The 144,179-nt window shown below is 43.6% G+C and overlaps 1 protein-coding gene across 1 annotated transcript; it reads left to right on the plus strand.

Moving 5' to 3' along the window:
- Window positions 1-14,169: 14,169 nt before the first annotated feature.
- LOC136610641 (protein phosphatase 1H) lies at window positions 14,170-117,644 on the plus strand. The gene is made up of 10 exons (XM_066589855.1): window positions 14,170-14,560; window positions 55,994-56,159; window positions 59,132-59,476; window positions 67,310-67,422; window positions 73,567-73,651; window positions 77,417-77,535; window positions 101,607-101,670; window positions 106,510-106,617; window positions 115,101-115,252; window positions 117,051-117,644. The coding sequence occupies exons 1-10, from the start codon at window positions 14,328-14,330 to the stop codon at window positions 117,196-117,198; spliced, it is 1,533 nt and encodes a 510-aa protein (XP_066445952.1). The 5' UTR covers window positions 14,170-14,327; the 3' UTR covers window positions 117,199-117,644.
- Window positions 117,645-144,179: the final 26,535 nt, after the last annotated feature.

Below are 144,179 nucleotides of genomic sequence, written 5' to 3' on the forward strand. Positions count from 1 at the left end.
TTTTGGAAGGGGATAAACAGTACATAGCACGGCGTAATTAAAATCTAGCAAATAGATTGTCACTCTCGATGCTGGTTGTCACAAAGGGGCTTCTTCAAATATGTGGGGGCAGGTGCGGAGCATGCAAGTTTACTAACAAAACTCAAGGCTTTTTTGGAACAGACAAAAATCCGAATATAACATAAATTCTTTTATTAATTGTGATACCAAGAATGTTGCCTATAATATTGTAAGCACACAGTGCGCCAAAGTTTAAATAGGTTGCACCACGAGGAAGCTAAAAACCAGGACTATGGAACATATTAGGGATATTAATAATAAAAATAATAACAGTTCAGGTGCGGTTAAACATTTTTTGGATTGTCATAATGGTAATCTTGATTTATTTATGTTCCAAGATATAATAGTGGTGAAAGGTAGAAATAGAATTAGTCTAGTCTTAAAAAGAGAGGCATTCAGGATCCTCAAGTTAGATACTAGGTACCCTAAAGAAATGAATTTTAAAACTGATTGAGTGAGGTGCGTGCGTGACGTGCATGTTACAGAGCTGTGTGTCTGTGATGGGCATGTAGCAGAGCTGAGTCTGTGACGTGCATGTAGCAGAGCTGTGTGTCTGTGACGTGCATGTAACAGAGCTCTGTGTCTGTGACGTGTATGTAACAGAGCTCTGTGTCTGTGACGTGTATGTAGCAGAGCTGTGTGTGTGATGTTCATGTAGCAGAGCTGTGTGTGTGACATGCATGTAGCAGAGCTGTGTGTGTGTGACATGCATGTAGCAGAGCTGTGAGTCTGTGACATTCATGTAGTAGAGATGTGTGTGTGTGATGAGCATGTAGCAGAGCTGTGTGTGGTGCCTTGCGCCATCAGAAACACTGGTGATATAATTTCCTAGTAAGTACTAGTCATTGTTATAATGTTATAATTGTTATGCTGCCATCCAATAGGTGGTGCTGCAGAGGTATTGTTCCATCTTCCTTATTAGCATATATTTCCCAGAGGAGCATGCATAGCCTAATAAGCTTCCTCACTCACTTCCTAGGTACTCTCCTTGGGGAGAGATGATACCCTTCCTGACCCATGTCATAGGCCTCTCACTACACAAACCAGGATCCTATTGCAAAAACCTTGAAACAGCTGTCTGTGTATGGATTCTGGCTTGGTTTTTCAATTCCCAATCATTGTTATAAAGACTGTAGAAGCATTGTTCCATCTTCCTTATTTGCTTTGGCTTTCATACGTATCTTCCAAGCCCTACTCCTACAGCTATGATCCGTGCAGAGAAGTGAGAATGGAGATAACGTTAATGAAGAAGCATTCTGAATAAGGACAGAGACAAGCTAATATAAAATATATTCAGTCACAGAGTAATATGATGGAATTTCAAACATAAAATATAATTATAGCAGAATCAATATATATATAGTTTTTATATACGAACAAAGGGCTGGAAATAGTTATTTTTCAATGTATCAGGTTTTACCCATCGCAAGTTCTTGATCTACCCTCTTCACTACACTTGAGAAGCTTTAAGTATGGCGCTGTTATATAATTCAATTAGGTCACCTCTTCTAACTACAGTGTAAGAAACTGGTATTTCCACTTGCCACATAAAGCAAACAGTACAAACCTTCAGCAACTAATACATTATTGAAAGCAGGTAAACTTGGGCGTCTTTGCCTTTTAAAACTGAACGTGAGCTGAAAGTATGAGAGCCACTCGACAACGAAGACTTCTCTTCCTGCACCGTGTCCTGCAGATGAAGGAGTGGGAAGGTGTTTAGAATGCAGCTCTTGCTCCCCTCACTCCTGTCCCACTATGGCTGTCCAAAACATCAAAGCAGGTGTTGAACAATTAACTACTGCTCAGGTAACAGGGCGATGTAGGTGAAACGGGCAGGCAACAGGCCAGACAAGGCTGCGGAACAGAAGTCAACCTGGTTTAGCAGTTTATAGGAGCAGACCTAGGAACAACTGCATTGATACTCAGGCAAGGCACGACTGGAGTCCAAGATACAAATAAAGTAATTAATGAGTTCATTAGGAACTACTGTAACAACAGAGACCAAAGACCAGGGAGAATTAACCACTGCATTGCCTCAGTGGACGATATTGTCAAAACATAATTGTCCTGCCCAAGAATCCAGTGTTGTGTACAGAGGGCTTAGTGACCTGGTGCAAACTCCGCAGAGATGCGGACGGATGGTACCAAAAACAGGAGCATATGATTGGCGCAGCACATGACAGCTACAACAAATGCCCAAAAGGCAGCAAATTTCTTCATACCGGCAGATTGTGATGCAATTATATATGTGTGTATTATATATATATATATATCTTTTAATAATGTGCCTTCTAAAATTGAATAGAAAGTATGAGATACACTGATTTGCTGGATCATATTTTAACCTATATAATACACTTTCCAATCAATTTTATCGGTAAATTACTGAAAGTCCCCCTCTGTAGCCCAACAAAGTAATAACGTGCCCCTTCTAAGGCCCCATTCAGTATTAGTGCTCCCTTTGTGGCCCCACTTTCTAATACTCCTCTCTGTGTTCCCACTTATAGTGCCCCCTGTGGTCCTACTTAGCAATAGCGCTCCTCTGTAGCCACCCTTTCTTAAAGTTCTGCAGAATATGTTGGTGCTATATAAATAAAGATGATGATGATTTTTATTAATCACTTTGTGCCTCCAATTAGTAAAAGGTGTCCTGTCTATGGCCTCATTTAGGTATAGTGCCCTTTACAGTCATAGACCTGGCTGCAGCACAAGCTTCTTTCCTCACTCAGTGCAACCAAATGCCGCACACTCTGGGTTTGTACAGATTATACCCCTTCTCTGGCTCTCTCAGTACAGTACAGGGTGTTAGATTATGCTTTGTTCAGACTCCGACTACGAGGCTTCCGCCAGTAGTGTGTCAGGAAAGAACTGGTGCTGCTGCTGGATGGAATTTCATGTCATTGCTGGCCAGTTTAAAGGGAACCTGTCATCACCTTTGAGCCCCATAGACTATGCTATGGGGCAGCTCAAGAGTAAGAGGACCAAAATAATTGCAGCATGCCCTATTTTTGGACGATTCTTGTTCAAGAATCACCCATTATTTCCTTTGGGAGTGTTAACAAAATGTTTCATCCCCACAGGCCATGAGAGTGTGATGCCTTTTTCTGGCATTTTACTACTGGAACCAATTGCTATTTTATTTTTTTTTTCACACCCATGAAAAGTAAATCTGATGCAAATTGTGTATTTTTAACGCAAAAATGGTCAGATTTTCACTGAGGCAGCATGTAGTGGTGCATAATGCATATACATATAGGGCTCATGTCCATGGGCCTTTTTTCACCACGTATTACGTGTGCGTTGTACATCTGCGTGATATATAGTGAATGAAGTCAATGAAAATCAATGGACTTTCATTAATCAATGCACACTGGCATGTAGACACTGTATCGATATGCAAGAGAAATAGATTGCAGCATGCTGTATTTCTCAGCGTACCACGCAACATGAGCCCTGAACATCTGTATATACAATGTATGAAACGCTGTCCATATGAAATACAAGTTTAAAAAAAAGTCACACTGTGCATGTCCGTGTGATATGTGAATAAGGAAGATGGAACAATATCTCTGCAGCGCCAACAAATGAATGTACAACTTTTTAGCAAGTCTGTAAAACAATGCTTGGGAATAGAAAATGGAGCCAGAATCCATACACAGACAGCTGTTTCGGGGTGTTTGCCACTCATCAGTGTGCAGTAGGATTCTGGCTTGGCTAGTAAGAAGCCTGTAGAGATGACACTCCTCTTAACCCACGTGTGATACACGGGCATGCACAGTGCACTCGCAGCCATACCCGGTCCCTGCCAGCAGAGCAGATGTTTACAAATTGGGCCTCCCCGCAGCATTTTACGCATACGCCTGTGGACAGGAGCCCATAGGCAGAGTTGTTTTGATAACAAACCACACCACATCCGGTTAAGGGCTCTTTCACATTGGCATTAGGGTCAGTTAACCATTTCTGGTTTTTTTTGTTCCATTTGAGGAGCAGAAAAACGGAAATAAAAATGCAATTAAATGTTTCCACCGTTCTCCCCATTTATTTCAATGTTTTTTTGTTTTTCTTTTAAAGGAAATATTTCAGTTTATTTCCATTTAATTCTGTTCTGTTTCATTTCCTTTTTTCAAATGGAACAAATAGAACAGTCAGCTGCGCCATTTGTTCCATTTGAAAAAAAGAAAATGAATTAAATGGAAATAAACTGAAATATTTCCATTGTTATTAAGAAATCCATTGAAATAAATGGGGAAAACAATGGAAACGTTACATTTTGTTTTTCTGCTTCTCAAAAAGACCAGAGAAATGTAAATGGTTAAAGCCGGCTGCACACGACCGGGTCAGATTGCGCATGCAGGAGCCCGCAGCGGTATCTGGCCCTGTGCCTAGCCAGCATCCGTGTGTGCCTTCCTTTCCTGTATCTTCTCTGTACTGTGGCTGGTCTGCACGGCTTGCCGTCGGACATGTGCAGTACAGATTTTTTTTTTTTTAAACTTCTACCACTTCTCGGAATTCGAGACCCTTTTGAAATGTCATTGTGGAAGGGACGCAAATCAGATCATTGACTTCAATGGAAACTGTCCCAGCGGAATCCGTGCAAAAATAGAACATGTGCGATTTTACCTCCGCCAGCAATTGTTTTCCATTTGTGTGAAGGAAAAAGCGTTTTTCAATAGCATGTTATGTGCGGCATTTGCTCCAGATTCCGCAATGCAAATATGCCCGTGTGCAGCCAGCCTAGCTGAGGCCGCCTGCAGACGGACGGGTCGGATCCGGCTGCGAGGATTCTCGCCACGGGACCCGACCCGAGCACCTGCAGAGAGCTGCGCGTACTCACCCGCGCACGCGGCTCCGGCTGTTTGATGTGCCAGCTTGCTGGGCAGCTGGCGCATGCACAGACCGGAGCCAGCGGCCGGGCAATGACGTTTCTGTGCGGGGCTCTGTGAGCCTCGAACAGAAATAGAGCATGCCGCGGTTTGTTTCCTGCGCGAGATTTCGCGCGGCCGCCTAAATAGGATTGCATTTGTTAACGCAATCCAATGCAGACTTCCAGCAGCGGAAATCCTGTGGGAAATCCCGCCATGGAATTTCCGTCCGTCTAGAGGCAGCCTGAGGCTGATACCAGTGTGAACGCGCCCTAAATATATATACATATATATACAGGGTTATTACAAATGATCTTCCCAATTTGAAACATTCATAACTCACATTTAAGCCGGCTTCATGTATTCTGTGAGCGGAGGAAAAATTGCAGCATGCTCTATTTTGCTGCAGACTCCGTGCAATGGAGGCCATCCAACCCGCAGCCCATCCGCAATTGACATTACGGAGGTGCCGCGGGTACCCACGTCATCATTTAGCAACGGCGCAGGAATACATTTTATTTTTTTTTTTAAATCAGTACTGCGCATGACCTCGCAGTCATACACAATACAGATTTTGAAGGTACATGGAGTCATTGATCGTGGTCAGAGCCAGAATCTGCTGTGGGAACTTGCATGTGGAATCCGGATTCTTCGTGTGCAGCTAGCCTTAATGACATTGAGATGCCGAAATGTAAGATTTCACTGGAAACAGAAACTCAAAAAGTTTTGTTGCACGTCATCATAAAATGTTGTCACCATCAGAGGTGATTAGAGATGAGCGAGCACCAAAATGCTCGGGTGCTCGTTACTCGGGACGAAATTATCGCGATGCTCGAGGGTTCGTTTCGAGTAACGAACCCCATTGAAGTCAATGGGCGACCCGAGCATTTTTGTATTTCGCCGATGCTCGCTAAGGTTTCCTTGTGTGAAAATCTGGGCAATTCAAGAAAGTGATGGGAACGACACAGCAACGGATAGGGCAGGCGAGGGGCTACATGTTGGGCTGCATCTCAAGTTCACAGGTCCCACTATTAAGCCACAATAGCGGCAAGAGTGGGCCCCCCCCCCTCCCAAAAACTTTTACTTCTGAAAAGCCCTCATTAGCAATGCATACCTTAGCTAAGCACCACACTACCTCCAACAAAGCACAATCACTGCCTGCATGACACTCCACTGCCACTTCTCCTGGGTTACATGCTGACCAACCCCCCCCCCCCCCCCCCCCCACAGCGCACACCAAAGTGTCCCTGCACAGCCTTCAGCTGCCCTCATGCCACACCACCCTCATGTCTATTTATAAGTGCGTCTGCCATGACGAGGAACCGCAGGCCCACACTGCAGAGGGTTGGCACGGCTAGGCAGCGACCCTCTTTAAAAGGGGCGGTGCGATAGCCCACAATGCTGTACAGAAGCAATGAGAAATATAATCCTGTGCCACCGCCATCAGGAGCTGCACACGTGGGCATAGCAATGGGGAACCTATGTGCCACACACTATTCATTCTGTCAAGGTGTCTGCATGCCCCAGTCAGACCGGGCTTTTTAATTCATAGACACAGGCAGGTACAACCCCCTATTGTGAAGTCCCTGTGGACCGACAGCATGGGTGGCTCCCTGGAACCCACCGGCGGTACATAAAAATATCCCATTGCATTGCCCAACACAGCTGAGGTAGTAATGTCGTGCTTAATGCAGGTGGGCTTCGGCCCACACTGCATGCCCCAGTCTGACTGGGGTTCTTTAGATGTGCTTTCAGATGCATTTATAATTCTCTGTGGACCCACAGCATGGGTGGGTGCCAGGAAGCCACCGGCGGTACATAAAAATATCCCATTGCATTGCCCAACACAGCTGAGGTAGTAATGTCGTGCTTAATGCAGGTGGGCTTCGGCCCACACTGCATGCCCCAGTCAGACTGGGGTTCTTTACAAGTGGACACATGTAGGTTAAACTCCGTGTGCACCTACAGCATGGGTGGCTCCCTGGAACCCACCGGCGGTACATAAAAATATCCCATTGCATTGCCCAACACAGCTGAGGTAGTAATGTCGTGCTTAATGCAGGTGGGCTTCGGCCCACACTGCATGCCCCAGTCAGACTGGTAATATGTACCTTAACAGTAACCGCGTTGGTGGTAATGTGTTGGTGACTGCGGACCTAGTAGCGCGGTTTTATTTTGTTGGTTTTCGGAATGTGGCCAGGATTAAGTGGGCTGTGGCGGGGGATGTTTTTGAGGCACTACGTGTCCTCTCCACGTGTCCGTGGTTATATGCACCTTAACAGTAACAGCGTTGGTGGGAAATGGCCTCGCCGCCATCATGTCCTTGGGAAGCCTCTGTTTCCACACCCCAGAGACATACCATTAGCAGCGGTATAGGCAGAGCCCATAATTAGTAACATTTCAGCCGTAGCATTAGGACAGGCCCCACTAACATATCACTAGCAGCATTATAGGGGGAGCACAGTATGCGTTCCATTTCAGTAATAGTAGCACTCAAGACAGGCCCCAGTAACAATTCCGAAGCAGCAGTATAGTGGGAGCGCAGTCTTCGTTCCATTTCAGTAGCTGCAGTATAGACAAGGCACAAGTTACATTTATGTAGCTAAAGTGTAGGCCAACCCCACACACCTTTCTGTACCATGAGTGCAGGCGAAGAACATAGAAATTGCTATGATTACACTGTAGGCGAGGGGCCACAAAAATTGCTGTATCAACAGTACTAATGTACATCCCATAAATTGGCCATGGCCAACCAAGAGGGCAGGTGAAACCTATTAATCGCTTTGGTTAATGTGGCTTAAGTGGTAACTAGGCCTGGAGGCAGCCCAGTTTAACGAAAAATTGGTTCAAGTTAAAGTTTCAACGCTTTTAAGAGCATTGAAACATATAAAAATTGTTTAGAAAAATTATATGAGTGAGCCTTGTGGCCCTAAGAAAAATTGCCCGTTCGGCGTGATTACGTCAGGTTTCAGGAGGAGGAGCAGGAGGAGGAGGAGGAATATTATACACAGATTGATGAAGCAGAAATGTCCCCGTTTTGGATGGTGAGAGAGAACGATGCTTCCATCCGCGGGTGCAGAATACGTATTGCTTAGGTATCGCTGCTGACCGCTGGTGCAGAAGAGAAGTCTGGGGAAATCCAGGCTTTGTTCATCTTGATGAGTGTAAGCCTGTCGGCACTGTCGGTTGACAGGCGGGTACGCTTATCCGTGATGATTCCCCCAGCCGCACTAAACACACTCTCTGACAAGACACTAGCCGCAGGACAAGCAAGCACCTCCAGGGCATACAGCGCGAGTTCAGGCCACGTGTCCAGCTTCGACACCCAGTAGTTGTAGGGGGCAGAGGCGTCACGGAGGACGGTTGTGCGATCGGCTACGTACTCCCTCACCATCCTTTTACAGTGCTCCCGCAGACTCAGCCTTGACTGGGGAGCGGTGACACAGTCTTGCTGGGGAGCCATAAAGCTGGCAAAGGCCTTGGAGAATGTTCCCCTGCCTGCGCTGTACATGCTGCATGATCTCTGCGCCTCCCCTGCTACCTGGCCCTCGGAACTGCGCCTTCTGCCACTAGCGCTGTCGGATGGGAAGTTTACCATCAGTTTGTCCACCAGCGCCCTGTGGTATAGCATCATTCTCGAACCCCTTTCCTCTTCGGGAATGAGAGTGCAAAGGCTCTCCTTATACCGTGGGTCGAGCAGTGTGTACACCCAGTAATCCGTAGTGGCCAGAATGCGTGTAACGCGAGGGTCACGAGAAAGGCATCCTAACATGAAGTCAGCCATGTGTGCCAGGGTACCTGTACGCAACACATGGCTGTCTTCACTAGGAAGATCACTTTCAGGATCCTCCTCCTCCTCTTCTTCCTCCTCCTCAGGCCATACACGCTGAAAGGATGACAGGCAAGTAGCATGGGTACCGTCAGCAGTGGGCCAAGCTGTCTCTTCCCCCTCCTCCTCATCCTCCTCATGCTCCTCCTCCTCCTCCTGAACGCGCTGAGATATAGACAGGAGGGTGCTCTGACTATCCAGCGACATACTGTCTTCCCCCGGCTCTGTTTCCGAGCGCAAAGCGTCTGCCTTTATGCTTTGCAGGGAACTTCTCAAGAAGCATAGCAGAGGAATGGTGACGCTAATGATTGCAGCATCGCCGCTCACCACCTGGGTAGACTCCTCAAATTTTCCAAGGACCTGGCAGATGGCTGCCAACCAGGGCCACTCTTCTGTAAATAATTGAGGAGGCTGACTCCCACTGCGCTGCCCATGTTGGAGTTGGTATTCCACTATAGCTCTACGCTGCTCATAGAGTCTGGCCAACATGTGGAGCGTAGAGTTCCACTGTGTGGGCACGTCGCACAGCAGTCGGTGCACTGGCAGATTAAACCGATGTTGCAGTGTCCGCAGGGTGGCAGCGTGCGTGTGGGATTTGCGGAAATGTGCGCAGAGCTGGCGCACCTTTCCGAGCAGGTATGACAAGTGGGGGTAGCTTTTCAGAAAGCGCTGAACCACCAAATTAAAGACATGGGCCAGGCATGGCACGTGCGTGAGGCTGCCGAGCTGCAGAGCCGCCACCAGCTTACGGCCGTTGTCACACACGACCATGCCCGGTTGGAGGCTCAGCGGCGCAAGCCAGCGGTCGGTCTGCTCTGTCAGACCCTGCAGCAGTTCGTGGGCCGTGTGCCTTTTCTCTCCTAAGCTGAGTAGTTTCAGCACGGCCTGCTGACGCTTGCCCACCGCTGTGCTGCCACGCCGCGTGACACCGACTGCTGGCGACGTGCTGCTGACACATCTTGATTGCGAGACAGAGGTTGCGTAGGAGGAGGAGGAGGAAGGTGCTTTAGTGGAGGAAGCATACACCGCCGCAGATACCACCACCGAGCTGGGGCACGCAATTCTGGGGGTGGGTAGGACGTGAGCGGTCCCAGGCTCTCACTCTGTCCCAGCCTCCACTAAATTCACCCAATGTGCCGTCAGGGAGATATAGTGGCCCTGCCCGCCTGTGCTTGTCCACGTGTCTGTTGTTAAGTGGACCTTGGCAGTAACCGCGTTGGTGAGGGCGTGTACAATGTTGCGGGAGACGTGGTCGTGCAGGGCTGGGACGGCACATCGGGAAAAGTAGTGGCGACTGGGAACCGAGTAGCGCGGGGCCGCCGCCGCCATCATTCTTTTGAAAGCCTCCGTTTCCACAAGCCTATACGGCAGCATCTCTAGGCTGATCAATTTTGCAATGTGCACGTTTAACGCTTGAGCGTGCGGGTGCGTGGCGTCGTACTTGCGCTTGCACTCAAACTGTGGCGCTAGCGACGTCTGGACGCTACGCTGAGAGACATTGCTGGATGGGGCCGAGGACAGCGGAGGTGAGGGTGTGGGTGCAGGCCAGGAGACGGTAGTGCCTGTGTCCTCAGAGGGGGGTTGGATCTCAGTGGCAGGTTGGGGCACAGGGGGAGAGGCAGTGGTGCAAACCGGAGGCGGTGAACGGGCATCGTCCCACCTTGTGGGGTGCTTGGCCATCATATGCCTGCGCATGCTGTTGGTGGTGCCTCCCCAGCTGATCTTGGCGCGACAAAGGTTGCACACCACTGTTCGTCGGTCGTCAGGCGTCTCTGTGAAAAACTGCCACACCGTAGAGCACCTTGACCTGTGCAGGGTGGCATGGCGCGAGGGGGCGCTTTGGGAAACAGTTGGTGGATTATTCGGTCTGGCCCTGCCTCTACCCCTGGACACCGCACTGGCTCGGCCTGTGCCCACACCCTGACTTGGGCCTCCGCGTCCTCGCCCGCGTCCACGTCCTATAGGCCTACCCCTACCCCTCAGCATGGTGTATTACCAGTGATTTGATTTCCCAGGCAGGAAAGAAAGTGGCGCAAACCTGCTGTAAAACGTAGCTGGTTGCGTCTGATTTTTTAACGTTCTCCACGCAGCACACACGTACCCAGAGCCCCGAGGACTGTCAGAGGCAGGCCAAATATACTTTTTTCCCTTTTTTGTAAAAGGAAAGGCCCACTGCGTCTATTCACTGATTAATAAGTTTAATAACTGTGTTGTGCCCCTGCAAATGTGTCACAGAACTTTAGTGTTGCAGAGTTATTAACTACAGCTGAGCAAGGAATTTCACAGGCAGGAAAGAAAGTGGCGCAAGCCTGCTGTAAAACGTAGCTGGCTGCGTATGAATTTTTTACTATCTCCAGCCACCACACACGTACACAGAACGCTGAGGACTGACAGAGGCAGGGCACATAGAATTTTTCCCTTTTTTAAAAAAGAAAAGGCCCACTGACTATATTCAATCAGATAAGATATGTGTTGCACAGAAATGCAGTTATATGAAGTGCAGCAGAGCGGTTACTTTTCCCAGGCAGCAAATAAATTGGCGCAAGCCTGCAGGACAAATAGAATGTTTCCCTTTTTGGGAAATGGAGGGCCCACTGACTATATTCAATCAGATAAGATATGTGTTGCACAGAAATGCAGTTATATGAAGTGCAGCAGAGCGGTTACTTTTCCCAGGCAGGAAATAAATTGGCGCAAGACTGCAGGACAAATAGAATGTTTCCCTTTTTGGGAAACGGAGGGCCCACTGACTATATTCAATCAATAATATATGTCTTCTGGCCCTGCGTACACAATTCTCTCCCTGTAGTATTACTGCAAGGCGCAATGCTCTGCAGACAGCCGATTTTGAAAAGAAAAAAATATGCAACACTGCTAACAGCAGCCTGCACAGTACTGCACACGGATAGATGTGGCCCTAAGAAGGACCGTTGGGGTTCTTGAAGCCTACACTCACTCCTAACACTCTCCCTGCCTAACCACCACTTCTGTCCCTGGACTATTAATGCGGGGCGCAATGCTCTGCAGACTGCCGATTTTGAAAAAAAAAAATTTCTGCAACACTGCTAACAGCACCCTCCACAGTACTGCACACGGATAGATGTGGCCCTGAGAAGGACCGTTGGGGTTCTTGAAGCCTACACTCACTCCTAACACTCTCCCTATAGCAGCTCCGGCACCAGCACTTTCCCTCAGCTAACTGAGTCACAAGGCATCTGAAGCGAGCCGCGGGAGGGGCCGACTTTTATACTCGGGTGACATCTGATCGCCCCAGCCACTCACAGCAGGGGGGTGGTATAGGGCTTGAACGTCACAGGGGGAAGTTGTAATGCCTTCCCTGTCTTTCAATTGGCCAGAAAAGCGCGCTAACGTCTCAGAGAGGAAACTGAAAGTAACCCGAACATCGCGTGGTACTCGTTACGAGTAACGAGCATCCCGAACACGCTAATATTCGCCCGAGCATCAAGCTCGGACGAGTACGTTCGCTCATCTCTAGAGGTGATCACTGTAAGCCCATTTGTCACTCAACAAACATGAAGGCTGCAGTCAAGTTCCTGCCATACAGGTTGTACGTATCATGACTGACTGATGCAACAGCTACTGTGATGCGTCCTCACAGATCATACATGAGCAGAAAGTCACAATGCGTAGGGTCTGGGGAAACATGGAGGCCAAGGAAGAAGTTCAGCATTGTCGGAACCTGCATCGCCAATCCATCTGTTTGGTAGTCGCCTATTGAGCTCACTTCGGACTTCATTGTGAAGATAGGGGAGTGGGGTTTCCTCCACCTGTTGGCAGATGAAACCTGTTCCAGCTGCAGCAGAAAACAATTGGCGATTCGAGAGAATGCCCAAAGATAGGACATGCTGCGTTTTTTTCCCCCCCTAATGCGATATGGGAAAAAATAATCGCTCCCGTGTACGACCCCATTCTGAATGGGGATTCATATTGGTGCGCAATTTGTGTGTCTCGCAACGCACAAATCTTGCGCCTTTTTCTCAGCCGTGTGCAAACGGTTTAAAAGTCTAATCTATCAAATAAACACATTATTTGTCTTGCACCCTGAGGCCTCATGTTCACGGGCAAAAGATTATTTCAAATCCGCAGCGGATGACCCGCATGCGGATCCGCATCCCATAAGGATGCATTGACCACCCACGGGTAGATAAATACCTGCGGATGGTCAATAAAAGTGATTTTTTTAAAAATGGAGCATGAAAAAATCTGGACCATGCTCCATTTTCGTGCGGGTCTCCCGCAGGCTTCTATTGAAGCCTATGGAAGCCGTCCGGATCCGCGGGAGACCAAAATCAGAATATAACCACCTGCTCCGGATCTTCCCTTCTTCGTGGCTTCATCTTCTCTCCGTCGCGGCCGGATCTTTTTTCGACGTGCCGTGCACATCCGCCGGGCAAAAGAAAGAAGATCCGGCCACGACGGAGAGAAGATGAAGCCGCGAAGAAGGGAAGATCCGGAACGTGCGAGAGGTGAGTTAATTCTTATTTTAAGCGCTCATGTCCGCAGGGCAGGAGGGACCCGCTACGGATTCTCCATGGAGAATCGGTAGCAGGCCTGATTTTCCCCGTGGACATGAGGGATGAATGTCAGCAACCAAAAAAAATACACAACGTCGAAATTACACTTTTTTGGTCACCTCGTCTCCAAGAAAAAGTTTAATGAAAAACAATCAAAAAATTGTATGTACTCCTAAATGGTACCAATAGAAACTACAGGACGTCCCACAGAAAATAAGCCCTCGCACATCTAGGTCAATGGAAAGATTTAAAAAAGTTATGGCTAGCAGACGATGGCGTCTTCTAAAACTATTTTATATTTTAAAAGTAGTACAGCAAAAAAACCTAAACTATATCAATCTTTGACTGTCCTAATCATACTGACCCATAGAATAAAGTTATCATGGCATTTCTGCTGCAGTGTGTGCGCCGTAGAAACCATCGAAAGATTGCGGAATTGCGCTTTTTTCCCATTTTTACCCCACTTCGAATGTCTTAAAAACTTTTTCACTATATTTAATAATACCAGTGAGAAATACAACTCGCCCCGCAAAAATCAAAACCTAAAACAGCAACGCTGATGGATAAATAAAAGTTATGAGTTTTTTGAAAGTGAGGAGAAAAAAACAAAAATGGAAAATAAATGGGGCCGCATTCTTTAATGGGTTAAGCAGTAAGCCCAAACACAGTGGTTAATGGGTTAATGTCACTATTGTGTCCGCTGACGGCGTCCGCGGGGACTATTCGTAGAACTTTTCTCCATCCTCGGTGACGTGATGAAGCTGTCCGACAAGTCTATGTGCCAGAGCTGTCAGACCGGTGTCTGCCACCACCTTGGCCCCGCCCCGTCCACCTGGGATGACAGCTCACACGCCACACACACGTCGCCAGCGTCCTCCCAGCAGCAGCGGCGGAGCGGCTGGCACGTCACGTGACGGGGAGCGGGTCACATGACCAGAGGTTTAGCCGTAAGCTCGGGGGTGCAGTAACCTGCAGGGCTGTCTCCCCGTCCCCTAGCAGGTGGCAGCAGCCGCCCGTCTCCATCACTGTGCCGCCTGGAATATGCTCACTCGGATGAAATCTGCTGTGGCCAATTTCATGGGAGGAATCATGGCTGGCAGCTCCGGCTCGGATCACGCCAACGGCTCGGAGTTACCGATGAGGTTTCCTTATGTCAGACCGGAGTTCCTGGGGCTGTCGCAGGACGAGGTGGAGTGCTCGGCCGACCACATCGCCAGACCGATCCTCATCCTCAAGGAGACCAAGAGGTTACCATGGAGCACCGGCTACGCAGAGTGAGTCTTACCAACCCTCCTACGTCATCATCTGTGTGTATGACGTCAGCTGCTGTGTCCCCACCACTGACTGCAGGGGGACGGGGGGGTGACAGCAGGGACGTGTGACATGGCACTAGGTGATAGCAGGGACATGTGACATCACAATAGGTGATAGCAGGGACTTGTGACATCGCAATAGGTGACAGCAGGGACGTGTGACATCACATTAGGTGACAGCAGGGACGTGTGACATCACATTAGGTGACAGCAGGGATGTGTGACATCACATTAGGTGACAGCAGGGACGTGTGACATCACACTAGGTGACAGCGGGGATGTGTGACATCGCACTAGGTGACAGCTGGGACGTGTGACATCGCACTAGGTAACAGCGGGGAGTGTGACAGCGGACTAGGTGACAGCGGACTACGTGACAGCGAGGACGTGTGACATCGCACTAGGTGACAGCGGGAATGTGACACCGCACTTGGTGACAGCGGACTAGGTGACAGCGGGGACGTGTGACATCGGACTAGGTGACAGCGGGGAATGTGACACCGCACTTGGTGACAGCGGGGAATGTGACACCGCACTAGGTGACAGCGGGGAATGTGACACCGCACTTGGTGACAGCGGACTAGGTGACAGCGGGGACGTGTGACATCGGACAAGGTGACAGCGGGGACATGTGACATCGCACTAGGTGACAGCGGGGACGTGTGACATCGCACTAGGTGACAGCGGGGAATGTGACACCGCACTTGGTGACAGCGGACTACGTGACAGCGGGGACGTGTGACATCAGACTAGGTGACAGCGGGGACATGTGACATCGCACTAGGTGACAGCGGGGACGTGTGACATCGCACTAGGTGACAGCGGGGAATGTGACACCGCACTTGGTGACAGCGGACTACGTGACAGCGGGGACGTGTGACATCAGACTAGGTGACAGCGGGGACGTGTGACATCGCACTAGGTGACAGCGGGGACGTGTGACATCGCACTAGATGACAGCGGGGATGTGTGACATCGAACTAGGTGACAGCGGGGACGTGTGACATCGCACTAGGTGACAGCGGGGAGTGTGACACCGCACTAGGTAACAGCGGGGAGTGTGACACCGCACTAGGTGACAGCGGACTAGGTGACAGCGGGGACGTGTGACACCGCACTAGGCGACAGCGGGGACGTGTGACATCGCACTAGGTGACAGCGGGGACGTGTGACATCGCACTAGGTGACAGCGGGGAGTGTGATACCGCACTAGGTAACAGCGGGGAGTGTGACACCGCACTAGGTGACAGCGGGGAGTGTGACACCGCACTAGGTGACAGCGGGGACATGTGACATCGCACTAGGTGACAGCGGGGATGTGTGACATCGCACTAGGTGACAGCGGGGATGTGTGACATCGCACTAGGTGACAGCGGGGATGTGTGACATCGCACTAGGTGACAGCGGGGATGTGTGACATCGAACTAGGTGACAGCGGGGACGTGTGACATCGCACTAGGTGACAGCGGGGAGTGTGACACCGCACTAGGTAACAGCGGGGAGTGTGACACCGCACTAGGTGACAGCGGACTAGGTGACAGCGGGGACGTGTGACATCGCACTAGGTGACAGCGGGGACGTGTGACATCGCACTAGGTGACAGCGGGGACGTGTGACATCGCGCTAGGTGACAGCGGGGACGCGTGACATCGCGCTAGGTGACAGCGGGGACGCGTGACATCGCGCTAGGTGACAGCGGGGACGCGTGACATCGCGCTAGGTGACAGCGGGGACGCGTGACATCGCACTAGGTGACAGCGGGGACATGTGACATCGCACTAGGTGACAGCGGGTACGTGTCATACAGAGTAGTATTCCATATGTACATGCAAACAATGGGCAAAGCGCTCCAAGGAACGCAAAAAGATACAAGATGCTGCGACATTTCTTATTTTTCCTGGAAGTATCGCTGTGAGTGAAAACAATCGCTCCTGTGAATAAGTCCATTCCAAAAGAATGGAGTTCATGTTCATGCGTCTCGCAACACAAAAAAGTCGCCCGAGCTTCTCGCCCATGTGAATGAGCCCTTACAAGAACTTGTCGTCAGGCTTTTCCTTCACAATCTTAAGGCCCTTTTAGACGGAACGATTATCCTTCAAAAAGGTCATTCAGACCGGCAAGGGAATGATGATTTTTGAGTCTAACCAACGATGATAATTGTTCACTTTTCATTCATCGTTCATTCTCTGTAGGCATAAAAATCATCGTCGGCTCATTCCCTTATCGTTCAGTTAAAGTGGCGCTCGTTCAGTCCTTATACAGCGAATGTGAACGACTGAACGACTTCTTGTTCGCATGAGCCAACTCGAAAGTCATTCGCTCTTTCTAACGCTAATTGGTGTAAACGGCCCTGAGCAGTGCGGGTAATGAGATTACGTAGCGCTGCCAGACGTGCCGCTAGCTTTATAATCCTCTTTTAGAGATTTCCCGCAAAATATTGAAGTGGCAGCATATAAGGATGCAATAAAATGGTGAGTTATTCTCCCATCACAAAATAGTACCAACGTTTCGGCCTTAAGGCCTTCTTCAAGTCGTACTGATCAGTGTCTGCTGGATGGACCTGTTTAGGAGTTTGGGAGAAACTTGCATTTATTCAGTAATGGCACATAGACAGAGGACTACAGGAGGTTGTCCTTGATAGTCATGAGCTGCAGCTAAAGGGGCTTTTAGATGGAATGATTGCCGTTTAAAAAAATCATTCAAATGAATGAAAGTGAACGATAATTGTTCAGTCTTAACACAAGCCAACAACCGAGCCATAATCATTCACTTTTTGTTCATCGATCATTCTCTGTAGGCAAAAAAATCATCATTGGCTCATTCACTTATCGTTCAGTTTAACCAGCAATCGTTCAGTCCCCCTCAGTCACCAATACAGCGATTGTGAAAGGTTGAATGATTCTTGTTGAACGAGCCAACGTTGTATCTGCCGGGATAAACAGTCACTTGGTCAAACGAGAATTTTTCTGATCTAAAAGAACCCTAAGAGCTACTGGGTACTGATGCATCTTGTCTCCACCAGAAATATGGGCGGAGAGCTGCACAGTGACAGGTAACGCCTTGTTTATGCCCCGAAAGCTCTGGCTGACGTCCTGGTAGAGGTCACACAGGATCCGGAGCTTCCCTGCGTTTTTGTTTTGTTTTTACCATGGCTGTGCCGTGGCTGGAGTAGATGCAACGGGTCCTGCAGCAGGGGATGTTGGCTCTCTGAAGAGTAGTTGGAGCCACTTGCAGCCCAGAAACAGCACCTTCAGCATCACCACTGGCAGAGCAGTTTCCAGGAGCTGATGCTGCGGTACATCAGGTAACATTGCGGCCGCCTTCAACATTCGTCGGAGCTAAGAATCCAGCGGGGGTGGCTGGCGGGGAGAGTGTCAGCGGCTGAGGCGCTAGCCGAGAAGGCCGAACAGCACCATGCGTGACAGGAGGTAGGAAGGGCAGATTATGGGACAGCGGTGTAAAATCCGTCTGAGGGGCCAGAAGCTGAGATGACAGCCCAGTGGGGCCAGAAGAGATGGCATTCCTCCAGGGTTAAGAGAATTACTGCGGACCAAGGACTGCAGATGTCAGGGCGTTTGGTAGCGTACAGCAATCCGAAGTTGTGGCTGTCACATGCACCTCCCCTACAACGCAAGTCGCCCAACCCATTTCATAATCCATTCTTCCAGTGGAGACAAGATGCACCAGTACCAAGCTCATGTCCACGAGCGGATCTGATTTGCGGAATCGGCAAATCAAGCCACCCCTAGGGATGCATGGGCATCCTTAAATTAATTAAAGCATGTGGATTTGATTCGCGGACCTTTCGGTCCGTAAAACAAGTTGCAGCATGCTCCATTTTTCTGCAGATCCCACACTAACAGCTTCCATTGTAGTCAATGGAAGCTGTCCAGTTTGCGGCATACCTGCAGCTGACACTGCAGACAGGCCGCGAATCTGCAGGAAAGCGGGAGATTTAAAAAAAAAAAAGTGCTGCGCATGCGCATGGTGCACTGGCATGCATCTGCCGTGCAAAAGAAAGAAGACCCACACAGGATCCGGATAGGTAAAAAAATGTCCATGGCCACAGGCAGGGTAGGATCCTGCTGCGGGCTCCTGTGGGCAGAATCTGATCCGCCTGTGGATATGAGGCCTAACCTTGCCCACTCCGCTCTCCAGCCATTGACTGCTGCGCATAGAGAGACAGCTGCCAGTCGTTGGCTGGGTGGTGGTAGGGCATAGCTCCTAATTATCCACGACTAGACCACTCTGGTTGTTACTAATAAATTGGCGGTGTGTCCCAAACTGTTGCACAGATACATAGCAGATATGTCGCCGCTCTTAGTGGGGGCCGCAAATATTTGGTGACAGATTCCCCATAGTCATTCGAACTCTGGTTCTCGGTGATGTGTGTCCCTACCCAAAAGCTGGTGTTTGGGATTCACATCAGGTTTTCCTTTTGGCGCATTGTGTTCAGCGTTAGAGGAATTCGAAGTCCATGATACCTCACCCAACACGGAACCTTTGTAGGTTGCGGTAGGGACAAAATTCACACAGTCATTCAAGAGGCCTTGTTTTTACCTTTTTTTTTAGTTTTTTATATTGTGGGAGAAAACATTGTGCATACAAAACGATTATGCTATATTGGCATAAGTGAGACAACAATCCCGATTTCACGCAAGGCTCAACATTTCCCATTTCTCCACACAGAATTTTTTACATTTTTGACAGTTGCTTATCTTTATTCTTAGAAATCTATAGCTTTAGGTAAATAAACATTTAATAACTATAACAACAGACAATAATTGCTCTCTTTTGGCCTTAATTTGGATAATGTTTAAGCCAAACATTCCATACTTCTTGATACTTGTGAAACGTATTTAATCTGAAAGCCATCAGTTGTGGCATGAGCGGACAGTAGGGTGTGAAGGTCGTCCCCTTTTGGTGGTAGTTTGGCCCTCCAATTCCTGGCAATTAAATTAGAAGTTGCCATAAAGTTATGATCCAACAATTTCCTGAGGCCGGCCTGGTGACCCTCTAGATTTAATAGGAGTAATGCTATTTGGGGTCTTTTGGGCACATGGGTGTTCGTTATGGTGTTTATTGTATTAAATACTAGTTCCCAGAAAGGTCTCACACTTGCCCGCGCCACTCCCAGCACCCGCGCTGCAGGACTTTTTTGCATGGGAAGTTCCGGCATCCATGTGCTCTCTCCCTGCTGGAGATGTCTGGTGATAAAAGCGGTACAAGGGGTGCCGGAAACACCTGCTGCATACAAATTGCGTTAAAGTTGCGTCAACTAGGCCTTTTAAAAAGGATCGGTCTCGGCTTCTGACTTGTCTGTTTTAGTGAAAAAAAATAGCATTTCGCATGAACTAACCATTCTGGAATGTCTTTTGTTCTAACAGTGTGTTGTGCTGTTCTTATGTTATTCCACCTGTAAAACTTATAAATAAGTTGACAATCAGGAATTACTATTCCTCTTGTCAAGGGGCTGTGTTCCTTCCCCTGGTTGGAAAGTATGAGGGTATTCATCCGTTTCCAGCAGGAATAACAAGAATAGTACAACAGAGTTTTTAAATGGTCGCTGACTTTTGAAACAACCCCTGCTTATGTGATTTGTTAACGATCAGAAGTGCAATTCATTTTATTTACCTAAGTGATGATTTTGTGCTGAAAAATCACCCTAAAATGCTGGACACTAGGGGTCTCCTTTCCTTTTCCAATGCCTGTGGTCATGTGATACCCATTTCCAGTACCATTGATGATAGGATGGAGAACAGGAAGCGAAGGAGGGTGATGATTCATCCTGCTCATTGAAGTCTATAGAGCAGCGTTTCCCAAACTGGGCTCCGCAGCACTGATTCCTGTGCAAACTCTGATTTCAGTGTGTGCACCCTGGAATCCTCCTCCTCTGACCTCTCCTCCTTAGTTCTGTTGGAGAGGACAAGAGAGAAAAGCGTTCCGGGTGCACACACTGACATCGGTATGCATCGGGGATCAGCGCTAAAAGAGGAGTAGCAGCGCTGACTACAAAGTAAGTATATGGGTTAAGTGGCTATTATTACTGGGGCTACTGTGGGGTTAATATTACTACTGGAGCTAATGTGGGGTTCAAATTACTGAGAGAGCTAATATTGCTACTGGGGCTACTGTAGGGTTAATATTTTTCTGTAGAGGACCCTGGCTGTGGCTTTCTGCAGGTTTTCCATGGAAAACAAACACATGTGTCTTTGAACTGAACATTCTTGTGTCTGGAGAAGTTGGTAGAAATAGCTGTTGGCTGAACGAGTGCTTGCCCTACAGCTATTGATGGTCTACGGGCGCCTTAACACTCGAGAACAGAAGGCTGATACATTTTTGCCTGAAAATATCTTCTGGAATAAGATTCTTTAAACAGACAAAAGCCAAGATTAACTTGTACCAGAATGATGTGAAGAGAACAGTAAGAAAACCGAAAAGAAGGGCTCGATCTGAAGCCTACACATCATCTGTCACACATGGTGGAGGCCGTGTTATGGCATGGGCATGTGTGGCTACTAGAGTTGAGCGAACATTCTCTGCCGAGCTTGATTAGCATACTCGATGGTGCTCCTTACTCGAACGAGCATCAAGCCGTGTTCGACCCCGCCCCAGTTTTTGGCTCGTCGCCGCTGTGACGTGCCTGTTTCGGCCCCTCCCCGCCGCGATGCAGTGCGAGTCATTGGCAAATTTTTTGTCTGGCAGGCAGGGGAGAGAGAGAAAGAGAGAACGAACCAAGCAACCAACCAAGAAAAAAAAAAAGCTCGGCACCCGGCGTCCCACATGCAAAAATGTTCGGGCCTCCCATTGTAGTCAATGGGCTTCGTTACTTGAGTAGAGCTCTCAAATTTTTATGAAAAGCTCGACTCGAATAACGCAGACCTGAGCATTTGGATGCTCGCTCATCTCTAGTGGCTACCATTTCCACTAGTGTTTGATGGTGCGCTGGCGGATAGACGTAGCTGGATGAATTCTGCAGCTATACGCTCTGCTCACACTTAGTCAAGTACTATAAATATGATAGGACAGCAGATGGCAGTCTAGATGGATGACCCAGAACATGCCAAAAAAAGCAACCTGAGAGCTTCTTAATGTAAAGAAATGGAATATTCTTTGGTGGCCGAGTCAGTCATCTGACCTCAACTTTTGATTGAGGTTTTCACTTACTGTAGACAAAACGGAAGGTAGAAAGACTCAAAAATTAGCAACTTAAAGACCTGGCAAAGCATCCAAGGGAAGAAACGTGGGCACATTTACATTTTATGCCAGTTTTTCGTGCGACTTTTCTCCACTCTGCACCAGGCCTGCCTATTTTTATTTTATTTTTTATTTTCATTTTTTTTTTTTGGCTAAGGGTAGGCTAACGCAAGCGAATAACAGCGTTTTACCGGCGTGTGGAGCATTGATTGTGATGGCGTATGCCTGTGCATGACAGTCTATCTCACGCAGGTTATTGTGCATCGGCTTCCTGGTTACTTCCTTTTTTGCATATAAAACACCGCACATGCACAATGTAATTGCGTGTGTACATTGTTTTCATAGGCTATAGAGAATAATAAGGCTCTATCGCACGTAATAAGCGGTAGAATAGAACATGTTGCCTTCTTTTTTACTTGCATATTTAATGCAATGAATTTACGCGTGAAGTAAGTGTGAATGGACCAATGAAAATCAATGTACTTTCCTGGTCTCCATTCACCGTGTACTGTGCGTGCGTATATGGCACGCGCAATATGCAATGAAATTAACGCTTGCGTAAGCCTGGCTTTAGAAGTAACTGAACAAAAAATTATTTTTTTTTTAACAAACTATTATTCCAAAATGGTTAATGTTATATTTCTGGTAAACATCTTGAATTAAAGCTGAAAGTGTGCACTTCATTGTTGATGGTTTTTGTTTCAATTTCATTTTGGTGACTAAATTACAAAAATGATCTCCTGTCACAGGGAGGAACCTAAAACGTCACCTTTATTTTATGAAATGTTTAAAAACAGAGCCCATAACTGAAAAAGGGAAAGGAAAAATTATGATGGTTAAACTAAGTCCAACAGACTTCACAAAAGGTTTGAAGTGTCTGGGACGTAGTAAGTCGTACATCCACGGCCACCTGTCTTATATCATGGGTTAGATGGATTTTTGGAAGTCGCCCAGATAGGGACAACACGGGTCAAGTTCACCGAACAAAAGACTATAAATATGTCCACCAGGCTCATATAGTAAATCAGATCGTGAACTGAACAAATGAATGCTCTCAAGCTAAAACTATCTCTGTCCAAATTCTTCTCCATGAACTGCATATAAAACTTACTAATCCTTTTTTGATGTTCTGAGTTTCCATATTTATGAAGCCATGCCTCCTTATTTGGGTCCCATCGTCACGCCACTCTTGTCTATAACATGGCTCTAGATAGCGTGATGAGACTGGAGTGGGGAAATAGACCCATCAGTATCTAAAGGTCTATCGTCCACACTAAGACCCAGCTTTACACTAACTTCAGCTCTATTAGTATATCTGTTATATGGGCCAGATAAGTGATGTTTGACACATCCTGTCATCTGGGATATAAGCTATGCCGTTGTGGCATTCAGGCACTGGATTGGAGCCATAGGTGTGGTAGCGGCAGGTCTGGAGAATGACCAAGGAAAGCCAGGATCAGGAGGTCCTATGTTGTGATACAAATGGAGGAGGCGGGTAGTGCTGTCAGGAAGGAAGCCAGAGGTCGATATCAGGAGGTCTCATGTCGCAATACAAATGGAGGAGTTGGTTAGGAAGGAAGCCAGAGGTCAGTATCAGGAGGTCTTATGTCGCAGTACAAATGGAGGAGGTGAGTAGGAAGGAAGCCAGAGGTTGGTATCAGGAGATCTTTAGTTGAAATAGCAGAGGAGGAGGCAGGAGTGAAGCTTGATCAAGGCTGTGGAGCATAATAATCACGTGCTGCTGCAATGGCAGAGTCAATCTTCTATAATGAGCCTAATTAGCAGCAAGGCGGGCCAGGACTGGGAAACAGACCAGGATTACTTGTGCAGCAAGGGACCTATCCGGAGGCCCGATAGCTCAGCAAGGAGTGCTGATGTCTAGAGTGCGGAAGGTCTCGGGTTCGTTGAGAAAACCCTTTTATGGTACTAATTGAATAGCCTCATGCCGCGATTTTCCGCAATGATAGGTTCATCACGCGAAAACCGTGCTTAAAAATCTCGTTGACAAAAAGTTCTCCCATGGCGGTTTATCGCAATGCCCATGGACAGCTGTCCTTAATCTCATCTGCCGAGAAAATCGGCTCGGAGTTTGCATGAAAATTAACACTTTCACTGAGCAGGGTAAAATCCACAGCAAAATCTGACAGTTTGGTGGATTTCAATTGCAATTGCTGTGATTATGTCCTAAATAGTTGTACTTTTTTAAAGTAGACAATTTCCCCCCAAAAAATATTCATAATAAAAGGAAACAAATTACATCGGCAGGAAATTATTTATGCATGGTTCTTAGCTGCAGATAATAAGAATGGAAAATGTAATTAGATTGCAGAAGACCTGGAAAATGTTACATGTTGGTATTGTACCATTATATTCGGGTATTTCTTACAACAATTCAATGTCTGTTAACATTCAGTTCTTCTTCTTTCCTTTCTTTAATCATAATAGCTGTGCTTATAAAAAATGACCGTAACAGTGGGGAGTTATTCTAGATGTGAAAATAATCTTCACATAGTTACAGGGTGTCCTGCGGAAAGTTTTTCTTTTCTTCCCCCTCTTCCTTATATTACTTCATCTTGGCTTGAATATAAAGTAACAGAAAACGTGTATTATATCACATTTTGTGACCAGGCATCTGCTTCCCTGTAGCCTGTTGCTTTTTGTTGTTCCAAGTTGAAATTGATATAGACTCTGTGCTCTGAAGCTCGAATGTTTCAGTCTTTGGAATAAGTCTCTATGAGAGTAGCATTCTGCTCCAGAATTCTGGCATAGATGACTTAATAAATGTCCCCCATAGTTTTAGCAGTTCCGTGTAAAAAGCTGTTGGCCTGTGGGTCCTGCTCTCCTCACCCCATACACTACTGACTGCTGTCTTTCCCTTTACAGTTGTGACCCACGTAGCAGGACTTTCACTAGCCAAGCCAGAAACCTACTGCACACTGATGAGAGACAAACACCCCGAAACAGCTGTCTGTGTATGGATTTCTGGCTTGGTTTCCTATTACCAATCATTATTAAGACTTGTTAAAAAGTCACAGTGATTTGAAGGAATATTGCCATCCAATAGATGGCACTGCAGAGGTGTTTTTTAATCTTTCTTTTTGTCCATATTATTGCCATCCTTTGTTTTTTTTCAGTTTTAAGACCCATTTAGACACAACGATTATTGTTCAAAGTTTGCTTAAAAGTCATCTTTTGAGCGATAACCGTTACGTCTAAACGAGCGGCCATCATGCACTTTACGTGCATTATTCGTTCAGCGGTGATTTCTAGCGAGCTTTCAGCTGGTATCCCAGCTAAAAGCTCAGAGAACAATGCAGCAGTTTGCATATACAGAACAGCTGCTTTGTTCTCGGAGGTATCGTGGCGGTGTCCCGTTCCACCTGCATTAACCATAAGTATCTAATTGGCTACTTCGAGTTATGCAAAGATGATCGCTCAAAACTATCACTCAAACTGTCATTTGAGCGATTATCTTTCAGTGTAAATGGGCCTTAAGAAACCCAATGAAAGAAGTGGAGAGATACTAACTTTGTATCATATAGCATGTCCAAATATATTCAACAAAAAGATGACCTGTCAACATCCATGCAGTCATTTCTAAAAAAGGAAGAAATACATTGTATATGACATGGACCAAAATTGAAGGCACCTTCAGTTATACTTGATTGCACAACCTTTGGCAGCATATAACTGCCTCCAGACGTTGGTAGTGATCTGTGAGCTTCTATGCCCTGTCTGCTGGAAGTTTCTTCCACTGCAGGTCAAGCTTGCAAAATTCTTTCTTCCAATAACAGATTTCTGCTTTCCGCAAAGATTTTCAATTGGATTGAGGTCAGGACGATTTGCTGGCCAGTGTAATGCAGTCGACTATTATTTTATTTTCTTCCTTAACCATTCATGTACTTTTTGGATACTTCGATTCATTATCCTGCTGTGGGATCCATATTATTTGACTTGGACCCAGTTTTCTTACACTTGGGAGGACACATTGCACTACGATTAGAGATGAGCGAGCATACTCGCTAAGGGCAATTACTCGAGCGAGCATTGTCCTTAGCAAGTACCTTCCAGCTCGGAAGAAAAGATTCGGGTGCCGGCGGGGGTGAGAGGTGAGTTGCGGGAGTGAGCAGGGGGGAGAGAGAGATCTCTCCGCCCCCCGCCGGCACCCAAATCTTTTCTTCTGAGCGGGCAGGTACCCGCTAAGGACAATGCTCACTCAAGTAATTGCCCTTAGCGAGTAATCTCGCTCATCTCTAACTAAGATGTTCTGAAAATCCTCAGATTTTATTGTTCCTATAACCCTTTCAAAGCTTTCTGTCCCAGAGGCACCAAAGTAGCCCCACAACAATATATATACACCGCCATGTTTACTGTAGGTAGCACTTTTCTATATAGGCTTCATTTCATCAACACAGCCAAAGAGGGCTAGTTTGGTTTCATCTGCCCATACAGATTTTTCCTAGTAGGATTGTGGTCTATGCAAGGCCAGTTGCACATTTGCGTCAGAACCTTCGGCTGGAAGTTCTGTAGCAGATCTGGCTAAAAATACTGAAAGTAATTTTTCTCAAAAAGCAGGCGAACCCCATTATAGTTAGTGACGTCCACCCGGCGCTGTTTGTCCACGGGGACTCCCTTTTTCTGCTCCTCGAATGGAGCAGAAAAGCAGAATCCCCAGCTCAGACGTGAAAGCATTCTCACTCTTGGCAAAGTTCAGTTTTTTGGGGTTTTTTTGTGTTTTTTTTATTATGCCTCCAATTGTCTCCAACTGGGCTCTTTATTATAGCTGTAAGGCCGGCTGCACATGGCCGTGACGGGCTCCGCTGCGGAATTGCGCGGCGGAGCCCATCCAGAGACCCCAATACTTACCTGTGGATCCGGCGTCCTACGTCCCGCAGGACGCTTCGGCGTGACGCGCCGCAGCGTCATGTGACACGCCGGCCACGTCACATGACACGCCCACAGTGTCACATGACGCGGACGGCCATGTCATATGACGCGGCGGCGGTAGGCGGGGAAGCGGTTTCACACTATCTTCCGCTGTGCTACAGCGGAAGATAGCGTGACGGACGGCTTCCATCTGCTGCTATGGAAATCGTCCACGCGTACACCCGCGGCAAATAGAGCATGCCGCGGGTGAGGTCGGGTGATTTCACGGTGCGGAATTCCGCGATGGAATTCTGCATCGTGAGCATTGAGCTATTAGGTTCAATAGAACCTAATAGCTGCGAGCAACGCCGCGGATTTTCGCCGCGTAATACGCAGCGGAAATCCATCCGTGGGAAGGAGGCCTTAGGCTGTACCTTATCAGAATAGACCATTAGCTAAAAGAAAAGAAAAGGGGTTAACCCTTAAAGGGGTTGTCCCGCATCAGCAAGTGGGTCTATACACTTCTGTATGGCCATATTAATGCACTTTGTAATGTACATTGTGCATTAATTATGAGCCATACAGAAGTTATAAAAAGTTTTTTACTTACCTGCTCCGTTGCTAGCGTCCTCGTTTCCATGGAGCCGACTAATTTTCGCCGTCTAATGGCCAAATTAGACGCGCTTGCGCAGTCCCGGTGGTCTTCTTTTTTCAATGGGGCTTCTCGTGCTGGATGCCGGCTCCGTGTAGCTCCGCCCCGTCACGTGCTGATTCCAGCCAATCAGGAGGCTGGAATCGGCAATGGACCGCACAGAAGCCCTGCGGTCCACCGAGTGAGAAGATCCCCGCGGCCATCTTCATCAGGTAAGTAAGAAGTCACCGGAGCGCGGGGATTCAGGTAAGCGCTCTCCGGTGTTCTTTTTTAACCCCTGCATCGGGGTTGTCTCGCGGCGAACGGGGGGGGGGGGGGGGTGAGGAAAAAAAAAAACCTGTTTCGGCGCGGGACAACCCCTTTAATGTACTGAGACCTCCAATTGTCTCCAGCTCGGTCTGAAGTTCTTTGGCTGCTGTATGTGATTTCTTTGCCACATTTTGAACCAATGCCCTGGAAGGTCCTTGACTGTTCCATGAATACAAAGCCCGTTGATTGGAGCATGCTGATGTAACTTGTTGTCATTTGGGAGGATATGTTTTGTTTGTTATTGGAAGAAAAATACGAAAACTTTTCAGTAAAAATGTCTTTTAGAAAAAAAACAAAAACTGGATGACATTTTGAATTCTTGAAGCCTGGATGCCAGGGTCTTTAAAGATGGATTCATGTCCTTTAGGCCTCTGGCACATTGGCATTTTTTCAGTTCATCTGAGTTGACACCGGACTAGACTCGGACCGCACCACGACACCAATTTTTTTACACAGACGCACAGATCATGAGACAGACTCATGGCATGCACTAGTCCAATGTGATTTGCGGACGAGACTCGGCCCTTCTCATCAACGGGGATACAAATAAACTGGCAGCACTGGGATGCAGATGCTATCTGTGTGTTGTCTGTTTTTTTGTCTTTTCTCTAAGCAGCGGGTCTGTTTTCAGGTTTTCTTTTCCATTTGCGGAAGTAAAAAACAGATGGCATATGGAAGTAAGAAGCCGGATACATGGATGGCACATGGCAAGAGATCCAAATTACTAGATGAATTTATGATTGGGGTCTCCACATGTCAGTGAGGTTTTTAATCTTTTTGGATATTTGTTCTAGTACAGTTATCAGTTCTCCTTTTTATTAGTTAGTATCTTTTGTTAGGTTATGTTTTAGTATACTTCTCATCTTGATGCAATTTAAGTTGAAGTGTAGGGGTCATTTTTTTCTGATTAACCTTAATTAAAAATCAAAATCACAGACTTTGTAATTGATTCCAGTCTTAACAGCAGGGGGCATACTTTGTGGCAATGTTTTTAATAGTTTTAAAGGGAACCTGTCATCAAGTTTGTAACAGCGCTGCTAATGAGATTTCCTTAACGCTATTTGCCCCGATGCCTTTACAATCTACTTTAGACGTTTTCCTGCGTGGTATTCTAATGGGCTAAAAGAGTCAGATTGTTCTTTCAGCCCCGTGCCAGGCATGCCCTGTTTCTGATTGGCATGAATACTGAATCCTGCTCAGGCGCCGTAGCAAATGCACCACAGCTCTCCTTGGCTAGCTGTAACTTAAGCAGCTTACTGCGTATGCGCCTTGAGGATCGTTGCCAGCTATTAATGTGCGTTGGAATAATCTGGCGTCCTGGATGCTCAGTGCCCATGCGCGTGAAGTACGCCCTTACTCTCATGAGAGCTGCGCCTGCGCACCAAGCATCCAGGACACCAGATTATTCCAACGCGCATTGACAGCTGGCAGTTTATGTCTATAATTAATTATGCCTAGTTTGATCAGGCGGGGCATCATGTCCCTCCTGGATGACCTATCACTTGTAAGGTATGAGAGGGCGTTTTTTCCTGTCCGGCACTGATTGGGCTTGTGTTTCTATTTACTGTATGTTTGTTACGTGACGAAGCTTGACAAAGACCTCACATAGGTCAAAACGTTGCGTTTATGTGGACTCCATAAAGGCACATCTGATGATGGGATTTTATATGTTGAAGATTCCTGAGTGCTCCTTGTCGGGATCCAGACAACAGGCGTCCATTCCTTGTGCTTCCCCACTGGATGTGGTTATATGGTTGTGCTGCTGGACTTTGCATTATTTGACAAGCACATCACAATGTGATTGTGGAACATCAGTGGGTTGCCATGCCAGCTGGTGATACAATAAAGGCTGCCAGGCCTGCCATTACTATCGTTGTACTAGGCTGTGCAGTGCCTTTTAAGATTTTATGTCAGTCTGTGACTAACTGGCAATAATGCCTTGGTATACTGAGTCTCCCAAAGCGATCAACAGGTTGCATTATAAAGTCCTAGGTGGTACTAAAAAAAGAACAAATGCAAGAGTTAGTAAAGCTAAAATCTGCAGCGGAATTGTATTTCTGCCCCTTCCAACCCTTTCCCCACCCCCCGAGAGATCTCTCTCCCCCGCCGCCCCCCCGCATTTGCTCAGACAAGTAATCAGTTACTCGAGAAGACCGATGCTCGCTCGAGCATCAGCCTTAAACGAGCGTGCTCGCTCATCTCTAGTATCTATCTTTCTGACACCTATGAGCTTTTGCAATCTTGGCTTGGTGGAGGAAAACAAAGTGTTCCTCAAAATGTTGATAATCAATGTAAAATTTGTACGTCTACTAAATGGTTAAAAAAAATCAAACGTAAACAGATGGAAATATATATCTTATCAAAAATATGTACAGTATGTTTGCACATATTTGAGATATTGCAATTAAAGATGTGAAAAAATTATAAGCTTTTCGAAATTTTCCCAATTTTGGTGCTTTTAAAAAATATACATAAATTCTATCGGTCTTTTTTTACCACCTAAATGAAGTACAACATGTGGCGAAAAAAAACAATGTCAGAATCACTGGGATATGCAAAACCTTTACGGAGTTATTCTATGTTAAAGTGAGACATGTCAGATTTCCAAAATTTTGCTTTGTCACTAAGGCGCAAACAGGCTTGGTCACTATGGGGTTAAAAGAAATGCTGTGTACAATTCATTCCACAGTGTTCTCTGAATGCAAAAGGAAAACAAAAAATGATCCTCCCAATCGGTCTTGGTAATGAAGAGGTGTAAATCCCTTGGTACCGAACTGGTTAAACACCTTGAGATGTAGGCTACATTAGAACTTCCATGAAAGATACTTGCATATCAAAAGCCCTAATTTCCTTTCTACCTTTTAATGAGTGATTACAAATAAAGTGCGTGCTTATGACTAGGGGCTTGTAGTGAAGGCTGAGTCTCCAGAACAAGTTACAATTTCTTTGATATTCCTTGCAACAGATCTTTGCTGCTTCTAAATACACTTTTCAAAGCGTATCTGTTTTAAATGGTACAAGATTTAAAATACCGGAGGGCTTCACATTCAACATGGAACCAAAAAATAGGGCAATGCAATTTAAGAGAACGTTTGCTATATTAAGACTCAATGCGGACGACTGGCTTCTGTATCGAATGTCTTGTGTCCAGTCCATGTGACCCGGCTCTAAACAATGGCTCAAGCTTTGTAATCTGTTGAGAATGACTGCAAATGGCTGTTCTGAGATTTATCTTCTACATTAAAGTGTCCACGTTTCACATACGATCTGTCGCCACGCTTGACATGTTTTTGTAAATACAGGGTTATTAGAAATGATTTTCCCGACTTGAAACATTCATAACTCGCATTTCATGACACTTGGAGTCATAAATAGAGATGAGCGAGCGTACTCGGAAAAGCACTACTCGCTCGAGTAATTTGCTTTATCCGAGTATCGCTGTGCTCGTCCCTGAAGATTCGGGTGCCGCTGCGGCTGACAGGTGAGTCGCAGGGGAGAGCGGGCGGGAGAGAGGGAGAGAAAGATCTTACCTCCGTTCCTCCCCGCTCTCCCCTGCAGCTCCCCGCTCCATGCCGGCACCCGAATCTTCAGGGACGAGCACAGCGATACTCGGATAAAGCAAATTACTCGAGCGAGTAGTGCTTATCCGAGTACGCTCGCTCATCTCTAGTCATAAACTTAATATCAGTGGAAACCGAAACTCAAAAGGTTTTGTTGCACAAAATCAAGAAATCTTTTTCACGTCAGAGGTGATCACTGTGAGCCGCTTTGTCACTCAACAGACATCGAGCCTGTAGTCAAGTTCCTGCCATACATATTGTATTGTATTACGATTAACTGATGTGATGGCTTCTATGGTGTGTGCATGGTGGGTGGTAAGGGGTGCATGTAGACTGCCTTTAACACTCCCCTAGAGCAAAAAATGAGAAGGCGTAAGGTTCGGGTGAACATAGAGGCCAAGGAAAAAGTTCACAATTGTCACAACCTGCACCACCATCCATCTATTTGGTAGCCCCCTATTGAGCTCACTTCTGACTTCATGGTGAAAATGGTGCCCTGTCCTGTTGGAAGATAAAACCTGGGATTTCCTGTTCCGGCTGCGGAAGAAGCCATATCTGTAGTGTTCAGGTACGAAATCCCTGGGATTGTTTCCTCATGGAAAGAGAAGGGGCCGTATAGTTTTCTTCAGGTTATAGTGCTAAACACCTTCACCTTGGGGGAGTCGTACATACTCTCCACATAGGCAGATGGGTTTTCCTTTCTCCAGATTTTGACATTACAATTGGTAACCGTGTTCAAAAGGTGGAAGACGGCTTCATCACTAAACACTAAAGACTCCATGAAACCATCGCCTTCCATTACAGTTTGCTTACTCTTGCAGATAGAACGTTGCCTCGCTTTCTCATCCGGTTTTGGGGCCGATAACAGTTGTAATCAGTAGGGATAACATTTAGAATTGAGCGAACATACTCTGCCAAGCTTGATGCTCGTTCGAGCGTACTCGATGGTGCTCGTTACTCTAACAAGCATCAAGCCGTGTTCGACCCTGCCCCAGTTTTTGGCTCCTCCCCACTGTGACGTGCCTGTTTTGTCCCCTCCCCCCCTGCCTCGGCGCAGCGCGCCATTGGCAAATTTTTTGTCTGGCAGGCAGGGGAGAGGGGGAGAGAGAGAGAGACAAAGAGAGACAGATACCTAGGGGGGGAAAAAGAGCTCGGCACCTGGCGTCCCACGTACAATAATGCTTGAGTCTTCCATTGTAGTCAATGGGGTTCGTTACTCGAGTAGAGCTCTCGAATTTTAGGAAAAGCTCAACTCGAATAACGCGGACCCGAGCATTTGGGTGCTCGCTCATCTCTAATAACATTGCAAAAGTTTGCGCCGAATCTTCCACACAGTCGTCCGCGGCACATCCAATTCTCTGCTTGCTCTGATGGTGGATTTCTGAAGACTTCGTGTTAAACTTGCATGGACGCTCTCCACTGTCTCCACACTTACTGCTGGATGGATGGATGATTTTCGCTTACAGATGCAACCATTCTTCCTTAAAATTGGAGTATCACTTACACATTGTGCACCCGCTGGGTGGATCTTCACCAAACATTGTTAGAAAGTTCCGTTGCACACGAATAACAGACTGGTAGACTTGAAAATCACGGACACAAAACGCTCTCCGGTGTTTGTTAGTAGCCATTTTGTCTCATATCCCCCCCAGCCATGACTACAGCAGAATTAAACTTTTTGGGTCTTTTCTGGCAAAACTGTCTACTAGTAAGAGTGTCCTTGTTGCCCATAGCAACCAATTACAGTGCAGCTTTAATTTTACCTAAGCAGCTTTAGAAATTAAAGCTGTGCTGTGATTGGCTGATATGGGCAACAAGGATGTCGTACTGGCAGACGATTTTGCTAAGTGAAAATCTTACTTTGTTTCCATTGATATCAAACTTATGCATCAGAGTGTCATCAATGTGAGTTATGGGCGTTTGTAATAATGCTGTACTTATAATCATAGCAGTGATTAAGAATATTTTCTAATAACTCTAACTCTTGTGACGTTTCTTTGTTTGCGCTTGTTCCCGTCATTTTGCTCGCCCCTCTTAATGAATTAGTTTTGTGTTTTCATTTAAAGCGGTTGTCCCGCGCCGAAACGGGTTTTTTTTTTTCAATAGGCCCCCCGTTCGGTGCGAGACAAACCCAATGCATGTGTTAAAAAAAAAAACGTTTAGTACTTACCCGAATCCCCGCGCTGCGGCGACTTCTTCCTTACCTTAGCAAGATGGCCACCGGGATCTTCACCCACGATGCACCGTGGGTCTTCTCCCATGGTGCACCGTGGGCTCTGTGCGGTCCATTGCCGATTCCAGCCTCCTGATTGGCTGGAATCGGCACACGTGACGGGGCGGAGCTACGAGGACCAGCTCTCCGGCACGAGTGGCCCCATTCACCAGGGAGAAGACCGGACTGCGCAAGCGCGTCTAATCGGGCGATTAGATGCTGAAATTAGACGGCACCATGGAGACGAGGACGCTAGCAACGGAACAGGTAAGTGAATAACTTCTGTATGGCTCATAATTAATGCACAATGTACATTACAAAGTGCATTAATATGGCCATACAGAAGTGCATAACCCCACTTGCTTTCGCGGGACAACCCCTTTAATAGCAAAACGGAACTAAAATGGAACCAATGGAAACCATAATTTCCATTTCCTTTTTTCCCCTTCTTTTTGAATCTGGTAGACAAGCCTGTCATAAAAGCCCCATTTATGTCAGTCTTACATTTCATCAGCCTGCCCATTTCATTCCATGTGCATTTGTTTTTATTGGATCTATTTCGTCATCTTTTGTTTACCATTTTGTGCATACTCATTCAATCCCTTAGTGACCAAACCTGTTTGCGCCTTAGTGTAATGTCACTATTACACTGGGGGCCGCTGTGGGATGTCACTATTACACAGGGGGCTGCTGTGGGGTGTCACCATTACACTGGGGCCCGCTGTGGGCTGTCACCATTACACTGGGGCCCGCTGTGGGCTGTCACCATTACACTGGGGGCCGCTGTGGGATGTCACTATTACACTGGGGCCCACTGTGGGATGGCACTATTACACTGAGGGCCGCTGTGGGACGGCACTATTACACTGGGGGCCACTGTGGGATGTCACTATTACACTGGGGACCACTGTGGAATGGCACTATTACACTGGGGGCCGCTGTGGGATGTCACCATTACACTGTGGGCTGCTGTGGGATGTCACTATTACACTGGGAGCCGTGGTGGGATGTCACTATTACACTGGGGGCCGCTGTGGGATGTCACTATTACACTGGGGGCCGCTGTGGGATGTCACTATTACACTGGGGGCCGCTGTGCAATGTCACTATTACACTGGGGGTCGCTGTGAAGTGTCACTATTACACTGGGGGCCGCTGTGGGGTGTCACTATTACACTGGGGGTCACTGTGAAGTGTCACTATTACACTGGGGGCCGCTGTGGGGTGTCAGCATTATTACTGGGGGTCACTGTGGGGTGTCAGCATTACTACTGGGGGTCGCTGTGGGGTGTCAGCATTATTCCTGGGGGTTGCTGTGGGGTGTCAGCATTATTACTGGGGGTCACTGTGGGGTGTCAGCATTATTACTGAGGGGTCGCTGTGGGGTGTCAGCATTATTACTGAGGGGTCGCTGTGGGGTGTCAGCATTATTATTAAGGGGTTGCTGTGGGGTGTCAGCATTATTACTGAAGGGGCGCTGTGGGGTGGCAGCATTACTCCTGGGGGGCCGCTGTGGGGTGGCAGCATTACTCCTGGGGGGTGGCTGCCATACTACTGGGGGCCGCTGTGGGGTGTCAGCATTACTACTGCGGGCCGCAGTGGGGTGTCAGCATTATTACTGGGGGCCGCTGTGTGTGGGGGGGTGTCACTATTATCGCTGGGGCTGCGCAGGGGGTGTGGTGGTGGGGGTTGTCACTTTTATCGCTTTGGCCGCTGTGGGGGGTCACTATTACCGCTGTGGTATGTTTACATGTGGTGGAAATGGGCAGGGCTGCTTCAAAATAGACAGCGTGCAGATTTTGACTGCTTTTTGGATGCAGTAATGCTGCAAAATTTTCCACAGAAATTTCCGCTGAGGACATTCTGCTGTATTTCCACATCCAAAAAGCAGTCAAAATCTGCACCCTGTCTACTTTGAAGCCCGTGTGAATGAGGCCCAGGAGTGTGGCACCATAGAACGCAGGAACTTCATATCTCGGTATAGGCTCAGTATGTGTGGCCACTAAAGAATTAACCCAACCAGTCTGTAAAAGGCCATTTAATGTATGACCAGAATGAGAACACTCTGCACATTTTTCTTTAAAGGTTATCGTTTCCATAAAAAATAGACCTGCAGCACCACTATATTGTATAGTGGCTGAAGAGGTGCAGATTCCAAAAATGTAATTCTTTTCTCTGAACTCACTTTCACCCCATTGCTGTAAGCCTTCAAATGATCCATGTCTTGTATGGTAATGAAGCATCTACAAGCCCTGCTGTACCTTTTTTTTACCCCTGCAAGCAAGGAAGAACATTGACTTGCAGGAATGCTGCCATCCAGTAGGTGGCACTGCAGAGGTATTGTTCCATCTTCCTTGTTTGCAGATCTGAAGGAGAGATTTCACAGTCACTGGACTAATTATTTACTGTTATGGTCATCCCTCCCTGCTATTTATCTAAATGCTATTGATCCTAACATCTCTGTGCCCTCTTACCCTCTGTCTCTGGTATTTATCTAGCGCAAAGTAAGTTCACCATTTTCCTGACCTCCCATGTGATCATGTATATTCATTAAACACGTCTTCAGATTTGTTCCATTATTGTCTGAGGAAGGACCCTGTGAGGTCCGAAAGTTCATTATAACATCATGTATTTTTGTTAGCCATTAAAAGGTGTCATATCTACAAAATTACTTGGTTTCTCTTACTGAGAACAATCACATTTCACCTGAATTCACATCTGCACTGCTCACCACTACTGTATAATGTCACCCATGCTGCTACTGCTTATGATGGTATGCTACAGAGAGAATAGGGAACCTGGATCTCCTCTGCTCTGTGTACTATGTATGGAAGTAAGAGCAAGTCCACTAGCTCAGGAAAAACTGACAATTTAGAATTGAAGCCTGCGTAGCTACAAACTGATGAAAATTCTATATAGATGGTATATAATGTCCAGAAATAGTGCTGCTCCTCATGTTCACACACAACGGCTTCTTTTGAAAATGCACTTAAAATGATAGGTATAATTTAAAAGGCTAAGCCTCAATTCCTGCGCAGCCATACAGCATTCAGTTGTACTTGATGATATGAATTATATTCATTTCCCAATAGCTTTGGGTATCGCTCTCTGCCTGCGTCCTCTTCTCTGTTCATCTGAAGCCACTCTTGGAGGCAGAACGGAATGTAAATTGTAAAGTGATGGTGTGCTAACCCTATTTATAATGATTTTATAGAGCCAACATATTCTGCAGTGCTTTACACATCGGGGGAATATCCATACTTGCCGTTTACATAAATGCAATGTAAATTGCATTATTAAGAGTTCTTCATGTTCTAAGCTTTCCTGTTGCATAATTAAACACGATGGGAGAGGATGACTACTTTTTATAGGCGCTCTATAGCAGGCTTTTTATTTCCAAGCACAAAGGTCTCCATTCTAGTTCTCTCTCGGTTTACTGTAGTGCAGTTTGCATGCGAGGAGGAAGAGTTATTGTCTTATGCTCTGCAAGCAGATCCCTCCAAATCCCCCAAGCTGCATTTGATCTGATAACAGCTGATTAGAGAGCTAAACTTATCTCTCAGATCATCAGTGATCTTTAGCCGCTGCTCAGCCGTGTGTGAGATCCATGTTCCTAGAATGTAGTCTTGCAGTAACAGGGCTTTGTAATTTTTCTATTTCTCTTAATTCATGTACTGATATCAACATGTCTACTTGTTCTAGAATTTGCCATTTATTACTAATACATAGTACAGCATGATGGAAGCGCCTGGCTGATCTGAGATTGGAGTGTAGATGGGGAAATTAGAAATGGAAACCTCATTCAGCTTCTCAGATAAGTCCTGTGTACACATATATATCACTAGCTGATATACCCAGCTTCACCCGAGTTAATTTGCTACAGCTGTTTATGTGTTGTTCGCACAGAACATTTTATGAAGTTGTTTTTATTTTAGAGGAACTGCGGAATAAAATATGTATACACATAGCGTTAGATTCTCCTCAGGCTGCATGTACCGATGTCCCTCTGCAGAATGTGGCACCCCTCCCACTCTCCTCAAAATATGCTTAATCTTATGTGTATTATTCTGTGTTTATTTGATAACAAAAGTGCCAGTTGCTTTTCTTACCTAAAACAATGTTTTATGGTGAAAAATTGCTCTGAAGTATTGGCCATTAGGTGTCTTGCTTTTTTCTAAGGGCTCATGCCTACAGGCATATGCGTAAGACGCTGCGGTTCTCTCTCTGCAGCATGTTACCCATTTTGTAACCATACGCACTGCCAGTGGAAAATGCCTATTACACTGCGCATACCCACGTATCACACAGGCATGCACAATGTGATTTTTTTTTTTTTATTCCCCGCTCTGTTTCAATACAATTCCCCACTATGTATTGCACGTAGACAGTATACCATGCGCAGCCCGTACAAGTGTATAGGGCTTGTGCAAAGAAATCGAGCATGCTACGATTTATTTCTCTTGCGTATCAATACACAGTGTCACGCAGGTTGGGGAGAAATCTGCTGGCATAGACCTTTTTTCCCCCTTCCCCTCTTCTATAGTACTTGGCAACTTGAGAAGTGACGGCTGGCCTCCAATAGTGTACAGAAGGTGCCGGGCTGTCCTCCAATCACATAACCTTATTGGTTAAGTTGGTAACTTTTTTTTAAGGGATTTAATTATTTTCAAGTTATACTACCTTAAAATAAGCTATATACATTTGATATCGCCATAATCGTACAAACCCACAGAATAAACCTTACATGTTATTTTTACTGCACCATGAGCACCCTAAAACCAATCGCTCGCAAAAGATTTTGTAACTGCTTTTGTTTTCCATTTCCCCCCACTTGGAAATCTAGAAATAATTTCCAGTTCATTATATGGTATGTTAAATGTAGCTGTGTAACCAGAACAAAAAAAGAATGCGAAAAAGAGCTGCAACGAGAAGGGGTAAAAGATGTATTCTCATCTCAGCAGGATTTGAGAATTAGCAATGGGACAGTAATCATTTTATCATAATTTAAAGGGTTTGTCACCCAAAAAGAACTGATCCCCAAACCTATGGATAGAAGATAAGGGTTTGATCAGAGGGATTCGACCTCCATTGATCGCGAGAACTGGGTTCCTGAATGTGTCCGAATGAATAGAACGTGTGCCACCACTCCAACTCCAGCAGTCCCATTGAAATGGTGGAGCAGTAATGCCGATGTGTAACCATGACTCCATTTATTTGGGAACACTTGGGGGTCTCATGCTTGTAATCGGACAAGCTTTTTAAGAAACAGTTAATGTTAAAATTGTTTTAAGCTTTAACCAGTGATATGACACATCAGGTAAAAGAGTGTATTTGATGCCTCTCACCCACGTGCAGATCTCTTCACGCTTGATTGTGCAGCAGCAGATACAAAGGAATTCCAAAACTCAGTTCCAGCCTCAGTACAAATAAGGAAGATGGTACAATACCTCTCTACCGCCACCTATTGGATGGCAGCATTCCTGCAAATCAATATCTGACCCTTTATATGGGTCTTAACAAAGTTTTGGAATTGAAAATCGAGCCAGAATCCATACACAGACAGCTGTTTCGGCTTGGCTAGTGAGAGGCCTATGACGGGAAATGGGAGGGGTGAGACGGTGAGTGAGGAGACTTATAAGGCCATGCATGCTTCTCTGGAAAATATATGCAAATAAATGGGATGGAACAATACCTCAGCAGCGCCACCTATTTGATAGCAGCATTCCAGCAAATCAATGTCTGACTCTTTATACAGGACTTAAAAAAGACTGAGAATTGAAAACCGAGCCAGAAGCAATACACAGACAGCTGTTTCTGTGTGTTTGCCCCTCATCAGTATGCAGTAGGTCTCTGGCTTGGCTGGTGAGAGGCCTGTGACATGAAAGAGGTTGGTTTTCTCCAGGACAGACCGTGTGATGTGTTTCCAAGTCAGGAGCTAGGATTCCAGATATCCTATAATTTTTTTTTTTGTAGAGTCAAGATGGGTGTCTCATTATCTGCGCTCCAAGGTATAGGAGAAGGTTTCATCTAAAGACATATGTGGATGAACAGCTTGATAGAGGAAGGCCTTTCAGAAGTAAAGCCTCTAATGTTGTCCTCATTGATCCGGGAGCCTGACATGGAGCTATAGTTTTGGCTGGGATAATTGGACAAAAAGAAGGCTGTGTTAGAGATGTATAATAGAAAGTCGTCCACAAATGCTGATGGCGGGGCTTTGGAGTCGGTAGGAATGTACCTACCGCAGAATTCTGTGCGAGTTCTGTCCATGTCCAAGAAAGACAGAACTCGCATGGAAAGAACCTTTTCACTTTAATGAGTTCTTTCACATGAGCGATTTTTAACTCGGACCCATGGTCCAAGTTTGAAACATCACTGCATGTCCTATTCTGTGTGAGTCTCGAACAAGACTTATCATGTGTGATGTCCTGCGCTGCAACGGGTGGAATATCTGCTGTGGGATGTGAGTAGCGCTAGAGAATCTTGGACACAACTTGCTCTCAGCTGTGTGAATATGTCTCAAGTCAATGAAGCCGCAGGTGTGGTCACAAAGTGGCCATTGGCACAGTGCAGCCCGCATGACCAGTCCACTGCCTCCTTGTGTTCGGGGCCTGGAGTCCATTAGTATTCCTCCACTGAAGGAACATGATGGTCGCAGATAATGGGTCTGCAACTGCTTATAGTACAAGAAGGCTGGATACTTCTTATGTTTGTGATATCTGATGTAAGCAACAATCTCTTTATACCCAGGGCTGTAACAAGGGAACATCCTCTACGGCTAGAGGAAAGGAGGTTTCTAGACCAACATAGAAGGGGATTCTTTACTGTAAGTGCAGTGAGTCTATTGAACTCTCTGCCTGAGAACGTGGTGATGGCAAACTTGATAACAATTTAAGAGGGGTCTGGATGCCTTTCTTGAGCGTTCCAATATAATATGTTTGAATCACTGATCGCTTCAGAAGGATCGGTAATTCAGGGATTATTCTGATTGACGAAATTGAGTCGGGAAGAAATATTTTTGTTTACTAAGCCCTTACTGTAACTACTGTGGGATTTCCATACAGAAAATACACAGTATTTATGCCCCCATAGAAGCATATATCCTAAAAAGGGGTCATCTTTCTGAAACACCTTTTTAAAATTTTTCTCTAACACTAAGCACTAGCTGTTATTGGCTGAGCGCTCAGCCAATCAGCACAGCCCTTTCAGGAAAGTGCTGGACAGCAGTGTCGGGGAGCCAGCCGGAGGACGCGTCTGATCGGCGGAGAGGTGAGTAATATTATTTTTACTTTTTTTACCACTTATTGATGATTTTCAGGGAAGGGCTTATATTTCAAGCCCTTCCCCGAAAATCATACTGCAGGGTTTGCCAAAAACCACTGCTTTCAATGGGACCGGCAGCAGCGCCGATCCCATTGAAAGCAATGGGATAGCATGCTGCACTTCTGCCACAGCTGTCACAGCTGTGGCAGAAGTCCGCGGTATTCTCCATATCTTTTCAATGGGGCTAGCGCTGCTGCCGCTGGCCCCATTGAGAAGACTGGCGATATCCCGGCATCATCCCGTTTTTTTTCTCGCACTCCAAGGCGAGAGTTTTTACTTGCTCTCGCAGCGCAGTGGAGAAAAAAACGCCAGTGGGTATCCGCCCTGAATCCCAGCCTTCGCTGTGTTGTGATCTTGTCATAATGCTGTCTTGTCCGTGTCTGCATCATGGGATCCTAGCAGCCAAGGTTGCCGAAGTCAAATGATGGGATGTCATTATTAGCCACACATCACTGCATCAAGTTATTGGAGCAGTGGGGAAATCTACAGAACACAACTGCTACCGTGAATTGGCAGGTGAATTACAAATTGATTTTCCTATTTAGGTGGTCCTCTACTGGGGTTTTGTTAAATTTCCATGTATTGTATTGATACCCTTTCATGTTTGCGCTTCTATTAGTGTAGATAATGATCAGCCGTCTCCTTGCTGCTTCGACATCACATTTACACGTCTCTGCCGCCTCGCTATTAATAATGAAGTATTTTCTTTGCAGTTTTTTAGTCCTGAAGTTTCTTGGGGAATTAATTAAATTGCAAATCATTATTGGAAATGTTATTTTGTTGACCTTCCTCACTCGGGCTGGGACTATACATTTATATGAAACTGTCTTAAAAAATAAATCAATTTTTGTTGCCCATAGCAACAAACTACAATGTAACTTTTATGTTTTCAAGAGCATACACCGAATAAAAGGTGTGCTGTAATTCATTGCAATGCATGGGCAACAAAGAGATTTTGTTACGTCTTATACATCTCCCCCATAGACTTTTAGTAGGGGGCAATAGTCACCGCCAGCCTGAATACAGTTCATAGGAATACAATTGCAAGAAAAAGTGAACTCTTTGGAATTAACTGGATTGCTGAGTTGGTTACTTACAAATTCTGTGGTCTGATTGTTATCGAAGTCATAATTGTAGACAAACTCAATCTAAACCAGGGGTCCACAAACTTATTTTTTTTGAACAATATATCAATCTCGGAAGGCTGCAATGACACCCACCTCATCCCTGCAGTGCCATGCGCCCTTTTGAAAGCAATAGTGTCCCCTTTCCAGCAGCGCCAAATCCCCCTCTCGTAGCACTCTTTACTGTGATCACCTTAATGTTCGGTGGGGTCCAAGCAATGTGGTTCACAACAGACATTTGTGGAATAAGTTCTTTAATAGAGATGAGCGAGCATACTCGTCCGAGCTTGATGCTCGTTCGAGTATTAGGGTGCTCGAGATGCTCGTTACTCGAGACGAGCACCACGCGGTACTCGTCTCGATTAAACGAGCACTGACCATTGAATTCAATGGAGCCGGCAATACAATGGCCTGCCGGCGTGCGCGGGATGAATTGTCGGGAAGGGCTTAAATATATAAGCCCTTCCCTGCAATTCATCCAGAAATGTGTAAAAAAATTATATATATATATATATATATACTCACCTGGTCCCGGCAGACGGAGTTCAGTGCGGCCAGCGGCAGTCCTCCTGAACTGCTCTGAACAGCTGTGAGTAGTATTCAGCAGCCGGGGATTTAAAATCCCCGCCTGCTGAATGAGCTGCCTCTAATTGGTCACAGCCTGACCAATCAGAGGCAGATTCCACTCACACACCCATTCATGAATTTATGAATGGGTGTGTGACTGCTGCCTCTGATTGGCTCAGCGGGACCAATCAGATGAGAGGCAGCAGTCACTCACCCATTCATAAATTCATGAATGGGTGTGTGAGTGGAATCGGCCTCTGATTGGTCAGGCTGTGACCAATTAGAGGCAGCTCATTCAGCAGGCGGGGATTTTAAATCCCCGGCTGCTGAATACTACTCACAGCTGTTCAGAGCAGTTCAGGAGGACTGCTGCTGGCCGCGCTGAACTCCGTCTGCCGGGACCAGGTGAGTATATATATATTTTTTATTTTTACATATTTCTGGATGAATTGCAGGGAAGGGCTTATATATTTAACCCCTTCCCGACAATTCATCCCGCGATCGCCGGCAGCCCATTGCTTTCAATGGAGCCAGCTGTATTGCTGGCTCCATTGAATTCAATGGGCTAACATCGTTCTGCCGGGACAAGATGAGTATATTTTTTTTTAATTTTTACACATTTCTGGATGAATTGCAGGGAAGGGCTTATATATTTAAGCCCTTCCCGACAATTCATCCCACGATCGCCGGCAGCCCATTGCTTTCAATGGAGCCAGCTGTATTGCCGGCTCCATTGAATTCAATGGGCTAACATCGTTCTTCTCTGCCACAGCTGTTACAGCTGTGGCAGAGGAGAACAATCTTTATGCTGACAGTGCGGGGGGGGGGGGGTGTCTCACTCTTGCCACTATTGTGGCTTAATAGTTGGACCTGGGAACTTGAGATGCAGCCCAACATGTAGCCCTTCACCTGCCCTATCCGTTTCTGTGTCGTTCCCATCACTTTCTTGAATTTCCCAGGTTTTCACAAATGAAAACCTTAGCGAGCATCGGCGATATACAAAAATGCTCGGGTCGCCCATTGACTTCAATGGGGTTCGTTACTCGAAACGAACTCTCGAGCATCACTGAAAGTTCGACTCGAGTAACGAGCATTTTGGTGCTCGCTCATCTCTATTCTTTAACCCTTTCCAATCCAATTTGTATCCTGGTTTTCCTAGGGGGCTTACTCTTTTTCTGCCGTTATACAACGGCGCTATCTGCTGGCTAAAGCCAGTACTGCCTTAGGTGACACGTTGGATAGGCTCCGACAGCAGAGAGGCTGGCAATATACAGTAAGAGAACCCCAACAGACATCTTCCAACTTCGGAACTGTACAGCCTTAAATCATAATGTCTCTAGACGTCAGACAGTGGATTGAAAAGGGTTAAGACAGACCTTCTATAATGTTCATATGCCCTAAACATAAAATGTGGTATTGCATAAATAAACCATAAATTAAAAAAGACATTTTGTTATTTGGGGCAACAATGTATATAGGGCTGATATATCAAGTATGTTGTTTTTATGGTAACTAGAGATGAGCGAGCCTACTCAGCCACTCCCCTTTTTCGCCCGAGTACCGCGATTTTCGAGTACTTCCGTACTCGGGCGAAAAGATTCGGGGGGCGCCGTGGGTGAGTGGGGGTTGCAGCGGGGAGTGAGGGGGGAGAGGGAGAGAGAGAGGGCTCCCCCCAGTTCCCCGCTGCTACCCCCCGCTCCGCCACGCTTCCCCCCGGCGCCCCCCGAATCTTTTCACCCGAGTACGGAAGTACTCAAAAATCGCGGTGCTCGATCGAGTAATTACTCGAAACGAGTATACTCGCTCATCTCTAATGGTAACCAATGAGCTTATAGCTTTGGTTTTTGAAATTGGGAATTAAAACTTTCCTCTGGTTGCTATGGCGACATGGCCATACGCTCCCTGAGACAGTTTTGATAAATGACATCTAGTAGAGATGAGCGAGTATACTCGTTTCGAGTAATTACTCGATCGAGCACCGCGATTTTCGAGTACTTCAGTACTCGGGTGAAAAGATTCGGGGGGCGCCGAGGGGCGGGGGGAGGCGTGGCGGCGCGGGGGGTAGCAGCGGGGAACAGGGGGGAGCCCTCTCTCTCTCCCTCTCCCCCTCACTCCCCGCTGCAAACCCCCACTCACCCATGGCGCCCCTCGAATCTTTTCGCCCGAGTACGGAAGTACTCGAAAATCGCGGTGCTCGGGCGAAAAAGGGGCGTGGCCGAGTACGCTCGCTCATCTCTAACATCCAGTAAACTTTAGCATGAAAGATTATAATAATGAATGTTTTCATCAGATGATGGAATGAAACGTGCCCCACTGAAATTCTAATTTGTTTTTACAAAAATATGAGTAACTGTATGTGGTTTGTGGTTGTTCGGAATATTATTTTTGGACAAAGTATTTTTCATTCCTGTGATTTAGTTGTAATGCACTTTTTCCACCTAAAACGGAAACTTCCAGCCAAGTATTGTGAGAGGTCAATGTGTTTGGAGTGAGCCTGCATGTAAACGTTTTTACACTCCTTCCCCCATCCCCACAATCTTAGGCTTAAAGTGTTTTCTGGGCAAACTCTGTTGATGATGGGTCATCAAGGGATAATTTCCAGGTACCCGCCACTCGGGATCCTTGGTGATCAACTGATTGTCCACCCTGCTGTCACTGCAGCAGGCCAGATATAATCATTGAGGTTGGAGGCAGAAGCGTCATAGACTGTTCCACTCCGATTGAAATCGATGGGAGCTGAAGACTGCTATTACACTTCAACGTCCGACTCCAGTGTTGGTGTTGGAAGTGTAATAAGAGGCTTCAGCTTTCATTGATTTCAAAGGGAGTGAAGCCTAATGATGCTTCAAACCCTAATAGTAAGGTCTGGCCACGCAGTGCTGGCAGCGGGCTGAATGATCAGCTGATCACTAGGAATCCCAAGTGGCAGGTCACTGGAGATTATCTATTGATGATCTATCCGGAGGACAGGTCATCAATAGAATTTGCCTAAAAAACCAGGGAAATATGGTGCTGCCCATAGGCCACATGGGGTCCCTCTAAGCAGGAGTCAAAGTCAGCGTCCCATTTTGGTGGAGTCAGTAGAAATATAGCAGGATAGGGGATAACTTGCTGATTGATGGGGGTCTTGTTGGGAAGACCCGATCTCAAGAACATGACTCCCGTGTCCTGTTCTGCCGGTCACTGGAATGTCCTATAAATATATGTTCTACCTAAATAGCTTGATTATTTTATCATAATGGTGATGAAAAGCCTGATGTTACCATTTTAATACCGTAAATTTATCACATGAAGGAGTTGGAGTCTGGGAAAATTGAAGAGTCTTGAGTTAGAATGTTTGGTTTACCGACTCCACAGTCCTCCCTATAAGGACTAATGGGAGGGAGGTTCAGGTAGGGCAGATGTGCCTTCGAATTTCTGTACGGACCCTCCGCATGGACATTCTGCGGTATTTGCAGTAGCAGCAAAGTGGATGAGATTTTGAAAATATTGTCCACAAGCTTCGGAAATAATTTGCACAAAATTCATGCGGAAATTGACATGCGCTGTGGAGTTCCCATTTTCTCAATGAGGGGATGAATTCCGCACAGAAATACGTAATTAAACCCAATTCAAAATCTGCACCAAATGGCCCTCTGCAAACCTTTTGCTGTTGACCAGCCCCAATGTGGACCTAGCCTAAAACTGTCTAGTCACCGCCACCGTATCATCTCAGCAGTAAACATGATAACCCTGTAAGACCTGCCTGTTATCCCTTGAACTGTGTGTAATGTGCTGTTTAAACTAACTGTGCCTTTTAATGGAGTATCAGATTGTATATAATGTACAGTAAAAAGTTTTCGTTCTCCTTCAATTGTCCTTACCGGTTCTCGACCTTTATTCTGCACCAGCAAAACAACCTGCATATTGCAGGTTGTTGATCCGGGCCTTGGAGTCATGTAGGACCTTTCAAACATTGATCCAGGGATTATTCTGACTGCCATTATTGAGTTGGGAAGGATATTTTACCCCAAAATGGGCTAAATTGGCTTCGGCCTCATTTTTGCTGCCTTCTGGATCAACAAGGGGGATGGAAACAAGCTACAGTACTATGTTACTAAATACAGCTTCAATACCACAAACCAAGGCCCATCAGAGACTAAGATTGATGCCCAATGCACACGGGCGTGATTGCACTACGGGATCCAGAGTGAGTGTTCGCCTACAGATCCCGCAGCCAATACTGCCCATAGGACATGCTAAGCAAAACGCTTTTCCATGCCTACGAGCAGAAATCAACTGCGATTTTTTTTTTTTTTTTTCTTTTTTCTTTTTTCTTTTTTTCCGCTCGAGGGAGGAAAATCGTAGCATGTCCTATTTTTACAAGATGATACAAGATGGCAAGATGGCAAAAGTGAAACTCTAAATTATACTGCAAAATCCATGAAAAAGCTATACCCTAGGAAAGACAAGCAGACTTTGCTGACGTCAGATGCAGATACTGTGGAAGGAGCCACCCCAGGAGCAGAGAAAACCGTCTTGCTTTTTGCACGTAGATGTTTCTCCATATACAGAACTGCCTTTATATCTCTGCACAGCTTGAGAGCAGCAACCAAGAAGAAAATCAGTATTTACTATTATTCATCATCAAATAGGTTCAGTGAGCACTCTGGGAGAACAAGAACAATACTTTGTATTTGTATTACTAGAACTCTGTGTTGGAAGAAAAGCCGAAAGAAAAGTTTCTGGCAGTTATTCTAACCGCAACATTGTGACATACAGACCGACATTTACAGAAAAGCAATGTAAAATGAGAGATTGATACATATATGATATATAGGTCAATGTAATCTAAAATGTATGTACAAAGCTAAAACGTATCCATTGCAGTTCCAAGATGTGAAAGGCGAAGGCAAGCCACTTCTCTCAACAGATACACATGAGAAAATGCGGCTGCTTAAACTTGAAAGGGTTCTTTCTTTAAAAAACGAAAAATTCTATACTTACCTATTCCTCCCTGGTCTACTTGGTCTACTTACCAGATCTTCATCTCCTTTATTTTATCCTGTCTCCTGCAGTCCGGGGGGGGGGGGGGGGGGGGGGGGGGGGTCATCTTGCCTTCTGCTGGCTGATTCTCCTTCCTGTGAGGTTACATACATTGCTGGCAATCTTCTTCCTGCCAGCCAATGTAAGTTACGTCACAGCTCACAGGCCAGCAGGGGGAGTGCCGATCTACTGCAGAGATTGCTCATGTGAGCTAGCTCTGAAATAGATTACAATTCCTTCCTAGGCAATAAACTCTACAGCACAGGGATGTGACCTTCACTGACCCAGCCGGAAGGAATGTGAGAAATGCAGCTTTCATGCAGGATACAAGATGTGAGACAGGTGGGCATAGAGTCTCTAGTACCCTGTTGTACTGCCTCTAGCTTGGATACAAGATGTGATACGGGCTGGCATAGAGGCTCTAGTACCCTGTTGTACCGCCTCAAGCTTGGATACAAGATGTTATACAGGCAGGCATGGAGGCTGCAGTACCCTGTTGTACCACCTCTAGCTGGAATACAAGATGTGATACGGGCAGCGTGGAGGCTGCAGTACCCTGTTGTACCGCCTCTAGTTCGGATACAAGATGTGATACGGGCTGGGATAGAGGCTCTAGTACCCTGTTGTACCGGCTCTAGCTTGGATACAAGATGTGATAAAAGGGGCATGGAGGCTCTAGTACCCTGTTGTACCGCCTCTAGCTTGGATACAAGATGTGATACGGGCTGGCATAGAGGCTCTAGTACCCTGTTGTACCGGCTCTAGCTTGGATACAAGATGTGATAGGGCAGCATGGAGGCTGCAGTACCCTGTTGTATCGCCTCTAGCTTGGATACAAGATGAGATACAAGGGGGCATGGAGGCTCTAGTACCCTGTTGTACCGCGTCTAGCTGGGATACAAGATGTGATACAGGTGGGCGGGGAGGCTCTAATACCCTATTGGGCCACCTTCACCTCCAGCTTGGATACAAGATGTGATATGGGTGGGCATGGAGGCTCTAGTACCCTGTTGTACCGCCTCTAGCTGAGATACAAGATATGATATGGACGGACATGGAGGCTCCAGTACCCTGTTGGGCCCCCTTTAGCTGGGATACAAGATGTGGTACGGGTGGCGTGGAGGCTCTAGTACCCTGTTGTACCTCCTCTAGCTTGGATACAAGAGGTGATACGGGCGGCGTGGAGTTCTAGTACCCTGTTGTACCACCTCTAGAAGGGACACAAGATAGGATACGGGGGGGGGGGGCATGGAGGCTCTAGTACCCTCTTGGGCCACCTCTAGCTTTGATGCAAGATGTGATAGATGGGGGGGCATGGAGGCATACGGGTTATGTATGGTATCCTGGGTCAAATTGGTCCACATTTGCTGTAATTGAGCCTCTATATCATGCAAATTCGTAGTCTGTCAAAGTTGGCATCCCAGATGGTCCCATACATGTTCTATTGCCGATATTAAAAACAATGGCTGAATTTCTAGACTTTTTTTCCCCCCATTCCCCTACCCCTTCACTCTCCCAACTCCCAAAAAATAAAAAAATTGATGAAAGTTATACACTATATATCACCCCAGAGTAGTGCCATTAAAATGTTCAACTCGTCCAAAAAAGCAAGCCTTCATAAGGCTATTTCAAGAAATTATGGCTTTTGCAATGAGCTGATGAAAATCGCTTGGTCCTTTAAAGGGGTTGTCCCGCGAAAGCAAGTGGGGGTATACACTTCTGTATGGCCATATTAATGCACTTTGTAATGTACATCGTGCATTAATTATGAGCCATACAGAAGTTATTCACTTACCTGCTCCGTTGCTGGCGTTCTCGTCTCCATGGTGCCGTCTAATTTCAGCGTCTAATCTCCTGATTAGACGCGCTTGCGCAGTCCGGTCTTCTCCCTTCTGAATGGGGCCGCTCGTGCCGGAGAGCTGCTCCTCGTAGCTCCGCCCCGTCATGTGTGCCGATTCCAGCCAATCAGGAGGCTGGAATCGGCAATGGAACGCACAGAGCCCACGGTGCACCATGGGAGAAGACCTGCGGTCCACCGTGGGTGAAGATCCCAGCGGCCATCTTCGCAAGGTAAGTAAGAAGTCACCGGAGCGCGGGGATTCAGGTAAGTACTATCCGTTTGTTTTTTTTTAAACCCCTGCATCGGGTTTGTCTCGCGCCGAATGGGGGGGCTATTGAAAAAAAACAAAAACATTTCGGCGCGGGACAACCCCTTTAAGGTACAAAATAGGCCGGTCACTAAGGGGTTAATGAAGAAATGTTACAGAACTTCTAAATAAATAAATGCAAATAAGGGAGATGGAATAAATCCTCCACAGTGCCACCTATTGAAAGGCAGCATTCCTTCGAGTCAAAGTAGGACTTTTTATACAAGTCTTGTTACAATGACTGGGAATCAAAAGCAAAGCCAGACTCCATGTACAGACAGCTGTTTCAGGGTTCCATCTCCCTTATTTGCATATTACCCAGAGGAGCGTGCGTGGCCATTTGAGTCTCCTCACTTAGTTTATAGTATATAGTTGCTCTCCCTAAGGAGAAAAGAGCGTTTCTGAGAACTTCTAAACAAATTGCACCTATATTCTGATTCTTTGTAAGATGGAGTAGAATGACATCAAGAACACGATGGCTAAACACGTCTGCACGCGAAGGAAGAATGCCTGCTTACTGCCGGTTATAGCGGTGCGTCTGTTATGCTGTTTGTCATTTTTAATGATTTTACGTAATTGCATCTGCATGTCCTGAAAGGCCACTGAATCTGGGACTGTGAACGGTTTGGACTGTGTAGCTGTCAGCTCGGTTAGATGGATGCTCATGTGGAGTGACCCTACCTCACAAGAAACCAAATGCCAATGAATGTGCGCTCTACTGTGAAGGGCTTTTGCTCCAAGTGCAATTTAGTAACACATGTTCTGGTCCAGGAATTAGTTTTCGCTTTTTTCATCTTGTCTGTGGGGTTTGTTAGTCAACATTGTAGCTTATTTTGTTAAATATGTTGTTTTATCAAGTCTTAATTGTAAACGTATGCTTTTAATATGGGAAGTTTTCAGTTCCTTGGGTTCATTATTTAACCCCTTCCAATCCACTGTCTGACCTCTGAAGACATTATGATTTAAGGTTGTACAGCTCCGATGTTTGAAGACGTCCGTTGGGGTTCTCTTACTGTATATTGCCAGCCTCTCTGCTGTCAGAGTCTATCCAACGTGTCACCTCTAGCAGTACTGGCTTTAGCCAGCAGATAGCGACGTTGTATAACAGCAGAAAAAGAGTAAGCCCCCTAGGAAAACCAGAATACAAATTGGATTGGAAAGGGTTAATGTTTGATTATTCTGAATTGTCTCTTGAAGGCTTTTTAGAATTGGAATGAGAGCGTTCTAGGGCGCTGTTACTATTTGGGATGAGTTAATTGCATAGATAAATCATAGTAATGCTACAGCTTTTTTGTTGTTTACAGAGCGAATACAATACATCTTGTGATCATTGACCTAAAATGAGGAAGGCGAACGGACCTCATTATAGTCAATGGTGTCCATTCAGTGCCGTTTGGTTCTGTCCTAAGTTGAGCTGTTCCGCCACAGGGATTTCCCTCTTCTGCTCTCTGAATGGCGCAAGAAAGTGGAACCCCTGATGCAGATCCTAATCAGAATAGGTTTGTACTGGGATACAAGATATGATATGGGCGGACATGGAGGCTCCAGTACCCTGTTGGGCGCCCTTAAGCTGGGATACAAGATGTGGTACGGGCAGCGTGGAGGCTCTAGTACCCTGTTTTACTCCCTCTAGCTTGGATACAAGATGTGATATGGGGGGGCATGGAGCTCTAGTACAGAGCAAATACAATACATCTTGTGATCATTGACCTAAAAGGAGGACGGTGAGCGGACCTCGTTATAGTCAATGGGGTCCTAAGTCGAGCTGTTCCACCACAGGGGAATGGTGCAAGAAAGTGGAACCCCTGATGCAGACCCTAATCAGAATAAGTTTGTACGGTAGCATTGTGTGAATAAAAAATTGAAATACACAAAGATATGCAGAAAACATTCCTGCACCGCGTACTACATGAATGAATCCAACCAAGGTAACCGATTCCAATAAACTGTAAGAACAGAAGTAAAATAAAAAGGGGAATGAATTTTGAGCCGTGTGCTACTCGCTTCTAATATATATGACCGTGACCTCACTGATCACTGAAGTAGACCTCATCCAACTACAATAATATATCAACTTTTTATCCTTTTATAGAAAGGAATCCTACCAAAAAGTATAAAGTATGCAATATGTAAACTGGATGGTATGCAGTTGCATATGTCAAAGCTATATTCGGCAAACACATTGGGACATTTTCTCAGCATGTTTGCCTAATGTAGTGGAAAAACAAGCTGGAAGCAGAGCCTCAGCATGTTGGGTTTCCTGCAGACAATTATATAATAACGGTTCTCTGCTCAGATGTCTTAAAAGTTCTATTTCTATCTGCCAAATATGGCTGAGATGGGAATATCAGCCCGTACGCCACCACCAGTGACCAGGATTACGTAAACGGCCTGGCTGGCGGTTGTAAGACCTTTGTGTAATGTTCTGAAAAGTGGAATGGATTTACAGCAACAGTGTAGCCCAGCCAGCTTGGTGTAACTTCTGATATGTGGAACTGTGTGGAACTCGCTGTGGTATATGTTTTCTGTAAGCCCCATTCACTTCTGTGGGATTTACAGCAACTGCATAGAATAGCCAATTCAGTTGTCACAGCAATGGTGGCCATGGCTTATGGGCTGGTATTCCCATCTCGGCCATATTTGGCACAGGTTAGAACTTTTTTCAGATTAAAGAGAGCCTGTCACGTCCCATCATGCCCATAAAAAAGTTATGGTGCTGTAAGGGGACTTGATACATTTTTTAGCCTACGGCTGACTAAATTCTCCTAAAATCTGTTTAGTGATGATCCCACTTTCAGATGCGCTGCTTGCATGTTTTTTTGAAATATATGGTATATGTGAAGCTCAGCGGGTTTCCTTTAAACGATGTTTGCCAACCTTTTCCCACCTGCTGAGCCTGCCTTCTGGCATAGCAGAATGTTTTCTCATTTCCCTTTTTTGTATGAATGCTTCTCCACAATGCTGGATGTTATTTTCACGTTCTATTATCTTTTGTTTGGTCTGCGGTTTGTGGGTTTTTGCTAAATTATTACAAGGGCATTGTTATATACAGTATCCTCCATTGTTCAACTCTACAATTCCTTCAGTTCACTAATCCTCTTGGGTTTGTGTGCTGCAACCACTTTCTTCAAATCCCACTAGAGATTTTCTATGGGGTTCAAGTAAGGCAACTGTGACAGCAACTCCCAAATCTTCCAGGACTACTTCTGAAACCAAATCTTGGTGGACTTTGAGATATACTTCCAGAGGCGTAACTTGAAGCTGCTGGGCTCCGGTGCAAAATCTGGAACTGGGCCCCCAAATATAGAGTTTCATTGATAGTATCGGTTTGCAATATGGGGAAGAGAGACTTTATGGGCCCCCTAGGTACTCCTGGGCCCAGGTGTGACCGCACCCTCTGCACCCCCCATGCTTGGGATCATTGTCCTGTTGTAATGTCCAATGACGCCCAAGTTTCCTCACGTAAGGCATGACTTTTTCTCAGAGGATTTCCTAATACTTGATTGAATTCATCTTGTCCTCCACACTCTACAGGTTTTCCAGTGCCAGAGGAAGCAAAGCAGCCCCAGAGCATCACTGAGCCAGCGCCATGCTTCACTGTAGGCAATTGTGGGCCGAGAGTAAGGACTGGAATGAGAGCAGAAGTTTGAATTCTGTCTAGTTTACAATCATCACTTAAAAATAGTGAGCCTGGCTTGGAATCTTCAATATTTTCAGCTCTTTATATCATCCACTAGTGATAGGCTCTCTTTTTATATGGCTATTAACCCTTTCCAATCCACTGTCTGATGTCTTCCAACATTCTGATTGAAGGCTGTACAGCTCCAATGTTGGAAGATGTCTGACAGGTTATACTGTAGATTACTGGCCGCTCTGTTGTCGGGGGCCTCTCCAGCATGTCACATAATGCAGTACTGGCTCAAGCCAGCAGATGGCGGCATTGTATAATGGCAGAAAGAGAAAGCCCCCTGGGAAACCCTGAATCCAAAATTGGATTGCAAAGGGTTAATAAAGGATTATTATGTACAACCATCTTCTGTACTGTTTGTTTTAAGCTCTAAGTGCCCCATTTGTATATGTATATTCAATTATTTTTGATAATATTGGGATGTTTCCTTTTGCCTTCCACCTTCTCACCATTTTTACAGTACTCTGTAATGTTTAAGAATGGCTTTTCCATTCAGTAACAATTTGACAGCTATACACTGCAGCGTTAGTGCAATACCGCTTAAGGTGAAATTGCTATGTGAACAGAAATTTATCATAACATACAGATTTTTATGTTGAATGGAGATATATACTTAGTGGTAAGAAAATTTCAGAAAATGTCCAATAGAGGACTCAGTGAGAGCCTGTTTGGCAGAGAAAGGGTGTCTTCGCTTTGTAGTTAGGAGGTGCCTGAGGAAGTTTTGAAAAAAAAGAGGTGTCCCTCAGCTGATGACTTCTGGCACTCAGATTATGTGGAAGATGTGCCCTCTGTATTGCAGCATGTGTATTGGTAATGGACTTTGGTTATGATGGTGGCACTAGACCTGTGAGTTAGGGCCAAGTATAATGTATAGATAGAGGCCAGATGGCCAGGTGTAGATTTATATACCACTTTACTGACAAGTGTGAAGTGCTGTCGTGATGCAATAAAACTGGCAGGTGTCATATAAATAAAGTTCCAGTTGTAAGTTATTAGTGCAAGCTTAGACTAGTCACTCATAGAGGCTTTGCTGAATAAATCTGTCAAATTATTAGACTGCCCAGTCTAACTTTATACGATTAGTTACATGACTTAGTTTATGGCAAAAATTGTTCCAGAATTTGATGCACGGTGTCATTTAGGCCACGCCTCTTTTCTACAACTGAACGCCCCTTTGATGTCCAAGTCATAAAAAGCGTCTGAAACGCACAGTAAATGTGACATAGGGTAACCTGCACCTGAAAACTGTCAACATTTTCAATAGTAAATCTGCCCCAATATGTTGTACTTTTTTGGACCCTCTTCATTGCACCGTGTAGCTGCCGATCTGCTGCTGTTTACATGCATCACTTGCGCAGTAAACACAGCAACAGACTGTTCCCTACAACTCCCAGCATGCATAGAGCTTGTCTACCGGCCAGCGCAGTAGCTCCGCCCACACTCACAGGTCCTACAACTTACCAGCACCAACCTCCCTCTCACTCAGAGTGCCAGAGAAAGCTGCTGCCTCAGACAGGAGCTTCAGGCACTTGGCTACACATGAACAGTACAGCTCAGTGCTTCCTCCCATCATGCACTGCTCACAGGATGCTGGAGGCTATGGACAGGGAAGGAAGTAACAAATGTAGGTAAGATGTCAGAAGAAGGGAGTTATTTTTCAGATGGAGGGTCACATAACATAGAAAATGAAGAAGGTAGCTAGACCAGTTACAGTGAACCTGTTACAACATGACTTATTGTGATGATGTACATTACATTCTAAAATGTTAGTCTGTGCCCAGAATACCCCTTTAAGGACCAACACCGCGTCTGAATAGCATTGGAGCTGTCTGTTGGAGGCTGCACAGACTTTTTATATACAGTACATCAATTAAGACATGGAGTTTAATAGTATTTCTTGTTGAGCTGGATCAATTGTTTCTTCCTTTCCATGATTTATCTGCTTAAGGGCTTATTCACATGAGCGTATATCGGCCGCTGTTTTCACGGGGTGGGGGGGCTGATATACGCTACCATCTGATGCATGGGATTCCAATGCATCAGATCACACGAGCATATTCCTGCGGCATAAAAGCAGCCGGCAATATAGCGCTAGGCTCTTTTACGCTGGCCAGGAAAGATAGTCCTGGAACTATCTTTCTGGGCGGAATACGTCGGCGAAGAAGGTAGTTAGAAGGGAGTTTAGCAGCATGACTGCTAAACTCCCACCCCCTTTCCCCCTCTCCGTCCCTTGCCGGCTATTTGTAATGGGAGGGGCAGGGCTAGCTGCTAAACTCCCGCCCCCTCCCATTGCTGGCTGCCGACAAGGGGCGGAAAGGGTGGCGGTGCTTAGCACACTAGCTCCCGCCCCGTCCCGCCTCCTCCCATTGCTGAGAGCCAGCGACGGGGAGGGAAGGGGGAGACAGCTTAGCAGAATTGTGAGCTTGCTTTATGCGCTGGGCCCGGGCTGTCTGAATGAAGACACAAACGTTCCCTTTGTGTGCCGGTTCACATGTTTTTACAGTGCCGGCACGACGATGCCCGTGTGAAAGAGCCCTAAAGTCCAAGCAGGAATTGAACATCGGGGACCGGGTTCCTTTCTATTTTGCACAATGGACATCCAGACAGCATTTGTGACTTCTATACCCAAATTAGTATTGTACAGTATAAATGTTAAGTCCCCGGCTTATATTTCTTTGCATCCATTTTAATCATTATTTTCTCTTTGTCTTTCTGTGTACTTCGCAGGGTAATAAATGCTGGGAAGAGCACGCACAATGAAGATCAAGCCAGTTGTGAAGTTATGTTTGTGAAGAAGAAAGCCGGCGTACAATACACTCCCAACAAGACCTCTTCAATCAAGCGAAGATCATCTCTACCGAATGGCGAAGGCCTACAGCTGAAGGAAAGCACTGTAATTATCACTATGTTTTCAACTTTTATTGCCTTTTACATTGTTGTCAGCCATGTTATTATAGAAACAGGGCGTTATTGAGCTGATTTAAGTGGCGTCATACTCTCTTATGTCACCCACTTCTTGGTAATCTAACACATGTATGTTAGCAAAAAGTAAGGCACAGGTGTAAAAAAAATATTAGCAAAGGATCAGACTACATAGAGTTTTTGTATTCTGTTACTATGGAGATGCACAAGTCTTCATGTAAGCTGTAGACACAAAAAGGTAGGACATATACTCTTTAAAAGATATGTTGGCTTTCCTGACATGACTGTTTTACAACCCTAATTTCCAAAAAGTTGTGATGCTGTGTAATATGTGAATAGGTGTTAAGAGAAAAAGAATGCAATGATTTGGAAATCACATATAATCTTATTTTATTCATACTAGAACATATATTAGAAGGTGAAAGTGAGACATGAACTCATCTAGAAATTGATGCCTGCAACACCTCTCACAAAAGTTTGGACAAGGGTAACAAAAGGCTGGAAAAGTAAGTGGTACTAATAAAAAACAGCTGGAGGGTCAATTTTCTACTAAGTAGCTTGACTGTGCATAAAACAAGCATATTAGAGAGGCAGAGTCCACAGAATAGAATTAACAAGCGGCACTCGATGATATCAAATTCTATAGCAGTACTTTATTCCATAACAAAAGTGCTGGAGTAAATATGATGACGTGGTGCACACAGAAAGGCATCAGCTGTTTTGTGTCACATCATACTTTCTCCAGTCTTTACCAGAGAGGCAGAGTCTCTCAGAAGCAAAGATGGTCAGAGGGTCACCAATCTGTGAAAAACTGCATCTAAAAATTGTGGGAAAATTCCAGAAAAATGTTCCTCAATGAAAAATTGGGAAGACTTTGAATATCCCACTATCCACAGTATATAATATCATCAAAAGATTCTAAGAATCTGGAGAAATTCATGTGCGCAAGGGACAAGGCTGATCGTCAATATTGGATGCTCGAGATCTACGGGCCCTCAGGAGTCACTGCATTAAACACAGACATGATTCTATAATGCAAATCACTGCACGGGCTCAGGAATACCTCCAGAAATCACTGTCTGTAAAAAACACAGTTTGCTGTGCAATCCACAAATGCAGGTTAAAGCTGCATCATGCAAAAAAGAAGCCGTATAGCAACACAATCTAGAAACGCTGGCAAAAGGGAAAACTGTTCTGTGGTCAGACGAATCACAAATTCTTTTTGGAAACCATGGATGCTGTGTCCTGTGGACTCAGGAGGAGAGGGACCATCCAGCTTGTTATCAGCACACAGTGCAAAAGCCTGCATCTCTGATAGTAAGGGGTTGCATTAGTGCCTATGGCATGGGCAGCTTACATATGTGGAAAAGCACTATCAATGCTGAGCGGTATATAGAGGTTGTAGAACAACATATGTTCCCATCCAGACAATGTCTCTTTCAGGGAAGGCCTTACATATTTCAGCAAGACAGTGCTAAACCACATTACTGCATCCATCACACCAGCATGGCTTCACAGATGAAGAGTCCGGGTGCTGAACCGGCCGCCTGCAGTCCAGACCTTTCACCAATAGAAAACATTTGGCGCATAATAAAACATAAAATTCGTCAAGGACGACCGGGACTGTTGAGCAGCTAGAATCCTACATCAGCTGAGAATGGACAACATTCCTCTCCAAAAACTCTCACAATTGGTCTCCTCACTTCCCAGACATTTGAAGACTATTGTAAAAAGAAGAGGGGTTGCTACACATTGGCAGACATACACCTGGCCTGCCCTGGCCCAACTCTTGTGTTGCTGCCATCCATTACTAAATGATTTTTTTTTTTTAATTAAATGGAAAGCTGTCTCCCTTTCACCTTCCGATGTGTGTTCTGTCCTCTATTGTAACTAAATTATGGTTTTATGACATTTACAAATCATTGCATTCCTTTTTTTTATTACAATTATTTACATATTACATAGCGGCCTTGCTTTTTTGGAATAGGCGTTCTGGTAAACACTTGTATGGCTCTTGAAATAATCGTTCTGGAGTATCTTTTCTTTGAAATCTGCATTGTTGTTCCTCTATTGTTCTTGTGAGTGGAACATGTTTCTACACCCTCTGACACTGGTTGATACTATCCAATCAGTGGTGTATATGTAGAGATATGCCCCATTAACAAGGGAATTTGTAACTCCTAGTTGCCAGTGGATTTATGTATCTCCAATAGGAATAACAGCGATATGAACATGTCAGTCGAGTCGATAGGTCCTTTAACTCAGAGGGTTACAATGAGTAGTTAAAATGATAGCAGTCCCTCAGCTGTGACATTATTACATCTGTATAGATTTTCAATCACTGTACCCACTGGCAGCCAATGGGACCTTAAAATATTAATAAATTGAAACCCTGAGGAAGCTATATGAAACTGTCTAAAAGAAAAATTATTTTTGTTACCTACAGCAACCAATTGTAGCATAGCTTTCATCCTGACACATGTGTTTACAACTGGACAACCCCTTTAAAAGAGATATTCCAATCTAAACTATTAATGGCCTATCCTCTGGATAGGCCATCAGTAGTAGATTGGTGGGTATCTATTGTCTAAGACCAATGCCGAACCACTGTTTACAGGGCTGGTGCACTGAGCTGATTCTGCAGAAAGCAGACATCTCCTTTGCCATTGCAGTGGACAACCTTGGTATTGCAGGCCATGTTATCATTCATTTCAATGGGAACTTTGACTGCAATACCAAGCCTGACCACTGCAGTGGGAACGAAGCTGTCTGCTTCCTGCAGAAATCAGCTTAGTGCATCAGCCTAGTGAACAGTTGATCGGCAGGGCTCCCTGGCAACAGACTCCTACCAATCTACTATTAATAGTTTTACAACAGGACAACATCTTTTATGTCATAAAGATTTATTATCTGATTCAATATAACTGACTACTTTGTTCTTAGGAAGTCGATGGAATCACATTTCAATACTGGGCATTATTTGATGGACATGCAGGAGCTGGAGCTGCCGTTGTAGCATCCAAGCTTCTTCATCACCACATCGCAGAGCAACTACAGGACATTATAGACATCCTGAAGAACTCGGCAGTTTTACCTCCCACCTGTTTAGGGGAGGACCCGGAAACCACAACTACTAACAGCAGGACTCTAACTAGAGCTGCATCACTACGTGGAGCGGCTGGTGCCCCGGGCTCGCCAAGCACACCTCAGACACGATTCTTTACGGAAAAAAAGATCCCACACGAGTGTCTCATCATTGGCGCTCTTGAAAATGCATTTAAGGAAATGGTAAGGGAAATTCAGAAACCTATGTTGGTAAATTGATCTTCTGGCACTTTTTCAGAACTTGTTATAGCCTCAGTATTAAAGGGCCACTAAGCTTAGAGGGGTGGTTTGTGCCAAGGGGAAGCCCATACATGGACTCATTTTTATTTGCCAGAGCAAAGAAAAGAGGCTTCCACGGAGGAGGACTTGGTGGAAGCACGTATTACAGGACCATCCACTTATTTCAATGGGTGCGGTATAATACATTGCACCGCAGTACACCAGGAACACAAACAGGGGTTCCAGCAGCCAGAGCCCTGTGATCTCTCCATCGGCTGAGCTGTTTGGGGAAATGGGGATCATGTTAGTGGACAATCCATTAGTCAAACTTGACAAAAGTTGGCATCTGAATGATTCTAACATATTTACTATTCAGGTAGATTTCTGGTGGTTCTCATTAATGCTGATGCATGGAGAATATCTTTTCCTCCTTATTCGTAAAGCCAACCTGTCCACACATTGAAGCACATTAAGGGCTCATGCCCACAGACGGAGCAGGATATGCCAGCGGTCTTACACCGTAGGAGTAAATTAAAAGTCCCCCTCAGGCGATCGTGAAAAAACACGCTTTTTACCGCTTTTTCCGCGGTCTCTATTAATATATTAATGGAGACCTCCCGTCGAGGAAAAACGCTGTAAAATAGAACATGCCACAATTTTTTTTCCTGGGGCGTAAATCCGCGGCAGAATCCCACATGTGGTGACTGAGCTTATTAGGTTCAATAGAACCTAATAGCTGCGGATTTACGCCGCGGTGAAAGCGGCATAAATCCGTCCGTGGGCATTAGCCCTAATATTGTCAGAGGTCCCAAAAATATTGAATTATTTAGATGCATTTGTACAATGACAATGTTGCAAGTGATGTACCCCAAAAATCTGTCAAACAGGTCCACTAGTTTTAATTAAAATTGCTGGTAAAAAGTGGTCAACAGAGCGATTGTTCTTCAGGTGGAAATTATGTACAGAATACAAATGGCTAGGATATAACTTTTTAAACTGACGTGCCAAAAATCATGGGATAGCAGTATGTAAATTAATGATGGAGTGCCATTGGCTTCAGATATCGGCTTGGGAACACAGCAGAAGTTGTGAGTTGTTTTCTTGTGAGTGAAGTTGAACACTGGTCGGGGTGCTCATGGCAAGATGTTGTGAGTTTTTGGAGTTTGAATGAGGAATGATAGTGGGTGCCAGATGGATGGCACACGCCATTTCCAAAGATGTGAGAGCTTTAAACATTCTTTGATCCACTGCGTCACGTTTGCCCTGGGAATATATCATAAAAGGCATTACCGCCCACAGTGGACAGTGCATTGGCTGGCCAGCAGCGTCTGGATAAAATTGTCTGGACAAACAGACTAGAGACTCTGGCAGAAATCACATCCTCATTCAGTATGGGAGGTCTCACATATCCTGCAGGTCACTGTAGCATACTTTAGCTTCCAAGACATATGGGAGCAGAAGACCCACCAGAATGCCTCAGTAGGTTCATGAGGTTGCTAACTGGAACCAAAGGCCTGGCAGCATGTTTCGGACTGATGGTAGGGTTTGTGTGGTGTGCAGACCCCGTGATGCCATGGACCCTAGTTTTCAGCAAGGCACTGTGCAGGCTGGTGGTGGTTCCATACTGGTATGAGGTGTGTTGACATGGCATGGGTTGGGTCCACTGGTCTGACTGAACATGTTATTGAATGCTGCCCACTACGTTTCACTGCTTGGTGACCATTTGCAGAACTTCATGGGCTTCATGTTACCCCCACAATGATGGGATATTCCATCTAGATAATGCACTGTGCCATCAGGACCAAGTTGTCCAGAACTGGTTCAAGAAGCATTCTGGAGAGTTCCTACAAATGACGTGGCCTTCACGTTTGCCCAATATTAGTCGTATTTAGCTTTTTGGGATGTGGTAGAAAGGTCCATTTGCACCTGAAATCCTGCGCATACAAATACTACAGAGCTGTGGGCGGCTATGCAGACGGCATGGCTCAACATCTGTCCACCTGTGGAACTGATACCATATCGTGTTGCTGCACTTTGCAAGGCTATAGGGGTCCTACACGATATTCGTTTATGTCCATGACTTTTATTACGTTGGCGTACTTTGTTTTTTCGTTTGTCATTTTTAATTGAGGGGGGAAGAAGGGCTGTTGCACCAAGTCGTTATTAGTTTGATTTTTTTATTTTTTTTTTCCAACTTCCATAGACATTAATAAAAGTCACTCAAAAAATTATGTATCTCCTTCCACTGAACATTATTTACACCAATTTACTGATGTATGAAGGTCGCAAATTTTGAGTTTTACCTGTTCTTGCCACTTCTGAGGCTTGCCGAGCAGTGTCGATTAGTTATTTTGCTGAAAATAAAAGCATTTTTATGAAAAAAAAAATGTATATACATTATCGGCTCATCTGATCCAAACTGGTACAGTAGTGTGTCAGTTTGAATGTAGTTGACACCCACTGCGTATGATAGGACTCAGTCCTGAGTCCACTCTATACACTCCTGCAGATATCAGGAAGGGGTTAAAAATGAATAAAATATTTTTCTCTATGGAAAAATGAAATTTTTGATAGAGGGAGTTACTTTCTTAAGTTTATAAAACTTCGTTAAACATAATTTTGTCTATTCTTTCTTTCTTTTGTCCCATTAGGGTACTCTTAGACCGGATAGCTATCATTCCTGTGGTTTCACACAGCAGCGTTAGTCGTTCAGTGAATGGAAGTGGAGCGCGCTGGAGATCTCTTCCAGCCGCCCGACTCCATTTATTGTAAATAGGCAGTCGGTCATAGATTGGGTCCTGCGTATACACCGGACTACTATCTGTGTTTTTAGCCGATAGTTGGCCCATGTTAAAGGTACCCTTAAGTTGCATTAATACGCAGCTGACTTGCTACAGATTGTGTTGCTGATTTTAGTGCAGATTTGCAGCAGATTTCACCCCTTCAATTTGTATTCCGTTTTAAGGATGAAATCTGCAGCAGATTTGCAAGGAAATCATTTGTGTGTGAACACACTCTTGGGCCCAATATCAACGGGTGGATTTGATTGGTGGAATCCACCTGGGGTTACCCACGCAGAAGATCTGCAATTCAAAGTGCCCATAATGAAGCATTGGCATCAGCAACTGAATTTAAGCATGTGGATTTGATTTGTGGACCGTTTGGTGCAGAAAACAAATCGCAGTATGCTCCATTTCTGTGCGGATTCCGTGCGGACGGGCTCAATAGAAGTCAATGGGTGCGGGCGATCCACAGTGCATCCACAAATACAATTGCGGGTGCACTGCGGATTTGAAGGTTAAAATCCATAACGGAGATGGGGAGAAGGCTGGGAGGTGGGGTTGCGGATTTTTATTCAGCGTGGATGATCCGCAGTGCATCAGTGTGGAAAAACCATTACATCCGCGATCTCCCGCAAATGGTTTCTACAGGTCTCCCGCTGCGGAAATAAGCATGCAGAATGCAATCCACCCGTGGACGTGAGGCCTTAGAGAGGACTAAAAGCTGGTGTAATGCTTGGTATGTCTATTGCCCATCAGCGTCAGACTTGGACTGCCTCTCTAAGGCCTTTAGGTACCATTGCAAGCCAAGGGCACTCCGCGATTGTCACAGAGGGCCCCTTCTGTCTGTTTTGGATCCTTCAGATGCCACAGTTTGTGTTGGAGTTCTCTTGACCCCACACTTTTCCGCAACGGAAAAAAAAGAATGGACATGCTGTGGCCGACGAATCCGCGCCGCAACGCCGGCTTTGCCGTCCTGTGTGAACGAGGCTTCTGAGAAATCTCGTCCACATTGCTGGCTAACCACGGGATTAGCGGCCACGGGCGGTTTTGCTGCTGCGAAATCCTAGATGGAATTTTTGCAGCAAATCCGCCCTGTGTGAACCCAGCTTAATAGTAGAAAACTGCTTTAACACAAACATCATATAATAGTTGCTTGCTGTCATCTGCTTGCTGGACATTAGGTGGCAGTGTTGTGCAGAAGATCATTTGTAGCTCAGGATTTTGCACAGTTTGCTCTTCAGAGATGCCCTGTAGTTCGGGCTTTAAGAATGCTGCATTTTTGCTTGTTTTTTCTTCTTCATTTGCTGGAATCCATAACTTAATGAACAGCAAATGGCTATTCTGGCACTGCTTTTTTTTTTGTTTCTGTTTTTCCCCCTCAGGTTCAATAGAACATTATTCTTAAAGGTACGGGTTGTTACAGATGAGGCAATGCCAAATACATGTACTTCTTTCTTTTTTTTCATAGGCATACCTATTTTGACAGTCCAAGAATCCTTGGGCATAAGCAGCATCAGACAGCACATAGAAGCTGTCTACTGGCCATTTTTCATGACTCCCTTACATTGAAGGGGCTATTTTTTTTTTCCATGGAAGGAATCAAAATGGCAAATGCTGTGATATTTTCTCCCCCACATAGACCATTGGTCTTTGTGAAAAAATTGCATATAGGAATAACTTAAAGGGGTCGTCCAGGAAGCTCCTGCTGTCAGCTTCGGGATACAAAGGTCCGAGCGGAAGCCACTGTTCCCACCCCTTTGTAGCGGCTGATGTTCATAATTGCAGGCGCAGCTCTAATTGAAATCAGTGGGAGCTGCATCTGCAATTACAAGCATCGGCCACTACACAGGAGTCAGAGCAGCGGCTTCTGCTCCGACCTCTGTGTATCATGCTGCTGCCTGAAAAAAAAAACTTTTGATTGACACTGTTGGCCCTCTGTGCTGTCCATTGGACAGATGTACAGCACACAAATGTGACTAAGCCCTCATTTTAATTTTTTACTTGAGTTTTTTTGTTTTGTAAACAATTAACTTTTTTTTTTCTTTTTTTTTTTAAGTGCCACTAGGGGATTTGGCACTGTGTTGCTATGATCACTTCAATAATATATTGCATTACTTCTGTATTGCACTGTATTATGCCTGGCAGCTCCTGTGCCTCCCCCATCCCCATGCTGTTAACTTTTGTTACAGACAGGAAACCGCATCCCATCAGCACCTCAGATGTATAGAACAATGGATAAAGCAAGAGGTAACATAGGGAGAAAATGTTTCCATATGTACGCTCAGTCACTTATTATATATAGAGAGAGACTGAGCGTGCATGAGGAAAAATGTCCCTTCTATGTTACCTATTGCTTTATCCATGGCTTTGTATATTTGCATTACTGATGGGATGCACCACAAATACATATATTACTTTTTCTTTCTTCAGGGAGGTTTCTAGTGCCCAGAATAATTTTTAGATTTCTCAATACCTTTAATCATCTTGCAATTTTGTTTTATTGGGCAATTCCTGTTTTATCTGGTAATTATATCAATTTCAGCAATTTTTTTTTTGTCTAAACCCATAATAAACATGAAAAAAATCTTGATTTGGCTTCTGGAAAGAAGAAAGCCATTGAGTTTGATAACATCAGATTTCCATCAGCAGCAAGTTAATTGCTCATGTACCACTCTTTCAACAAAGAATTTCAATAAAAAATGATTTTTTTTTTCCCCAGGACTTCAGAGGATTTTAAGATGTAAGATTATTAGATGATGAATAAATAAATGCATACATAGAGACTGGACACATGATCTACACAAGAGACTACTTGTCCCTGATTGGCTGTGTGATCGGTAAAGGTCAACATCCATTTAGATGATTGGCCGCTGATCTCAGTAAACCTTCATCTTATGTGTTCAGGATAAGAGGAGGCACAATGTCAGATTAGGTGGGGAAGTTTAAAAGCAATGTCAGAAAACTTTACTGAAAAAGTAGTAGATGCTTGGAATAATCATCCAGCGGACGTGGTTGAAAAATCATCAGTAAGTGAATGTAAGACGCCTGGGATAAACCTATAGCTATCCTAAACGAGAAAGGAAATAATGGAGGGGCAGACTAGATGGAACACGGGGACCGTTTTTGCCCTCAAGTGTTCCATGTTTTTTATTATGGGCAATTTTTACCTTTTGTGGGAATCTTCAAGATTCTTTCATGTCATGCAGATTATAACTGCAATATATCACATCTGGTGCACAAAATGAAACCTATGAAGTTCACCATAAATATAAGGTCATTCACATGGGTAGGATAAATGGATGTCACCAATATACACTAAATGGGGTACTGCTAGGGAAAAGTGAGATGGAAAAAGACCTGGGGGACTAGTGGACTATAGACTAAACTGGAGCAATCAATGCCAGTCAGCTGCTGCAAAAGCACATAGTTTTGGGATGCATTAAAAAAGGTATAGGAGCGAGGCACAAGAATATTATTCTTCCACTATATAAGGCACTTGTCAGGAATACTGTGTACAGTTCTGGACACCGGTGCTCAGAAGAGATGTTGCAGTGCTTGAGGGGGTTCAAAGAAGGGTAACTAAATTAAGAAATGAGATGAGAGGTCTAGAATATCCAAGAGAGGCTATCGAAATTGGGATTATTCACCCTGGAAAAAAGACGGTTATATAGGAAATCCTTTGCATCCTCATGTGGATAAGCCTTTTACCAATTTGCTCCAACATACCAGTATGGAGGTGCAGGAGATTGTGTGCTGCGGTACAACTGGCTGTGCCTATGGCTTAAAGAGCCATTCAGGTGACATTGTTTTCTGGTTCATTATATAACTAGTTATTCTTTCCTATCTGAAAAGTCCTGGAGACCTTCTCTTCAGATGGATCATGTGATCTCATTCTGACTACCTGAGATTTACTTGGCTTTGTTATCTCAAGGAGTCACTTTTTGTCAGTCAGCATAATTCCTGTGTGATGGACCCGACCACACAAGCTTTTTAGAGGGAGACACAAACCCCTATGATGATTAGAGGCTCCTTCACAGTTATAATGAAGGAGATGACAGTTCCGCATCCCCATTATACACTTGTGGTCTGCGACGGTCCTCCCAGCAGGCAGAGATGGTTCAGGCTCTAGTTGCTCATGTGATGATGTGTGTTGATGTATCATGGGATTTATAGCACAGAGTAGTGAAAGAGAAACAAGGAGCAATCTTTGGATCAAAATGGTGCCTGCTAAGCGTCAAACAGGAGGCTGCACTGAATGGAAGGGAGTGCAGTATACAGAGGAGACATCCAGTGTGTTACAATCAGATGAGAGGTGCAGGAATAGTAAAATTTACGTTCCTCAGAGTGGCCCTTTAAAATTGTTATCCAGACTCCAAAAAGGTGTTAAAACCTAGTCAGTGAGGTGAAAAAAAACATTTAAAAAATACATACTCTTCAGTTCTGATCTCGGCTCATTTTGGCTAGTCATTAGCTTCAATGCAGTCACATGTTCCATCTTTTGGGTGTTATTGCTGCAGTGGGCACTGGGCACCATCACGAATGGAGTGGCAGGAATTTAGGTGAGGTGAGGAACTTTTTTAAAAGTTTTTTTTCACCATGCTGAGCAACTTTCAAAAAAAACTTGGTGGCTGAATGACCCCCTTTAAGGCCTAAGGAATATGGCTTGTCATGTGTACATATGTTTACTATGTTGATTACATTATTCGTGTTTGTAGTCACTTTTGAACCATATTTTATTTTACATACTCAATTTTTTTTTAATGCACTTTTAAATCTGTAACAATCTGTTTAGAAGGTTTTCAGATAAAATGCATAAAAGTCACATACAATCATAGGAAAAGTCACTTATACACAAGTACAGGGGCAGGTACAAACCCCAATTCCCAGCAGCATGGAAAGCCAGAATGTTATATGGGAGAGGGGGACACAGGTTGAAACCCCATATGAAGAGGCGGTCTATGCGTTGTATTGTGCAGCTTACTGACTAATACCTTACCTTTCATTCTTTCCTTAGGACCTGCAGATTGAGCGAGAAAGGAGTGCTTACAGTATATCTGGAGGCTGCACGGCGCTTATTGTTGTGTACTTACTGGGGAAGATTTATGTGTCCAACGCTGGGGACAGCAGGTATTTCACATTTACTGGGCCTTTTGCGTTCAGTAATAAGTACACCGCCACTCACCAATATTCTGTCCGTCTGCCAGTTTGTTAATTAGAGCTAAATGACCACTTTTGTTTTATGATAATGGTAACTAGCTTTTTATTAGCAGTTGTATCTTTTTAGAGTGCTTTAATGAGGGTAGACTTGTTATCAGTTTGTGAAATTGTGGCTTTAATGGGTTTTTTCCCTCCTTTTACCTTGCAGTAATTACTACTGAAACCAACTGACTTCAGTAGTCAATGACTAATTAAAGCCATTATTTGCAAAAAGTGTAAACCGCATTGGGCCTAGTTGGACGAGTACAATGTTATTTATTCGGCTTCTCTTCCTTATTCCACAACTATGATTGCTCACTTTTAGTGAAACCTAAAATCCAAGCAATAAAGTACCAGTTCTTGTTGTACTCAGCTTGTCTTGTTAGCAGTAGGGAATGTGAATCTTATGATTTAGTTACATGGATGAGCCCAAGAATAGGAGACTGGAGTATTGCCAACGCTGCATGAGTTGGAGGGATTTATCTCTGTCTAAACATGTAGAAAGTGGTTTCATAGGTAAATTACTGATAGATATGGTTGGCAGACATTGGGTGAGGCTTACTTTCAATGTGCACAAAAGGGAAAAGTTTCCATTCAGATCAGTACTGAATATCTAGTGGAGTCAGTATTAGAAACCCCAATCAGTATTGCATTACTTTGAGTTTGTAGGAAATCTGGTCATAAAAATCTGAAGCTAAAAGGGAATTAAAGGGAACGTCTCATGTACTTTTACGCTGCCCTCGTTGAGAGCAGACTCGCTGATTCCAATGTTTTATAGTTTTGCTCATTTTGCAGCGCTGGCAGTAGATGGGTCCAACTTACCGTATATACCGACTTTTGAACCCCGAAAAATCTGCTCTGAAGTCGAGGGTCGTCTTATACGCTGGTAACACAAAAAAAAGAAAGTGTCAAAAAAAAAAAAAAACATTACTCACCTCCCCCAGCATTCTGCGGGGCTGCTGCAGGCTATCGCTCCCTCCTGGTCCCTGGCAGAGCATTGCTTTCTGGACGCAGGGCTTGAAATCCCCGCCTCCAGAAAGCTAATACTGTGATTGGCTAACACACGCTGTCAGCCAATCACAGCCATTCAATGACATCATTGAATGACTGTGATTGGCTGAAGGCACGTGTGTTTTAGCGAATCACAGCCATTCAATGATGTCATTGAATGGCTGTGATTGGCTGACGGCGCTGCATCCAGAAAGCAATGCTCTGCTGGGGACCAGGAGGGAGCGAGAGCCTGCAGCAGCGCCGAAGAACGCCGGGAAAGGTGAGTAATGATTTTTCTTTTGCTCCACTGTATTCCCGGCGTATAAGGTGACAGTTGGGGGGTCGTCTTATACGCCCCGTCGCCTTATACGCTGGAATATACGGTATTCATGAGGCTCCCTGTCCTCCCACTATTTACGCTAATAGGGGTCTTGAGCACACGAACCCCTTCTAACCCCTCCATAGGCCCTAATATGTAGAAATGTTTTCATGAGCTGCTTTGAAGCCTTTGGTTTGGAGCTAGATATTCAGCAAGTATATAATGGAGGTCATGTTTGAATGTTTATATACTTTTCCATATGTACTCTGCAGGTATATAAACACATTAATATGAGAGCCTTGTGTGGTGCAGAGTGTTAAGGCAGCATAAATGCAGCCCTAAGCTCTTGCTCACAACCTGAAGGTTGCTAGTTCAATCCCCAAATGGTTTAGCTAGCCAGCACAAGGTTGACTCAGCCTTCCATCCTTCCGTGCTCTGTAAAATAAACACCCAGCTTGGTGGGGGGGGGGTAACAAATAAATTACCTGAAAGGCTGTGGAATATGTTGGTGCTATACAAGATTTATTTTTTTATTTTTTTTTAGATGCATTTTTTAATAGTTATACATTGGTGTGACGAAAGAATCCTTTTTGGCCTCATGTCCACGGGGAAAATCAGATCCGCTGCAGATTCTACATGTAGAATCTGCAGCGGGTCCCTCCTGCCCCGCGGACATGAGCGCTGAAAAGAAGAATTTAAAAGCATTTACCTATCCGTAGCGTGCGGGGAAGGTCAGCTGTTCCTCACGGCCGGATCTTCATTTTCGGCCGGCGGATGAATTCCTGACGCCGGCGGCACGTCGCCGGCACGTCGTCGACGTGCCGCGCGCATGCGCCGGGCACATCCGCCGAGCCGAAGCAAGGGAGATGCGGCCGTGAGGAAGAGAAGAGCTTCTCGGCCCGCTGCGGTGAGTAAATGCTTTAAATTCCTATTTTAGGTCTCCCGCGGATCCGGACGGCTTCCATAGGCTTCAATAGAAGCCCGCGGGAGCCGACCCCGCGGGAGACCCGCACGAAAATGGAGCATGGTCCAGATTTTTTCATGCTCCATTTTTTTTTAAATGCCTTTTATTGACGATCCGCGGGTATTTATCTACCCGCGGGTGGTCAATGCATCCCTATGGGGTGCGGATCCGCGCGCGGGAGATCCGCTGCGGATCCTAAATCATATTTTGCCCGTGGACATGAGCCCTTTGTCTTTCCCCAAATCGAACTTCTAAAAGTAACTGAAGCCGTAAAGTGTAATACTATACAGGTTTAAGCACACAAGGACAAGATATTGAAGCATTATAGCTCTATAATATATTTTCCTAATGATACATTGTCATTTCCCATGATGCACTAGAAAGGTCACTTTTTCCTTCCCTTTTAATTGTAAGTGGAGCATGGTAGCTTTACTAACTGTGAAAGATGTAGCAACTGAGTATCTGTAAAGCTGACAAGTATCTTGGCTGGGTGTCATGTAAATGAATGTGTTGGATGACTACTAATTTAGTCGAACATCTGCTGTTGCCTATTCCTTGCATTCCAATGAGGAAAGCTTCGTTGATATATCTACCTCTGTCTTAACTCAGTAACCACTCTTGCATTATAATATTGGTGTACCGTATTCTCATTTTCAGATTTACACCCAGGTTAACACAAGTACTATTCATAATACACATATCACGTCTTCTCTTAGCAAAGGTAATGTTACTATCCTTTTAAGGGTTGTCAAGGACATCTTCTGCAGTGAGATTCCTAAAATGTTTTTCTTGTCTTTGACATATTCACAGCAGCTTCATTTTAAGGGAAACATTTTCTATAATTGTATTATACAGTGTGGGTGAAAGCTCGATTACCCTGAGTAACCCAAATAAGGGTATATGCATTGCTCCACTAAGAATACGTAGGAGCCCTACACCAAGGGTCCTGTGCTGAATACAGGAGCCTCGGCGACTCTGAGAAGATTTCTACATGTAACATGGCATAGCAGTTCAGACTCTTTAAAGCAGTTTCTCGGGACTAATTTATGACCTATCTTAAAATAGATTATCCATATCGGATCGGTGGAGATCCACCACTTATGACCCTGCCGAATAGCTAATTGAAGAGGCCACAGCGCTTAGCCTCTTCTCAGGCCTGTGACACCACTTTTGTCGTCTACCTTCATAAAAAAGATTATATTTAGTTAATATTTGCTGATGACCACTGTCCTATTAAAATAGGGTAGTGTTTAATAGTGTGTTTATTGAAACATGGGTAGAGGTCCACCCATGTGAAACTGGCATCACCTTAACTCATCAAGCCGTGTGACCTGCAAAAATACTTCTGGAATGTCTTGTTTGACCAAGTATAAAGGAACCTGGTTCTTGGACGCTCCCGTGTTGAGCGAAGAAAATGGGCAAATCTAGCATGCTTGCCTGCACAGGAGGACTTGCAGGACTTCTATTTAAATCAGTGGATGCTGTAGACACCCAAAAATAAGTGTATAGTACCACATGAGCTAATACGCATAGGAAAGAATATTCTTTTAAAAGGATTGTACCTTGTCAATATAATTGGGAAGACTCCTTCTGCAAAGTGGAAGGGACCATAAGAAAGGACTATATTGTCAGCTGCCAGAGGGGGCAGGAGACTGATACTGTCCAGCAGCACAAAGGGGGGGAACATGGAACTAAAACTATTAAAAAAGGTACACTGAATTGCTACTTTATAGAGACACCTGCTATTTCATGATTGGAGCTTCCCTGTATGGAAATTAGACACATGACTCAGGAGCAGCAGCATAAAATCAAGGGAGGGAGTTTTTCTTGGATCTGTTAGTGTGAATCCATATTTGAATTGGAAAATAACACTATCTGAGGGAATTTTCACTGAAAGGAGACAAAGGAAGATGTCAAGAATAGTTTCTGCAAATTGATACACAGTCAAGCAAATTGAAGCTGAATACAAAATTTGTGTTTCCAACTAATGTATCTAAATGCAAAACAGCTCTTTTTTTTTTCACCATAAATAGGCTATGAAAACAGGGGACCAGTTTGAGTACTATTGCTATCTAGGAAAAGCTGATGGGCAAGACTTCAGTGTGCAAAAATAGGATCACTGAGCAGTGAAAAATCCTTGCCTGGTCAGATGAATCCAGATTTCTATTGCACTGTGCTTATGGGAGGGTCAACATTTGGAGCAAGCAACATGAATCAACAAATCCTTTCTGTCTGGTGTCAACAGTTCAAGCTGGTTAGGGTGGAGTGTGGGAAATTTCTTCTTGGTATACCCCAAGTCCAATATTCCTGCAGAATGATTTCAACACATAGGCTCTATGTCTTGACAAACTTCTGCGTCTCTGAAAGGCAAAGGAGGTCAAATGCTTACTAAATGGGTGTCTCTTATAAAGTAGACATTTGGGTGTATTTTTTTAATGCTACAAATACTGCAAACTAAGGCCGCCTGCAGACGGGCGGAAATTCCGTGGCGGGATTCCCTGCAGAATTTCTGCCCCTGGACGCCTGCATAGGATTGCATTACAGCACGCAATCCTATGGATACGGCCGTGGTTTGTCTGCGCGAAATCACGTGCGGCAAACAAACCGCGGCATGCCGCTGGCCCCGCTCTACGTATGCGCCGGCAGCCGGCACATGAAAGAGCCGGAGCTGTGGGAGCGGGTAAGTCCGCGGTGCTCTCTGCAGGTGCTCGGGTAGGGTCCCGCTGCGAGAATTCTCGCAGCCGGATCCAACCTGGCCGTCTGCAGGCGGCCTAAAATGACTTTTTTTACAATTTATGACCTAAACTCAGGATAGGACATCAATAGTTGATTGTTGGGGTCTGCCACTTGGGATCAGCTATTGCCCTGTCGAGGGACGTGTGGACACTGGCCAACGGTCGCCCATAATCGCTAGCTTTGAGTGATTATTTGGGTGACTGTTGGCCCAGGCAAAGGTACCTTAAGTCCAAAAAGCCACAGACAACCCAGAACAATTGCTATGAAAATGATTTGCAGGCTAGCCCCTTTGACTGCTACTGCAGTGTTTTTTCTTTATTTGGTTGCTTTTTTCTTTTAAGAGATTGACATCCAGACAGGAATGCTGTACCTAAAAGACAATATATGTTCCAAGTATTAATATAGACATATGGTATGAGGCAGGCGCAGATGCCGAGTAGGAGGACAGGAGAAGATTTCTACTGTCTAAACAGGCAGCTAAAGATAATGTTTTGGAAGAAAATAAGAATCTCAAGATCACGTCTTTATTTATGGGTTCACAAAGTGTTAAATGTCATAGAACAATCTGAATGCTAAAAATCAGTCAACAAATAGTTGCTCCAAGGGCAAAATCATTTGTCTTGAGCATCAAACACTAGCAAGAGATACATAGAAATGGTAGGGGGTGGGGGAGATTTAGTACATCCACCTCAGAAAGATAACTTTTTTTAAATTAGAATTTTAAAAAATTGCTTACTTGAATTGTAATTTTTTGTTTAGTGTAAATGATTGTGCTTTTATATAATAAATAATTTTAATTTAATGAATTGAAAAAAAATCTGTGACTCAGCACTGTCTGCCAGATGATCGGCGGCAGTGCAAAATGTAGGACTCTGTGCAGAATTATCAGAAAATAGAGTATAAATGCCTTCTGTTAGGATATCATATTTTCTGTGCTGTTTTTTTTTTTTTTGTAGACGCTATAAGTTACACCCAGTGAAATGAGACAGATTTATCGGTCATGGGTTTAAAATGTTTCTATGAAGTTGGGTTTGCACTTTTTGTAATGTGAAATGCTTTCTTTCAGGGCTATAATTATCCGAAATGGAGAAATAATACCTATGTCTTCAGAGTTTACACCAGAAACAGAGCGTCAGAGGCTTCAGTATCTAGTAAGTCAAACGCATGTTTATCATGAATACTGTAGAAGAAAAAAAAAGACTTTTGAGGGATTTTACTCTCATTTTGGAATGTATATTGATGAAAAATAATGAAAAGAAGGTAGCAAATTTTAATTGTAATTAACATAACTCACCAGTAAAATGTGTTATTGCTACTTTCATAGAATGGTAGAGTTGGAAGGGACCTCCAGGGTCATCGGGTCCAACCTGTCTAGCCGCTGTTTGAAGACTTCCATTAATACTTTTTTGTATCAAGGGTTTCTTTCTCTTTCCTTTGTTCCACATAACAAATTTGAAGGGCTCTTTGGATCTTCTAAGCTTGGTAAAAGATGTTTAGATGTAATATACTGCTAAATTGTACCATGATCCCTAGTCTTTATCATACTCAAGAATAACACAGAACACTTCTTAGGTTATTGAAACGTCTAAATTATCTTCTCCTTTGGATAGGTCATCAATAGTTGAGCGACAGGAGTCCTTCTTTTAGGATCCCCACCAATCAGCATATACTCCGACCTGCTGTCATTGCAGCTGAGCCAGATATGCGCATTGGTAGTCAGAGCTAGGAGTGTAAGAGAAAGACTTTGCTCCCTTTGAAATCAATGAGCGATGCCTTCCAATATACTTTGGCTCCTCGTTGCAGAGCGGGAAGTGTAAGAGAAAGACTTTGCTCCCATTAAAATCATTAAATGAGAGCAGAATGATCCGCGCCACCCAACATGGAACGATGCATAAATGTATAATAAATGAATTGGACTCACCTGGTGCTAGGCGGGAACCTTATAAGATAGGGAGATAACCCACCTGCACCAAAGGATTAACATCAATAAGAGCGATGCCTTTTAATACACTTTTGGCTCCTCATTGCTGACAGAGTTGGAAGTGTAATAGAAGGCATTGCTCCAATTTCAGTGGGAGCAATGCCTTCCATTATACTTCTGGCTCCAGCCACAGTGACAGCATACTGATCGAATCAGCTGATCAGTAGAGATCCTGAGTGGTGGACCCCCACCAATCAACAATTGATGACCTATTTCAAGGATAGGTCATCAATAGTAAATTCCCAGAAAACCCCTTTAAAGCATTGCATAAGAAACATTATGCAGCTTTCTAATATACTTTGTTTCAATTTAAGATCTTTACTTGCTGTCCATTAAAGCAAACATTCTTGTTTGAACCCAGAGGTTAAACACCTATTACGATCATTATCAACAAATGACACAACTGCATGACTTGTAACAAAATAGATATCTGATACACAGAAGAGCTTATTCACATGGGTGTATGAGTACAACAATGGGAATCTCGTATCCCCTATGTTCTGCCAGCAGAAGAGTCAGCAGAGATCGCGTACAGGCTGTGATAGGCACTGTGCATGCACGGGATTATAACATCACGTACAGGCGCAGTATGACTTTTTTTTTTTTTCAAATCCCCCGCTTTGTGCAGAAAACGCAGGCATTGCAAAGGGGCAGCATTTCAATGCTGAGCCCTTGAAGGGCTCCGTATAAACCGGGAAGAAATAGAGCATGCTGCAATTTATTTCTCCCGCGTTTTATATGGATGTCCCCTCACAGTTCCAATGCAGGTGTGAATGGAAGAATGAAAGTCCATAGACTTTCATTGCCTCCATTCACTGCATGTTACGCACGGAAATACGCGGTGACAATATGCCCGTGTGAATGAACCCTAAAGTACATCTGTCACCTTCTTTATGCTGCAGTCTCTGTGGGCATAATGAAGTAGTGACAGACACACGGACTTCCGCTGTGTGTCATTTATGCATGAATATGGTGTAGTTTTGGTAAGTTTACACTTTTATTAGTTGCAGCAGCACAGACTGGCCCAGATTTATTAAAGGGGTTTTCCAGGCAGATACTATTGATTACCTATCCTCAGGGTAGGTCATCAATAGTTAATCAGCTGGGGTCCACTGATTGGGACCCCAGACGATCATCCAATCGGGCACCTGCTGTCAGTGCCACAACACACAGGAAAACGGAGCTTGCGGATCTGAGCTATCTGCTTTCCCTATATCTTTTATCTATGTTAATGTAGTCAGAATATCACTCTCTATATAAAGTTAAATATGGAGAGAAAGAATGTCAAGCATGCCAATCTCAGTGGGAGGTAGATAACAGTTATTTCATATCGACGGATGTGGCTTTTTCATTAAGGCCAGTGACTAGAGATGAGCGATGGTACTCGCTAAGGCAAACTACTCGAGCGAGTAGTGCCTTATGCGAGTACCTGACGGCTTGTCTCAAAAGATTCGGGTGCCGGCGGGGAGAGCGGTGAGTTGCTGGAGTGAGCAGGAGGGAGATAGTGATTTCCCCCCCCCCCCCCCCCTCGTTCCTCCCTGCTCTCCCCCGCCCCCTGCCGGCACCTGAATCTTTTGAGAGGAGCGGGTAGGTACTCGCTCTAAGGCACTACTCGCTCGAGTAGTTTGCCTTAGCGAGTACGCTCGCTCATCTCTACCGGTGACCCTTCATCATATTTGAGATGCGATTTTGCATCCATAATACAGACATGTGTCCTGGTCTGACCGTGGGTCCCCTGACCCCAAATCCATGTATCATTAGAATCTATGATGCTTGGGGGTTCAGGTCAGGAAACGGTTGTCAAGCCGGGACACACGTCCGTCCTAAAGCTCATATGTGTACCAGGCAATAAGACAGTTTGTGAGTTCTTTGTTGATCCTGTTGGAATGTAGACATGACACAATGGGTTGTACTCGGAGACATGTATTGTCTGTGCCAAAGGCATATTACTATTCCGTATATTAACAAGAATATGTAAGCTGATGGCAAAGGGAAGATCCAAGGACATAGAAAGTGGTCTTCTGCTAATGCATAACATTTGTTGGCATTGTAAGATTTCATTGTGTTTTCTGTGCCTCAGGTGGCAGAATGAAATGAAGAGTCATTTAATACTACATTCAACTCACATCCAGCCTAGAAAGTCATGCCCTACATAAGGCTTTTTTGGCTAATAGGATTTAAAATGCTTAGATTTCAATTATTCCCAGATGCATCCTAAGAATCTATACAATGTTCCATCGAAGACTCGATCTCTTCAAACTTTAACCCTTGTTTACCAACGACACCAGTCCCTGTTTTAATGTATTTGCCCCTTAAATGCATTCAAAATGGTTTTATTTGATTGTAGTCCTCCATGACATTCAATGTATTATATGATATGCAATAAATCAGGAAAAAGTCAGCCTCCAGTCAAAGCTTGACTATGAATCCTTATGTGAAGGGTTGGCAAGCAGAATTTGAGAGTCGAGCGGTTTGTGTGCTAGAATTCAGTTTCTGAGCTGTAATCGGAATGAATTACTTGCATTTAGACTTTGGATGCCATACACCAAGGAGCACCTTTTTTGTTCCCAGGTTGTAACACTTGGCTCCTGATGTCCTATGTCACAAATGTTAAGAAACTGTCTGTCAGTAGCTTTAAACTTTGGGTTTGTGGCCAGGGATATTTATTCAAAATATCCCTATTTAAAATAATACTTGTAATTTTATATCAAATCGATTCAATGGAAACATTTCTCTATCAGGAATGCAGTGAATTAATCCAGGATTTGGTTCACAGTGCTGCCTAATCTCACATCCAAGTCACAGTCAGATTATGTAAACTATTCATACTTTGATGCAGGACACGGCTCAGATATGGCATCTAATCGTTATAATGTACATTACATGGATTTCAGTCTCTGAATATTTCATTACTTCTCTTTTCCTATTTTTGTAGGCTTTTCTGCAGCCACATCTACTTGGAAATGAGTTCACACATTTAGAATTTCCTAGAAGAGTACAACGTAAGGAACTGGGCAAGATGATGCTTTACAGGGACTTTAATATGACCGGCTGGTGAGAAATTTTACATTTGGACCCCTTCGTGCTATTAAGTTGGTTGATGAATGCTATTTGACCTAAAAGGAGGTTCCGTTAACAATGAAAACAATTTTTTTTTTTTACGTATAGATTAAAAATACATTTTACACCACGTTTTAGAATACCGTATATACCGGCGTATAAGACGACTTTTGAACCCCGAAAAATCTGCTCTGCAGTCGGGGGTCGTCTTATACGCCGGTAATTCAAAAAAAAAAAAAGTGTAAAAAAAAAAAATTCATTACTCACCTGCCCCGGCGTTCTGTCGCGCTCCGGCAGGATGTCGCTCGCTCCGGCAGGCTGTCGCTCGCTCCTCGTCCCCGGCGCAGCATAGCTTTCTGAATGCGGGGCTTGAAATCCCCGCTTCCAGAAAGCTAATACACACGCCGGCAGCCATGACATCATTGAATGGCTGTGATTGGCTAAAGCGCACGTGGCTTCAGCCAATCACACTATTCAATGACATCATTGAATAGTGTGATTGCTAACACGTGTGCGCCTTCAGCCAATCACAGCCATTCAATGCTGTCATGGCTGCCGGCGTGTGTATTAGCTTTCTGGAAGCGGGGATTTCAAGCCCCGCATTCAGAAAGCTATGCTGCGCCGGGGACGAGGAGCGAGCGACAGCCTGCCGGAGCGAGCGACATCCTGCCGGAGCGCGACAGAACACCGGGGCAGGTGAGTAATGAATTTTTTTTTTTTTCTCCACTGAATACCGGCGTATAAGGTGACAGTTGGGGGGTCGTCTTATACGCCCCGTCGCCTTATACGCCGGTATATACGGTAGATACAATGCATTCTGATAAGGTGGTGTTCTCCCAGCACTCGCCAAACCCAGACTCATCATAATAAGATTGCTGTACACCAGTGTTTCCCAACTCCAGTCCTCAAGGCACCCCAACAGGTCATGTTTTCAGGATATCCTATAGTAAGAACCCCTGTGGCAATGTCTGAGGTACTGGCCATTATTCCATCACCTGTGTAATACTGAGAGAATCCTGAAAACATGACCTGTTGGTGCTCCTTGAGGACTGGAGTTGGGAAACACTGCTTTACACCACTCTAGCAGACGCTTGGCATTGTGCATGCTGACCGTAGGCTTGTGTACAACTGCTTTTCCATGGAAACTCATTTCATTAAGCTCCTAACACTCAGTACTTTTGTTGATGTCCCTTCCACATTCAGTTTAGAACTCTGTAGTAAGTGATGCAACAGTGAATAGATGACTTTTACTTGCTGCTCTTTTCGGCACTTGGTGACCCTGCTATTGTTTGCATGGTCTTCCACTTCATGGCTGAGTTCCTGTTGTTCATGTGTGTTTCCACAGTACGTCACAGTAATAACACTTACAGTTGTCCTTGGCAGGTTAGAAATTTCACAGTTTGATTTCTGTTAGATGTAGGTTCCATTCTCTGATGTATTAAGTTGCTAAACTTTTCAGAACAACTCCTGCTACTACCCTTCTTTGACTATGGCTCTGTGCTTGTACCTGTTTGCAATGGTTTGGGCTAAAACACCTGAAGTCAATATGTAAGAGGGAGATCCACATAATTTTTTAAAACACGCATCACTGTAGTTTTGCTGCAGCACTGGAAAGAAGTAGGAAATTTTTACAAATCTTTATAAAAACAATTTTAAAAGTTTAAACCACTCTTTGTACTCCAAGGTCTGTATGGAATAGAGATAAAGGGCAAGTTGTTGGTAAATTTGTTGCACAGTTAGACACTATTTTGGGCAAAATGTGCCAAGATGAGGTGCAAAAGATCAATTTGGTAGTGTTGTACAGAATAGGTTAGCATTAAAGATCACAGAAAATATTCCTCCCTCAGCAGATTGCATATATTTAATCAAATTAGAAAAAAAAACTAATAAATTCAGATCTTTTATTCCGCTAATTTTCCTGTAATTACCTGTCCCTCATCCTCATTTCATATTAAGACCCTCCAGTTCAAATTAAAAAGTTGACCGTACATCACCAGTACACATACCTGGTGGCCTCTCTTGCGATATTATTCGGTGTTAGGTATGTGTACCTTACTATCTATGGCCAAGTTTTCAACTATTTATGCCCAACATAGTGGATGGCTTTAACCCCTTGAGGACCAAGCGCGGTAAATGTATAGCACTTAGTCCTGGGCTTTAATCCTGCCCGATCGCAGAAATACGGTGCAGGATTAAAGCCTCTACTCCTGCAATCAAGCAGGAGGTTATTAACCACTTCTCCTTTCCCGGGTACATAGCGCTTCATGAGCACTATATACTAAGAAGTGGAAGTGTTTCTTCCACTATGTGAGCCGGCGGTCACATAAATGTCGAGATCACCTGGCACAGCACAGCTGCAGGGTTCTACAGACCCTGATCAGCTCTGCCGGTGGCTATTTTCACTACCAGGGGGATGTTTTCTCCTGTAACTGGGACTCATACAGATGACCAGCTACAGTGGAAAAATGTGTAATAAAAAAAAAACATGTGAATGTCCCCCAGAGGTCATAGATGGTGTCATGGGGGAGATAGATGGTAAAAAAAATAATTACATTAATAAGTAAAAAAAAAATCAGAATAAAATAAAAATGTATCCATAAAAAAGAAAATGACCCAAAGCAGACGGCAACCAAAACCGTCCCTGTATACACCCTGTAAAGCGAAACCATGCATATTATATGTCAAAACATCCGAAACAAAATGAGGAACCCGTTCCTATACTTTTATTTTAGCGTAAATATACTAATTTTTAAAAAATCTATGAATGTTACAAAATCAATTTTTTTTAGCTTTTTACCACCAATGAAAAATAACAAACGGGAAAAAAAGCCAGTGAAAAAGATATTTTAAAAAATAGCCCTACAGGAAAAAATGCGGCAAAAATAATTTTGGTGGCTGAAGGAAAAAATATAGGGCAGTAAAACCACCACATGGGTAAAATCCCTAAAAAGTGTCTGGTTCTTAAGGTACAAAACAGCCTGGTCCTTAAGGGGTTAATATACATATTGGTGTGATACCTTTCTATTTCTGTCTGTGACCATTTGCCATTGAAACAAAAATGCTGGTGGTGTCAATACGTATCACATGGGCTTTATTAAATGGGATTTCCATGACTTAAGATGTGGATTACCTATGCTCAGGATGGATCATCAAAATCAGATCGACGGGAGTTCACTGCTCGGGACCCTCGCTGATCAGCTGATTGAAGAGGCTGCGATGCTCAAGTGAGGTCTGCAGCCTCTTCTCAGGCCTGTGACGTTACATTCATCAACTGCAAGGAGTATTAAACCAGAAAGTTTACAATTTCATGCCATCCATTGTGATTAATGCTTTATTGGTGCACATTTCATCATTTAGTCAGACCTTTAGCAAACATCTAGCATACCTCTACGGAAATTCAAGAAATGTGTTTGATGGACACTATTTACAAGATATGTTTGACATGATGAAACTTTCTCTACACCAGTGTTTCCCAACTCCAGTCCTCACAGACCCCCAACAGGTCAGGGATTTCAGGATTGCCTCAGTGTTGCACAGGTGATGTAATTCTTGTCAGCGCCTCAGACATTGCCACAGGTGTTCTTACTAAAGGATAGCCTGAAAACATGACCTGTCAGGGTCCATGAGGACTGGAGTTTGGGAAACACTGCTCTAGAGCCTTTATAGTGGAAAGAGACCATCATGTTCCAGCAAAACCTACTGACTCGGGAGTTCCCCTTCAAGACCACTGATGGCGCACCTACTTGACTGTAGAGACCAGCCTGGTCAAATCTATTATGATAACTCAGTTATTTATCTCTTTCTGGACTTCTTGGCATATCTGCAAAAACAGAGGACGTCCTTTGACGGAGTCAAACACAAGCTCCAGGAGTTAAAGGGGTCGTGACCTACCTCGCTCGCTGGCGATTGATCTATGGTCAGCGTACCAGGTTCTTTGCCTCTGTAGCTGAGGCGTAACAATGGATCTAGACTAAACGCCGCACTGTGAATGTAGTACCCACCAGGATGGATCTTTCAGTTTGTATAGCCCTTACGAAAGTGTATTGCTCATTAGGTGGCTAATATTTAGGAATTTTGCTATTTTTTTCCTGTTGATTTCTGGGATTTAACCCTGTGTAAACCCCAAGATGAGCCCTGCCATTTGTTATCAATCCTTTTACTGTTATTTCCTACATGGTATTAGTATATACACATAAGGGGACTTAGCACTTTCGTAGAAGATAATGTGAGGGTGTATATACTTAGTAGCCTGTTAATGGTAGTTTTTTTTCCACCTTAATACCTCATGTGTAGCTAAAGTATATGTAGGCAACTGAGGTATCCCCCCGCAAATTCTATAGCCACACTGGACATTGGTTTTTGCACTTTGCTCGGTTGTCTGTTCCACAGCCAGTTGTGGCTTTCTCTACCTATTTCTATATACTATATATAACTATGTCACATTGTTTGTATTACTTGAATTGTTTTTTTGCAGCTAAACTTCCCTATAATCTTATTATTTGTCCTTGTTCACTGTACCATTATATTGAGGATTTAAATTCACATCATCCTGGAAGGGTGGATGAAGCCCCAAATTTCCACATAACGGTATTCCCTAAGAAAAAATGACTGGAGTGACTTTTATGTCATGGAAGGTTTGGAGTATGGACTCTGCTAAAAAATGTTCAGTGACTTTTTCACAAATACGATTACAGATGTCCCATATTCTCTGTTTACAAGAGACATACCTTACTTGAGCAACTACTCAAACCATACTAAAACCATGGGTACAATGGTCCTATCATATGTGCCATACATATTACTCCATGGGGTGTCCCTTTTAATCCGCAGTTGCATTCAGCAGGATCCTGAACAGACTTCTAGTGGATCCAGAGGGTAGATTTTATACTTGTGAAAGCAAAGATAAATAATGTACCATATGTAATTCTTTGTTTCTATAAGTGACCACCAGCATCTGTGGTCCTCATTGTGAAGAGTACATCTTTTGTTACTTCCTACCTTGCTGGTGTAGTGTGCATGGGGGACATGAAGATGATCATAGATTCCCAACTGGACAGGTTCAGGGTCAGGGTCTGGTACTCGGGGGGGGGGGGGGGGGATGTGGCAATCAGGGGGGGACAGGCAATATGGGGCTATTCCTGGAGGCCCATGCCACGTATCTTGATACTGGTATGAGACACTTTTAAATCTTATTTACGAGGGTGTTTGAAGTCATCCATCTCTTTTATTTAAGAGCACCATGGCTAGGCTAGAGGAGAAGTTGGGGACACAATTCATTGACTTGGAGGGGCTTATCTTGATGATCACATTGACAATAATAGAGTCTACTGGTTAAAGGCTGGTAGAGAATACGAGCAGCTCCTGAAAGAAAAGGCGCAACACAGTCTTTTTTTTTCTGTAAACAATGTTTTTTTTCTTTAGCTGTTCGGCTCCTTAGCTCTTCTGACAATCTTGCACTCTCTAAACCCCTGGATGTGCTTGACAGATTCAGACAATTTTAGAGTGCCTTATATGAATTACAGGTCATCTATACTACCAAAGAGTTGCGGGCTTATTTAAATACCATTATTTTCCCACAGCTTGCTAAGGATCACGTGTCTATTAGAAGTCCCTATCACTTCAGACGAAATAGCAGAAGCCTTGTCATCTATGGCTAAAAGCAAGGCACTAGGCCCAGGTGGTCTTCCAATTAAAGTTTATGTGCAATACAGCGATTTAGTAATCCCGCAGTTGCTCTTTCTTTATGGGAGGGTATTTGCAGACAGTCGCTTTCCAGATTCACTTAATGAGGCCACCACAGATTTTAAAAAACCCTGAGCATTGCGACTCATATCAACCCATTTCACTATAAAATACAGACTACAAGGTTATTACCAAAATCCTGTGGACTAGTATACATGACCTTATACACTCAAACCAGTAAGCCTTCATGCCTGGAAAGTCTACTTCTGACAATATCGGAAGGGTTTGGTAGTCACTCATACTGGTTGGAAACAGAGTAATTGGGCACTGGCACCCCTTGCAGCTGCTAAAGCCTTTGATTCCATTGGATGGCCTCACCTGCTGGAGGTTTTGTGATATTTTGGGTTTGGAGACTCATTTTATTAGGTGGATATTTATATGTAACATGCCTATGCCCAATGTCTTAGTAAACAGGCTGCTCTCTACGTCTTTCCCTCTGAGCATGGGGATGCAACAGGGTTGCCCACTCTTGCCCCTCCTATTTGCTGTGGCAGTTGAGCTCCTTGCCTAGGCTGTTCTACAGGACCTTGATTATCTGGGTATTAACACTGGCCCTAGGGAAGACCACATTGGTTTATATGTGGACGATCTGATTTTATCCCTATCTGACCCACAGAAATCCATTGCATATGCTGTCTTCCTTATTGATAAGTTTGGAAACTTCTCTTGTTTGTATGTAAAATACCAAAAGTTCACCTTTTTTACCCCTCCACGTAAGAGGATAGTTTATAGGTAAGGAGATATGGCATCTTGGTATTTTTCCCAGCTCTAAGTACTTTGGTGTGCATGTCTCTAGAGACAATACACATAGCTATGACCTAAATATTACCCCATTACTTACCTTTTTCAAAGTATAGAGTCCCTTACCTCTGTTGGTTGTGAGGAGAATTAAAGGGGTGGTCTCGCGAAACCAAGTGGGGTTATACACTTCCGTATGGCCATATTAATGCACTTTGTAATGTACATTGTGCATTAAATATGAGCCATACAGAAGTTATTCCACTTACCTGCTCCGTTGCTAGCGTCCTCGTCTCCATGGTTCCGTCTAAATTCGCTGGCAGCTTGCTTTTTTAGACGCGCTTGCGCAGTCCGGTCTTCTCCATTCAGCACGAGCCGCTTCAGTGTGCTCCCCGCTACAGCTCGTCTGCGCATGCGCAGACGAGCTGTCACTGCTCGGGAGCGCGCTACAGCGGCCATTCTGCACCATCCTCTGTTAGAGGAAGGTGCAGAAACTGGAGCTGCCCAGCGGAGAAGCCCAGCCCAGCCCAGCAGCCCCGAGAAGCCTCCCAGGTAAGTGATTTGTCGGGGGGGGGCTGCCGCTGCGCCGGGCTGCGCCGGGGGGGCTGTCGCTGCGCCGGGGGGGCTGTCGCTGCGCCGGGGGGGGCTGTCGCTGTGATGGGGGAACTAGCGCTAGGCCGGGGGGGGGGGCTGCCGCTGCGATGGGGGGGCTGTCGCTAGGCCGGGGGGGGGGGCTGCCGCTGCGATGGGGGAACTAGCGCTAGGCCGGGGGGGCTGTCGCTGCGATGGGGGGGCTGTCGCTAGGCCGGGGGGGGCTGCCGCTGCGATGGGGGGGCTGTCGCTAGGCCGGGGGGGGCTGTCGCTAGGCCGGGGGGGGCTGCCGCTAGGCCGGGGGAACTAGCGCTGGGCTCCGGGGCCTTCACCTGGGCTGAGGGTCTAGCGCTGGGGAGCCGGGGGCTAGCGCCGGTTACCTGCTGTCTGGTCGGCGGCTGCGGGGCGTCTGGTCGGCGGCTGCGATGCGTCCGGTTGCCATGGAGACACAGCTGGCGGCGTCTCGGGAGCGCGCACGTCGGGCTGCAGCGAGCGACGGGGAAAGAGCCGGCGGCCATCTTGAGGAAACTTTTATAAGTTGCTGAAACGCTGGAACGGTAAGTACGAACCAGCTAGAAATGTCATTTACAGGGGTAATTAGTAATGTATGTTTAATGGGGGGGACTGGGCAAAAAAAAAATTTAACTGCTTCCTCGAGACATCTCCTTTAATCTCCTCAAAATGATTGTGCTTCAAAAATTCCTATGTAGTTTTTAGAAAAGACAGACTGTGTAGTAGTGCAAAGGTTTTAAATAGTCAATTCTTTATTGTCCTTTTGTGTGGTGGAAAGCACATACCAAACTATGGTTATTATAGACCCTTCAATGTTTTAAAGACATGGCGTGCACAGCCCTACTCAACTTTAGGCTTTAGTAGATGGCAGGTCAGTTAAGACATTTACAGCACTGGCTCTTGGAGAGCCCTCTACCGAACACCAAGCACCACCTGAAACTGATGAGCCTTGGGCACACAGGGCCCTAAAGGCCTAATTTCTGTATTATATTCTCACCTTATTCAGTCCAAAATTGCTTTTGAGGTTGGAAGACAATGGCAGCAGATAGTAAACTTATTCAGCTATATATCTTGCATCAGTGTTACTTTATGCCTACTAGGATCTATAAAATAGGTAGAATTCCAAACTCACAGTGTCATTGATGCTTAATACCTAATGCAAACTTTGAACATTTAATGTGGAATTGCCCTGTAATCCAGGACTTAAAAAAAAAATATTGGCTGTTTTATACACCTCAGCTCCCAAAACCCACAATGGTCAAAAAGTAATCTGCACTTCAGAATGGTACCCCGAAAGTATAAGCTTGTCCTGCAAAAAAGCAAGCCCTTCAATAGAGCTCCATACACTAAAAAATAAAAAGTTCTGGCTCCCAGAATATGTTGACACAAAATACAGAAATAAAAAAGTGATTTTTTTTTTTTGCCAAACTAGTAAAGCATACAATTATGGTAATACCCAACTTCTATGGTTTTTGTATCAACCCGCAGACAAACTTAAAGGGGTTGTCCCACGCCGAAACGGGTTTTTTTTTTTTTCAATAGCCCCCCCGTTCGGCGCGAGACAAACCCGATGCAGGGGTTAAAAAAAAAATCGGATAGTGCTTACCTGAATCCCCGCGCTCCTGTGACTTCTTACTTACCTTGAGAAGATGGCCGCTGGGATCTTCACCCTCGGTGGACCGCAGGTCTTCTGTGCGGTCCATTGCCGATTCCAGCCTCCTGATTGGCTGGAATCGGCACGTGACGGGGCGGAGCTACGAGGAGCCGCTCTCCGGCACGAGCGGCCCCATTCAGAAAAGAAGAAGACCGGACTGCGCAAGCGCGTCTAATCGGGCGATTAGACGCTGAAAATTAGACGGCACCATGGAGACGAGGACGCTAGCAACGGAACAGGTAAGTGAATAACTTCTGTATGGCTCATAATTAATGCACAATGTACATTACAAAGTGCATTAATATGGCCATACAGAAGTGTATACCCCCACTTTGTTTCGCGGGACAACCCCTTTAACATGTCACTTATATAGCAAAAGAAAGCAAAAAAAAGTCTTTATGTGCTCTTGTTGTGGGGCAGGTGACAATAGAGTACTGACGACCCAAAGGATGGCTGATGATCAAGTGATATTTTCCAAAGTTCTTTTATTCTGATATGGAGATATTACACTGAAAAAACTATAAAAAAATACATGCAACGCGTTTCGGTGTATACAAAACGCCTTTATCAAGCTTGATATTGTCACCTGCACCACGACAAGAGCACATAAGTCCTATTTTTTGCTTTCTTTAGCTTTGTACTTCCCCATCTTGGGAGTCAAATTTATGGCATTCCTATGTGCTGCTCTCCATGCCTTATGGATTGTTTGTGGAGGCAAAGAAACACTGGTTGAGCCTATCCTGAATCTCGGGTGCAAGCGGGGATCTCTGATGTTGGAGACCCCGCTTGGCACCTGGTGAGTCCCCTCTACATTTGAATTTGCTGGATTACCTTTTGTTTTAAAATGCATCAAGGCGTTGTCTATTACAACCTATTTATGTCACATATTGCATAGTTAGGCCTTAGTCAGACGGGCGTTTTTAGCCGCGATTTGCGCATGCGCATGCGTCCGGCGATTTTATAAAACCATTGCTTTGCAATGGTATCGGACACATGAGCGCTTTTTATGCGCTCGGCCGATAAATTATAGAACAGAAATCGCAGATCGCACCTATGTGCGATCTGCGATTCCTGTTCTCTTCTCTATATGTGCTCAAAGGGGCCGGCGGCAGCAGCGCCGACCCCATTGAGAACATATAGAAGACAAATCATTCTTCTCTGCCACAGCTGTAACAGCTGTGACAGAGAAGAACGATGTTTGCCCATTGAATTCAATGGAGCCGGCAATACAGCCGCTCCATTGAAAGCAATGGGCTGCCGGCGTGCGCGGGGTGAATTGTCGGGAAGGGCTTAAATATATAAGCCCTTCCCTGCAATTCATCCTAAAATGTGTTAAAATAAAAAAAAAATGTATACTCACCTTTCCGCTGCAGCCGGAGTCCAGCTGTGGCCGCTGTCAGTTCTCCTGAACTGCTTCTCGGCACTATTCAGCCGGCGGGGCTTTAAAATCCCCGCCTGCTGAATGATCTGCCTCTGATTGGTCACAGCCCTGACCAATCAGAGGCAGGTTTCACTCACACATCCATTCATGAATTCATGAATGGGTGAGTGACTGCTGCCTCTCAGTGCTGAGCCAATCAGGGGCAGGTCTGACTCATCCATTCATGAATTCATAAATGGGTGTGAGTGAGACCTGCCCCCTGATTGGCTCAGCGCTGAGCCAATCAGGGGGCAGGTCTGACTCACACCCCCTTCACACCCACTGCAGGACGGCCGCGCGGAGCTCCGGCTGCCGGGAGAAGGTAAGTATATATATATTTTTTATTTTTACACATTTTAGAATGAATTGCAGGGAAGGGCTTATATATTTAAGCCCTTCCCGACAATTCATCCCGGGCTCGCCCGCAGCGCATTGCTTTAAATGGAGCCGGCAGTATTGCCGTCTCCATTGAATGCAATGCGCTGGACAGCTCCGGCCCGTTTCTAATGAAACGCGGCTAGGAGCAGATTTTCGGGCGATTTGCGGGCGACTTGCGCGCACCGGTCACGCGATTTGCGGATGCGCATCTGTCATGCGATCCGCAAATCGCGTGAAAAAACGCCCGTGTGACTAAGGCCTTAATGCTGTAAATTAAAATCATGCCAGAACTTCTGTTTTTAATCACTGCACCTTAACTTCAACAAACATAACAAGAGAGCAATAAGTCACATGTAACCCAAACCGCTGTTAAAGTAAAAGTAATATTGAAATCTGCTGTGAAAGTAAAACTTTCAATTTTGTGCTCCACTTTGCTTTATTTCCATTTGCGTTTGCTGTGAAACGTCTCAAGAGTTAACAGACCTTCTAAATGTTTTTTTTTTTTTTTGAGAGGCACGGTTTTTAAAATGGCTTGATTTATGGAGCTTTCTAGCATATAGGCTTCTCAGTCACTTCATAACTAAATTGGTTAAAAATAAGATTTTCAATATTTTCTTCAAAATTAGAGAAATTTTCCCTATACTTGGAAACTTTCTGATGTCCAAAATAAAAAGGAAACTTATAAGATTATGCCAACATAGGATAAACAGTAGAGTTGAGCGAACATACTCTGGCGAGCTTGATGCTCGTTCGAGTATTAGCGTACTCGATGGTGCTCGTTACTCGAACGAGCATCAAATCGTGTTCGACCGCACCCCAGTTTTTGGCTCCTCCCCGCTGTGACGTGAGAGAGAGAACGAACCAAGAAGAAAAAAAAAGCTTGGCACCCGACGTCCCACATACAAAAATGGTCGAGTCTCCCATTCTAGTCAATGGGGTTCGTTACTCGAGTAGAGCTCTCGAATTTTACGAAAAGCTCGACTCGAATAACGCGGACCGAGCATTTGGGTGCTCGCTCATCTCTAATAAACATATGGTAAATGCTAATTATTAACTAACTGTCTTACAAGCAGAAAAAATCATTTTTGAAAACTAAAATTTTGAAAACGTTAAATTTTCACAAAATTTTAGGGTTTTCTTTTTAATGAACACAAAACTTATCAACCAAAATTTTATGACCAAGTCCTGTGTATGTGCATGTCCATCCAAGAGTTGTGCCTTATTCCCAGTTTTTTCTTGACCTTAATCACTACATAAAGTATAATGTATCACAAAAAAAAGTTTTCAGAATCTTTTGTATCAAGTAAAAACATTCCAAACTTATTACCGCACAAAATGATACATGTCAAATCAGAAAGGCCAAAACTGGGTTGTAAGGGAAAGAGGTTAAAATACAACGTTATTTATCCAGCTAAGTAAATGCTGTAAAAAAAATCAAGACCGTTAACCTTAATTTATCATCTCACTTACAAAAAAAGTAATAAAAAATTAATCCTGTACTACAAAAAACAACCCTTCACTTTCCACCATTAGTAGTAAAACAAAATATGGGGCCTAGAATATAGCATCTCAAAGCTATTTTTTTTCTTTTTAATAAAGTTTTTTTTTTAATATATTGTAAAAGTAGTAAAACCTTTACAAAGATTCTATGAATTCGGTACATTAAATGACACCATTAAAAGAGAACCCAAATGTCACAAAAAAAAACAAGCTGTTGTCAAGGGAAGTATAAAAAGTTATATCTAGAGATGAGCGAACCTACTCGTTTCGAGTAATTACTCGATCGAGCACCGCGGTGAAAAGATTCGGGGGGAGGCGGAGCGGGGGGTAGCAGTGGGGAACAGGGGCGAGCCCTCTCTCTCTCCCTCTCCCCCCCACTCCCCGCTGCAACCCCCCACTCACCCATGGCACCCCCCGAATCTTTTCGCCCCAGTACGGAAGTACTCGAAAATCGCGGTGCTCGGGCGAAAAAGGGGCGTGGCCGAGTAGGTTCGCTCATCTCTAGTTATATCCCATTACAGTCAGGGATTCAAGATGAAAACGGAAAATGACTACGACCGGAAAAGGTTAAATATCTGTTTAGGTAACCGTGTATTCTTTAATCTTTTCTTCTTGGTTGACTGGTTTGCATTATTAGTCTCATTTTAACACAAAGCTGTCAAATATTTCAAATATTAACTTGAATATTCATTACTAGCTTTCCACCGATAGGGTAAAACTGCTCCTCTTAACTTCCTTCCCTAAAGAGATGTGTCAGGATGATATACCTCTAAGCATGTTTGATTTGATTGCATTTAATTAAATGTATTAGTATGCAAGAATATATTTTTCTTTCATTGGCGCTTTGTTGAGTTCTGGAGCTCTGCCAAGCGGCTAAGCATTAGGGAATTACTTTATTTCCCTCTTCCAGCTAAGAAGGTCTTTTACTCTCCAAGGATCTGATTAAAAGAAACTTCACTTTTCAGTGCATCTCAGATGCCTCGCAGTGACCTTTTCTTTGTGTGAATCTGTTTTTTCTCTTTACTGAAATATAAAGTGCTTATTAATCTCTGCCAGAATTAGAAAACAAGACAAAAATTGATTAGCTGGTTTTTCATTATGTGACTTCCAAATCATATGTAATGAAGCGAGTTGGGTGTCTGTCTCACTGATGATTTATTATGCCTTTTAATATACTAATAAAAAAGTTTGAAAAGTTGAAATGAATGAACTGATCCAATTTAATTAGATACTTGAATTGCATAACTTTCAAAGAAGTTACCAGCTCACTCAACTTGATATGGACCAAGGGGCTTTCATCTTTCGCCATTGTAAAAAAAAGGGCATGGGATTAAAACTCCTGCAGTCTAGCAGGAGCAGGTTGGGTCCTGAGCTGGAGGAGAAGACAAAAGCAGTATTTACCCACTTCTGCCTTCTCTTTTGCAGGCTTCAAAGCACTTAATGAGCGCTTTACAGAGAGTAGAGCGGGTGGCAGTGCAGTTTCCGGTACCCTCTGGCATGGCAGAGTTACCCAGTCTTAGGAGCTCTGTCAGTGAATATTGTCACACTAGGGGAATGTTTCGCCCTGTGACTGTGGCTTCTATGGGTGCCCCAATTACAGGGGAAAACTGTGAAATTTTTTTTTTAAATGACCATCTGGAGGACTTATGGAAAAATTGTTACAAAAATAAGTGTAAAAAATTACAAAATAAAAAAAATTAAGTAAAAATGTATTCAAAAAGAAACTGACCCACTGCCCACACCAATCTAAACCGTTGCAATATCCGCCCTGTAATCTGAGACTACAAACTTGTATATCGAAAACGTCCTAAACAAAATACGACGTCTAGTGGCGCTAGGCCACCATGTTAGTAGTTAGTGAGAAAACTACTGTTGAGTTAGTTTTATTCTACGGCCCCCCTCACACAGGCGTTCGGCAAAGCGCTTCGCTTTCGATCGTGCCACTTTGCCGCGATTTACTTTCATTTTTAGTTGCAGCATTGCAGTAAATAGAACAGACTCTGATCGAAAATCGCGGCACTGGAAAGCGCCGGAATCAAGTGCTTATCTGAGAGTCTCCATTGAAAACAATGGGAGCGTTATACCGCGATTGTGGAAAAAAAACACCTGTGCGAGGGAGGCCTAAGGCCACTCTTATACAGGTGTGTTTTTCTGCGTTTAACGCTGCAAGTTCAGCGCAGTGCTAAACGCGGTGAATCACTACCATTGATTTTAATGGGGCTTTTTAGACGAGCATTAAAACGCAGTGTTTTTCAAGCGCTGTCTGTTCTATTTTCATGCATGTCTGCATTTTAAAATGCAATGCTTTGCCCATTGAAATAAATGGGGTACATTTTCAGCGGTGCTGAAAACGCGGTAGAATATGTTTACCGCGTTTTTGACTGCATTTTCAGCTGCGCTTTTTCAGTTTTGGCATCATCCGCTTGCTTGGGTGCGTTTATAACTATGCTGAAAATGCAGTCAAACGCTGTCAAATTCTCATGTCAACGCATCTGAAAATGCAGTAAATGCAGCATTTTTACAAGCGCATGTGTGAGAGTGGTCTTACATACATCACATAAAGTTACTTGCAAATAAGGGAGATGGAACAATACTTCTACATCGCCACCTATTAGAAAGCACGATTCCTGCAAGTCAATGTTAGACTCTTTATACGAGCCTTGTAACAATGACTGGGAATTGAAATCCAAGCCAGAATCCATACACAGATAGCTGTTTCGGGGTGTTTGCCCCTCATCAGTGTGCAGTAGGTTTCTGGCTTGGCTAGTGAGCGGCCTGTGATGTGGGTCAGGAACGCTATCTTTTCTCATTAGAGAGAGCACTTAGAAGGTGAGTGAGGAGACTAATATGGCTATTCATGCTCCTCTGGTTAATATGCAAATAAGGGAGATGGAACAATACCTCTGCAGCGCCACCTATTAGAAGCCAGCATTTTTGCAAGTCAACGTTAGACTCTTTATACAAGCCTTTGTACAAGAAAAGATAGTGTTCCTGACCCACATCAAAGGCCTCTCGCTAGCCAAGCCAGAAACTTACTGCACACTGATGAGGGGCAAACACCCCGAAATAGCTGTCTGTGTATGGATTCTGGCTTGGCTTTCAATTCCCAGTCATTGTTGCAAGGCTCGTATAAAGAGTCTAACATTGACTTGCAGGAATACTGCTTTCTAATAGGTGGTGCTGCAGAGGTATTGTTCCATCTCCCTTATTTGCATATTACCCAAAAGAGCATTAACAGCCTTATAAGTCTCCTCACTCACTCACCTTCTAGGTGCTCTCCCTAAGGAGAAAAGATAGCGTTCCTGATAACGTTGCTTAAATTTAACAATCTAGCTAAGGGTGGTTTCACACATTGTTTTTAGGTAAAATGTTGACTTTGTGATATTTTTACATTTTTGTTTTCAGTTAAAAAACAAAAACAAAACCACTCAGCAGCCAGATGTTGGGTGTAGATCAATAAGGAATTGCGAAACAATACAAAAATTGTGAGTTTTTTTGTTCAGTTCTCCATTTTTGATGCCATACTTGAGCCATGGCTTCTTTTCACAAATGCAAAATGCTCTAGATGTGGGAATTTTCTGCAGTAGCTTCCCCCTCCAGACTTCTTTATGGGTGAAAAAAAGCTGAAAAAGTAGGTCTGTGTTTAACTAAAGAAAAAGGCACCAAAAGAGCAAAAATAAAAAAATTATTGTAAAATGTACTTAAAAAGTCACAAAAAGCCTAAAATATGTGGAAGAAGCCTAATAAAGTAGTTGACCTCAAGCCATTTACTCACTAAAAATCTAAGCAGCTTTCAAATGACACGGTTAACAAATGCTGAAGAGCAAACATTAAAAAGCTCATATATTACATAACCTTGAGCTGACTTTTAAGCAGTGCAGTTTCCATTGAAGGTTACTGGTTGTGTCCTTGAGTAAAATTCATTCTGCTTCAATCAAAAATTCTTTGTTCTACAAAGCATTAAAGATAAGCTAAGAGTAAAACAGGTAGATGGGAACACTTTTAACAGAGCTCTGGGAATTTTTTTTTTTTTTAACACTAAATATCTGAAGTAAACATTAGTTGAAGAGCAGCACTGCCATAGTAGAGAGAAATTCTAATTAACTCTGATTACTAGAAATGCATTGCATAGGTTATATATCCTATAGGGCTACAGCTTAAGTACAATTAATATAATACCGTAATTGACATTCGCAAAGCAAAATACTCTTTGGAAGGGAATTCAAATATAAACCTTAAAATAAGTTAAAATACTGCCCCTTTTCATAATAGTCCAGCTACCCTCTACATTTCAGTTACATCAGCTTGTTTAATTACCTTTATCTGAAAAATATATAAATTATAGTTCAATGTATAGTTTGGATAACTGACGAACCCGACGAAAAATGTAAGACGCTTTTACAAAATTATGCATTTAAAACAAACAGTAGCTGGAGTGGGGGCCTTAGAGTTAAACTAACTCAACAGTAGCTTTCTCACTCGCTACTAACATGGTGGCCTAGTGCCACTATACATCACAATAATGCACATACATGTACCCAACAGTGTGTCCGTTTAGGGGCATTCTTCCCTGTCAGACTTGTGGCCATACTGCAGCCTGGTCTACCCAGATGTCAGGCTTTCAGCCTCCCTCTCAAGTAGTAGCTCCAGCTCTCTCTCAGAGCCTTGCCTAGCTCTGGCTTTCAGCAGCAGCACTGTTCTGGCTAGTAGCAGCTCTTCTGTCTTAGAAGCTTTCAGCAGCAGCTCTCTCTCTCAGCAGCAGCTCTGCTCCAGCTTTCAGCAGGGAAACTCAATTTGTCTGGAGTTTTCACTCCAAACACACCCACACAGCTGTCCCTGCTGATCAGCACACAGTCAAGCCCCCTTAAAGACCATCATGTATACTGTACTTTTACATAGATCTGCATGCTTGCAGTATTCTCCTCCATTTTCTTTTCCATAGGTGACACCTGAGCCTGAAGTGTGTAAATCTGCTTTGATAAGATTCTCTTGGTTTCTGTATCTTCCTCTAATTGCTCAAGGAACACTTTCCTCTCTTTGCGACAGACGGCCCTTTAAATTTCTGTAATCTGCAGCAAAACACCTCTGCAACATACACTGGCTCTAGACATCAGCACATCATTTGTCCCTTTGGCGAAAAGTCCTTAAACCTCATCTGGATATCCTGCTGTTGCCGCAAGCAACCAAACATGGCTGCATCCTCCACCATATGTGGCAATCTGGGGGATTATCACCTGCTCATGGTCGCTGTTTTTCATCCTGAGACAGCAGCACCCCGAAGAGCCACATCCAGGCCAGTTTGTGCTGAAAATAAAGCAGGGCCAATTATTTTGAACATAACACAGGTATCAGTACAGGCTTTAAGCTATTATTACCATCATAGCATACACATTATGCACAGTCCATCATTATCATTCTATTCAAGCAGTCCTCTCAGGTGCGTCTTTCTCTGCCGAGATCTTCAGCCTCTAGTACCACAAACATATGTTCATTCCAGGAGTTATCTCAGGGCAGCCGGTCACTATATACCCCTCTCTGGAATCTAAGATGCCATCTGAGTTCTCCTTAATGCTGGATGAGACTAATGTCTCTGGCATGAGGACATGTATATAACTAATTGAATCCACTTTCCATATAGGTGATGGCTACCTTCCCCCTAAACCCCCCATCCCTGTACAATGACTTCTGCACAGGTCAAAGACGATCCCTAGAACAGACTCCCATAGAAGTTAATGTGTCAGTTCCTGCCCATTGTGTGAATGGCCCATAAGGCTGCTGTAAATTATATCTCTAAAAAGCAGGATGACAGCCACAATAATTATGTACAGACAATGGTATAAAAAAAATTACGAACAGAAAATTAATGAATTAGAAAAATGGAGTACGTTTCACTAGTTTGTTTTAATAAGTAAAAAAAATATATATATAGAGGTGATACATATCCTTTAACACCTTCCAGCCTATATAAATCGCGACATGTCATCTGACTCTTGCAATATTATTGCGGAGAGACCGACGCATTGCCATGGCAACAGGACACCAGATACAGGCGTCCTGCATAGCCATTGCCCATGATCGCGGTAAAAAGCGATAAAGCATTGCAGGACAGAAGTCCTGCAATGCCTTATCATAGTGATCATAGGTGCTATGCTGTAAGTTCCCCACAGGGACACAAATAGTGTAAAAAGGAAAAAAAAAATGTGTTTTTTTTTTCCCATATCAGCATTTTTTTTTTCTATTAAAATCCCACATATTTGGTATTGCTGAATCTGTAACAACGCATAGAATAAGTCAATCATGCTTATTAGCCTGCACAGGAAAAGGTGTAAAAAAAAAAACTCCTAAAAAACGGAGGCAAAAATGATAGTTTTTTTTTTCATTTTGTCTCTCAGAAAACGTATATGTAGCCCAAAATGTTTCCAATAAAAACTACATCTTATCTCACAAAAAATAAGCCCTCACAAGAGCTCTGTCTATGAAAAAATAAAGTTATAGAACTTTGAATACAGTGATTTAGAAAAAAATAATTTCCAAAAAAAAGGTTTTTATTGCAGAAAAGTGGAGAAAACTAAATAATATATAAGACTTTTGTTATCATTGTAATTGTACCGTTCCGCAGAAAAAATGTATTGTGTCGTTTATGCTGCATGATTAGCGCTCTAAAAACAAACCCCAAACATTTATTTCAGAATTGGTGTGGTTTTTCTCCCTGCTATCTTAAAAAAAAAAAAAATGATGAAAGTTTTACAATATAGTCTATGTACCCAAAAATGGAACCAATAAACACTACAGTCTGCCTCACAAAAAACAAGCCCTTATACGGCCGCGCCGACGGAAAAATAAAAAAGTTATGGCTTTTGAAAAATGGAGATGAAAATTCACCGAAAATCATTGCGTCCTTATGCCCAAAATAGGCCATGTCCTTAAGGGGTTAAAGAACCCCCATAGGGTAATGGGGTAGGGTGTTGAGCAATCTATTATGATTTATGGTTTCTGGTGGAGGTTGAGTGATATGGAAAAATGATCATGAATTAGGTTTTCTGCATGTTGAGTTTTAGCCTGGGTTCTCACAGGGTGTATTCCCAGTGGAAATCTTGCAGTTTGGCCGCAGTGAAAAACCGCAAGATTTCCGCCAGGAAAGCGCTGCTTCAAAACCTGTGGCACTTAGCTGCGGGTTTTGAAGTGGCCCGGCCACACGCTGTTCTGTTGCGGCCGACGCTCCCATAGAGGAGACCGCAGCGGAATAAAAAAAAAATGGACATACTGCGGCCGGCGAATCTGCACCGCAACGCCGGGATTAGCGGCCGCAGGCGGATTTGCCATGGCGAAATTCCGGACGGAATTTCCGTGGCAAATCCGCCCTGTGTGAACTCAGCCTTAGAAAGTAGCAGGTGGGTACAGCTGATGGACACTCTGGGGTTATGGACAGTAGAGCGTAACATCTGGTCTAGAGAAGTAGATTGGAGTGTCATAAACGTAGAAGTGGTGTATAAAGAAGCCTTACTTTCTTTGAGCGCTAATAGTTCCTGAATGCTGCTATACATGTAGGGCATTGGTTACAACTCAGAAGCTGAGCTTTGCATAACCAGAGCTGGATCTCTGCTGTAACTGACAGCTATTGGGATCAGAGTTAACCAACTTAACCCCTTACATGTCAGTGGTGACTGCGACATATAAGTGGGAGCCCCCTCCCAACCTCTCCGCAGCAATGTGATTTGGGAGCTGTCGACTTGTTGCATTGGAAGATGAAGGCCAAATAATGGCCTCTGGGACTGCCATCTATAGTGAATGATTAGGCCTGGTCTGAGACCAGACCTTATAAGCCTTGGGGTGTGTTCACATGGCGGTTTCTACAATCCGCCTGTAAACCCACAGCACAAATTCATGGCTATTCTGCTGCAGATCCATACACTGATTTAGCCCAGTCAATGGGTAATATGTGTGGCATTTCCATGCAGATCCACATGGAGAAGTGACATGTCATAATTTCATGTGGATCCATACAGAAATCTGTCAGAAATTCCACATTTAGATTTTGGCAGAGCTAAAGCCGCATATGAATTCACGGCACGATGGCTGCAGATGTCTGCCACAGTTTTACAGATAGATTCTCCATGGAAGATTCTGCAGCGGAATCCACTGTGTCAACATACCCTTACCGTGTGTTACGGAAATGACCGTTTGAGATGCTACACTGCTCCACTTTAACACTACAGTGTATTATCTAAGCAATTGCATCTTCAAGTCTCCTCGTGGGAAGACTAAATATGGTAATAAAGTGCGAAAAAATCATGTTCAAAGAAACACCAGTTTACCAATAAAACATGATCTATAATTGAGATAAATACAGTAAAAAGGGCTATATCATGTATCCCTGCATTTATACCTGATACTATAAAGTCACTGTTGTCTATCCTATATGGTGCACACCATAAAATAAATAAATAAGAATAGAATAGCTATAGAAAAATAACTGGTTTTGATCATCTGGACTTTCAAGCAGAATAAAGAGATCAAAAAATTGTATGCACCTCAGAATGGCAACAATGAAAGCGTCAACTCATCCCGCAAAAACAAAAAACAAGCCTTGCTTACCTCTGTAGATGAAAAATAAGTCATGGCAATGCTAGAAAAAATGCAAAAGTGGTAAAAGATTCCCTGCTCTGTCTCACCCTTGTTCCATGGGTACTGGCTGTTGCTGGAGCGTTTTGGGCTTTTGTGGTGTTGTCTTGCTGCCCACCCATCGGAGGTACCAATTTTTCTAACCCTTTATTTAATTTGCTTTACTGTTAGTCTCTCTGCACTATGAAACACCTTTCTGTTTTAACGTAGCATGGTATCCAAAAATCATTCTAGCAAAATCTGCACTCCAAAATCCAAAATAGCGCCCCTTCTCTTCTGAGCCCTCCCATTTGCCCCAACAGCAATTTCCATCCACATATGGAACATTTGGATCCTCAGGAGGAATTGGGTAACAATTTCTGGGGTGCTTTTTCTCCTATTGCCCGTCATAAAAATTTAAACCGCTTGTGAGGTCAAACACTCAGTATACCCCTTGATGAATTCCCTGAGGGGGTATAGTGTCAAAAATTAAGTCTTTTTGAGGGATGTTTCTTGTATCTTGGCACCTCAAGTCACCTGCAAACCTAGAAAAATATAAAAGACTCTTCTCAGCTGAAATGTCACTCCTGCTTCTGCGGAATAAAAAGGACTATTTTGACACGGCATCTTTAAAGCTGCCTTCTATTTCTTCTGATGATTCATATGGTTGAGTAATCCAGATTTTTCCCACAGAGGAGGCGTAAATCCACGGTCTTTATACACTTAGAGTGCCGTTCAGCTTTGCCTATACATAAATCCACAGGGTGCTCCTTCATTTCTGATGCCTGTTTTTGAGTCCTGTTGCATACTAGGGCTTCATGTGGGACATTTCTAAAAACCGCAAATTTGTGGTAATATTGAGTTTACTTTATCTGCTAAGCTACTGCTGTTAAATTTTTTAAAAATTAACATGCCTACAAAAAAATATTTTAGAATTCTCACTTTATTTTTCATTTTTGTGAATCGCCTGGAGAATTTACGGACTACATAAAGACTTTTGTAAACGTCTATATAAGATCTATATATTTGAACCCAACATGCATCATCCCATCCGAAAAAGTCACTTCAGAATTAAATTGGTGCCTTAAAAATAGTTTTTGAATATTTTCTTCACAATTAAAAAAATTGCCCCATTATTTATAAACTTTTTGACATCCAAAAAATAAATATGCCAACATAAAGTTTATATATGGCAAATGCTTTTTATTAACTACATTGTGTGGTATAAGTATGTGACTTACAAGCAAAAATCGCAGCATGTTCTATTTCGGCACTCATGGCTTCCATTGAAGTCAATGGAAGCTGTTCAATCAGCAGCCTATCCACAGCTGTCACTGCGGACAGGCCGCGGAATCCGTATCATCTCCTAGCGAGAGCACGGCATCGTCTGTACTGCGCTGGTGCGCCGGCCAGCAAATCCGCATTACAGATAAAGTACACTGCGGACTGGTAAGAGGAGGTCACCGGACGGGCATCGGGTCGGATTCCGCTGCAGGATCCCACGAATGCAGAATCCGACCTAGCCGTATGCATTCGGCTTTACTTGTATATGCTAAAACATTCAAAAGTTTTTACCAGACACACTAACAGGTATCAGATTTCAACAATGGGGTTTGGTCAAGAAAGACAAAACTGGCTGCAGCGGGAAGGGGTTGAAACACCCTAAGATTGGCCAAAAGAACTATTCAGTGATTTGAAATAAGTGTGATAAGTGGGCATTATTTCCTACTTTTAGTTTTTTAGTTGCATTGTTAATCTAATTATAGATAGCAGCTACAAAGTACTTGATTTTGAAATGTAAGCATGATCTGATGTGCGTTCCAGGCAACAGTCTGTACTTGCTCTATACAGTATGTCAATAGTGGCGTTGTTGATAAAATCTGAACAAGAAATGCCAAAGCTGAATAATTAAATCACATGGTGCAATTGGATGTTTGCTTGAATAATCAACATGGCTACCTAGTATGTTGAAGCTTTTGAAAGCCCGTTTCAGTCTATACAGTGTTTTCTAAACCCTCCTAAAATATGCAATACTGAAAATCCTGTTCTCGAAGGAATACTCAGGGCAAAACCTTTATACTCTGCGAAATGTAGGGCTGGAGTATGTTTTACATGATACAGTGATCTTTTTTTGAATCCATACCCTTACCCCCCAAATCTTACAGTAAGTAGACGTTGTAACAGGACCTTACACCTCAGTAACCTGATTATGGAACTACAAATCCCCGTACTACGTTGTTTCGAGTCATGACAGGTAAAATAAATAAATCATGTTATTTGTATAGGGCCAACTTAGTCCGCAACGCTTTCAGGTAATTTATTTATTACCCCCCCCCCCCCCACCAAGTTGAGTACTTATTTTACCGACCTCGGAAGGATAGATGGCTGAATCAACCTTGAGCTGGGTACTTGAACCATGCGGTGATTAAACTCGCAACCTTCAGGTCATGAGCGAGGGCTTAGGAGTGCATTTCTGCTGCCTTAACACTCTGCGTCACACAAGGCTGTGGTCTGCGCCACCCGAGGCTCTGCTTACTGCATAGTATGCCCTGTTCTTATGTCTCTCTGTGTATATATAGCCTGTATGTCACGCAATAATAAAAATGATGTGACAGAGTGAGAACATAGAATCACATAATGGAAAAGTTGGAAGGGAGCTCTAGGGTCATCTGGTCCAACCCCCTGCTCAATACAGAATCACTAAGTAATCCCAGACAGTTGTCGGTCAGCCTCTGTTTGAAGACTTCCATTGGAGGAGAGCTAACCACTTCCCATGGCAACCTGTTCCACTCATTGATCACCCACACTGTCAGAAAGTTTTTTTCTAATAAATCTGTGTCTCCTCCCTTTTAACTTCATCACATTGCTTCTACTCTTTCCATGTGCTAATGAGAATAGGGCTTATCCGTCTGCACTGGAACTTAAGGCTGATTTACATGCAACGATTATCACTCAAAATTCATCTAAATGACTGCTTTTGAGCAATAGCTGTTGCATGTAAATGTGTGCCCATCGTGCACTTACCATGCACTTTTCATCCATTGCTGAGTTCAGCTCAGCAAAAAAAAAAAAAACATTAGTCCCTAATAAGAGAGACCGCATGCTGTCGGCAGCGCTGATAGCATTGTATGCAGCCTCCTGCCTGTGGCAGAATAAAAGCAATGTATTTAGAGAACAGACCACCCTCTGTTCTCTAAATACATGCAAATGAAGCTAGTAAGCTACTAATGGGCTGATTAGCCCATTAGTACCTAATGCAAAATGATCATTCAAAACTGTCAGTTCCTGAAGAATTTTGAGCAATCATCTTTGCGTGTAAACGGACCTTTATACTTCGCACTCACTCTGGCTTACAGGGATATGAGTGGTGAATGGAGGTGGGCAGGGAAAATAGGTTTGCATTAAAAATTAACCCATTGTTTTCCATAGGGCTTACAAGACGATAGAGGAGGAAGATTTAAAGTTTCCTTTAATATATGGAGAAGGAAAAAAGGTAATTGTTTTCGCATTTATTTCGTAACCTCAACTAACTAAAAATGTTTACCTTGCTGACGGTATACTAGAGAATAAGCTATCCCTAATTCACTTTTGTTGTCCTTTTTACTTCAATGAGAGAGCGCAATTTGTCAGAGCGACCGTTAAGAAAAGTAAAACGTTCTGAGCACGAACCACAATGCAGCGCCCATTCTTGCGACTGCTTTAAACAGAGCATGAGCGGGGGTTCGGGGAATTTCTATCCTCCTGGATAACTTCTTTAAAATATCTCACACTTTATTACAAACTTAGAAATATAGTATTTCATTTACTCAGTCGCTGATTTTATATTATTGTTCTAATAGATGTCAGCCAGAGAACATTGACAGTGAGCAGCAGAGTAAGGATCCTTTTACATGGACAGATTATCTGCTCATGCAAATGAGTGCTGAAAGCCAACGAACATGGCGGTCAGCACACTTTTATATTGTCCACAAAGGACATGTGTTTTCTGTATGAGGATGAACAATCGTTAATACATTTGTTAGCTAATTTGTCTTTTTACACAGTTTGATGATCAGGCAAATGTACATTTTGGTTGAATATTATTGGCTGATAATCGGGCCGTGTAAAATGCCCTTGAAGTGCTAATGTGAAAACATATGGGCTTAATAAAAGATACCGTATATACTCGAGTATTAGCCGACCCGAGTATAAGCCGAGTCAGTAAGTTTTACCACAAAAAAATTGTAAAACGTATTGACTCGAGTATAAGCCTAGCTGTACCTGAGTATATAGTAGGTAAAAAAAGAAAAAAAAGCAATACTCACCTATCAGCCAGCGTCTGTGTCCCCGGCGCGATGCTCTTCCCGGCGGTGCGACTAGCTGCTGCAGTCTTCTCCCCGGCTTGCTTTTGAAATCCCCGCTGTCAGCGCTGTGATTGGATCGAGCGCTGGCCAATCACAACCGGCGCTCGATAAACCAATCACAGCCATTCAGAATGACATCACTGAATGGCTGTGATTGGTTTATCGAGCGCCGGCTATGATTGGCCGGCGCTCAATTCAATCACAGCGCTGACGGCAAGGATTTCAAAAGCAAGCCGGGGCGAAGACTGCAGCAGCTGGCTACACCGCCAGGGACAGCATCGCGCTGGGGACACAGACGCCGGCTGACAGGTGAGTATTGAGGTTTTTTGGTTTTTTTTTTACCTTACTCGAGTATAAGCTGAGGGGGCTTTTTCAGCACATTTTTTTGTGCTGAAAAACTCAGCTTATACTCGAGTATATACGGTAATTCCACCCAAACTTATAACACCATGTTACTGCTCTGTTGGTTACAGATTATGGTACATTATATACTGTATTGTTTTATGTTTTATTAAACAGATGAAAAGTATTGGGTTATCAGATCATACTGAGATTTATCTACTGGCTAACATGACATAACAGCTCTGTATTGACTTGGATGATCTTTTTAATGGACAAGAAATATATTCAGTAGAGATGAGCGAACGTACTCGGTAAGGGCGATTTCGCAATCGAGCGCCGCGATTTTCGAGTACTTCATTACTCGGGTGAAAAGTACTCGGGTGCGCTGTGGGGCGGGGGGTTGCAGAGGGGAGTGGGGGGTAGCAGCGGGGAACAGGGGGGAGCCCTCTCTCTCCCCCTCTCTGCCCCACTCCCCGCTGCAACCCCCCGCTCACCCACAGCGCACCCGAGTACTTTTCACCCGAGTAGTGAAGTACTCGAAAATCGCGGTGCTCGATTGCGAAATCGCCCTTACCGAGTACGTTCGCTCATCTCTAATATTCAGTTTTCATATGAAAGAATATTAAAAGAGTCTTCCGTGGAAATGCTGTTGATGACGTATCCTCAGGATAGGTCATCAATAGATGATCAGCTGGAGTCCACCGCTGGAGCCCCCTAACCGATAAGTTGTGCGGGCGTATGCTGTCAGCACCGCAGTAACAGAGGTCGGAGCAGAAGCCTCTGGACCAAAGTCCTATGCAGTGGCCGGCACTTGTAACTGCAGACACGGCTCCCATTGATTTCATCAATAGTATTTCCACGGAAAACCCCTTTTAGGTAATTTAATTGCTTTCTGTCATACATACAGCTGTATACATCCTAACTGTACATACCCCGAATATAGCTGTCCACGGCATATGGGGTGCTTCCAAGTGTCGTGGTACCCTGTATTCTATGATACACTATAATGCAACACTATAGGGACTAATAAAGTAAAAAACTTTAAAAGACTCTTAATTATAAAAATAAAAAAATGTTAAAAAGCTCTTCCCAGTTGGGCTAATAGAACCCATAATCAATTTGAGAAAACTTGGGGCTCCTGGACAGGAACTTAATCCACTTGTCCGAATAATTCCTCAACGGTAAAGAACCCACTTTCTGGTAAGCATAACACAATTTGATCCGCTGGCCGCATAGCGCAAGATAGCATCACCTGACAGGTAACTCTCAAATGCTCAGATATGTATTACTTCTAATCTCATAACCACTGGTGATTTCAAGATGCACTTACACCTACTCATCCCCCCCCCCACCCCTCTTACCTTTTCCCTCTCTACCTTATATAATTTCAGTGTTATTAAAACAAAATGAAAAATTATCAAACTTGTTCATTTATGCTGTTCAACTATGACTGTACATCATATTCGATGCATGTTCCATTACAATTGTTGATATTACTTTGCTTCTTATAATAAATAAAGAATATATAAAAAAAAAAAAAAAAGCTCTTCCCAGTCATCACATCAAAAAAAAAAGAAAGTCAATATAGCTTCATTCTTAGAGGCACAGTTTATGCACCCATTAAGGACCAAGCACTGTAAATTTACGGCGCTTGGTCCTGGGCTTTAATCCTAGTTGATAGTAAAAAATACCACGGGGGGATTAAAACCCCTGCTTCTGCAATCAATCAAAAGCAGGTCGAGTTGTCAGTTGACCGCGGGGATCCCCTGGCACAGCAGAATTACAGGGTCCCAGCAGACCATGATTAGCTCTGCCAGTGACTATTGTCACTACAGGAGAATGTTTTCCCTGTAACTGCGGCTCCTATGGATGCCCCAGCTACAGTAAAGAAAAAAGGCAAATGGAAAAAAAAAGACCATGTGAATGTCACCCAGAGGGTCTTATATGATGTCATGGGGGACATAGGTAGTAAAAAAAAAAAATTACATAAATAAGTAAAGCAAAATTACAGAATAAGATAAAAATATATACCATATTTACTCGAGTATAAGCGGAGTTTTTCAGCACATTTTTTTGTGATGAAAAAGCCCCCCTCGGCCCCCCCTTCTAAACTCAATCAGGGAAGGGTTAAAAAAAACCTCCATACTCACATCTCAGCCGGCGTCTGTGTCCCCGGCGGCGGTGCGGCAAGCTGCTGGAATCCTCCTAGCTGTCATTCCCCGCTATCCTCTCTGTTTGGCTCTGTCATCCTCCACCGTCAGGCTGTGATTAGATCAAGTGCCGGCTGTGATTGGTGAGTATACGGCAAGCTGTTTTAGAATTCTCCCTGCTGTCATCCCCCTGCTCGGCTTTCAAATCCCCCGCCGTCAGCGCTGTGAAAGGAAGCGCTGTGACTGGATCGAGCACTGGCTAATCACAGCCCGCGCTCGATCATTCACAGCCTATCACAGCACTGGCGGCGGGAAATGACAGAGCCGAGCAGAGAGGACAGCGGGGAGGATTCTAGCAGCTTGCCGTACCGCCGCCGGGGACACAGACGCCGGCTGAAAGGTCAGTATGGAGGTTTTTGTTTTTTACCCAGTATATACTCGAGTACAGCTCAGCTTATACTTGAGTCAATAGGTTTTACCAGATTTTTGTGGTAAAACTTATTGACTCGGCTTATACTCGGGTCAGCTAATACTCCAGTATATACGGTACATTAGAAAGACAATAACCCAAAGCCGACGCCAACCCAAACTGTCGTCGTATGCACCCTGTAATCCCAAACCATACATACTATATATCAAAACGTCCGAAACAAAAATGAGGAACCCATTCCCATAGTATATTCACGCTGAAATAAAGTAATTTTAAAAAAATAACTATAAATGTTAAATTCATTTTTTAACGTTTTACCCCCAGTAAAACTAAAAAATGGGGAAAAAAAGTCAGTGAAAAATATATAAAAAAATTAGCCTTATATGTCACGGAAAAAAAAAATACGGCAAAAATAATTTTTGTAGCTGAAGGAAGAAAAATAGGGTACTTAAACCACAACATAGGTAAAATCCCTTAAAAGTGTCTGGTCCTTAAGGAGTTAAAATATCACATTACCAATCGTGCATGGTTAACTGTCAGAAAAAAAAACTGTCTTCAATAAAAAATTGAATTAAAAAGTGATCAAAAAGTCGTATGTTACTCAAATTTGTACCAATACAAACTACAGGTCGACTTGCAAAAAATGAGCCCCATTGACAGAAAAATTAAAAAGTTATGGAAGGAATTCTTTAAAAAAAAGTTTTTTCAAGTACTGCTACATAAAAATAACAGAAACATATAAATTTGGTATTGCTGTAATCATACGGACCCACTGAATAAAGATAACATGTGATTTTTATGTAAATATGTCACCTGAAAAATAGTTATGGTTTTTTTGAAAGTGTGAATACTAGAACTGCCGAATGTGACAGTTATGTGACAGTTACAAGTGTGAAAGCTGCGCTGTGTTGGTCATACCGTAGCTCTAACTGCAGAGTTTTAACATTAACCTTTTTATGCCTTTCCATTTTTAGCTCAAATGCTGAGGATTATAAATAAAATCTACAAAGTAGTTCCTTTTAAAATACATTATAAAATATTAAATACCTAGTTTGCTCTCCTTGCAGGCCCGCGTGATGGCAACCATCGGTGTAACCAGAGGACTTGGTGATCATGATTTGAAAGTCCACGATTCAAATATTTATATCAAACCATTTTTGTCTTCAGTTCCTGAGGTGAGTGCAAGTCATGGGTGGTAAGGGTGGTGAGGGTGGTGGTGGTAAGGGTGGTGAGGGTGGTGGTGGGTTTTGTTTTTAAATTAATTCCTATTTAGGATCATAAAGAAAAAGTTAAATGATGGTTTTCTAGACTTTAGCTCAAATATTCTATGGTATCTGTACTCTGTAATCTCACCTGGTGTATTCTCCTAACATGAGTTCTATCTATGGCCTTACAACTAGCAGTGGTTTGGGGTCTTTTCACACTATGCCCTTATATCCAATGCCGGCTCCATCTGCGCTTTCCATGTTTTATGCAGAAAACTGCATAGAGATGGAATAATAGGGTTCAGTAGGTAAGACACAGACCTCTTTGCTCTTCGTTGTGCATGGTTTCCATCCCTGTCATTTTTTATATTATTTTTTCTAGATGGATGGAAAGCACAGAGTAAGGCCGCCTGCACATGGCAGAGCTGGACTCTGCATGCGGGAGCCCGCAGCGGAATCTGACCCTGACAGCAGCTGGCATCCACACGTACCTGTCTTTTTACATCTTCATCTGTACTGCGGATGGTTATGGTGAGCTGCTGTTGGACATGCGGAGTACAGGGGGGTTTTTTTTCAAATTTTTATTTTCCCCACGGCATCATGACATGGCATACACGACCTGTCCACAATGTTAATTGCGGACGGGCTGCAGGTTGGACAGCTTCCATGACTTCAATGGAAGCCGTCTGTGTGCAATCAGCGCAAAAATAGAGCATGTTGTGATTTTTCCTCCACAATTGGTTTTCGCCGGTTTGCAGGAACAGTAGATTTCCCATAGCATGCTATGGATGGCATTTGCTACGGAACTGCGGTAAAAATCTGTTTGTGTGCAGGTGGCCTAAGGCTGACAGGGTGGTCGCCATCTCATTTTTCTGTGTTTCCAGTATAGAACACGGAAATCTTGGACGGAGCCTGCGCTGGATAGAGGAGTAAAGTGTGAAAAGGCCCTTTCTTAGTAAATAGCTTCACAATTACGATGGAATTACAGCTCGTTCTAGAACACTTCTGTTCTAATACTCGCATTTTAAATTTATTAAGTGCTCAACTGAAAATCTAAAGCAAAACATCTTTCTGGATATGAGTGACGTTCTTAGCTTTTATGAATCTCCTGCAGTGAATGTTAATAGAAAAGTAAAATGAAGAAGAGCCATATTAACTTTACATGTATGACGCGTACTGGGCCTCATCAGTACTGGGCAACCAATCAGAATTATCTTTCATTTTACGGGAAGAAAAGTGAAATGAATGATGTTGATGAAAGCAGAAGTAGTCAGTTGGGCACAAGGATAATCAGCAGGTTCAATTAATATTGTAAAAAATGGTGATTCCAGAAATGTTGGGAAACTGTGTAAAATGGAAGTAAATGTTAAGATAAAAACAATGCGATGATTTGGAAATCTCATTCTAACCATATTTAATTCACAATCTAATACAGAACACATATCCAAAGGTGAAAGTGAGACATTTTTCCATTAGAATTTTTTTTTTTTTAATTAACTCGTTTAACAATTGATGGCAGCAACACAGCTCAAAAAAGATGGGACAGGGTTAACAAAAGGCTAGAAAAGTAAGCGGCACTAATAAAAATAACTGGAGGGTCACTTTTCTACCAAGTCACATGACTGTGTATAAAAAGAGCATGTTAGAGAGGCAGAGTCTCTCAGAAGCAAAGATGGTCAGAATTCAAGAATCCTGGGAAAAACTGCATCTAAAAATTATGGAACAATTTCCGAAAAATGTTCCTCAGCATAAAATTGTGAAGACTTTAAATATCTCACCATCTACAGTGCAGAATATCATTCAGAGAATCTGGAGAAATTTATGCGCGCAAGGATCAAGACCTACAGTCAATATTGCGTGTTTGAACTCTACAAGCCTTCATGTGTCACTGCATTAAAAGCAGACATGATTCTGAGAGGCTGAAAATAATCACACTTGCATATAAATGCGAGTTTGATACGATTTTTTTTTAATTATTATTCTTTTACCCCCTTGTGTTCTTACTAGTGAAAAAACAGGCACTTTTCACGTGCGAGGCATTTTTCTCACATAACACATTGCAATCGCAGGGAATAATTGCAGGTTTACCAGTACATTATCAGTCCGAGTCTCTTGCACCGATATCGCAATCACCCGTGCGAATACACTCTAGCTGGGTATTACTGTAGTGATCCATGTCAACAAATTTGGAGTGTTTAGTGTATTTTTATTATACATATAGAGTGTTTCAGGTAATCTTCTATACTGGCATATCTAGCATAGTGCTCTCCCATATGATCTACAGATGTAAGAAACAATGATTTAGATTGAATGTTGTAGGAGTACATTTTTGTTGTAGGAGGTTAAATAGTTTAGCCCAGTTGTTTCTCAACTCCAGTCCTTAGGGACCCCCAACAGGTCATGTTTTCAGGATATCCTATAGTAAGAACAGCTGTGGCAATGTCTGAGGCCCCGACAATAATTACATCACCTGTGCAATACTAAGGAGATCCTGAAAACATGACCTGTTGGGGTCCCTGAGGACTGGAGTTGGGCAACACTGGTTTAGCCCACCAGAGTTCAAATGCATGCTAACTAGCAAAACCACTAGAGGTTAGTCTGTACATAACTTGTATTGCGGTATTGCCCATAGTAATCATCCAGATACTTGTCTTCTTTTTTTTTTTTTGCCTTGATTAGTAAAATGGCATTTTGATTCTTTTGGTTTCTATAAGCGGCACACAGTTTTTTTCTATTTAAGGTATTTGCCTGTAAAGGGCCATTACTGGAATTTCATCCATCCGCTATTAGTAGACCAGGCTAAAGATGGGTGAATAGTGATTTAAATAATGAGTGATTGTAATAAAACTGAATGTTTCTTTACTACCCTAGGAAACCAGTTAAAACCGCTAAAAGTATTTCAGTGCAATTGAAAACTGACCCCATCGGTAAATAAAAATAAAGCTACTTCATTTCTGAAAACCCTTGGGGAAAATAAAGTCCCAACATCAGGAAAATGATCACATCAGTTTCTTATTATTTACATGTAAGATGTAGAACGTGAACATTCTCCGAATCCGCTTTAGGATGTTTGTGTTTGAAGTCGGAGATGGTTGATCCCACCTGGAAAAATACTGAGAGCTGCATTCACTGCACAGATGGAGCGCAGACACAACATGGGAATCGAAAGACAAAGGGTATTGAGAGGCAGGAGACCTTAGAAGGGAGAATAAAAGGAAAGGAGATCTGCTTGCAATCAAATTACTTTTCCTAAGTTCCTGTATCTGTTTTATGGTCAACATATCACTCAAATAGAACTGAAATTCAGCCTTAATTGTTCTCACGTTCCGTAATTCTTCTACAAATTGCATGAACATTCTTCAGCGCAACTAAACTGCTGCATAGAATCAGCCACTAGTACATTGTTTGTACCCAGCTGTAATTGTGCCCTATGGGAACACCGATAACAGAGCCGGAAAAGTAAAGCCTCGGGCTTTGTTCAATCCCACTAATCAGTTGTTCCTCGAGCTAGTTGTCTCCTGCAAAAATCAGATCCGTGCATAAACACAACAGCTCCCTCTCACTGCAGTGACCAGGCTTGGTATTACAGGCAGTGTTACCATTGGAGTGAATAGAAACCTTGCCTGTAGTACCAAGACAAATTGATGACAAAGTTAGAGAACCGATACTGTAAGTGCCATCTTTTGGGGGAAAAAAGCCTCAAATATGGCCAGTGATCATGCCAAAATAATAAGCCGTGTTCATACCACTGCCTAATTTCAGTTGTAAACAAAAATCAATCGGATCCGTCACATGACTGATACCATTGGTGTCCAACAGGCTCCATTGATTAGAGGTTCTATCATGGTGTCCATCATTTTGACAAGAATAGGGCCGAGGCTCCAATTTTAGTGTAAACAGTAGTCTTGGGTAAACTTTTTTAAAAACAGTTATTTACGGAAAATGTGTGTGGTGCTTTTAAATATCTCATGGGAAGATTTTCAACAGTAACCGTAAAAATTATCCTATAATAACCTCTTGCCTACATACCATATCTTAAAAATGACCCTCTGCTTATGTCACAAAATTCTGCCTTGGGACTGGAGGGTGGAGGCGACACATAACGTGTACTTGATCTTCCCAGCCGTCCGTCTGCTCCACTAGTTCCAGGTCCCGTTTTCAGGTGGCCAAGATGGCTACCACTATTTTTTAACTGCACTGTGCACTGTTCTGTGATTAGCTAGCACTGATCACATGAGGAATGCTGGCCAATCACAGAACAGGTATAGTACATTGGTAGTCCTAATACTACTAATGTACTATAGGTGATTATGTAGTCTAAAGATGGTAGCAGAAATTGAAACTGGGGGAAAGGATGGACAGACAAGAAAATAAAGTCCAGGTAACATACCCTATATCCTCTCGACCCTTCTGTCCTGAAACCGGAGGGTCACTTTAACTTTTTATCTTCATTAAAGCATACTGTTCTATGTTGTAATTCTACAAGCCATTACACTGCCATGCTCTAGTATGGAATATATATAACCTAATGGGTCTGGACTCGTGTATACAGCTACAGTATATTCTCAGAGTGGGAGCTCCTGTCTGTCCCCCGCAGTGTACAGAGCGCAAGTGAAGCTTGAAGTAGGGTATTTGATCCTTATGCTAAACAGTGAGCCCATTCATGTAGACTGAATAGCAAAATGCATGCAAAGTAGTCATTCCTGGAGCTTTTTGTTTGTTCACTAAACCTGATCCTTGACGAGATGAATATTGGGCTGATGCTCTGATTGAACACACAGGAAATATTAGCATGACACGTATTAGTTATTATGTATGACTTGTTATATTAATGGACTGGAACACACAGACACGTAGTGAGGCGCTGGTCGATGAGTTTAGTGCAGGAGACCTTAATATGTACGATTTGCCAGAAGTAATTTAGTTGGGTCATTGGATGCATCAATCATTTTCATGTACCCAGTAAACAGCATTTGCATCAAGAAAGTGAGCCAGGAAAAAGACAGTCCCCCTAATTTCTCATGAGTTTATCCATGGCTCCTGGGCAGCTGGTTAACATTTGGATTTTCTTTGCAACCATTTTTTTAAATTGTCAAATTGCATCTAAAAGAAAAACTGACACAACTTTGCATTAGGTATTCAAACATTCCTTTCATTTTGTTTGTACAGCTCCTATGCAGACAGATATGTCTCCATGGTAACAGATAGCCATCCCTGTGATGGAGAGCCTGCTAGGCCATCAGACATTTTGGTGTGTGTCAGGCCTTGGGGCTATCTCAGCTTCCATTTTATGTTGGCCCATTCCGTGTGCTGGCTGTATGGCAACCATGTTGTGTGCAGTGGTGCTGTTGTATCTGGTCTCCACCAGAAGAATGGTTGGAAACAAGATGCACACCCACAACTTGATTGGCTGGCTATTTGATAGGGAAGGTGCTGGTGACGCCCCCAGTAGTGGATTGCCTGTTTCCCGCAGCATGTCATGTGCGGCCTCAGGCCTATGTTACAACTTAATGCCAAATAACAACCCCCCTGAGCTGTCAGCAGGTGTGGTCCCTGGTGGCTTACCGGTGTCGCTTGTGTTCGGCCGCTACAGCACAAGGGCCAGCGGCGGCGTAAGTCATAGGAGCTACCAGGGCACGTCTGACGGAAGGCTAGCTGGGAAAGTTACTACAGGCGCCAGGGGGAAAATTACACTAGGCTGCTGGAGACATATAAAGATACACGGGCTGGAACATTGTCAGCGAGTTCGGCAGTAAAGAATTAACGCGACCGGTTAGCCTGTTAATCCAGTGCTGGAGGCCATTCCAGCATCAGCAAATAAAGAGCTGGGGGCGTCACCAGCACCTTCCCAGTCAGTCAGCCAGCACAGCCCATGTCTCCACCCCTACATCCGGTGGAGACAAGATACCACAGCACCGTGTGCAGTTACCTAGCATTTGTAATTTGTCAGGACCCTGGGAAAGCTGAATGAATTCAATGTTCTAATCCCCCTTCCTTACCCTCAACTGCCTGCTGAATGTTTGCATGTAGAAACGGTCATTGTCTCATCTCCCCTGCACAAGAGCTGTGACGTAAATAACCTCCCTTTCTTTCTCTCCTACCTGTATTTGTTTGGGTAGTCTTAGCATGAAGATACCGAGTTGTATGGCCATGCACTTGTTAATGAAGTCTTAGATTAGGGAAACTTTTTTAATAAGAATTATGAGTTGTGCAGGGGTCATAGCCCGATATGAAATAGATTTTTTAAATCAGCGTCCCAGCTAAACAAAATGCACCCACACATGTTTCAGTATGGGCCTCGGAACACCGTCGACCTACGTATCCCCATACCTGGTTAATTTATTCCTCATCTGAATGGAAAGCAAACAGACCCCATTATAGTCAGTAGGGTTTGTTCGGTGCTCTTCAGTTCCATCATAAGACACAGCCATTCGGCCAGAGGATTCTCCTTTTCTGCTTCCTGAACAGAGCAGGAAACTGGCACCCCCAAAGCAGATGTAAAATCCCTCTTATGCAGTAGATGCTGCTATTTTGTAAAAATTTGTGATGGGTATTGTGTAAAAATAATAAGAAAAAGTTTCTAAAAAGAAATATGGTGAACAGCACTACATTCACTATACCTCTGCAGTACTCCCATGCTAGGATCATTCACAGAATATCTGTCAAACAGCAATTCTGGTCTATACTTTGTGCTTATGGATATAGCCAAGTACAATGCGGGATTATCTCCCTTAGTCCCATAGAAGTGAATGGAAGAGTGGTCACGCATGCACACTACTGCGGCATTAACATATTGGACTTGGGGACTGCTGTTCTTGTGATTGCTGGGGGTTCGAGTAGTTAGAGTTCAGGTAATAAATGTTTATGGGAAAATGCCTTTCAATGAGAAATTTAGGTTAATAAATCAAAAGCAAATGCCAGAATTCCAGAAACTCAATTTTTCAGGCAAACATTTGAAAACTGTTGCAAGAAAAAAAAAGAACGGGTTTATTGTATAAACATTGCCTGTTTAACTGAGAGTAAAGAATGCAGAGAGGAATATGAAAACATCCCAGCCATGCGCTCATGCCAAGTACAGTACATGTTTAGACGAGCTTGTGGACCACAGATGTATTGCTGAATTGAAAGGATTAACCAGCATGTCTGACCAGGCGTACTATTTCCAAATTGTAATACTAAATATGATTTTCTCTTGGCTGCCTTTGCTAAAGCCGTCATGCTTCTTTTAAATTACTGCTGTTCCTTAGGTTAATTAAAGTGCTCTGCAAGCTCCATCTGATGCCTATAAGGTTTAGACGTGAACTGGAGGAGTGCGCCGTGGAATGCCGGCCCAGAGGATACTGGGTGAATGTTTAACAAGTGTTTCATTTAGAAGCTTAGAAGGATCTCTACTACAAGCCAGAGACTGTCTCTGGATTGTGTAACGGCCACCAGTCATGTTTTATACTGGTTTATAAAATCACGCCATACTTGGCCTTTTGTCTAATTCTAGCATATTTGCCAAAAGAACTACGAAATGTGCAAAAAGAGCTTCAATGTAATAATACCAAAGGAGAAGCCATCCCTTTAGATAGTATCATGCCTTTCTACATTTGTGGATTGTCATAATAGATGGTATAAAGTTACAGTATTTGACCATCTTGCCTCATGCAAGAGGAATCATGAAACTTGCCTGGTTTTTCGAACATCGTAGACGTAGTCATAACAGATTGGGTTTCTGTGGCCAATCCACATGTAATGTGTAATGCCAGTGGTCAGTTGGCATGGTGTAAAACCAAACCTCCATTAGTTTTAGTGGAGGAAGTTGGAACATATTTTCTTACATGATGAATTTGCGCTTGGTTGCCTGGAGAAACTTTTTTCCCAAATGCATTGTACTAGGTGTAAACAGTACGAACGGTTTGCTTCCAACTTTGTGTTTCTGGGTACTAGGAAAACTTAATCCCCAAGTGTGCCCTTGCTTACCTCCAGGAGGTAATGATTGTGTGTAAAGGGTTTACAGTGGTAGTTTTGGCTGGAGTAGTTTAGTATTCGTAGAACCCAAAAAAAGCCCTTTCACGATGACTTTGCATAGTTTAGAGTAGCTTTTCTGAAAGCTACTACATACTTCCATATTAGGATAATCGTTGCAGAAGTATGAGATATACAAGATCACATTTAACCCTTTACAATCCAATTTATATTCTGGTTTTCCTAGGGGGCTTACTCTTTTTCTGCTGTTATTCAATGGCGCTATATGCTGGCTAAAGCCAGTACTGCATGAGGTGACACATTGGATAGGCTGCAACAGCAGAGAGGCTGGCAATATACAGTAAGAGAACCCCGACGGACGTCTTCCAACATCGGAGCTGTACAGCCTTAAATCATAATGTCTTTAGACGTCAGACAGTGGATTGGAGAGGGTTAATGACATTTCTTCTCAACATAATGATGTTGTCTTTGTCTTACTACAGGTACGAGTCTATGACCTTTTACAATATGAACATGGTGCAGATGATGTGCTGGTGTTGGCAACCGATGGACTCTGGGATGTCTTATTAAATGAAGAAGTGTCGGAAGCTGTTACAAACTTTCTAGCATGCTGTGATCCTGATGACCCTCACAGGTGTATATATTGGATGTTCTACTTTATAATTGCCGTGTATAACACAGGGCAATTGATTATATGAGTAAACAAGCATGGTAACGAACCATTTATACTCATTTCCAAGAGATTTTTTTCTTAATGTAAATTCATAGCCTATTTAGTATCAAGCTTCAATTTTTTGACTCTCGCTCATAACCTGAAGGTTGCAGGTTTCATTTCCCTTCATGGTTCAGGTAGCCGGGTCAAGGTTTAACTCAGCCTTTCATCCTTCTGAGGTCTGTAAAATGAGTACCAAGCTTGCTGGGGAGTACAAGATGACTGATGAAGGCAATGGCAACCCCACCCTACCCCACACAAAAACAGTCCGCCAAGAAAACATCACAATGTGCCGTTACCCTAGGAGTCAGTCATGACTCAGTGCTTGCACCAGGGGACTTTGCCTTACCATAACCAGTTTGACAAAGAATCCTGTCATGTGAAAACTGTTTGGTGAGCAAACCACTCCATCTAACCATGCACTTAGCAAGGCACACCACATCAGCATTGGGAAATACATGTAGCATAAAAAGGAGGTTGCTCTGGTACTCCAAAAAACAATTAAAAACCAGCTTTACTCCATTATATTGAAAATCCCAGATGTACTGCTCTGGACGCCAAATCACTGCACCTCAGACCTGCATGGTTAGCTATAGCCAGGCTATGGCCAGTGAGCATCCACAAATCACAGACATCTTTCATTGCCAAGTTCCAGAACTGTCATTTGTTATAGAACATTTTAGCAGGTTTTCGTGTTTTTTTTTCTTTAATGGGGGAAGGTTGAGGGTACTTGCATAAAGTTTTAGCGGGTCTGCCCGGGATGCTAAAAACTTTTAATATTTTACAAATAAAGTTAAAAACTGCAGTTTACAGTTTGTAGTAGTTGCATTAAGTACTAATTAGAGATGAGCGAGCATACTTGATAAGGCAAACTGCTCGAGTGGGTAGTGCCTTATGCGAGTACCTGCCTGCTCGTCTCTAAAGATTCGGGTGTCGGCGGGGGCTGGGGAAGAGCGGGGAGGAATGGGGGGAGATCTCTCTCTCACTCTCTCCCCCCCCCACTCCTCCTTGCTCACTCCCGCAACTCACCGCTCTCCCCCGCCGGCACGTGAATCTTTAGAGACGAGCGGGCAGATACTTGCTTAAGGCACTACTCGATCAAGTAGTTTGCCTTTGTGAGTATGCTTGCTCATCTCTAGTACTAATATCTTTTTGGGAATTGTCAGTCTTCTATTAATTTAACTATTTTTTTACTTAGGAATACTTGAACTGTATGTTTTTGAATGAATCGGTGGCCTTCTGAAGTCACTAGACTTTCTTAAACTAGTATATTGCTTTGTCACCTTGAATCACCTGAGCCACTGGCCTCTAACAAGTAATGTTCAACCACAAATGACACTATGGACTGTTATAATGTGGCATCAGGTTAATTTAATTTAAATGGGTTTGTCGTCTAAGAACATGGGAGGAAACTTAAAAACAAGTTTCCTGTCTGCAATTAGTTTTCGGTTGTGAAGGTTTGTTTTACACATTATAAGCCGGTTCATAATGAATGGAAATATGTGTTTTAGGTAAATCAAATGCCGTTTACTTATGGAAGTTAATTGACAAGAGTCCATTGTCCTGGTCCTCTCCAGAATGCAGAAACACTCTGTTAATTCAATAATAAATGATCTTGCCTTTAATCCCCCTAAGTGCCCACAAGATCAATACAAGGCATAGGTCCCAGAAAGTCCTATTTCTCTGCAGGGAAGTAACTTGTGGTCCTCTCTCTTCGCAGGTATACGCTGGCTGCTCAGGACCTGGTAATGCGTGCTAGAGGGGTCCTGAAAGACAGAGGTTGGAGAATCTCCAATGACAGGTTGGGCTCAGGAGATGACATCTCTGTCTACGTCATCCCATTAATACATGGCAATAACCTGACATGAAGGAATCGGGGGATGTTCATTATGTACTGTTAACATGTTGTGAATAAGAGCATATGTGCAAATGTCACTACTGAAATAAGGTATTGCACAATTTATTTAATTGTGCATTTGGAACTTTAGAGCAAATGTAAATGCTGCTAATGCCATATGATTTCTTGTGCTGTACTCTAAAAACATGAATCCTGTCTTGGTTTTCTTATGCTGTCATGTAGTTTAACATTAAAGTTCTGTCAGTACAATGGTGCATGTTAACATTTGGACTGGAGTGAAGTGTAGAGCGTGATAATCTACCTAGACATCTCCTCCAATATCCGTACCTTCAGTTAGAAGTCAGGATTTACACAACCTGCTAGATTGCACTTTTTATGATCTGTCTCTGTATGATTGTAGAGCAGGGCTGCCAACAGTCCATTCAACATCTGCAAAAATAGGGGCCCTTTAGTCAATGTCCATAAATTAAAAAAAAAAAAAAATATATATATATATATATATATATATATAATGCTTCCATGATGTTTTTGAACATGTAGGACCTTGAACAGGCCATTGTGATTATAATGATCACCAATTAGCAGTAAATGCTGCTCAGGCGTTCATATTTATATCTGAGCTATACATTATATCCCTTTTCGGTCTTCCCATTTTATAATTTTGACTATGTATGAAGGAGGAGGTTTAATGGGTTTTCCCGCAACCTAAAATTGCTTCCAACCACTCTGAGCAGGACATGTGACTGCTGCAGCCAATCTTTGGCCTCAGCAGTGCCCTTCTATAGCCAGTGATTGGCTGCAGCAGTCACATGACCTGGTCATCAGCAAGCAGGGAGGACAGAGGGGTTGCGAAGCAATTTTAAACCCCTTTAAGGAGACGCAGCAGTAATGTCTGTATGCTGGGAAGAGGTTCACACATGCTCGGTCTCCCGTGTTTCCATAAGCAAAACAGAACTTATGTTGCCAAGTTCTTATAGTTTCCACATTAATATAGAAATTAGGGAGATGAGTGTGATATATATTTTTCCTCTACGTCAACCCCAGTGCACAGCATCGACATTGGGCAAAAATACAGAGCAACGGATGATAAAATGTATTGAGAGCTGACCAAATATTGTACCGGCAGTGCGGAGTAATATTGTATTGTTTATCTGTAAGCTGAGTTTCACATTGTTTGTTTGTCTTAATTGAACCAGAAACCATTTTTTACATTCCTCAAAACCAAATGGACATTCATTAATGGGGGACAATGATTGCCGAACCCATCATCCTATACATAGAGGTTATAGTTCATAAACTTTGTGTGTTCTTTTGTGTTTAAAACCCAATAACTGGAAATTTGTAAGCTTACACATAGAATAGCTTGATGTTAAGCAGTAATATTTATAAAATATGTAGCCTGCACATAAGCACTAGAGAACAAAGGCTACATTGCAATTATGTGGCTCAAATGAATGCTATCTAGGGTAATTTTCATTACTAGGAGAATGTCAGACATTTTTCATCACAAATGACACTATGGACTGTTATAATGTGGCATTGGGTTCATTTAAATGGGTTGTCCATTTGTAAACTGTTGATTGGAGGTCTGCCGCCTTGAACTGCCAGCTGATCAGCGCTTGTGAACTGAACTGATTTCTGCAGGAAGCACATGGCTCCATTCCAACTGCAGTGGCCAGGATTGGTATTGCAGGCAAAGTTCCCAGTGAAGGGAATGGGAGAGAGCTGCAAGAGCAAGCTGGGCCACTACTGTGAGAACAGAGCTATCTGCTTCCTGCAGATATATGCTCATCACACAAGCACAGTAAACAGCTGATCAGGTGGTCCTAGGTGGATAGAGCCCTGCTGATCTGCTATTGATGATCTATCCAGCAGATAGGCTATCAGTAGTTTACAACAGGATCACCCCTTTCATGTCTGCTAGTGATATTTGTAGGGATTATAAATGATCTTTAAAGGAAAATTCCCGTAATTCAAAGTGAAAGTTATGTTTCATAAGGTGATAACGTGTAATTTTGCAATATAATGTTATAACTTGTTTTACAAAGCTGCAGAGATATTGCTTTACCTGTGCCTCCCCCAACCCCCGTCACTTAGTTCCCAATTGGTGCCCAATGGTTACGACCTGTATGTTCAGCTGTTGTACTGGTCAGGCATGCTCAGTGCTTACAAACTGGCAATACAGACCTTGAACAGCTGTGAATGCGCGCTTGGCGGTAACTAGCAATGGGGCATTGTGGGAGATGTAGCTTTTGCACTGCCTGGTGGCCATTTTAAATAGCAATATGGAAATCTGAAGCTCTCTGGAAAGCAGGTCGGCAAAAATAGGTACAGGATTGGCAATTTAGATGGATGTCTGGAATAATGACAATAAGTGGAAACTCTGGGAAAAGTTTGAACATTTTGCCCAGTCTCTGAAATACCCCTTTACTTACAAGATATCTGCTTCTCTTTGTGACTAATCATTTTATTTATGCTATATGCTAAGTCAGATTTGAATTCTTGCTGCACCCCCAGCCTTAGGTATCCATAGCATATAGAGCGCCCATTTAATCTTCATATACAAGCTGATGACGACCGAGTCATTTAGAGGACATAAGAAATGTGTCACCAAGCTCGCTGATTCCGGCAGTACCATTGAAGCCAAGTCTAGCTTCAGCCTGGACAGGATAGATTAGATTTATATTGCACTCAACATATCTTTGGCTCCAGCTAAATTACATTCAGCTGACAGATTATGGTAAGCTGCATTTCATCAATACTGCTAGCTTTGTGTTAATTTATTTTTCATTTTCAAATATTCATCCTCTATTTAACAAAGTATCTCCCTCCCGAATATTTCCTTATGAAGCTTGTGTTATTCATAATGAATAGTTGCTAATAATAATTTTAATGAAATTTACTTTTATGCACTGGACACTTCTATCCTGGGAACACCTGACTTTCTTTTAAGCTCTAGTATGTGCATCATCATTACGCGCCGTGAATCATCAGAATGTAACATACATCCTTGTTTTTCTGGCACAATGCCAGACCCCATGACTTAAACTCAATAGACCCCATGATTGTCAGTTGGGGCTCATTGGACGCTGTTGAAGTCCAGCATTTGAGGGATCCGCCATTGTCATCACTTTCATTATTCTGCTTCGAAAATGAAGACTGTAGGAGCAGTGTCGGGCATAATCTGCCTCTGGTCAAGTGCTGCTGACTAGTCCCCTCTGCTTCATCCCTTGCTGAAATAGGAATGATGACAACATGTTTGTCACCGACATGACTGCTGCAGCCGGTCACTGGCCACAGTGGTCATAAGTCGTTCATGCACACTTCACTGCAGAGGTCAGCGACCGGCTGCTGCTTGCAGGTTTCCGATGAACGTGCCATTGTTTTCCCGTTGGCATGGGGATCAGGTCATTGGCACTGGCACCCAAGGCAAGGGTTGGGGTAGGCAATGGTATAAAAAAAAATACATTTGGCCTTTGCTAAGGTATTTTTATTTTTTAATAGTGAAATCTTTGATTGAATAGACAATGACTGGGTGTTACCCGTTGGGGTTGTGTCCCTGGTCAATCACTGTTGTGTACGGACACTCTATTGACAAGTGGGTGTTACCATTTTACTAGTCCTTTTATTCAATAATTTTCTCAGATAAAGAACATAAATGGCACAACAACAAGTTATGAAAAGATGCTCCAGAATTGTTATTGCATAGGAAAAACAGGTTATGTATTGTGGGAGGACAGCTCGGTAGCGTGCGGGTTCGGCGGCATTCAGAGACGGAAACCAGCGGATGCAGTCCAAAAGCAGGCGTGACCTGCATTTATTATGTAACAGCAACACAAAAAGTCCAGCCTTAGTTTCAGGCAAACAAAAGAATAGTCCTAAAGTTCCGCTATCAGGCCGTCCCGGCCTAATCAGGTCGCCCTCCGCAGGTGCAGCGCACAGCCGGTAACACAGGCTGCCAGGGTCCAGCAGCCATCTTCCTCCCCCTGTGTTAGTCCACTGCTCTTTTATATGCACCCTTATGCTGGCTCAGCCTCAGCACCTGGGCTGATTTGACCTCGCCCACACCCTGGAGTGGAGGAGGTGGAATGGATGGCCCCACTACCAACCTGACATCCATTCCAAAAAAAAACAGGCCCGGATACTTTTAAAGAACAAATCTCCAGCAACTACTTGCTGGACACCACATTACGCTCCTGGTTTCCTACGTCTCCAACAGCGGGACGTGACCTTCCTCCAATCCCCTTATGCATAATACCGGAACCGAGGGGCAACGTAGTGACCATCCACTACTACGCCCCTCAGTACCTTACAGTATGTAAACATGTCAGGGCTGACAGCTCTTCAGTACTTACATACAGTCCCTGAAATATTACAAATTATAAAAAATGTGAACATACCAGTATCAGTTTTTGCTCCTAACAATAGATTGAGTCATCTTTATTACCCAGTTGCCAAAAGAGTTGTAATTTGATGACTGGGAGTTATAACAAACTCAAGGAGTATTGAGTGTTCAGCCTATTAATATTTAAATGGGTTGTTCAGTTATAGGACAACATGCCTTCATTAGGGCTGACTGTAGTAAAATAATCTGATTTGGCTTCAGAGGTCACCTGACTTCCAGTGACATCAGCTGTCGCAACAAACACCGGGACCACAGCGGCAATGGAGGACTAAGTAACACTTAGTTTGTTGTACTACAGTCAGCCCTGAAGGGATATTGTCCAGTGACTGGACAACTCTTTTAACATAGACTTTTCCAACAAACACACAATGAAACCTTATCGTAGTAGTGATCTAATGATGTGATCGTACAGCTATTCATTGCTGATAACAGACTACTATAATTTGTTTTCTATGACAGTCACAGAATGTAAAGGCCCATTTACACCAGCCGATGATCGCTAAAAGAAAAACGCCAATCGGCGATCATTTTAGCGATAATCGGTGCGTCTAAATGTGCGCCCATCGTGCGCTTTTCGTGCACTGCTAGCTGATCGTTAAATTCAGTCTTGCCTAAAAATCGTCCTTCACTCTTATCAGCAGTTCTCCACGGGGAGTGCTGATAGCATTGTTTCCCTGTGGAGAACAAAGGATCTGAGCGCAGATAAGAGCCCTCGGGCTATTAACTGCTTTCAGCTAAAGGCTTTATTTGCACACTTAATTGGTACTTAAGTAGCTGAGTAGCTACTTAATAGTTTATGCAAAATGATCGCTCAAAGCTGTCACTCAAACTGTCCTTTGAGTGATCATCTGCTCGTGTAAATGGGTCTAACACAGGTTTTAGACTTTTTCCCACCCATGTTTTAATATAAAATGAACAACCCTAAGGCCTCATCTCCAAGGGGAAATTAAGAATTAAAATCTGGAGCGTTTTTCCCGCATGCGGATCCGCGCCCCATAGGGATGCATTAGACACCCGCAGGTAGTTAAATACCTGCGGATGTCATTTTTCCCTGCAGGCGCCCGTCCCGCGTGCAGGAAAAAATCTGGACATGCTCCCTTTTAGTGCGGGTCTCCCGCAGGCTTCTATTGAAGCCTATGGAAGCCGTCTGGATCCACGGGAGACCCGCGCCAGAATTAAACTCACCTGCTCCGGACGGTACAGGTCTTCCCTTCTTCGCGGCCGGATCTTCTTTCTTTGGCCCGACGCATGCGCGCGGCACGCAGCCGACGTGCCGAGCACATCCGCTGGGCCGAAGAAAGAAGATCCGGCTGCGAAGAAGGGAAGACCCACACCGTCCGCAGCAGGTGAGTTTATTCTTATTTTAATGCCTCATGTCTGCGGGGCAGGAGGGACCCGCTACGGATTCTACATGAAGAATCCGCGGCGGGCCTGATTTTCCCCGTGGACATGAGGCCTTAGTGCACTGGAGTAAGATGTGCCAAAATTGGTGCATCTGTGCTTGTTCATGCACCAGAAATTCAAATGAACAGGTATATATTTAATTTATAATGAAACAGTCTGTGGGCGGCCTGGCCCCTCTTGTAAAGTCCCATTACCTTTTCTACCACTTTTGAAAAGTGATTAGAGAAAGTTAGTTGCAAATATAACGAGCACCAAAATTTGCAACTCTTTGTACGCCAGAAAACCTGCATAACTAGTCCAATAAATTTGCACGTTAACTAATCTTTTTTTCTTTTTAAACCGATCAACATTTATCACTAAAGTAAAACTTTGTCTTAATGAAGCACTTTGAAAACCATGCGCTAATGAACCATGAATGCATACAAGCCACAAAGCTTAAAGTAGCAGTAGTTTATGGGAATGTCAATAACAATTACTCTTACATACAGAAGAGAACTTTTTCTTTTTCAAATATTAATAGTCATACACACCACACACACGATTACTAAGTAATCATACATACTACACACATCCTACCTGGATCTGCATTTCTGTATGAAGATAACAGCACTGTGAATGTTTAACCCTTGTGCTGTACAATTGTGCATTCAGCCAACTTAGCAACTCTGGTGTTTAAAATGAATTAGCCAGAGGTGAATTAATGAAGAAGTACATTTCCAGACTCTTATATTCTAAACATATCCCAAGTGCAAACACTAGAAATGGTTGAAGCAACCAGATCATAATTAAAATACAAAATGAGTTACTTCAGAGTGTTAAAATCTAGAGTACAGGACATAATTACAAAAAAAAAAAATCACAAAAGTGGGCTCTTCAAGCAGAAATGCATTTCCTCCTAGATGCCTCTTCTTAGTATAGTTCACTCTTTGCTTCCCCATCATTCAAACAAACGTATGCTTGCATGTGCCGTATTATCAATTGAGCAGAAGCCTATAAGTTATACTGTAGATTCCAAGCAGAGTTTATTGATGCAATTTTGATAAATCTACCCTAGATTCTACCCTAGATTTAATACATCGTATTTTCCACTACTGTAAAGATTATATAATGCACATGTTTAAGCCAGTGCATAATGAATTCCAAGAGGCTCTTGAAATTGGATCGTGAAACGCGTTGGTAAAATGTGTTCAAGTTCCACAGCTGGCTTGTCTTGTTGGAATTAGGATGAGGCGGGATTATAAGAGCTGCTATTTTTTTTATTTTACTTCTAGAAAACACTTGAAGCATTTTCAGGTCAGGGCTGCCACTACTGGAAACAGTACAAGGCATTCAATTGTAGGAGCTACACCAATCAGCCATAACATTAAAAGGGGTATTCCCATCTCAGGACTGAGATGTGGACTTATCCACGCTGCCAGAAGTCCTTCTATGGAAAACACATAGAGCGCAGCTGTAGCTGATGGTCGGGAACTAGTGTGCATGCACTCCAGAGATCCCGGCCACCCAGAAGATCACCACATGAGGAGTTAGAAGAGCGTAAGCGCAGGCCATCTCTGCTCCCTAGGGGAGGTGATCACTTACACTAGTAATGAGCAGTAAACAACTGGAAAGAAGAATAAAGCTTTTCAAGAGAACAGGGCGTTTTAGACATTGGAATGTAATTGATGAGCGCTTTACCTTCATATTTACAGCACATTGGATTAGGATTCTCAAGATGGGAATACCCTTTGAAACAACTTTTATGTTCTGACACCTATCATAGCCGGCATTCGTTTTTCCAGCAAATTGTGTTACAGTAGCTCTTCAGTGGGCTCAGACCATATGAAGTAGCCTCACCTGTTGCGCATCATTGAGCCTTGGGTGCCCATAACACTGTCACCGATTCACTGGTTGTTCTTCCTTGAACCATTTTTATGTTCAAAAAGATTTTATTTATTTTGCGAGATTAAAACAAAACATAAAATTACAGCCTGAATTGAAATACAGGACATTAAATTGTAAAATGTTCTGTTAACGCACACAGTTCAGTCATATATAACATTATTTGGCTTGATCTCATCTTCCGTAGCTATAAATGTTTCACTTTCTTGACAGAAATAAACCTTTCCCCGTTAGCCTATACTGTGGCCACTGAACTCCCATCCAGCCAGTCCCCCAAGGCGTGTTAGATTAGCTACGAAAACTGAGGGAAAAGGAGTGGAATTTAGAGGGGGAGAAATTACCCTGGGATAATCGACCATACTCAGTTATGTAGGTTTCTCCAAATTTCCATATAGCGCCACTTGGTTTATTTCTCATAAGACCGTTTCACTCCTCACCCAAGCCTGGAGAGAAGGGGAATCATATAGCCCAGGTAGCATAAAATTTTGAGCATTCTGTGTCAGGCTCACTACATTTGAGCTCCTCTATGTGTTTTCCTTGAGCCATTTTTAGTAGGTACTAAATACTGGAAACCCCCCATATGCCCCAGAAGACCTGTTCTTTTGGAGATTTACTAACAGAGTCTACTATTCTTCACAATTTGACCCTTATGAATGTTGTTGACATCCTTCCTAGAGATGAGCGAGCACCAAAATGCTCGGGTTCTCGTTATTCGAGTCAAGTTTTTTGTAAAATTCAGGAGCTCTACTCAAGTAACGAACCCCATTGACTTCAATGGGAGACTCGAGCATTTTTGTATGGGACCCGCCGGTTGCCGAGCTTTTTTTTCTCTCTCTCTCGTATGCTAATACTCGAACGAGCATCAAGCTCGGCAGAGTACGTTCGCTCAACTCTAATCCTTACTCTTAGGCCTCGTTCAGATGAGCGCTGTTATAGCGCAGTATAGGCCCATGAAAGATTCCGGCTATACTGCACTAAAAAAAAAAAACAATCACATGAACGGGTGATTTCCAGCTATTTTAATTAGCTGTGAAATTGCACGTTCACGCGATCGGAGGTGCGCATTTTCAAACCCCCATAGGAGTCTATGAAAGCTCGCACCAAGGATAGGTCAAGTCTTATCTTTTCTTTCACCACAGACCTTCGATGCAAGCTTTGCAGTCGCTGTCGTGTCTTTGATTGGTGCAAGTATTTGGCGCATCTAAAATTCCTTCATGTGAATGCTTCTATAGGAAAGCATTATTTCTAATAGACGCGATCTTTTCACATGCCTTTCATGCACTAAACCAGTGCTCATGTGAACTAGGCCTAACCTAAATTTTCTGCTTCCAACACAACTGCACAAAATAACTGTTGACTTGTTGCCTAATATACACCACCATTTGACATGTGCCGTTGTCACAAGATAATCAATGTTCACTTTTCATTTTGGCTGGTATTAACGTTGTGGCTGATTGGTGTAAAAACTGTGTGTGTCTATAGATGGGATATGGTACATATTCTCTGTTAATAGAATTACTAAAAAATCTAAGCCCTATATTCATGAGATTTTGTTTCGTGAAGCTTTTCAGCTGGGCAGCATGGAGAATTCAGAGAGTATAAAAGAGAATTAGTGTTTGTACTGAATCTGTTGTAGCATATGTGTAGTAAAACATAAAAACTTGCATTAAATATGTTCCATCCACAGGACAACCGATGGGGCAGAAATGCTGCTGATTTTTACCCATAGATTTGCGCAGGTAAAATCCACAATGGAATACAGTAGGCAAGTGGATAAGATTTTACAAATCCCTTTCAGGTGCTGCAAGAATTTTCGACGCAAAAATTGACCTATCATATGGATTTCTAAGTTTGTAGCATGTGACTTCTGTTGTGGAAAGAGCATGGGTATGCTGTGGATTTTCCCCTTCATTGCAAATCGACAACTATGGCTTTGAAAACCATTGGGTTGTCATTAAGTGTCTTTTTTTTGCCTCCTTTTTCTATTCGGGGCAGATTTGCCGTAGAAATGATCTGCAGAAAATCCACACCGTGTGGACTTATCAGATGCTGCTAAAGTCGAAAGGAAAAAAGTTAGCTTTGCAAGGGTAAGTCAACTAAGAATTCCCTGTGCAAAGTAATATTCAATCATGCTGATCTCTATGTGAAAATCACTCCTGTCGTAATAAATTATCTATGCATATACATATATACACTGATCTAATAATGGTCATAATGTTAAATTAAACGAGGTTACATTTTTGTTTTCATGTATGGTTTACTACTGAAAGTGAGGGGAAATTACAGCACAGTCTTCAAAGTGCCATGGTACACCATAATGTAGGCCAGGCCATATTTGTGTGCCTATTGCATCATATTTGGGCTCTATGCATGTGGTTCCATGCAGATACCATATTTTGGTGCTCCAGGATCACTTCCTCAGAGACCAGAGAAGCTTTTCCAAAGCAAAGTCATAGAATACGATCCGACTCCGTCCTTGGCACTAATTCTATGGCTGTTGTATTTTGGCCATATGCAGAGAGCCTAGGTGAATTTCCACTTACTTCTCATTTAACGGTTTCAATATATTACTCAACGTTTTCCAGAAACTGTTTATCCACACCATAACCTTCCCCTTAAATGTTAGTGTTAAGAAAACTAGAACACTACCTAAGACAAATTTCTCAAGTCTGTTAATCTGTCAGTATATATGCAAAGTAGACCACAAGCACGAAATACACATCTAGACCAGGCAAGTGGATATTAAAATCTCATGAGCACCCAACATTCTTGTTCTCTTGCACTAAACAACTGTTTCTAGACAAGAAATGTGGGTCAGGAGGGGTTTGTTGTGTCTCGTTAAGGAGAGCACCCAAAAAGCATGTGGAGGCACGTAGAGGGCGAATGGGTAGGGAGACGGCATAGTCTCTCCCCAAGGAGAGCACCGAAAAGGAGTGTGGGGACACCTAGAAGGTGAGTGAGGAGACTTATAAGACCCTGCAAGCTCCTCTGGGTAATTTATGCAAATAAGGAAGATGGAATTACTACCTCTGCAGCGCCACCTATTGAATGGCAGTAATCCTTAATATCAATGTCCGGCATGGATATGAAGGAATGCTGCCATCCAATAGGTGGCGATGTAGAGGTAGTAATTCCATCTTCCTTTTTTGCACATTTAGACAAAAAAAACCATTTGTTCAAGCTCACCTCTAATAACTTTTTAGTAGTATTTGAAGATCTGATATTACAGCATCGTTATCACTGGGGAAACAAATTACAAGTTCCCATGTTTTGTTTCCAGGCCTCTTCATTTAGTCTGAGTTTATAGAAGTCCTTTCGGTGTTGATTAATCCTGAGGCATCTTAGGGATTCTTGCGTATGACTGCTATGCTCATATGTTTTATTCCATTTGCTCCTCTGTTTTACCTTGCTTGACCAAAACTGTAGCTGGTGGCTGTACTTTAAATCAAATCTATTTGTAAATGTTGTATTATGTATCCAATGGATCTAAATGAATGAACTAATGTTTCAGCCTCCTTTGTGACTGTGAAATATTAGTCTTTTGTAGCCTGGAGAGAAAAAAAAAAACTTTAGTACTTGATTATATATTTTGTGTGTTTAGAAATGTATTTAAAGTGATGCAATTACAACTGGAATAGTAAAATATATCAAAGTTTAAAAAAAAAAAATCTATAAAAATATAAATGTATATAACTAAACTTCCTGCAACTGTTTTTCATTAATTTTGGGCTGTATTTTGTGTTTGCTGTATGCATTTCTGAGAAGTGAAAACAGACCTGATTAACAAGGAAGAAAAGAAGTACTGAAATTAGAGATGAGCGAGCATACTCGCTAAGGACAATTACTCGATCGAGCATTGTCCTTAGCGAGTATCTCTCCGCTCGGAAGAAAGGATTCGGCTGCCGGCACGGGGGAGAGGTAAGTTGCGGCGGTGAGCGGGGGCGAGAAAGGGAGAGAGAGATCTCCCCTCCGTTCCTCCCCGCCTGCCGCGGGCAGCCGAATCTTTGCTCCCGAGCGGGCAGGTACTCGCTGCGGGCAATGCTCGATCGAGTAATTGCCCTTAGCGAGTATGCTCGCTCATCTCTAGCTGAAATCTAAACCTTAAACGAAGATGTGGAAAGAATGATTACATGTACAACTCATATGTCTCCATACATTGTATTTCTTCACATGTAAAATATTTGTATAGACAGAACATAGTTAACCCATGGTTTACATTATGAAACTAGCACATATTGCTGGTGGTACAATAAAATATAGAAAAGTATACATTCGAAGTTTTGGTTTTTTGTTCAGAAATTGGGATGAGATTCTTCAGATGAAAATTTAAAAAAACATATGATTCGCAAAACATGTAGATTTATGGATAAGGATAGTCCAGAAAAATAGTTAATTCTGTAGTTTGCACTACAGGTTGCTGCAGCGGCCAAATTTCCCACGAAGACCGAAGACCTCTTTCACATGGGCTACAAAACCATGGGCTTCACCTACATGCGTTTTGTAGCCCGTGTGAAACAGGCTTTATGCTTTTGTGTTATGCCTAGTGCCAGGTTTAAAGGAAGTGGTGCATGAAGCTGGGATTGAATGAACATCAAAAAGAAAATTCATTTGCCATGCAGCTTTCTCTCAGGCTCTTCAATAGGAATAAGTCAGTAAATCAGCTTTGAAGCAGTGACAGATGAATGTGTTAGAACAAGTTTCGAGTTTCACCGTGGGTATCCTGACCCAAGGTCAGGCCGAGACACCTGTCTATATTATGGATGCAAAAATGTGGTTGGAATACACTTGTCTGTCACAGGCCTAATCTGTATTATGTCATTCACAGGTTTCCAGTCTCCGTGTAGTACCAGGGCCCTTGTAGACTACTCTTGAAAGAGTTGGGCAGGATGATCTAAAATTATAGCATTAACTTGTTGATGTATTCTATTGGGAAGTTTTTTCTTTGTTCCTGCTTTATTATTTTGGTGAACTTCACCAATTTTCAATCACTTCACTAGACATGCAATCTTAAGTGCATTAGGGAGATAGGTGGGGCTCTCATTATGATCTGAGAGTTAATTGCCTCCTGTTAAGGGAGAACTACTTAGGAGAATAATCTAGCTATGAGAACCTCTCTGGGATCCTTAGCAACCGGGGTCTAACTTAGTGGATAGGGAACGATATTCCGAACTCGTTCCATTAAAAAAGAGATAACACCTCAAATACAACGCGACATTGGTTGCTACAGGAGTGTGGGGACTGTTGACCCACAGAGTTATTGCACTCCATACCCCAGATGGTCTATGATAAACCAGGAACAAGCACTGAGACCTAGAGTATAGTATAGGTCTCTCTGCATCTAGCCTTCATTATAGAGCATTTTTTCTTTGGCTCAATTAGGCTATGAATTCGGCTCACTTATGCTCCTGATGAGCCTTGCATACGGTAGAAACAAGTTGAGCTATACAATCGAGAGCCTAAGCTCACTATCTCTCGTTGGAGCCACATGAGCTACACAACTAAGAGCCTAAGCTTACTATTACTATTCAGATCTATATAATAACAGAGCCTAAGCAATTCTTTTTTTTGATCTAGTGCCAATTATTCTTTTGACACTATCTCAGCTATGATACATGGACATGGGTCTTAGTACCTAACCCTCGGATAAACCCTACATGTCTACAGATAATCTCTCTCTATGGGGACAGAGATTAGTATGGAAAGGAGTATGAGATCATACAACCATTAACTCTTCCATAAATATATCTGAATATAGATTGAGACCTCCTAAATTCTCTTCTATGTATGTTTGTCTCTTAGTTTAGTCAGCATTGAGCACAATAAAAGTTAAGTTTTATAGGAATTCTGCAGTGATAGACGTGTGAAAGCAGCCCTAAGGGCTCCTTCACACTGGCGATCGCAATTTTGCTGCAAGAAAATCATGTCTATGTTCCTGCGAGTGAGCATCAGTGATGCTTTTTCCTGAGAATAATCTTGCATAGTGTCGCTGCCATATGGAATTTTCTCAAGCGAATGTCAATAGGAGTTGCTAATGTTAAAAACGTATTGTACAAAAGACACAAGTTCATACGATGTGATAAAAAGGAGCCACCATGGGGAAACAGAGCTTTAAAAAAAAAAAACGAAAAAAACCCCCAGGAAGATAGGAAATGCTGTCACGGATGGGAGAGATGGGGAGACCCTGATCCATCCCACCTCTGTTACCAGTTGTCACAGGTGGACTATTCTGAGCGCTCTTACTGCTGTGAATACTTGCCATCACAGAGCCTCGATCGATCATGCTAGCGGGATTGCTAGCATGGAAGTCATTAGAATACAGGCAGATTTGTACCCAGCTTTCCCAAGCTTCTGCACGCATGCAAAACTCCAACACTCTTCAATACCCAGACCCACTCGCTGCCACCACCAGCTTTCATTTCCCAGGTAAGCTGGAACCCACACTTAAGGATTATGAACACAATCTTTGGAGTTATGGTTGGTTTTAAAATAGACAAGGTTTGACTAATAAATTGCAGATGTATTTTAATAAACTAGCAGTGCTAAATATTTATATATACACAAAAATATACAGAAAATGTTAGCATAGATAAGGTTTACAGGTAAACAACAACAGATGGTATTTAAAATAAAACAAGGAGAAAATAGATACCAGATTTAGGATGTTCAACCCAAGGTTCTGATTGTGCAGTCACTGGTAGCAAATGGGAAAGTCCTTACGCAATGGCGTACCTCCGAAGGTCTGACCACTGGGTCTCTCTGAGCCCCTAGTTTTAAAAGTTTCCCCAGAACACACCTACCCTCGCCCCCTCTGAGGTCATTCAGAGAAGGGAGGAGTAAATGCATATGTACCTGTGAAAAACCACAACTCCCCATTTCGGCCATATCTCTACAGGAAATCCTCTGTTCGGGAATATATGCCTGGCATATTTCCGGTCATGATTTTATCTATGCAGCGATACCAAACGTGACACGTAAATTATAACCAGGTACGCAGATACACGATTTGGAGGTGTTCTGGGCTCTCCACCACAATAAGTTTAGATGTGTTTTGTTCAGGTGGTCTGCCAGATTCTGAAAATATAATTCAGATTGGGCTAGGACCTTCACACAACCAAAAGTCCTTATTAAAAGATTTTTTTTCCCCAATTTGAATGTCGGAGCCAGAACGTCTGCGAGAACCTAGCTCCTAGGTAAATGATTATCCTTAGACTCAATTAACAAGTAAATGGTCACACAATTTGGTATCCTCATGCTGATTCTAAACCAAACAGACTGGTGGAGACCGGAGCAAAGAAGAAAGGAAGGAGCTCATTTACATCACAGGTTTTATCCAAGGTAAGGTGAGCCCAGTTGCCTTTCTAAAGCCCCATTTACACCAGCAGATGATCGCTCAAAAATCGCTCAAACGACAGTTTGAGTGACAGCTTTGAGCGATCATTGTGTATAAATTATTAAGTAGCTACTCAGCTACTTAAGTACCAATTAGGTATGGAAATGAAGCCTTCACTGAAGGCAGTTAATAGCCCCAGGCTATTATCTTCGCTCAGATCTTTTGTTCTCTACAGGGAAACAATGCTATTAGCACTCCCCTTGGAGAACTGCTGATAAAAGTGAAAGATGTTTTTTAGGTTAGCTTGAATTTAACGATCATCTAGCAGTGCCCGAAAAGTGAATGATGGGCGCACATTTACACACACTGATTATCGCTAAAACAATCACCGATTAGCGTGGTTTTTTTTAGCGATCATTGGCTGGTGTAAATGGGCCTTAAATGCGAATATTCAACAGGTAGGAGTGAAGAAATGGGTGAAAGGTCGACTGTAAAAACTACAAATGCAATCTAATTACATACGAAATGGATGACACACAGCAAAATGGCTGATGCCCCACCAGTTTCTATATCACAGCTGCGATTTATTTATTTATTTTCATCGCATGAGTGAAAACATCGCAAATGGGAATTGGTCATGGAAAAGAAATATCAGAAACGCACTCCAAAGCATATATGCCTTAGCGTGTCCTGTGTTGGTTTGTAACAAAACATACTGCCACTATATGGTTGGATGACTACATGACACAATAAGGCATTTATATATGAGGACCAGCAGACGGGGACTTGACTCATCATTGTTTATACTGTAAAAGACACTATGGTCCGCTCTCTGCCAGGGGGTGGGGGTTAAGGGAGAACAATGCAATGCCACCCACCAGTGTAGCGGAGATTGGTTCCTGCTGCACCCACATCAAAGCACTGTACAGGAATGTATAGCGTGATGTGAGAGGTACCAAACATGGGAGAAGCAAGCCGCCTCATCCAAACTCACTGCGTGCTGTACTCAGCAATGTAGCACTAACCTGAATATTTGGCTCAGCTGCTCCTGCTGCATTCAGTGCCCACATGGAACCGCTCTACAGGGATGTACAATGTGATGTGGGCGGTACCATCCCGCGGGTGGGCTGTGCTCGTCTGCTTCTGTGCCCTACAGTTCTTGCCGCAGTCAACGCCCACATCGAAGCAAAGTACAGCGTGATGTGGGTGCTAGCGAACACAAGGGCATTCATGCTTAGTGGCTCCTGTGCGAAGCAACCCATCTGCCAAACGGTTCCTACTACCTAAGCATGGGGAGGGGGTTGGGGGGCTGGTGGAGGACAGAACACTTGTCTATCCGTGTTACCAGAAGATATTTTAATGACGTGCGCTAATACTAAAAGAAAGGCCTCTAGAGGCTTAGAAAAAAAAACTTTGCCAGTGTCTATAAAAGTAGGCCAGTGGGGCAACACGCAAAAAAGAACTTCAACATTGCTTTGTCCTTGGCATTTTGTATATTCGTATTACAGCTATTAAGCCCAATTCCACCGAATAATTTTCACGAGCATGGAGATATAGAATATAGATTGCTGTCGTTTTCCTGGGACAAGAACTCTGCCCTTAAGTGGATGCATTTTCCATTACGGTCACCGTCCTGGGGCGGGCTATCTACTAGTTACTACATAAAATGACACAAATTTTAAAAATGGGGCTAAGTCATAAAGGCCAAAACTGGCTGCAGCAGGAAGGGTTAATTAAATATACAGGAAACTCCCTTTTAAAGAGCATCTTTCCATCTGTATGTTTTGATCTCTAAGCATGCCAATCATAGGCCCTGCAGTAGCATCCCTGCTCTAATTCTATCAAACCCAGAGTCATGTTAATTTTCCATAGATGAAAAGTCAATTTGAATCTTGGCAGCCGTATGGAGTTTAATTTTTAGTCTGTAGCTGTATTTACACAGGCGATTGTGATCGGTAAAAAACAGATTTTTCATGCAATTTTCTTGGACTTCTGTGACTTTTTACTTGCAATTTCCATTCATTTTTCACACATATGTAAAAAAAAAAAAGAAAAGCAGTAGAGATGAGCGAGCGTACTCGGAAAAGCACTACTCGCTCGAGTAATTTGCTTTATCCGAGTATCGCTGTGCTCGTCCCTGAAGATTCGGGTGCCGCTGCGGCTGACAGGTGAGTCGCAGCGGGGAGCAGGGGAGAGCGGGCGGGAGAGAGGGAGAGAAAGAGCTTACCTCCGTTCCTCCCCGCTCTCCCCTGCAGCTCCCCGCTCCGTGCCGGCACCCGAATCTTCAGGGACGAGCACAGCGATACTCGGATAAAGCCAATTACTCGAGCGAGCAGTGCTTTTCCGAGTACGATCGCTCATCCCTAAAAAGCAGCTATGTGATACAGCTATAAATTTACATGACCTCTACTTCCTGTTTCTCTTAATTTTTTGTTTTTATTCCCCATGGTTATAGATGAGCGAGCACCAAAATGCTCAGGGGCTCGTTATTCAAGCTGAGCTTTTTGTAATATTCGAGAGCTTGGTTCGAGTACTGAACCCAATTAAAATCAATGGGAGACTCAAGCATTTATCAATGGACCCGCCGGGCGCGGAGCTCTTTCTTTTTTTCCTCTCCCTCCCCCTCTTTCCCTCCCCCTCCATCCCCCTCCCAGACACTGCTGTAGACGTGCGTACGCTTGGCACGTCACAGCAGGAAGTGGTGAAGCGTGGAGGGGCCATAAAATTCTCTCGAACACAGCGTTGTGCTCGCTCGAGTAACGAGCACCATCGAGTATGCTACTACTCAAACGAGCATCAAGCTCGGACGAGCATGTTCGCTCATCTCTAGTTATATGCATTAAAAATGGATCACACTCACAACATGCGAAAAAATTTGACATGCTGCATTTTTTCCCCCTTGGAATGTAAAAAAAAAAAAAAGCACCCATGTGACTATCCCCAGCCAAATCAATGTGTTCTGTTTCCATGCAATTTTGTTCCAATTTTTTTGGTCTGAAAATTGCGCAGAAAAATTGCCTGTTTTAATACAACCTAGGGGCTTGTTCACACAAGGGACCTAATCGTGCAAAACAATTGTGGCTAACTGCGCAAAAAAACGCTTGAATGGACAAGTTTTCCGCACTGAAGTCCTGAGCTGTATCAGCGTTAAAACAACGCTGATGAGTGATGGTAAAAGTGTGCTGCTGTTTGGGGACGAGAGAGGGATCGCGGCAGCAGCCCTAAAGTCCCTCATTGTGGGGATAAGGGGACCCCACGGGGCTTTCCTTCATCTCCCCAAGAAGTCCCCTCATTTCTGAGATGAAGGGATTTCCCTGACACGGGGCTTCCTGTCACCCCTGCGGGGACACAGTGATTCTGTGTTTAACGACGTAGTAGAGCTCTCTCCCCTTCCCCTTTTTTTTCCAGCTTCCATAGGTGTCCATGGACTCTCCTGCGCATTGCACACCAAAGATAGGTGAAGACCTATATTTTCGCGCAGCAGGGAATTTCAGTCACTGATGTCCTATCTATGAAAGGTGTCTTTTTTTTTTTTTTTTTTTTTTTGCGTGGCTAAAATTCCTTCATCTGAAAGTTTCCATTAAAAAAACAACATTGGTTCTAGTAGTTGCTGTTTTTGCGTGTGTAACTTAGCTGCGCAAATTCCCTTGTGTGAACGGGCCCTTAGGGTATTTCTTTATGCTCATATTTTCCATCATTGTGTTCATCCAACGTATCCTTTTAGTTTAGTCTTATGAATTGGGGGGTTTTAGGGCTTGTTCCCACTTGTATATTATGGGTTCATATTAATTCTCTTTATTTTACTGAAAAACATTGCCGTCACATTTAGATTATTTTCTTACAGAAGAGCGTTACTCTTTTTGGAGAAGAAAGTGGATTCTTTTAAATTTAGCCCCGACAACCACTTTAAGCCCTGTAATTATCACGGCTGCATCTTGTACTAATACGTTTCTCCATTGAACATTCAGTAGTTTATTAAATTCCCTCTATTAGCACCATCAATGTAACAATTTATTAGTAGTTCTAATTGTTTTCACAAGGCAACCTTCAAGATCCATCTTGTTCTCACATAGCAAACTGTGCACCTAATCTGTCTAAACTGGAAAATGAGATATTCCCGAGATGCAGATCCTCCATCTGCCCTGCCAGCAGACAGCATTTACAGCAGAGGTTAGACTAGTGATTGCTGGGATGGAAAACTCATTTCTCACCCAGGTCTTATTTACACTTTTATTAGAGGTTTTCACTCATTTCGGAATGGCATCTAATGTCCACACCGAACATCTGGCTCTGCGCCAGACAGGGAAATTTACATGCCAATAAATGGAGACTGCTTCCATTTTAACCTTTCCATGTTCCTTCATTTGCATGAAGGTGAAAAATTATTATTGACAGTTGGAAGGTATCGTTGAGGGCAGAGGATTGGAAAATCTGTCTTTTCGGATAAGAACTGTCTAGAGCTGCAGGGAACAATATTGTACATATCTTCACAGAAAAGGCTAATTTATCTTTTCCCAATTGCTATCTTGTAAACATCTGTAATTATTGGAGTCTGGAGACATGTTTACAGGCACAAGGAGCGCATCTTCGTTTGCAATTTAGATTTTAATTTAAAAAAATTTGGCTTCAGTTGTTGTAATTTTTTTTAAGAATTACATATTCACACATTTTAAATAGAATTTGTGGCACATTCTTAATATTTGGTTACCACTGCAGTAGAAAACAGGTTTGTTCCAGGACAAATATGAGAGTGAGAGAGAGAGAGTGAGAGAGTGTGAGAGAGAGTGTGAGAGTATGAGAGTGTGAGAGAGAGTGAGAGAGTGAGAGAGAGTGAGAGAGAGAAAAAAAAAAAAAAGCTCGTCTCCTGGAGTCCCACATACAAAAATGCTCGAGTCTCCCATTGTAGTCAATGCGGTTCGTTACTCAAGTAGAGCTCTCAAATTTTACGAAAAGCTCGACTCGAATAACGCGGACTCGAGCATTTAGGTGTTCGCTCATCTCTACTTGGTACCCATTTAAGACCAACACCTGTGAGGAGTTTGTATGTTCTCCCCATGTTTGTGTGGGTTTCCTCTGGTTTCCTTCCAGACTCCAAAAACTACAGCCAGGTGAATTTAGATTGTGAGCCCCAATGGGGACAGAATCCATCAAGTGATGTAAAGCATTGCATAATATTACAAGAGATATCTTTTGTAATATAGCGCAAAGTTATTACATTTAGAATTAACCCCTTAATTATAACTGAATATCTGCTGGTCATCAATTCGCCTGGCCCCCACTAATTACAAACGCCCTAAGCCTACTCTCTTCCATTCAGTTACTGCACTGTGTCAGATATTTGCTAACACATCATTTGCATGCCTATATTCCTTTCTTCCTTTCCATTTCTTGTTCCTCCTCTCACTCGCTTTCTTTTATTTTCGTGCTTACAGTCAAGTCTTAGCATTTTGACACGATCATTAAGCCAGTTTATATCACTAGCCAGATTTCTGCTTATCTGCAATTTCCTGATCCTTTTTTATGAAGAGGATTACGATTAGTGCATTATCATCATTTCTTACTTAAAGGCATATACCCATTACATAATGTTGCTGCATATTTATAATACATGGCATAAAGTTACCCATCATTGATCCTAAAAATAAAGGAGTTGAAGCCCCTTTGGCTTTTTCCTTGTACAGCACTGCTACCACCCAACCCCTGTGCAGGAAGTAATACATAGCTCTATTCAAATAAATGGTTTGCAGTTTCTTGCACAATGGATGGTCATGAATATCAGTGGGCAGGAAAATAAAAAAATATATATATGAATCACAGCTCTGGAGGACCCTTTTACACAGAACGATTATCATTCAAAAATCGTTGGCTCATGCAAATCTGAATGATAATCGTTCAGCATAAACACGTCCAACCATTGAACGAAAATTCGTTTACTTCTTGTTTGTCCATTTTATGTAGGCATGAAAGTAATAGTTTGCAGGATGTTGAGTGCGAACACCAGTTGTTTAGTCGTTCACATTGACTGGTGCAGTGAATGTGAACGATATCTATAAATGCAATTCCAAATAAAATGGTGACCAATTTATCTGCCCATGTAAACAGGCTACTCGTGCAAATGATTCATCGTTCTGTTCATAAGCAGCCTAAACTTTAGGCTCATTCAGATGATTATCGCTCAAAAGCCATCTTTTGAGTGATAATCGTTGTGTCTAAACACGCGGCCATCGTTCACTATTTGCTCATCGCTAACTTTTAGCAAGCTAAAAATCAGCGGTGAACCTTATCAGCGCTGTGCACTGAGTTTTTAGTTGGATAGCACTGATCGTATTATATCAGCTTGTACCCGCTCAGAGCACTCAGCGATAGCTCTGAGAACAAAGCAGCTGTCAGCGCTCTGAGCGTGATACCAGCTGAGAGCTCCGAGAACAAAAGCAGCTGTATGCCGAAGACAGTGCTCCTGCTGTCTTCTGCATGCAGTGGGAGCCCTCATTTACACACTAATAAGCTCTTTAGTAGCTAATCAGCTACTTAAGAGTTTATGTAAAGTGATCGCTCAAAACGGTCACACAAACTGCTGTTCGAGTGACTTTTGAACAATGCACCTTAACACAGAAGCCCCTGTATTAATGATCAGTGGGGGGGGGGGGTCTCAACAAAATTACCTAACACTTGATTGGTCAGTGAATGGAGGCAGCCTGGGTTGGGACCAGCCTCTATTCACAATAAACAGGCAGTCATTCATTAACAAATGATTGCATCTTTACACGGGCCGACCTGTATTTGATTTTTATGCCTGCACAATCGAAACAACGAGCAAATTATCGTTTGTCGTTGAGATCCTGCCGGCATTTACACTGAATGATCATACCGATTCCTGTGCTGCATTGAGAATCTGAACGATAATCGTTTCATGTAAAAGAACCCTTAGGATTTCATCTACAAACTCATCCTATTATTCTTTTACTTAAATGCAAAGCAACAAGGGCATGTTTCTGCTCCTGCGTGTCTTACGTGTACATTACATACATATCATACATTTTAGTGTGCGTTTCTTCAGATATTTTTATACCAGCCAGATGGAGGATGCTAGGAAGTTTCAAAAGCTTGCTGTAACATCATCTCTTTCTGTTAGCCATTATGAATTATCACATCTACAAGATTTGGTTTCTCTTGCTGAGAGCAATAACATTTTTACTTGCATGTGGCTCACAGCAATCACTCAAAATTGAATGCGGCTCAGAAGGTATAAAAGGTTGGGGACCTCTGCTCTAGAAGTAGAGGATGTCCTGAGTTATAGTTCTGGGTGTAAATAGATCATGGAGGACACCTCTTGATTGCGTTAGGGCTCAGTTCAGAGTTTACGTCTCTGCTCTGCTTTTGGAGGAGAGAAAGTGAAATAAAACAGAAAGCAACTAATCAATTTTTTCCCCATCGATTTGAACTGGGGTTCAAAAACTGGAAAGCAAAAGGAAAGGCTTCAGTTTGCTTCCGTTCGGTTCACACTTTTTTGGATGGGGAAATAGCAGTCTGCAGCTAAAAAAAAAATGGAAACCTGACAGAATGGAAGGAAATGGAAGCCTTTCCTTTTGATTGCCATTTTTTTGAAATCCAAGAGAGTCAGGGGAATGGAAGGATACAGGCACATACAAAAAGGGGGGCCAAAGTTAGAAAAAGACCAAGTACAAGTCAATCAATGGCATGAAACAGACCTGTGAGAAGGGAGCATGGGAGGACCCAAAGCCGCCATAGAGCTGCTCGGTGATGGCAATGAGGAGTTGGACATGTGCTCAGTGTGTAATATTATACAGTCTGGTGAAGATACAGTTCATTACTTTGGTTCGTTCACCAATCCTATACTGGCTAAAATGCTATGTATTTCTTCATGTATATTAGAAGAGACCTTCATAGTGCAGTGTTTAGGGTGGATATTATGCAGCACTTTTCATCACTTGTTATTGAGTTCCCCATTAGGGGAATAGCGATTGCCTATATTAAGTCTTTTCTCATGACCACAAGTCTATGGTTAGTATTTATTGCAATAACACATGCACAGCTGTTTATATGCATATAACCTATTCCTATAGAAATACAAGGCAAAGTCTATGCATGAAAGTATAGATAAGCCAAACATTCTTCAATAAAATATGGAGTCTAGTGATGTAGTGAGTGATAGGCACTAGATATGGGGGTTACATTCTCTTTAAACGGATTTTTTTCTTTTTTGGGTGGTCTAACACAAAACAGTTAATAGAATCATCTATATTAAAAGGGAAGAGAGGGCCTCGTAGGAATCCATAGGAATAAAGGCATGTACAGCTTGAAAGCTGGTTTGGATCTCATACTTATTTGTGTAGAAAATGGGTGTAGTGTCTTATTAAAGGGGGTTTCCAGTTCCAACACTTGCGCCCTTCCACCGCCCCCCCCCCCCCCATTCTTTTGAGGAACTGACGAACTACCAAGATCGATACTAAACAGATTTCATGTTTATCACAAACCTTTTAATATTGCTCTGAAAAATAAGATATAATGAATGAAAATACAGTTCCAAATCCTTTACGTACAATTTGATGACTTATCTATACATTTTTCAATAGTGCAAGAAGCAATTATGTGAAGTGTCCACTTGCATAGACCATAATGTAACTGCACTTTATAGAACCTGAATAGGCTGCTGATTAAATTTCACCATATACTTGACTTTCAGTGTCCCTTTCTACTCATCTCAAAAGCTTAATTCTCTGCGAGTTTGCCTGCTTTCTGAGGCAGAGTCAGTAAAGCGCCCCTTGGGACCATCCCTTCCTAAAATACAGACCTACACCGTTTACATTCTTATCTTTGCTATCTAAGTCTTTGTTTCCAATCTTTTAACCAGTTGCTGATCCATGAAATTACTTTTTCACCACATGAACCGTTTTGTTTTGAAAGGCATTGTACGCTACGGCTTAAAGTTTGGTTGACGCTAATAGGCAAAGTAATAGCCTAGCGTTTGCTCAAAATGTTGGAAAATGTTAACTCTTGTGCTGCAGCCGCATCCCGCAGTTTATTGGGGAGTGTTGCCGGTAACAGCCGCTTCTTGTACAGGTTTTATTTTTAAAATCAGAATTTTTCCTGCCATTCCAAAGAAATGCTGCAAAAATCGTAGATATTATGCAGTCTGTACTGTATTCTCTTCATCGTTCCTTTCCGCTGCCTTTCTGTGGCTCGATCCCTCCTATTCAATCCCTCTCGTGTTCCACAACAATACACCATATAATATAAAATGCAACAAAAAGGAGAAACTGAAAAATGAAATTAAAAATAAATAAAAAAATTACACTGAAAAAAAAAATATATAATAAATATATATATATATATATATATATATATATATAAAAATTAAACACACACCAGCCATATTATTAACACCACATCCCGAATATTGCATAAACTCCATTGTACAATCGAACAACTTTTACTACCGAGACATGACTCCACAAAACTTTTGAAGGAGTCCTTTGTTATCTGCTACTAAGGCCGCCTGCAGACGAGCGGAAATTCCGCGGCAGGCTTTCCGCCGCTGGAAACATGCATAGGATTGCATTAACAAACGCAATCCTATGCAGACGGCTGCAGTTTGCCCGCGCGAAATCTTGCGCGGCAAACAAACCGCGGCATGTTCCATTTCTGTGCGGGGCTCGCAAAGCCCTGTACAGAAACGTCACTCACCCGCCGCCGGCTCCGGTCTGCGCATGCAATGGCTGCCCACCAGCCGGCACATGAAAGATCCGGAGCTGCGGGGCGCGGGTGAGTAAGCGCTGCTCTCTGCAGGCGCTTGGGTTGGGTCCCGCGGCGAGAATTCTCGCTGCCGGATCCAACCCAGCCATCTGCATGCGGCCAAAGACAGCATCATATCCTTCAAATTCTGTAAGTTATGGTGGTTGGCTTTCATGTACCACAGTTGTTTTTCCAGCACATCCCACAGACGCTTGATCAGATTGAAATCTGGGAAATTTGGAGGCCAAGTCAACAACTTAAACTCTTTGTCATGGTCCTGAAAGGATTATTAAAATATATTTGCAGTAGGAGTATATTATCTTGCTGAAATTGGCCACTGCTATTAGAAGAACACTGTTGCCTGAAGGGGTACTTAGTCTGTCGCAACGTTAAAGGAGTTATCTGATAACAGGGCAGAAGGGACTAAAATAAGAAAGTGCAACTAATATACCTCTCCACAGCTGCTGGGGTCGCTGATGTCACGGGAACTCAGGCGACCACTGCAGCCAGTAAGAGGCTACAATGTCACCACCGCTCATTCTCCTGGCATCGGCGTTCACATCCTGAGTGCCATGAGTTCATTAACATGACGCTGCAGCCTTTCATTGGCTGCAGCGGTGACTTGAGTTCCTCTGACATCAGCGATCACAATAATCACTGGGACTAGAATGGATCTGCAGCGCTGGATCCTGGCAGCCATGGAGGGGTAAGTATTAGAGATGAGCGAGCACCAAAATGCTCGGGTGCTCGTTACTCGGGACGAAATTATCGCGATGCTCGAGGGTTCGTTTCGAGTAACGAACCCCATTGAAGTCAATGGGCGACCCGAGCATTTTTGTATTTCGCCGATGCTCGCTAAGGTTTCCATTTGTGAAAATCTGGGCAATTCAAGAAAATGATGGGACCGACACAGCAACGGATAGGGCAGACAAGGGGCTACATGTTGGGCTGCATCTCAAGTTCCCAGGTCCCACTGTTAAGCCACAATAGCGGCAAGAGCGCCCACCCCCCAACAACTTTTACTTCTGAAAAGCCCTCATTAGCAATGCATACCTTAGCTAAGCACCACACTACCTCCAGCAAAGCACAATCACTGCCTGCATGACACTCCGCTGCCACTTCTCCTGGGTTACATGCTGCCCAACCCCCCCCCCCCCCCCCCCGCACGACGCAGTGTCCACAGCGCACACCAAAGTGTCCCTGCGCAGCCTTCAGCTGCACTCATGCCACGCCACCCTCATGTCTATTTATAAGTGCGTCTGCCATGAGGAGGAACCACAGGCACACACTGCAGAGGGTTGGCATGGCTAGGCAGCGACCCTCTTTAAAAGGGGCGGGGCGATAGCCCACAATGCTGTACAGAAGCAATAAGAAATATTATCCTGTGCCACCGCCATCAGGAGCTGCACACGTGGGCATAGCAATGGGGAACCTATGTGCCACACACTATTCATTCTGTCAAGGTGTCTGCATGCCCCAGTCAGACCGCGTTTTTTTTAAATAGTCACAGGCAGGTACAACTCCGCAAAGGGAATTCCGTGTGCACCCACAGTATGGGTGGCTACCTGGAACCCACCGGCTGTACATAAATGTATCCCATTGCAGTGCCCTGGACAGCAGAGCTAACATCAGATTAAATGCAGGTGGACTTCGGCCCACACTGCATGCCCCAACCTGACCGGGCTTTTTAATTCATAGACACAGGCAGGTACAACTCCCTATTGCGAAGTCCCTGTGGACCGACAGCATGGGTGGGTGCCAGGAAGCCACCGGCGGCACATAAATATATCCCATAGCATTGCCCATCACAGCTGAGGTAATGTCATGTTAAATGCAGGTGGGCTTCGGCCCACACTGCATGCCCCAGTCAGACTGCGTTTCTTTAGAAGTGGACACATGGAGTTACAACTCCATGTGGACCGACAGCATGGGTGGGTGCCAGGAAGCCACCGGCGGTACATAAATATATCCTATTGCAGTGCCCAGCACAGCTGATGTAACATCAGCTGTAATGCAGGTGGGCAAAAAATTAATTGGATTACACTGTAGGCGAGGGCCCCAAAAAATTGGTGAATTGGTTAATGTGGCTTAATTGGTAACTAGGCCTGGAGGCAGCCCAGTTAAAATAAAAATTGGTTCAGGTAAAAGTTTCAATGCTTTAATGAGTATTGAAACGTATAAAAATTGTTTACAAAAATTATATGACTGAGCCTTGTGG

Source organism: Eleutherodactylus coqui, chromosome 2 (genome assembly GCF_035609145.1).
Source record: "Eleutherodactylus coqui strain aEleCoq1 chromosome 2, aEleCoq1.hap1, whole genome shotgun sequence".
NCBI lineage: Eukaryota > Metazoa > Chordata > Amphibia > Anura > Eleutherodactylidae > Eleutherodactylus > Eleutherodactylus coqui.

Coding starts and splice junctions, on each gene's coding strand:
- LOC136610641 (XM_066589855.1), top strand. CDS start 14,328: ATGCTCACTCGGATGAAATCTGCTGTGGCCAATTTCATGGGAGGAATC. Junction 56,160..59,131: donor TACAGCTGAAGGAAAGCACT/GTAATTATCACT, acceptor CTTTGTTCTTAG/GAAGTCGATGGAATCACATT. Junction 77,536..101,606: donor GACTTTAATATGACCGGCTG/GTGAGAAATTTT, acceptor TGTTTTCCATAG/GGCTTACAAGACGATAGAGG.